We start from the raw sequence: 119,640 nt of genomic DNA on the forward strand, positions 1-119,640 counted from the left end.
CACGTCCTCACTCCACGACGGTGCTGAGTCGCTTGAACTCCTCGACCACCTTCTCCTCCAGGAGCTGGTCGCGCTTGGTTCGCTCGAAGAAGCCGGCCCGGTGCATGACGAAGACGATGACGGCGAGCAGCAGCAGCGCTCCCAGCACCGCGAGGACGATGATCCAGACGGCCAGCGGCTGCGGCTCGAGCGCCGAGGGCAGCAGCTCGGTGGAGACGGCAGCGCGGTCCGGCCGGCGGTTCACCTCCGGCGCGATGCCGGCGCTGTTTCGGATGTGCACGAAGCCGTGTGTGACCAGGGCGGCGGCGCTGCGGCCGTCCAGCAGCGGGCGCAGCGCGCCCACGTCCAGCCGCATGCTGAGCTGCACGGTGGCGCGCGTGGCCGTATCGGGAAACGCCACCAGCTGGCACGTCATGCGCACACACTGCACGCGCGAGCCGCTTGTACAGTTGAGCAGGTGAGTGCCGTTCGCCCGAAGCTCCTCCAGAGACACTTCTGCTTCACGTTTTCGGCGTGAAACCGTTTCGTTGTGACCTGGCTCGAGGTCTTGAACATCTGGTTTCAGTGGTCGAAAGAAGGTCATGTTCTGCAATGAGCAGCTGAACGGCCGGCCTCCTATTTGTGCCGCAGGTGGGTATATTTCCAAGAATCTGACTCTATCTCCATCATTGTCGAAATCGACAGGGATGAGGAAGGAGATGACAGCAGCTTCCACCGGCGTCGGCAGGTATTTGAAGATCTGGTAAGTGTGATTGATAATTAGGAAGTAAGGCTCTTCTTTCTCTTCTGGTTTTCGGTCTTCCTCCTTGTGATAAAATACTTGATCCTGCACAGCTTTGCCGACTATTTCCATGTCTGCCTCACTCCGCAATCCCAGTGTGATGTTGGCGACATTATCGAGTGGATTACTTTCAACACCTGTGGACGTGACCGATACGTTGAACTTCAGACTATTGTGGTGACTGGTAACGTCTGTAACGTCAAGGCTGAGAACAAGCCTAAACTCCGATGTGTCATAGAAAGGATGTGGCTGCACAATACAAGTCACGCTGACCGAAAGCTGACCGGAACTTTGCTCTTGGCATGACGGCGGTATCCGCATCAGGGTGACCGGTGACGGCACCATTACCGTCAGGCTGGGCAGCGACGCCGGCTCGCCGCCGTTCGTCAACTTGAGCTCCAGGTCCAGCGTCTTCGTGGAACCGATGACGTAGGTGTTGCTGGTAGCAGAGAGGAAAGAGTACGCCAGTCGCAAGTCTGTGTTACAAATTGAATCTGCTCCACACCCGACAGCAAATGGAACACTCAGCAAGGTCAGCTGTTGGTTGTCCATGTGCACGTTTGGAACGGGGCAAGAACTGCAGAAGTCGTCAATCCTCTCCAAATCGGACGGAAAGGACACCTGCCTCTTCCCTCTTCTGTTGGGTGTAGATACGGGCGAACGCTTGGAAGTGTCCGTGTTTATAATCACTGCTTGTTCGCCTGACCGACTACTGACGCTTGACATCAGCATGTACCTCATGCTCAGCTGGATGGGCTTATTGAAGTCGATCAATGATCCCTCCATGCGGATTGCAACAGTGTACTGCTGGCATTTTTGGTTGTCCTTCGTCACTTTCCATCTTTGTGACGTAGAGGACTCGTCCTGTCCATCCACAACCAAAACGCTCTGAGCGTGAAAAGATTCCACCTTCAAAGTGACGTTGACAGCAACTATGGGTGGTACGTATTGACCGTGAAATGTCAGACACGCCTGCACCTCGAACTCCCTGGTGTCCGCCTCCAGCTTCTCTGGCTGGGCGGACAGTGTGGCGGCGAACTGAAGCACGGGTCGGGTGCGCAGCAGCACAGCGTCGCCGCTGGCGTAAGACCCCACGGCCACGTCCGGGTACCGGTTGCCGTCCACGTCCACGCCCCGCGAGAGGCTGATGCCGAAGCCGCGCAGGTCGGCGTTGAGCTCGCTGGCGGCGATCCGCTGTGAGGCCGTGGTGACAAAGTCTCCCGGTCCGCCCCGGAACACGTACACGGCACCCCGGCCGTCCTCCTCGTAAGGGGCACCGACGGCGAAATCGAAGAAGCTGTCGTTGTCGATGTCACCCAAAGAAGCCAGAGTACTGCCGAAACGTGCGCGCAGCGCTCCGCGGCCCACTGTCGTACGAGCCGACTTGAACTGGGCGCGGTCCGAGTTAATGTAGACGTAGATTCGTCCATGCTCGAAGGCGCTGCCTTCGCCGAAAAGTGGTGCTCCGACAACCACATCGCTCAGACCGTCTCCGTTCAGGTCCACGGCCAACACCGCGGCGCCGAAGTACTCGCCGACTGTGGATCCTTCCCAGGTCATCATGATTTCGTACGGCTCGTACACATTGCGTGGGAAGTCGAACAGCAACACGCTGCCCTTTCCATCCGCAGCCCGCGGCGCACCGGCCACATACACAGTCGACTTTGTTGAGCTGAAGAACCTGCCAGATCCAACAGAATAGCCTAGGTAATCATATCTGTTGAACTGTTCAGTCACGAATGGATTTGGAATGATGAGCTCGCTGAGATCGTTGGCTTGTCGCCTCCGTCGCTGTCTTCCGCCGCCTTCTTCCGTCTCCTCGAAGGCGCTGTACCTGATCAGGGTGCCCGTCCAGTCGAAGACGCCCGGCGCTCCGAGGATCAGCTCGCGCCCGTTGTCGGGGAAGTGCACTGATGTGCCGGCCTGGCCGTACGAGTAGTAGTACACGTGGCGGTACTTGTAGGTATCCGGCAGCTGGAAACTCTGTTTGGTGGTTTCGTACAGCGGGACAAACTTCTGAAACGTGTTGTCGCCAACGAGAGCATCAGCCAGGTAGCAGACTCCGTTGCCCAGGTACTGGTTGGAATAGTGCCTGTTTCGCCAGCGGAAGCCGCTGACGGCGAGCCTGCCGGTGCCGCCTGGCTCGGCGTCCATGGCGCCTCCCAGCCAGCCCTGGTCCTTCAGGTCCGTGTACAGCCGCTGTCGGTTAACGTCGTTACCAGTCGGATCGACGAGGACCTCCTGGCAGGCGGCGCCGCGACGCAGCGGACACTTGAACACGGCGCCCGGCTCGAGGACGCGTGAAGGCGGGTTTAGGCCCAGGGTGGAATTGGCACGCGGCGCGCCCGCGAGCAGCCAGGGCCCGTCGCCCATGCCGACGCCAGCCAGACTGACTGAGTAGCCGAAGTAGGTGTCTGCGCGCGTCTGCCGGCCGGTCGGGTCGGTCACCGGGCCGCGGAAGATCACCGGATGTGCCGTGTCCACGTTGAAGCCGGTGGTTAATGGAGACACCATCAGCAGCAACACCAACTCTAGCACCGGCACCGGCACCGGTGCAGCTCGCACTACACGCGGAAACGCCATCAAGACACCGTCGCCTGGCCAGCCCGACTCGCGCCGCGCCACAACGTCTTCTGCTGCTGGCGGCACGGATGTCAGCTCCGATAACGATTGCCGCCGCCTCCTGGAAATGGCTACCGGATGTGCCGACTCCGTATCTGTTGGAACAGCTGCCCATTCCCTGCTGCTGCCCCGCCCGTCGCCACTGCCACTGTCGTATCGCGTCTGCTAGTTACATTGCCGCACCACCACAACCTGTCGCTGAGTCACCTTGCTACTCAGACTGGATTGTGGGGCACACCACACGTCGGGCTCACCAATGTTCAATGATAATGAGACTTATGCACATTAAACCAGAGTTGGAGGACATGACTTGTTGCGTGTTCATTAACTGATGAAAGCCGGTCTAAAAAGACCCAAGTCATAGAACATAAGGCTTAAAAGAAAGTATTGGTGAAAAGCCAACGAAAAAATCAAACAATGGCACAAGCGGAACGTCGAGTGAACCAAGAGTTCATTCGCCCAACCAATCCTGCCTAGGCGCAGTGCGTACACATGGAAAACTAAGAGCCTGGCCGGAGAGCGGGACGCCGAACGACCGTTGTGCGCGAGAATTCAGCGGCAAGATGTCGCTGCGGAGCGGCGGCGAGGAGCGGACAATGTGCAAAGCGCTGGGACGTCACAGACTACATACGTCACGGTTACTCCAGGTTACCCCGCCGCGGTTCGCCGCAGTGGAGAGGGGCGACGGCTCGGCGCGGGGCACCACATCTTCATGTGGAGCAGGTATAAGGCTCAGTCTTACAGTCAACGTAATTGAAAACGCATATCTTCATGTCATGATGTTGAAGGCACATTGGTGGAGTATTCCGGCTACGTGCGCTGGTGTCACTTGGTCACATTGTCGGTATGATGTCACTTTGTCGGTACGATGGTTTGTTCTTGGTTGCACGTGTCGAAGTGAAGACTTGTTCCTAATCTCAAACGCCGCTGCGGCGAGGCTAGTTTATCGAGCAAACAAACAAACGGAGCACGACCTTCGGAACGTTTCAGCATAAAAGTAAATAAAGTCGCTCACTCACAATCGGTGGTCAGATCATCACGGCTGCGAGTTGTGACAGAGCTCCACGCAGCAGAACCACCGGGTACCAGGGTCAGCCCAAACCAAATGCATCATGAAATAATGAGACATACATACTCAGCTACTTATCATTGCCGGAAAGTGTGAGGGCCAATAAATGGGGAGCTTTATTAGATACAATACACAAATAAACCAATTGTCTCGTCACTCGTGCTTTAGGATAGTTTGATTCTAATAACGTCATGTGATTTCCCTTCATATTTCATTCTCCATTACAGTATTTTGCGGATACCAACCTAATAACTAGATAATTGCATTGTAGCTTTGTTACGATTTGGTTGGTTGAGCTCACTTTAGCATCACAAGCAAATAAGACGGAAGACGTTTTAGCAAACATAATGTGTGTAGAATTGTAGAGTAGGTACATAGGTGTGAGTGACGAATGCACAGAACATGTCGCCAAGCACCTGTCCCAGACCTATTACAAGCTGGAGCCAACTGGCCACTGGCGGATCCAGGCTTGCGTTTTGGGGGGGGCCAACTCATGCAGGAGCCAAACCTAGGGTACCCCCAAATCCTGTTTTCTCATCGGATTTAGGCCACTTATTTTTCGTCACAGCCCTGACACTATGAATATTTTTTTTTACTAAAAATAAAAAATATATAAATGGTAGCCCACCCGACCCATGCCTTTATATTACTTTGTAAACACTTACCATTGCTTTTGTTGACCAGTTAACCCGCTTCGAGTCAGTGCTTGGGTCCCTTTGCGGGCCGGGAGGTGGTAAAACACCCCCTGTCTAACTCGGCTCCTGGGCCACGCACTGATTGAACTATGTTTCATTATCGTTTGGGGGAGGGGGCAAACGGGCCACTTTAGGCCTCTGGGAAGGGGGCATGACCCTCAATGCCCCCTCCCTGGATCCGCCAGTGTAAGAGACCATTGGAGCTGCAGTTGGGTACCTCAGACGTCAGGGTACGCCCTCAGATGTATAGGACTCGAGTGGAGACCTCTTATGCTCTAGTGGACTGAAAGGACCCAAAGGAGCCCGTCTAGGGCTCCCGGAGATAGACGTGGGCCCTCAGGAGCCCGCCAGAGCCCCCAATGAGGGATAAGTGAGGGATACCAAGTGCCTGCAATTGCATATTGCATAAGCCATAACGTATCAGTGGCAGATCCAAGGGGGGCCACATGAGTCATGACCCCCTTGGTGCCCGGGGGCACCACAGGCCTGTCAGGGGCACCATCGACCTAGCAGGGGCACCGGGCACCACCAGCCCGCCAGGGGCACCACAGGCCTAGCAAGGGCACCACGGGCCTGTGAGGGGCCCCACAGGCTTGTCAGGGGCACCCCAGGTCTGTCAGGGACACCAGAGACCTGCCAGGGGCACCACCGGCCTCGCAGGGGCACCATGGGTCTGTCAGGGGCACCAGAGGCCTAGCAGGGGTACCATAGGCCTTACAGGGGCACCACCGGCCTTGCAGGGGCACCTTGGGCCTGTCAGGGGCACCATAGTCCTGTCAGGGCCCAGGGGCACCAGCGGCCTAGCAGGGGTATCACAGGCCTGCCAGGGGCACCACCGGTCTAGCAGGGACACCACCGGCCTCGCAGGGGCACCATGGGCCTGTCAGAGGCCCCATCGGCCTCGCAGGGGCACCACCGGCCTCGCAGGCATCACGGCATCACGCAGGGGCACCTTGGGCCTGTCGGGGGCATCACGGGTCTGTTGGGGGCACTTTAGGCTTGTCAGGGGCACCACAGTCCTGTCAGGTCCCAGGGGCATCAGCAGCCTAGCAGGGGCACCCTAGGCCCGCCAGAGGCACCACAGGCCTGCCAGGGTCCAGGGGCACCACGGGCCTGCTGTCAGGGGCACCTCAGGCTCCCGTGCCCCCCCCCCCTGGATCCGCCAGTGATGCCACACCACGCGAAACACCGCCAACTACCAGCTGCCGCGCCATAAACACGTGCCAACCAGTCTTTTTTTTTGAAGGTGGCGACTCCGCTCGCGCGACTTTTGACTGACCCTCACTGCTACCATATTGCCTCCATATTATGCTGTGGAAAGCTTTTCTTCACCAAGTGGCTAAAAACCTCCATCAAGGTGTATTTTCTTAGCAATTTTTCTGACGTTTTGGGGGGGGGCCAAACAGGCCACTTTAGGCCTTTGGGGGGGGCCATGGCCCTAAATGCCCCCCCCTGGATCCGCCAGTGCCACTGGCGGATCCAGGCTTGCGTTTTGGGGGGGGCCAACTCATGCAGGAGCCAAACCTAGGGTACCCCCAAATCCTGTTTTCTCATCGGATTTAGGCCACTTATTTTTCGTCACAGCCCTGACACTATGAATATTTTTTTTTACTAAAAATAAAAAATATATAAATGGTAGCCCACCCGACCCATGCCTTTATATTACTTTGTAAACACTTACCATTGCTTTTGTTGACCAGTTAACCCGCTTCGAGTCAGTGCTTGGGTCCCTTTGCGGGCCGGGAGGTGGTAAAACACCCCCTGTCTAACTCGGCTCCTGGGCCACGCACTGATTGAACTATGTTTCATTATCGTTTGGGGGAGGGGGCAAACGGGCCACTTTAGGCCTCTGGGAAGGGGGCATGACCCTCAATGCCCCCTCCCTGGATCCGCCAGTGTAAGAGACCATTGGAGCTGCAGTTGGGTACCTCAGACGTCAGGGTACGCCCTCAGATGTATAGGACTCGAGTGGAGACCTCTTATGCTCTAGTGGACTGAAAGGACCCAAAGGAGCCCGTCTAGGGCTCCCGGAGATAGACGTGGGCCCTCAGGAGCCCGCCAGAGCCCCCAATGAGGGATAAGTGAGGGATACCAAGTGCCTGCAATTGCATATTGCATAAGCCATAACGTATCAGTGGCAGATCCAAGGGGGGCCACATGAGTCATGACCCCCTTGGTGCCCGGGGGCACCACAGGCCTGTCAGGGGCACCATCGACCTAGCAGGGGCACCGGGCACCACCAGCCCGCCAGGGGCACCACAGGCCTAGCAAGGGCACCACGGGCCTGTGAGGGGCCCCACAGGCTTGTCAGGGGCACCCCAGGTCTGTCAGGGACACCAGAGACCTGCCAGGGGCACCACCGGCCTCGCAGGGGCACCATGGGTCTGTCAGGGGCACCAGAGGCCTAGCAGGGGTACCATAGGCCTTACAGGGGCACCACCGGCCTTGCAGGGGCACCTTGGGCCTGTCAGGGGCACCATAGTCCTGTCAGGGCCCAGGGGCACCAGCGGCCTAGCAGGGGTATCACAGGCCTGCCAGGGGCACCACCGGTCTAGCAGGGACACCACCGGCCTCGCAGGGGCACCATGGGCCTGTCAGAGGCCCCATCGGCCTCGCAGGGGCACCACCGGCCTCGCAGGCATCACGGCATCACGCAGGGGCACCTTGGGCCTGTCGGGGGCATCACGGGTCTGTTGGGGGCACTTTAGGCTTGTCAGGGGCACCACAGTCCTGTCAGGTCCCAGGGGCATCAGCAGCCTAGCAGGGGCACCCTAGGCCCGCCAGAGGCACCACAGGCCTGCCAGGGTCCAGGGGCACCACGGGCCTGCTGTCAGGGGCACCTCAGGCTCCCGTGCCCCCCCCCCCTGGATCCGCCAGTGATGCCACACCACGCGAAACACCGCCAACTACCAGCTGCCGCGCCATAAACACGTGCCAACCAGTCTTTTTTTTTGAAGGTGGCGACTCCGCTCGCGCGACTTTTGACTGACCCTCACTGCTACCATATTGCCTCCATATTATGCTGTGGAAAGCTTTTCTTCACCAAGTGGCTAAAAACCTCCATCAAGGTGTATTTTCTTAGCAATTTTTCTGACGTTTTGGGGGGGGGGCCAAACAGGCCACTTTAGGCCTTTGGGGGGGGCCATGGCCCTAAATGCCCCCCCCCTGGATCCGCCAGTGCAACTGGCTGGCCGTCCAACTGAGAGTTGACGCCCGCCGTCCTCTGGAGCACGCCTTGGTGCTTTGTCCTTGCGTCGGTGGCGCGTGGGGCGGCGCGCGCGCCGGGAATGTCGCACCCCGCCGCGCCGCGCGCCAGCGACCCGTCCACGACCCACGCAGAAGACGTCAACCGGTCGCTATCGGGCACCGATCGGCGGCCGGCGCCGGCGGGGGCCCCGGCTGCCGCCCACCCCTTTATTTGTACCCGTCGCCACCACAATGCCGGCTGTCAGTGGCACGGAACGGAGCGCGTGCCTCGCCGTCCGCTCGGCGCCGCCTTCCGAGCGGCATCGCTCGAATACCGGGACGAGCTCGGCTCACCAACGGGACCAGCACGCTGAGTGTGCCCGACGCTCGATTCAGGATAACTTGAGAGAACGAACAGTCTGATTTGTCCGATTCTTCAGTTAAACCCTACAGCGTGGGCCAACCAGTTCTGCCTCCCGTCGGGGTAACCGATCCAGACAGATCTCTTCCCGGCTACGGCCGGCGGGTTATCCGCTCCAGACGAATCACTCCCCGTTCTGCGGGGGTCGGCTGTTTCGCTCCAGATCGGTCCGCTCCCGGACCCTATCTGATCCTATCTGTGCTGACAAATGGTGGCAGAGGGACCCCGCGGAGGGAAGCTCTGGCCTCTCCGACAGGTCTGACCGCACGGCCGACCGTCTCAGTTTCGACTGTTCATTTCTCAGGCGCCTGCCGCCAGGCCAGTGCGCCGCCATCTACACCAGGAAGCAGGATACCACCGTCCACGAGAGCTAGTTAAACACGGTATCGGCGCTGAAGTCGCCTCAGCACCCTGCCCATATCATAGGGGTCATATCTCGACTCCCGGAATCCACTTATGATAGATGCTTCAAGCGCGAGTAATAGCAATGCATCGATACCGTGAAAAAACTCCTTGGTCATCACATTGACCTATAATACCTACCTAATACCTGACCTACTTATTATAGGTCAATGGGTCATCACTCACACATCTGCAAGGAACTGTGTACTTGTACATACGTGTAACTGTAGGTAGGTATGGATGACGCTAAATTCGTACAACATGTCGCAGCGGAAATGCGGGTCATGGACCAGTTAGCTCGTCATTCTGATTAGACACACATAGCCGGCGAAAATTGTTAGTTGTCATGGACATTGGCCAGTCAAGTTAACGGTGTTGGCCGTTGGGAGTACTCATTTCATGCCTATGTTGAAAGAAAAATCAAGTCTTTGCAGGCTTTTACTCGCATTGCTCTAGAGCTGTTGATAAGGTAATATTGGATAAATTAAACACTAGAATCACTTCTTCCACGATATGGAAACATCAGTCCACCGTCCATTCAATTTGCATACTTTTTGTTCATTTTAATGTCCGTATTTCTGGCCTCTGAATTTGCAAGACTACCGGGCTTTATGCAAACTCCGTAACTTGCTGCTATAAAACTGACCATATTTTATTCTATGCCACCTCTCGCATTCAGCAGAACAAACATGTTTATTGCGACTGACTGAGACTCGCGCAGCTGTCAATGCCGGGTCTTCGTCCGAGAGGTTCGGCTGCGTCGGCGCGCGCAGCGCTGTAAAATCGGCCGCTCTTTGTCGCCGCTCGCGACGGCCAGACGTCACTAAAATCCTCCACCGACCGGCCGCCAATGGATTCCGCCATTTCATTTCAATTTCCCGCCGATACGCATTCGGTCGAGGTTTATGCGCTTGCGTCCCATTCAGTGGCGATAAACGATCTAATTTGATTTGATTTTACGAGGCCGGCGCTACATTGTGGCTGGGCGAGGAATGCGTCTGTCGGCGGCCTATCGTGTTGGTGATCGCGCCCCAACCCTTTGACGGGAAGCCCGGGCGGCCACCTGGGCCGGTGACGATCTAAAACGGAGCGGCCCGACGGAGACGCGACCGGGCGAGAGGAAACAGACCGGGTGACGCGAATGGACGTAACGATATCGTCAGAACTAAAGATGCTACCTCGTAAGCCCAGCTCCCGACCAAGGAAAGAGTCTAACCAAGAGATAATATTTGTTCATCGCAGCACTTACGAAAAAATCTTCTTTTTTGGCACGCAAAGACACTTCACATGGCTTCAATTCAAATCCTCAATGGTGGCGACGATGGTGGTGGGACTCGCGTTCAACAATTCATCGTCAGAAAACGAGCCGTTGGGACATATTTGCCAGATTTGCTTATGAAGTAGGATTTGGAAAGTCAAGTGTTTTCAAGTAAAGCCGTGCTTAATCATCACAAAATGTTTTGAAAATGCTAGGCGAAATGTAAAAATAATTGGTCGTAGCTGCGAAAAATTCGACGTAGGCAAGCTGCTACGTGTTACTCCTGGATAACTCATATTCCTTCCTGTTTTGCACAGCGCTTCCTGCTGATCCTATCCGTTTTTGAGGGGGCTGACATCACGTTCGTCTGAGAGTCACTGCTCCGTATCTGTCGAGTGCCGGTATCACGCTATCAGTGGCCGGCTCATATCCGGTAGAACGGAGTCGTGGTGCGAGGCGATATCAGGCGCCGCCAGTTCTCTGTCAACACCAGCCGTCTCTACATGGCGTTTCCGCGTGTAGTGCGAGCTGCACCGGTGCTGGTGCCGGTGCCGGTGTCGTTGCCGGTGCTAGTGTTGGTGTTGGTGCTGATGGCGTCTCCATTAACCACCGGCTTCAACGTGGACACGGCACATCCGGTGATCTTCCGCGGCCCGGTGACCGACCCGACCGGCCGGCAGACGCGCGCAGACACCTACTTCGGCTACTCAGTCAGCCTCGGAGGCGTTCGGGAAAGTGACGGTCCCTGGCTGCTGGCGGGCGCGCCGCGTGCCAACTCCACCCTGGGCCCGAACCCGCCGTCACGCGTCCTCGAGCCGGGCGCCGTGTTCAAGTGTCCGCTGCGTCGCGGCGCCGCCTGCCAGGAGGTGCTCGTGGACCGCACGGGGAACGTGCCTGACCCCGAGAGGCAGTACACGGACCTGAAGGACCAGGGCTGGCTGGGAGGCGCCATGGAGTACGCCAGTAACGGCTGGTTCGCCACCAGCGCATTCCGGTGGCGCAATACCAAGTACCCCAACAAGTACCTGGGCAATGGTGTTTGCTACGTGGGCACTCACTCCGTGAGCGACGACAGCTTCCGAAAGGAAGTGCCACTCTACGATAAGAACAGTCAGAACTATATTCTCCCTGATCGACGCTTGGAGTACTTTTATTCGTACGGTGAGGCCGGCACATCTCTCCACTTCCCCGATAACGGTCACGAGCTGATCCTGGGAGCGCCGGGAGTGTTTGACTGGACGGGAACCATCATTAGGTACAGCGAGGTGGATGACCTAACTGTAGGACCGACTATTCCCAATCCGTATTTGACTAAGACCCTCCAGAATAACGACTACTTTGGGTACTCTGTCGGATCGGGGCGCTTCTCCAGCGACTCTCATGACACGCTGTACCTGGCGGGCGCGCCTCGAGGAGCCGAAGGAAAGGGCCGCGCTCTTCTAGTCGACTTTCCGCTGCGAAATGACCAGCCCTTCTCTATCAAGGCCGACTGGGTGGGCTCCAGCCTCGGGGAGTACTTTGGCGCCGCCGTGCTGGCCGTTGACATCAACGGCGATGGACTGAGCGACGTTGTAGTGGGCGCCCCACTCTTTCAAGATGGCTTCTCTGTTGAACAGGGTAGAATCTACGTCTACATCAACGCAGACCACGGTCTATTCAAGTCGGCTCGGACGTCCGTAGGCAGTGGAGTGTCGCACGCACGTTTCGGCAGTACTTTGGCTTCGTTGGGTGACATCGACAACGACGGCTTCTTCGATTTCGCCGTCGGTGCCCCTTACGAGGAGGACGGCCGGGGCGCCGTGTACGTGTTCCGGGGCGGACCGGGGGACTTTGTCACCACGGCCTCACAGCGGATCGCCGCCAGCGAGCTCAACGCCGACCTGCGCGGCTTCGGCATCAGCCTCTCGCGGGGCGTGGACGTGGACGGCAACCGGTACCCGGACGTGGCCGTGGGGTCTTACGCCAGCGGCGACGCTGTGCTGCTGCGCACCCGACCCGTGCTTCAGTTCGCCGCCACACTGTCGGCCCAGCCGGAGAAGCTGGAGGCGGACACCAGGGAGTTCGAGGTGCAGGCGTGTCTGTCTTACGACGGCCCATTCCTTCCCATGAGTGTGAGAGTCAACGTTACTTTAAAGATAGAGTCTTTCCACGCACAAAGTGTTCTGGTGGTGGGAGGCGAGGACGTGCGCTCATCCACTGACGTTTGGCAGCTGAGCGCCTCCAAAGCTACGTGCCGCACATACTCTGTGGCGATTCGCTCTCAGGATAGGATTGATGTCACGAAACCAATCCAGCTCAGTATGCGGTACAACTTGCCATCGGACGGTGCTTTGACGTCGGGGGAGAATGCTCTGTTTATTGATACAGACACCAGAAAGCGTCCAGCAGGTCTCCGAAGAAAACGAAGACAGATAGAATTTCCTAGCAGCCTCCAAGGCATCGACGACTTTTGTAGCTCGTGTCCGGTGCAAGACACCAGCAAGAACAATCAACAAATGATGACACTGATGGTACCGTTTGCCAATGGTTGTGGCCCTGATTCTGTTTGTCGCACTGACCTCCATCTTTCCTTTGCCTTTCCTGATTTGAGTGATAACGTGTACGTCATCGGTTCCACGAAGACGCTGGAGCTGGAGCTCAAGTTGACGAACGGCGGCGAGCCGGCGTCGCTGCCCAGCCTTACCGTAATGGTGCCGTCACCGGTCACCTTGATGCGGATACCGCCGGCCTGTGAGGAGGATAAGATCGCACATGGTGATACTAAGCTCACGTGCTCAGTCCAGCCTCATCCATTCCTTAGTGATTCGAAATTCGAGATCAGCATTCCTTTGGATGTTTCCTCGGTGACGAGCAAGTTCACCAGTCTCAAATTCAACGTGTCGGCTACATCCACCGGCGAGGAGCAGACTCCGGGTGACAACGTGGCCAACATAACTCTCGGACTTCTCAGTCAAGCTGATATGGAAATTGTAGGAAAGGCTTTTCAGGACGAAGTTCTCTATACCAAAGAAGAGGAGCTTACGGAAGATAACAGGGACAAGGCCGAATATCTTGACATTCAACACACCTACCAAATATTGAAGTACCTTCCAACACCCGTGGAAAGAGTCTCTCTATCATTTCTAGTACCCGTGAATATCACTATTGCTGGCAAGCCTGTCAACTTTCTGCGAATGTATCCGCCGACGGCGCTGCTGGGCGGGGAGCCGTTCAGCTGTTCGCTGCAGGACGGGGACGTTCTCCGGTCCGGAGGACCTGAGACACCCGCTCACTGGTCCCAGCCGACCACCGCGCCATCCCGGAGGCGGCGCAGCGCCGACGGCCCGGCGGACGGCGCGCCGGCCGCCTCCGACGCCTACCCGCTGCGGTGCTTGGAGGGCTCCGACATCCAGTGCGCCCGCATCGCCTGCCAGACAGTGTCCTTCCTGAACACGGTCACGCAGGCCACCGTCACTCTGAGCATGCGCCTGGACGCCGCCGCGCTGCGGCCGCGGCTGGGCGGCGCGGACGGCGCCAGCCTGGTCACCGAGGGCGAGGTGCGCCTCCTGGAGGGCTCGCACGTCCCCCCAGAGTTCAACAGTCGACCTGACACGGCCTCAGTGGCGACGCGGCTGCTGCCGAGCACGCCGGAGGCGCAGCCGGTGGCCGCCTGGATCATCGTGGTGTCGGTGCTGGCCGCGCTGGCGCTGCTCGCCGGCATCGTGTTCGGCATGTACCGGCTGGGCTTCTTCAAAAGGACGAAACGCGACCAGCTGCTGGAGGAGCGTGACGGAGCTGCCGGCGAGACGGACAAACTGAACTCGGGGGAGCAGTAAAACGGCCGGGACTCCGGAAACCGGTGGCGTTGTCCCGCAGGCTTAGGATGTGAAAACTGAGTGTAGGTAAGTTAGGTTGAGACTCCTGTAAAAGTTTTTGAAACAACTGACGGGAGATCATGTTTTCCATTCTACGATAGAGGAATGGGGAGAGCAAGGGATTAATGTACGCAAATGAGGCAAGCACAGCACACTGTTGCTGCAATAAATCAGACAGGGATGCGTGTTTTATGATGTGTTTGATGTGATGTGTTTACCGGATGCGTGTTTTATGATGTGTTTGTCCGTCAAGGGTGTTGTAATAAATTGATGATGATGATGATGATGATGTGCAATGTTTGTAACTCCAAAGTAGGCTTGAAGACACGAATAATTAGGTAACATTGTAGCCTTGGCATACGTGTTTGACGTTGTCGAGTCACAGAGGTGGGTGCATCATTAGTTGCTTCGACTTGTAGGTAATTTTTGGGTAGTGGTGTTAATTGTTCTCTTGCTCACTTTTTTGGTGTCATGCAAGCGTTCTTTACAACTGCGGACATTCAAGAGAAGCGGTCACTGTTTTGCAATGGCCATAGCCTTTAGGCACCATTTTGTATTCATATTTAGTCAAGGACTTCCCGCATGTGATTGAGTGTGTGACTTTGCGAATGTGTGTATGTGTATGTGTGTGCGCGTGCTGACCGCTACGTATTTGTCTACGCTACGCTCGGTGCGTATTTGACCAATGGCTATTGCCCCTATAACATAGGTAAAATAAAGTGGTTTTCTGTGTTTCTGCAGAGTCATGTTAAGTTGCGCCACTCATTCTACGCGTCTTGAGGAAAGAGTCGCAATAATCGTTAACGGAATGCCATGCAAGCGTTGTGTCAAATATGATCAAAAGCACACAAATAACAGCTTTTGCTCTCATAAAAACCAAACCGTCGACCTAAGGTCAAATTTGACAACATATTAGCGACGACCAGTTATCAAGAGTTATTGAATGCGTGTTTCGTTTCTACGGAACTCTAGCTTTATCAATTCGAAAACAGGTTTGAGCCAGTTGTTCAAAAGATGTCAAAGTTTTAGAAATTTAACTTTCGATAATTTCTAGTAGCCTGACCTTAAAATTGCTAATTTTTTTCAGATGATTGACGCCTTTTCACTACACCGCGCCGCTTACCTACTGCTTGCCGCTACGTGGCTCCAGAAGCCAAGGCCAGGGCGTGAAAATTCAGGAGAAATTGTGGGACGGGGATTGAAAAGCTTCTTCTTGAATGCAATTCCTTCCTTAATTCAGGCCGACGTCCAGAATTATCAGCATGTAGTAAGCAGAATTGTTGAATGGTTCATGATTCAGTCATCAGACGACAGTCACGATCGTGTGATCCTTGTCTGGCTCGTCGCCCGTGCTGGCTGGCCACTGCTCCACCCCAGCGCGCGTCACATATCCGGTCGGTCGACTTCCGATCCGATTGACGTCAGCGCACCGCGTATCAGTCTGTTCCGGGGACGGCGGTCACGGTCACCACAAACGCCGGGCGTCCCTTGCACGGAGTGGCGCCCTCAGCTGCGCCCGCCCCACCACAACTGACAGCTGAATACACTCGCGGCTTTGACTGTCATCTCTCCACCAACAACGCACGAACTGTCCGCTAGATTGACTCTCCTTATCGCTTGCATCGTTAGCCACATGGTTTCCAACTTCTGATTGTGTACTATAGACTGCCTTTGTCGCTTTTGTACTTATCTGCCGCATCCCCCTTTTCTTTCACTAATGCCGTACCTCCTTTCCTGATTTTCCGCCCCTTGCCGAGTCTCGTCTAATGCAATAGGCTTCATTTCCGGGCTGTGTCAACTACAATACCTTCTCCTGGTGTAGAATGAAATCGGCGCCGGGAGACCGCCGTGTCGGCACGTTCAGAGAGGCTCTCGGCCACGCAGCCGACGGTCGCCGGTTCAGTGTCATTGTCCGTGGGTGGGAGGCACCAGACGGATCAGCCGGCACCCGCTCCTCGCGTGCCGGGCGGTCAGTTCTCATCGACCGCTCACGGGGGATTACCAGCGGCGGCGGCCAGCGGAGGGGACCTGGATCGGTCACTTGCCAGAGGGGTTCGTCCCCGTCACCGGAAAGGGTTTGTCACCTGTCACCTGCTGACAGGTTACTTGCCGTGCCCTGATGTGATTTGGTGACATGGACTCTGGTCGATAAATCTTAAGTTACAGTCGTGGATAACAATGCTCAAAGTTGACAGAAAAGTTTCATCTTGGCTTACTGAGCGGTCTATTTAGAAGGGCAGAATGTCAACATTCTCATACCGCTGTATTTTTTTCGAGAACATCTTTTCATTTTTTTTTTTGACGCGTTCGCAAAACAAGAAACTCTCCTTTTTAAGCACCAGAGAGCATTACGTTCAGTGCAGTCTCGATCCTAAAAAGTGGCCACAAAAAACTGGTACTTTTTGTGCCATCATTTCACATTTGGCGATACAAAGGATTTAATTAATTGGCAGTTGTAACTTGTAAGGCAGTTTTTAAGATGGTTATAAGTTTTCTTGCCTATACACGTGCGTGTAAAGCCTCTATTTCAGTAAGTCAGTACGACGTTTATTTAGAACACTGTTTTTCACAACTATTGTATTAAACCTAATTGGAAGGTGATTTTTTGTCAATCCATCAACTGTTACCCACTATGCACACGATAATCGCACTTTTACTAGCCGCATGCAGTGTAGTGCAACAGTGCAACAACGAACAGCTATCCTCGGGTGCGATTTTTCGAGCAAAGAATATGTCCCACGAGGTTTTACCGCCGTTTCAGAGTCCCCCTGCTTTTGTAACTGTTCCCCGTGCTGCACACTGCGGTGTCCGCCGGGCCCTCGGAGCCGCCGCGCTGCGGTGTCCTCCGGGCCCTCGGAGCCGCTGCGGTGTCCTCCGGGCCCTCTGAGCCGCTGCGGTGTCCTCCGGGCCCTCGGAGCCGCTGCGGTGTCCGCCGGGACCTGCGGAGCCGCTGCGGTGTCCGCCGGGCCCTCGGAGCCGCTGCGGTGTCCTCCGGGCCCTCGGAGCCGCTGCGGTGTCCGCCGGGCCCTCGGAGCCGCTGCGGTGTCCGCGGGCCCTCGGAGCCGGCTATATGGCCCGTGAGAAGCGTCCTGTGCTCCCTCCCCTCCCGGTGAGTTTATGCGTTTCGAAATTGACCACCCTTGAAACTGGTCCGGCGTGTGGTCGTAATATTCCAATGGCGGAGTGTTTTGACTGCCGCCGGCGGTGAACACAGGCCGTAGACAGGCCAGGGATTGTGTCGGTGAATCCTCCCGGCATTGTGTCCTGTGCGGTGCCGTGGCGCCCTAATAGGTTAGCAGAGAATGGCTGCCAATCGTAAACGCCAGCTAGATTTACCTCGCCGTGAAAACGTAGCGGTGGCCAACTTTGGTTCGTTGGCCGCTGTTTTGAGCACATGCGTTTTTTTTTTTATTTCCAACCCCATTGATGTGTTCAACTTGTGGAATGTAAGAGGTAATATGGGGTTAGGGGCGCGGAAACTACTTTCAGACTAGGGGGCACAACATAATAGAGATAACCCTAGGGTACACCCAAATCTAGTTTTCTCACCGGTTTTAGGCCACTCATTTTTCATCCCTTGACTTCTTCAACAAAAAAGAAAATATTTGCATAAAAAGTGCCATATTCCGTCTCAAAGTTGTGGGGGCACCGCCCCCACGGCCCCAGAGTTGGGGGGGGGGGACAAACTGCCCCCACTGCTCCCCCCCCCCCGGTTCCCGCGCCTATGTATGAGGTCGATCTGCTTCGTGGTACGAAACGCGATAACTTCTGACTGTGATAAGCCAGCGGAAATGTTAAATACGCTTGTCGCGTCAGCTATGATAAGCGTGTCACAGACGGAAGCGCTACCAGATCACTGATGAAACTCCTTTTGACCACCCTAAACCATCCCCCAGGGGCCAGGAACGTATACTGTATCGGTGACCGGTTGGATATAGCACCGCTGGTCGGCTGCTCTCATGAGTCGCGTTTACATGGCATTTGTGACGAGTCTCTAGCTCATTTATTTTGCGATAATTTCGATGCAGTAATCTTTGCATATTTAGACGGGATATCTTTGTAAATCGTTAAGCACATTTGGCATCTTTTGTAACATAACGGGTGGAGCTATAAAAGCTTTTAGCTTGCAACAATCCCTATGTAAACTGGGCTATGGACTTCCCTACAGCACGGAGCTGGTAACGCTTCTTCGACTTGCGTACAGGACAACGTCTTCGAATCGTTCATGGAAACGTGCGAACATCAGCTCAGAGCAGCAATTCAATCGAAATGCGCAAAGTCTTCGCTGACAAGTGGATGATGTCACTAGGCAGGGGTGCCAACGATTTAACCATGACCTTTGATCTGACTGAAAATATGGGAACCGTTCCGTGCTTCTATCCTCAGGATGCTGAAATCCTTCTCCTCCACGCCGCAACCCCCCTCCGGGCTGGACAGGCAACTTTATCTCATGCGGGCTGCTCCCTTGGAGCGGCACCGCTGCTCCTGAGGGAGCGCACCCCGTAGCCGGGTGCAGTGAGTGCCTTGGGGCTGGGTGGCCTGTCCTCTGGACGGGCTCAGCCCCGGCGACTCACTAGGGTGCCTGCCCAGACCAATGTCTCCCCCTAATTCCTATCATCCTTCTGGCTCTGCAATGGTCTTGTCAGACCGAAAGGGCCTAACCCAACAAAACAAACAAACAAACAAAAATATGGGAGATGTCTCTCCCGTCCCTACTGACGCCTGGCGCCAACTGCCGCCACTATCCCCTAATTACTTATGTCAGTGGTTATCTGGCCTCGCTACACGCTAGACTGGAAACATTAATCTACATTTTGCATATTATGACTACTGCCATACCCACAAAATGGCGATGTCGGGGTTTGATAACATCCTTGTTTGCTATGCCTCGCCATGGGGAAGACTGCGTGCCTTATGGAAGTTAGGGCACGAGCAAGGTTCCGGGCACCGCCAAGTATGCAATTACGACTAGTAATTAGAGTAACAGCGGTACAGGTGAATAACCAGTTCTCATCTGCATGCAGCATGGTCATTGGTCAGGAACGGCATTCTGCTTATCAGTAGTGGAATACACTTATAAAATTGCGCCTTTGTTGGTGTGTTTTGTTCGCCATCGACCAGACGGCTGCGGTTGCCATGCAGGGCGTGTCAGCCGGTTGCCGAGACGATAACCGCGATGGGGTACGTGCAGGGGACTGGACTGCGCCCCACGGCACTGCCGGACCAGGTCACAGCCGGGTGCCGGTCCGTCGGCTCCAGCTGCCGGCAGGCATCAGCGGCGGACGGCCGACCGGTCACACGGCTTCAGACCAGCGCACCGGCCAGACGCATTAGCGCCATCCAGTGGAACGTCAGGTAGGCTGTTTCTTAGTCTCAGGTCTTCAGTTTGTAAATGCTTTTACAAATATATGAACATTGAACAGTCTTTTGGCGTGACTGCAACCATTGTCGGGTGGACTACCTAGGTAGGGTAGGGTGGGGTAATTTGAACATATTTTTACGTCTTCTCCGTTGCACCAAATTCCAACTCAACCCTGGATGAAGAAAAACTGTTTCAGTAGCGCAGATGTCACTTCCTTTCACCATGCAACCCTCATTGTTTGGACGAGCCGAGCGTACCTTGGATAGCATAGCCTTTTTTCTCCACCAAGTCACGGTGTGTTCAAATTGCCCCACCGTGGGGTAATTTGAACATACTGCCTTTACGTGCCATAAAAACGATAATCTCGCCGGTACCGATGTTGTTTGATGCATAAACAAATTAGCAGACCAATTCTAAACATGCCTTCATTTGAAAAATCAACAAAACAACAAGCATAACACTTGCAAGAGCATCAATATCTGCATGCTGCACACCGGTCAGTTGACAGAAGTCGCCTCTCTTTAGTTTAGTTTAGTTTATTTAATTCATCGTCGACGGGGACACCCCATTTAAAGACGAAGTCCTACCTATAATAATACAATACAACACAATGACAAATCATTAAAATCACGAAGAGTAGCTGCACATTTAGCGGCTTCTCACATAGTCAACGACACATCTCCTGAATGTGCTAAAACCATCGCAAAACATCAGATGTCGGCGAGGCCCTAAAATATTCATTGATCAGACGTGGTGCCCTCGTAAACAGACCATCTCTGACTGTACACACACGTGCATATGGCACTTGAAATAGCGATAGTTGGCGACCTAACCTAACAGGTACAGATATACAAAAACTCCGTAAAAGAAAAGCCGAATCGATCCTCCCTTTAAAAACATTGCGGATGAATAAAATGTCATGCTGCACCCTTCGAGAAGACAGTGCACACATCCGAAAGTGCCGAAGCAGGGCAGCGTAGTCCAAACTTTGAGAGGCTGTGGCCGGGGGAGAGCATCGGTTCAGCCAGATCAAAAATTTGTGTTGAACTCTCTCGAGTCTGTCTGTGTTTGTTTTTGATGCCCCCGACCAAACAACACTACCGTACTCGAGAATTGATCGAACATGTGCATAGTACGCGACCCGTATGGACGATACATTAATTTGACGGCCAGTTTTAGGCTTTTCAGTTAACAGATCGTCTATCATTTCCGTTCAATAAAAACTCTCCCAACCTTACTTCATCTGTTATAGTGGTGCCAATCGGAACCTGGATATTAGGAGTTTTGATTTTGTCCAATGTCCAATTCGGAATTGGTTGGACAAAGGTAGCAGACTGGACAACATTGGACGATGGCCCTGACCTGAGGCCAACGCAGGCCGATAACCACTTTTTTATTATCGCATATGAATTACAATTGATAAGGCTTTAACCGTCATCAGACAAAATTGCAACTTTCAGTGGGGAAAATATCAAGGTCACTCTTTAAAAAAATAAGTCAAGAGGTCACGTGTTCAAAATTTTCAAAAATTAAAAATCCGAGATAGCTTAAATATTTGATGGTTGATTGCGAGTTGAACCATATAAAGTTTTCATCATAGAAAACCAACAGTTTCTGAGTTATAAGCTGCCAAACATATAGGGTTGCAGCGTGACCTCCAGGAATTGCCCGAGGCTATATCTCGGAAACCGTTGTTCGATGAAAAAAAAAAATCCTTGCCTAAGCTGGCTTTCCCGCCCATCACAACCTATTAGACCAATTATAAGCAGAAAATAAAATATGAGGGTGCAGGGCACTTGTCGATTTGTCGTGGAAAGCCCCACCTTTGACAAAAACGAGGCCAAAGCGATGCAGTCCGCAGCAGGAATCGATTCCTGCCGCAACGTACATTTTTAAGTGTAAGACAGCTTAACGAGTTCCATTAGCTTAACACCAGCAAGTAAGGAGCGGCGATAAAGTTGTGTCTGGAGAACATGTTTGACAGTGATGGTCGGCCACTGGCCAGACGGCTCGCCCCGGCAAATACTGTCCGGTGAACAGCGCCTCGCCACGGGTCGCCACTGGGCCGTGGAACAGTTGGCCACAGGCTGATCGGTGCAGACTCTATCCACCGTCTACCTATGTAGTATGTACGTACATACTACATATGTGCCCAGGGATACGCTTCGACTTTTTTAGCATTACAAAAAGTGTGACAGACGGTCGTGAAGGATTGTCAGAAAATATACAGGAAGACGCATGGAAGAGGCTAACCGTCGGCCAATCAGCATGCAGTTGGTCGGAGCCAGATAATATTAGCCGTTTTCACGACGTACCTACTATCTGGCGAATGCACCTAATTTGACCAAATCTGCACCAAATCTCTTTTACAATAAATAGTTTCATACCATGGCTTTATTTCAGTGTTTTAATCGAAAATAATGTCTGATAATTTGAAACATGAGGTCCACACAACTTTTAAGAAACGCAGTGAACCTTATTTGACCAAACCTACACCAAATCTGCACCTAATCTGTACCAAATATGTACGAGATGGCCGTCGTGAAAATTGCTAATATTGATCAATTCGTAAGCAGCTTTCGCTGCAAACACCATCTAGCCTCCACTCCACTAAAGACGGAAAATAGTTCATCGTATATAAAAATGTTTTTAAAAAACAAATTCTTCTTGTTATTCATTATTTTCTTTCCTGATCATTTTAACCATCAAAGCTCATAAAACTGCAGCAAAAAAAAATTAATTTGGAGAAAGTGGTATGCTTTCTACAGGCAATGTGCCCGCAAGCAGCGTCCATGCGCTAACGGAAATCGACCAATCGGCGTTCGGCAATGCGGCGACGCTAATTGACCGGGCGCTCGTGACGAAAAGGATAGAACCACAATCATTCCCTATGGCTCTGTACAGACTTTAAACTTATGGTGAGCGGTGAAAACACGTCAGATGATGTGTTTATGTCGACGATACAGATCGACTGATATGCAGCAGCATGACCCTTTCCGGTCAGGTCATGACCTGGACCTGAGGTCAAATTTTCAAAATGACCTTTCAAGGTCAACAAATAGTTCATTCGACGCGTCTCGACGAGAGGAACACGATGCTGCCAAAAGTAATGTCGTGGCTCTCTTGAGTCAAAATTAATTGCCGAAAAACAGTTTTCGTACAGTTTTTGCCCTCTGGAGGCTAGACCGTGACCTATGGTCAAACCTGAAAACATTAATCAGAAAGGTCTGTTAAAGGGCTATCGAATGCGCTTTTCCGCGGCACTGTAGTTCTATTGGTTCCCAAGTTAGCCGTTGGCAGTTTCCAAAATTATTGAAATTGACTAAATTTGACCTGTGATGACCTCTGGTGACCTGACCGTAATAATGAATTCGGTTGCCAAGCGTAATAGTGTAAGTGGGTGCCACGCGTAATAGTGTCATTGGGTGCCACGCGTAATAGTGTAAATCGGGTGCCGGGCGTAAACGTGTAAATCGAGTGCCATGGTTCCCAATCGGGCAGCCCGCTCTCGGTCGCTAGTGCTCAACGCCTCTCGAGTTGTGCATGATTTCAAAAACATGGCGTGCCCTTGGCGCGCCATTTCAGAGGCACCACTCGACAAAATCAGTAAGTGTATCGACCCCCTAATTGTCACCCTTCCCCTCCCCCCACTTTACCCCTAACTATGTACCATTTCTATATTATGGTATTAGAAATGAAAATATTTTTTTTGCCGTATTTCACTATTATTTCACCACCGTAACATGAGCATAAGGTCGTTTTTCAACGCCATACCTAATATTCATCATAATGCTGAAACAAGCCATAGCTCACAGCATCAACGACTTGCATTACCTAATTCAGTTCAAAGGGGTCAAATGGACTGTTCATTACTTTGTTCACTTTATCGCACATCAGTTGATTAAGCGTTGAACCTTTATCTGGTCATCAGTGCTGCTCTTAGGTAAATACATGCCTGAGTGGTATGAACTTGAATACGAAACACGTTGGGTCTGTTCTGGGCGGCAATGCTATGTGTGTTGCATATTGTGTACTCACTCACTCATAGGTATAGATTAATTGGACCCTGGAATGTATTTTGTGTATTTTGGAATGTATTTTGGTTCACATAGGGCCTAGTCCGCCGGCCACAACAGTATGACATGGTATGGTTATTGGTTACTCGTTGTCATTCTCATCGGTTTGATTAAAGGACTGAGAAGCCAGTTACGCAGCTGGTCGATGCGGGCGGCCTCTGGGCGACAGCTCCGTGGTGGTCAGAGTCAGAGCAGCGGAGCACCGGGCCGCGGTCGTGGCGCGCCCGTCAGACGCGCCCGGTGCCTGTGTTGCAGTGATGGCGGCGCGGCGCGCGCTGCTGCTGGCGACGCTGCTGGTGTGGCCTCCGGACCCGGCCGCCGGCTGCGCGTCCACCGTGCTGCAGGGCGGCACTCTGGCCGACTCGGAGCTGGTCGAGCCGCCGGTCAGCACGGCCACCAGCTGCGCCTGCTGCGGCCTCTGTCACCAGCGGCGCCACTGCGCCAGTCTGAGCTTCACGGCCGCGGACGGCACGTGCCGGCTGTACCGGACCGTGCCCGACTTCCGCCGGCTGCGGGTGGCCGCCGGCAGCGCGCTGTTCGTCCGGCCGGGCCGCTCCGAGCACCGCCAGTTCTGCCGGCTGGACACCGACTGCCTGGAGCCGGACGACAGGTGCTACGGCCGGCTGTGTACCACCGACGTCACGGTCACCTGCCGCGACCTCAGCGAGACGTACGGCGCGCCGGCCAGCGGCCTCTTCTACGGCTCCGTCGACGGCGCCACCATCCGGCTCTACTGCCGAGAGATGAACGGCACCACAGGCTGGACCAAGATCGGCTACTTCACCACAGGGTTAGCGCAGCCAGTGGCATGGAGATAAGAATTAAGATATTACATAACAAAACTGTTTTATAAACCTTTTGCATGAGCTAATAATTCAGTTGTTTTTTTATAACGCATCAAAAACGCGAACAAACTTAACTCAATTTAATTTCTTCAGTATATCTGAAATGCCAGAAATTAAATAAACCATTAGTGAAAAGGATAGGTATGTAAGACGCTTTTTTAATAAGGCTCATAAGTGAAGCTTGCCGAAAGTGGCTAGACCTCCTTTGAGAGGGTCTGGCAGGACTCAAACTGATAGGAAACGACATCTAGCATGTGCCTGTGTCACCATCCTGCCCCAAGTGCCTGTGTCGCCATCCTGCACCAACGGTGCATTTTATTCCCACTGCCGCTCACGTCCCGTTGTCTACCTTGCCGCAGGAGTACGGGCTGGGACCGGTCCAACATACTGGAGCGGAACGTGGACAACCCGCACGGCGCCTATTCGCTGCTGGCGCGGGCTGATAAGCTCCGTCTGTCGGGCGCCCGGCAGCGTTACCAGATCCGTATCGTGGGCAAAAGGTCCACGGGCGGCTACCGCGGCTTCATGGGCTCGCTGCCCACCAGCCAGAGCCTGGTGATCCACTCGGCCGACGAGGCTGCGCAGAGCGCCGAAAACGACTTCATTTTGGAGAAGGACATCGGCGGATACGTGTCCGACAGCCGCAGCAAGGGCCAGTTCCGACTGCCCTGGCTGCCGGCCACCGGCCACTCGCTGCTGTCGCTCGGAAAGCCGCAGGGAGACAACCAGATCTTCTGGACCATGATCGGCACCAACAACAAACCCCATCTGGACGGATCCGACTTCTACGAATATGTCACCTATTATATCAGAGAGTAGAGCGGGGCACTTAGGACCTACTCATCACCATCAGACAACTGAGATAATGCTTCTGCATACTACATACATACGGCTATAACTATAGCTGCACATGAATGAAATAGCATAATGTTATCAGTCGTGCCGGCGGCGCTAGGTACCCTTTTCGTAGTTGCGGTAACTGAGGGCGAGGCGACCTCGCCCTGCACAGTGCGCGCCGGCATCAGTTGACTCGTGCACAGCGATAGTGTTCAGGAGAAACCCGGTGCTATACATATACGGCGGCGAGTTCGGCACTCGGCCTGAGCACTGCACTGCACCATACCTACTGCACCCTCTCAACTCGACGAATCGCGCCGGCGTTCAAACCTCATGTGAGCTTCAAACATCGACGAGTCGGTATCGATTATGTGCCGCTTAAAATAACATAAAATAAAATAAGTTATTAGGTACTCGTATTGAACAAGGAGGTGGCCTTTCTTGCTTCATCGTCTTCATTGTGTCACTTTTTTGTTAGATCAGTCTGTTGAACCTTTATCTGCATTGTCGTCGTCAGGAGAACTAACTAGGTATATGGCCGGGATATTAGGTATGCCTTTTCAAAGAAGTAATTAAATAGGTTTCATAGGTTCAAAAAAAAAAGACTGTTCACGACTTGCAATGGCTGTCAGATAAGTTGCAATGCTGGGCGCTGCTATTCATGATGCTTCGTTTGATTGTCGTCCTAATTTCATTGGTGCAGTTATGCTATTAAAACAAGGCCATTAATAAATGTATGATGCAAAACAGATTTCTTTTTTAATTGCACCAACCTGCTAGGTATTATCCGTTATCGCAAGATATGTTAAGCGATGTATTCTCAAACACATTATGTAGAGCTAAACTGTGCGTCATTCTGCACGAAATTTCGTCTCATTTGACCTCAATGGATCTTGAGGGCAGGGCTGCGGAGTCGATGGATTTTCGGCGACTCCGACTCCGACTCCGACTGCGGCTTTCAAAAACCAGCTCCGACTCCGACTCCGACTCCGGGCAGAATTGTCGACTCCGACCGACTCCAACTCCCGACTCCGACTCTGCAGACCTAGCAGGGCTGCGGAGTCGAGAGATTTTCGGTGACTCCGACTCCGACTCCGGCTCGGGTTTCTAAAATCGACTCCGACTCCGACTCCGACTCCGGTCACAACTGTCGACTCCGACCGACTCCGACTCCGACTCCGACTCCGACTCCGCAGCCCTGCTTGAGGGTCCATAGAAACCAATGGTCCAATGGGTCCATAGAAACCAATAGTCCAATGGGTCCATAGAAACCAATAGTCCAATGGGTCCATAGAAACTGTTAGCATCGTTCTTTGATTCGCCAAAAGTAAGGCGTAGCGCAAATTTTAATCGAGAAAGAGGAATGATGCAATCACACGCCACGTGTTACTTTTCCTGTGATTGAGTAAAGTCAGTTAATGTAATCGCTGTTTCAAGGCCTTGAATAAATCCAGCGTTGTAGACTTTGCCTTTGCACCTTTTCAACGCAACATGGCGTCACAATTGTCTGTATCAGGACAAACGCGGGCGCCTGCCTCAGCTGCTGACTTTATTTTAGCTTCATCAAATTTACGTCAAGACTCGCTCATTTCCTGGTAACAATCGCTTATTGCACGAGATGCTAGACCGGTATTGTGCATTTGGTCCCATCGGAAATGCATAACTGCGTGAAGCACTGTGACTGTGTGATGTGCTTAATTACGTGATTGATTTAATTGATAATAATACACTATTTTCAAAAACACTAAAAGAACGTCTAGCATTAACTTTGTCACCTCAAAGACTCGGTGGCCTGCCTTTTTGGCAGCTTTTCTGTTTCCTCATCATGCCACTGTTTCAACTAGCAGTGTGTGCCATATGGCGGGAGCACGAAGGGTCACTGAAGAAGTCAACGTCACCTCTGACACTGTCTTCCAAACCCGCGGGCTATTTGCATCTGCAATATGACCTGCTTCCTTCTGCCTTCTACAAGACATGCTCCGTCTCTCTGATTAACTGGGGCAGAGTTGCCAAGGTAGGTGAATAAAGTTAAGCACCGTTCACCACTATAACTGAAACAATTAGTATCGCCGTAAAATGTGTTTTTAAGCCATAAATGGCCGTTGGCCAGTGAGAAGTTCAGTTCGGTTCCTCGTTTTTGACTGGACTCGTTACGACTTCATTTGGCGTCCGTTCCCGTTTCTCCTATGAGCTTGTCGCAGCTCCCACCTTTGGCCCCGACCCTGTGATAGTGTCCTCGTGCCCGTCCGCACTATGTATACCGGATGGTAACGACTGGCGCCCATTTCTGGCCGCTGCAGCTGGTGACCGGTGACGGCTCCAGCTCGGCCCTGGCCCCCATCGTGCACGGTCACAACGTGTCGGCCATGGTGGCGCTGCTGGAGCACCCGATCGCCGTCAACCAGGACGGCATGCTCGACCTGCTGCACCACAAGGTCAACGTCACCGTCACCGAGGCCAAGGAGGCCGTGCCCAGCGCGTCAGTAGCCGTCCCGTCCCCTTGCTGCACCGGCTGCAGCGCGGTGGCACTCCGCGGGGACGCGTCGCCCGACGTTCCCATCAGCCTTTTCATTGTAGCTTGGCCATCGTGCTATGAGAAAGCGTAACTGATAGGTGGTTCGCAATCCGCAATGTTCAGTGATATGTTACATAATTCAGTGAAATTGCTACAACCGAATTACGTTTCATTTATGTCTGGCTTGAGTTCTCTGAGATTTAGAGATACCATAACTCATTTATTTCGACTTTTTGTTCATTACATGACTTTGTATGCTGCTGTTCTTTGAGCTCAGCACCAGCCCCGTCCCCTCTATGGCCTGGTGGATTTATTCGGCTGGCCAGCTGGCACCCAGTGGTCGCAGCGGCTGTCCGATGCCGAGCTGACCGCCTCTGCCGCAGGATGCGCACCAAGCGGCCCGGTCACATGGAGATGGTGGGCGCCGAGTGCGGCGGCGCCGCGCCCTCGGCCGACCAGGTGACGCTGACAACACCGATCGCCGAGCGCGCCGCCGAGGAAGAGCCAGCCGGAGAGGAGGCGCGCCCGCTGCCGCTCGAACCCAGGGAGAAGGGTGAGCACCGAGCAAGACAGACCAGAGCAGGCGCACACGTACCGGCCGAATGGTCTGTGTGGTCGACAGTCCGCAGTCTGAGCGGTTATCGCATAGACCGCAGTTGTTAGAGCTAGCTGTATCACCTGTGTGTCATCAGTTAATCATATAGGTGGTCAAATCAGTCATAGCATATTCCCTGGAAATGTCAGTATCACTGTGGAATGTCTGCTCTTTTTTGATACAGCTCTTACTCAGATGCAGGTGACTTTCATGTTCATTAGAAGTTCTCCATTGTTGTCTGCCACTATCTACATACCTATATGTATGCGCACCGCGCGCCGTGACGGCTGGGCGTGGGCCGCCGCCGGGCTCGCCGGCAGGCCGCGGCAGCTCGGCGGACGTCTCTGTGAGCAGCACAGTGGCCAGCGACGAGCCGCCGACCGGTCTGGCGCTGCCCATCGCCGCCGGCTTCGGCGCCGTCGGCGACGAGCTCTGTCAGCGGCATTTCACTCCGCTGGTGGCGGAGGCCGAGCGGCTGGTCACACCCGTCCCCGAACAGGTGAACAGAAACTGAACTGGTGAACGGGAACTGAACAGGTGAACAGGGACTGGACAGCTTAACCCTCGCCCGTATAGGGGAGGGGTCGAACGGACCCCCCCCCATGGTTTTTCGCGAATAACTCGCGTAGAAAGCGGCCGATCGCGACGAAACTTTCAGTAGGTACTCTCGCGTTCATCAATTTCACACCTACCCTGAAAATTTCATGACCCTGACCCAAATGACCTTTGACCTGTGACCTACTTTTCGAGACCATGTTTGGCTGGAATCGCGATTCGGCGTACATATGTCGGCTCGCATTAGCCGCGCGTTTGCAGTCTTTTCGTGGTTTCAAACGTTCAAACATGTGATATGATGTTGCCCCCATGCATTAGGGTGGGTGTCAAGGTCACCTGAAGGTCAGGTCAGGTCATTGACCTTTGATGACCTCGGTTCACTTTTTGAGTTTTACATGTTTTTAGGCCAGTTTTTGGAGCTGAATTCGAATTTAGCAACCATATGAACATTTACGAAGTAGTTTTGGTGCCTTCGTAACATGTTACGAAGCTGTCAGAGGCGGTTGCCACCTACTACGAATACCCTTACTGGTTGACCTGACCTGACCGGACCCGACCTGGTCTAAATGCTTAAAGACATCATCTCTGATCAAAACTAACACGATATTCGTGATCAGCACCCCGAAAAACCCCACAGCAGCCACACTTTACGACGTTCTAACAGGTCCCGATTTTCTCGCCTTTGGGGTCATTGATTTGACCTGCAAGGTCAACCAATGACCTAGGACCTTAAAATTGGGTAGCATCGGCTTCCTCTCGTCACGGGCAACACGCTCGTTTTTTCCGCGAAGCTCTAGCTCGATCAGGGGCGAAACGGCAAGGGGGGGGGGTCCAACGGACCCCCCCCCCCCCTTATACGTTCGCGGCTGGAAAAAACACCAATACGGGCGAGGGTTAAAATACATACATTCCTGCCAGCAAATCGGTCAACCCGGACGCGATCGCGTCTCTCAGCCCTGTGAACAGGAATATGTATGTACCATAATTACAGCCGTCCCTCAACTGGTGAAAATCCCTAGACGACAGATCAGCAAAGCCTACCACAAACAGATGTGCATGGCTGCACACTGCACAGTGCACACATGATGAAAAGTTACCACAGTTACCACTATGCATTGTGCCGCTCTTGCAAGAGCTTCAAATGACACAATCACAGCTTCAAATTATATTCGGTGCAAGATTCTTGATCAAATATAAAGACACTTTGCTGGGAGAAGTCCCGCTTGCACTAAGTGCTGATGGGGACCTTACAGATACAAGATTAATTTATTAGGCATAGATTAAAGTTTAATGACTAAATAGAGGGAAATCCCTTGCAAGTCATTATAAGACATTCGCACGACATCGGAAAGACGGACCAATTCTGTTAAGTACACTTTGTTCCGAGAGAGCACTAGACTGCTCGCTCAGGTAATTGTTTTTGGTAATAAAAAAGATTGGTTTTAGAGAGAAATGATGGACAGTCAACCTGCGAATGAGCTCAAGGCTTGTAGAAATTCATGGGTGTCACAGAGCTCACGATTTGTGGCCGGTCCATCACCACGATACCTACCTGCAGTTTATATCTGTGCTGGACCTCGTGCCACCGAATAACGTCCGTGCCTGGCTTTATTGCTTCTACAATCGACCCGAGGTCCTACTGTAGATAGGCATCTTCCATGTAGGTACATGGTGCATTACACATTTTACATGTTCACCCCCTTGTGTGTGTCAGGAATGACAATGCCTACAACGATAATTAATGCTAACGCCGCGGCTGCAGGTACGCTAATAAGTTGCCGTTATGCCGTCACATTTATTACTGTTAACTGAAGGTTTGCATACTTCTATGACACATTTGAATTACCTAATCATTTGGTCGAGCATCAGCTCGAGCTGCCGCCGTGCAGACGGACATCTACCCAACGTATGTTCAGGCATCGAGCCACTGTCACCTGGAATGATCTGCCAGTCGGAGTCACTGAAATGCGATCCATCCGAGAGTTTAAGCGCGCTATGCGTTAGTCTCTGCCTTAAACGGTACCTATACATTTTTGAACTCTGTCTTTTAGAATCTTGTCGTTTTATCTCCCATATCTAATATTGTATCACCTTTTCATTGTTTTGTCTCGTTTCATGTTGTACTGCTGTAAGGACGCAAATCCCGAAAAGCCACCCAGTGCACGGATTTTAGACAAATATATACATACATAAGAAGTCTGTGATACATACCATGACACTACTAAAATCACTTTTAACCACCACACTTCTGCACGAACAGTGTTTCCACAGAAACAGCAGAACAGGAACTTGCTGATTTACAGTTCAGTAAAAACGTAAATTCATGGGGTTTCCCCCATATTCATGACATTGTACAGTAGGTCTACAAAATAAGTCCCCGCCGTATGCGGGTCACCAGTGGGCAGTTAGCGCCTGACCGCTACTCGGGCGCCACCTGCCCGCATACGGAGAGGACTTATTTTGTAGACCTACTGACCTACTGTACATGGATATAATTGGATAGGTATGGGTTTCCCATGTTACCTTGCGGTTAAGTGGCCACCGGTCTTAGTTAGGACGGCCGGTTTCTTTTTCGCGGCGTAGTTAGGTCGCTGCCCAGTGCCCTCCTCGCGAGACCAACAACGTAAGTATAGGCCACTAAAAAAAAAAACTAAAAAAAAAACAGGAACTTGATGTAGGTAAGCAAGTTCACAATAAGAAAACACCGCATTTTACAAAATCACTCCTATGTATGTAGTAGGTACGCGGCTTAAGACCTTACGCTGGTGGTGGTAGGCCAAACAATATTGCATTGATGATTGCGATCGTGATTGTGCTTGATTGTGATTGTGATTATGATTGATTGTGATTGTGATTATAATTGATTGTGATTGTGATTATAATTGTTGATGATTATAGTTACTATAGTTATTTGATCAATCGAATTATTAATTTTGCAGATGACGCGGGCGCAATTAGGAGACCTGGCGCAATATAGGAACTCTCACCTATGTGTGCACCGAACTCGCCGAGTGACTAGGTATTTCTTATGGTGTTGGAGTTTTGATGTGTTTTTTTTTTTCATTCCATTGACAACCAGCACCTGTATTATTTCAAGCAGATATCCAGCCCAAAAACTAAGGGGGACAAACGGGAAAGTAACAAGGGAAAATCGCAAAGCAAGAAGAAGGCGAAGTCTGGCGACAAGCGGCAGCAGGGTGATAAGAAGGCCGCCGACTCGGCGCGCGGCAAGAAGGACAAAAACGAGCTGGTACTCACGTTCAACATGGACTTCTTCTTCAGTGGTAATTCTATTTGTCATCAACCTACATAAGCATGGACGATAAAAACCCTAATACTCATCATGCTATTCTTTTTTTGACACTTATAGGTACATTTACAGCATGAGCCTGAGGATTTTTGCAGAAGGGTGAATGGGGCCTCATTCAGCTCACATTATCAAGCATTGGTGCGATAGATTTTTCTTCAGCTCTAAAGACCCACCGATGTAACGAGATGAACTGCTGGCTAAAAAAATCGCAAGGACCTGTTGGTCACTGTCTTGATCTATTATTTCTACGAGCACTGCTCACTTATGTGGTCAATCGAGTACCTTATGGAGGCTGATGCTGGTGACTGAGCCATCTCTGTGAGACAAGAGTACTTTGGTTCTTGGTACGCTCCTAAGTCCTACGGATTGAAAGATCATGACCGTCGACCGGCCTGATGTTTAGATGCCCAGATGTTTCAGTCGTCTTGATGACACATAAGCATTGTCTTAGCTTGCATAGAAATAAGAATAGCAAGGTGCTCCGGCTATCTTCCACGCTAAGAACCACCATTAAAGTGGCGCTTTACCATGGCCCGCATCTGACGCTCCCTCCCGCTTCCCCGCTGTGGCGGCAGGCACGCTGCAGCTGACCGCCAGCAGCGCCCTCTGTGTCGACTCTCCGGGTCTGGTGCAGGTGGCGCTGGTGCTGCGCGCGCCCGCCTTCCTGGCCGCCCGCCAGCGGCTGGCGCTCAACCCCCTGGTGGTGCACCTGCGCGGCCTGGACGGCTTGCCCGCGCTGCCCACCGGCTTCGCCATGGCGGCCGGCGAGCGTCAGGAGTCCGAGACGCCGCCGCCGCCGGCTGAGGAGGCAGACGGCGGCGAGGAGGCGTCCACGGCCGGCGCCGAGGCCGCCCGCCGGCCGCCCGTCTTCTTCGCGGCCGTGCACATGCCGGACGGCGAGGTGTACTGCTCGCCCGACCAGGACTACGCCCACCAGGTGCTGGCTCCGACATATTTACATCACCTCCGTCTGACAGACCTGTCATTTGACCTTCGCTTCATGTGGCATCTGCTTCAAAACTTCGATGTATCGCTAATCAACGCCGATTTGATCATGGTTTAGGTTCGTAAAACCATTTTCAAGAAACGTTTATTGACCATCTAACGTTCCCCTAGTAGGTCATTAGAGGCCGCTTTGATCATGATTTAGGTTCGTAAAACCATGTTCAAGAAAAATTAAATGGCCATCTTACGTTCCCCCAGCAGGTCATTAGAGGAGCCATTCCGGAACACAAGCCAGAAACTATCATGTAGCTGCAATGCAGCATAGTTAATTGTAGCTAACTTATTGATCTTTTAAGGCTATGCCCTTTGGTCTTATGGGGTCATTCTTGAATCGGAATAATGATAAGAATTCAGGGAATCATTGGTCTTGGCGGCCACCCGGGTGCACCGCCGTGCGCCACTCTGGACTGAGCCCGCCTCGATGGATGGACGGGTCACCCCACCACACGTGGGCCGGCTCCTGAGAAGCTACTCACGACCGTTCAAATAGGACGGTGACCGGAACTGAGCCGTTGTGAGATATTATTGAGGCGTTCAGCGTCATGGAACAGACGGAACAGGCGACAGATCCGCTGTATCGCACAAGGTTATATTCCTGTCACTAGGTGGCAGCAGTGGTAACGCCTGCTTTGTTATGCTGTGCCGCACAAGGTTATACTCCTGTCACTAGGTGGCAGCAGTGGTAACGCCTGCACAGTTATGCTGTGCCGCACAACTCACAAGGTTATATTCCTGTCACTAGGTGGCGGCAGTGGTAACGCCTGCACGGGTATGCTGTACCGCACAACTCTTAAGGTTATATTCCTGTCACCAGGTGGCACTAGTAATAACACCTGTACGGATAGGCTGTACCGCATGCCACGTCAGGCCGCTCGGTATAGGTACTCTGCTCGGTGTTGCCGTAGACGGGCGATCTGCGACTTTTCTTTTGCAGCCTGGGGCGACAAATCGGGCAATCATGATTTCATTCGCTGATTGATATGAGCATTTTGATTTTGAACATTTATTGCCTTATCAACACGTCCAATAGGATCCTTGTATGCATTATAAATCGTTTTTTATCGAAATAGAAGAGTTAAAGGTATGGGGATTGGGGAGCATTCCTCCCAGCTCGTCCATTAGGTAGGTACCGCCTTTCTGGATCGCCCAGAGTTACGATAAAGGATCAGGATGGCTGCCCACCCGTGTCCCAGGGGTCGCCGTGCTGCATACAGCAGTGTAGGCGCCTCTCGGTACGCCGCGTGGTGACGCCAGTGGCTCCGTCCGTCAGGTGACTCTGAACGAGCTGTCAGTGGTGTTTTGCGGCCTGCTGGAGCGCGAGGCGCTCTGGGAGCGTCTGCAGACCGTGCCGCTGCGCATCGAGCTGCTCTGGCGCCATACCACACCGCTGGTCAGCAACAAACGCTTCAACCAGATGGAGATCGACCGCTACATCCACCAGCCGAACCTGGTCAACATCATCAAACAGTCGGGCAACCCGTTCGCCCTGCCCAACCCGCTGCCCACCAAGTTTGCAGAGGTGGGGAAAAGGGAGACGGGAGATCTGATCCCTTTACAGTGTAGCGGCGTGTGGTTTCCTACACGTGCGTCATTTTACTCCTAAATGGGATTTAAAGGTACAGATGTGTGAGCCGTGAGGGCTTCGCGACCACTAGGTCAGCGGTAGTGAATCATTGGGTGCTTCATGCAGACTACCAGACACCATTATGTCCTACAGAAGCCATTTAGAAATGTGTGATATATTCAACACTTTGAGTCGGTCAGACAACTTCCTGCCTGACGGCCGGCCCCCGGACCTCAGTCAGCTGCAAGGACCGTCTCCTCGCCCATTTGGCGGCTCTACCCCATGCTCCTGTCCCCTGTCCGCGAGGAGGTCTGACCCGCCGCGCGCTGTCCCCACTCTCCGTCCCCTGTGTGCGCGGCAGGTGCTGGTGGACGTCTCTGCCCTGACGCGCGGCGTGCGTCTGCTCAGTGTCGAGGTGCCGCTGACAGCGGTGCCGGCCGGACCGGCTGCCTCTCCGGCGGCCGACATTGAGCGCGGCACGTGTCCGCCGCCGTTCGGGCCGCTGCAGCTGCTCCAGTCGGCGGCGCAGCTGTCCGTGTCCGTGTCGCTGGCCGTGCCGCTGGACCTGCTGCCGCGGCCGGCGCCGGCGCGCTGCGCCTACGGCCGCCTGCTGGCCGTGGTCTCGCAGCGCGGCCTGCAGCGCAGCGGCGTGCTGCAGCTCATCCAGCAGCTCAACGAGCCGCCCAGCCCGGCGGCGGCCGAGGGCGCCGCGCCGCGCCGGCCCGGCGACGTCAGCACGCCGGGCATCAGCGGCTTCTGCCTGGCCGACCGGCAGCTGCACCTGCTGTTCGCCGAGGGGCGCGCCGACGCCGAGCTGGAGCAGGTGGCGGCGGCGCTGCGCGCTCTGCCGCGCCGCGACGCCCGCCTCTGCCACCACTCGGGCCTGCTGTTTGGGGAGCGCCTGTACGCGCGCCGGCCGGCCGCGTTCCGCGTGCTCGAGGGCCGCCCGCTGCGCGCCCGGCTGCTCGAGACGCGCCTCTACACGTCCCAGAAGCAGGAGGAGCCGGCGCGCGCCGTCCGCGCCATCGGAGAGTGCTTCCGCACCCAGTGGCTCTCTGACACGCTGAAGATGAACCTGCTACCCAGCGAAGCCGGCCTGCTCAGCCTGCAACAGCTGCTGGCCGGCTAATCAGGCCAAAGAACACCGCCCTCAAACGGATGCCAGTGTCAAATCAACGCGTATCAACGCTTTCACTAGGATAGGCTTAAGTAAGGCTGTAAAAGTTGCAAAAATAAAATGGGACTGCTGTGTGATCCGTTCGGCATGCATCAGTATCGTGAGATCGTTTCACAGACGGACAGCTTGCAAATACCAAGATCGGTAGTAGATGACTGCTCTGCCGACCGACACTGTCAAAGAAATAACTCAGCAAGCTATAAAATCCAACAGGATTCATAAATGTTTTATTGCACTATATTTTCTCGCATATATGAAAGCTCTCAAAATGTACAATATTCCCTTCCGCAGCAAGCGGATATAAAAGCTCTACAAAACGTCCTGTGTCTCTGTGTGCAGGGCAGACACACCTGTACTGCGTATAATACAGTGTACAGGATTCGCGGCGCTGCGGAGAGCTGCTCGGTCGCCGCTTTTCACCAGTGGGCTCAGGTCGGACATATAGGTGAACAAGGCTACCTGCTAACGCTATTCGGCCTCTCAGTGGTGAACTGTCAGCGGCCCAGCCGGCGTGTTTTTGTGGGAGGCTGTTTTGACAGCAGCGACCGAACAGCTCTCGGGCCGGCGACCTGTGGGCGTAAACAGCACAGCGCTTCCCCAGGCATCAGCGGCTGAGCATGCATCAGCTGTGGGCGGACTGGCCGCCCCGAACATATGTGTCGAACAAAAACGCAGTGAATCATATTATCATACCACCCGTAACACATGTTAAGGAAGAAAAGCGCATTTAGTTTTCAGATCATATCTTGTAAAGTATCTTCAGGGTATCTTATCGAAGGTATCTTGAACCAAATGACTGATAGCGAAAGACGGACTGTCTCTCGTATCCATCAAAACACGTACTCTACAAATTACCTTGGTAAGTTGTCGCAAATCGCTAGTATTGCACTACGGTGTGGGACCGCGCCCCGAACAATCTCCATTACCACGCACCGGGTCCAGCTCCGAATCCGAGCCGCGGCGTCCCGTCTATGTACATAACACCCGCAGCCGACGCCACAGTCGAGCGCTGTCGGAGACGGACCACCCGAGACGGCAGTCTCCAATACAGGGTATCAAAACACGCCACTCGTCTAATATCAGAAAAATGAGTACCTACCGATCGACTACAGGAGAATACAATGGGTTGCAGCAGATCTGGATCAGATCGCGGCACTCAGGCCGCCGTGCCCGCGCCGCTGGTCGCCGGCTCCACCTGTTCCACCTTCGGCGCGGAAGCTCGATCACAAGACTGACCTCAGTGGGCGCTCTGTGCTCGACACACGGTGACCTGGTCAGGGGCGGGCCGCTGCCGCCAGCGCTGCGGCCACCAGCCACGCGGCGGCCGGCGGCGGCAGCGACCACGCGCCGGCCGCCACCACCACCCGCTCGGCCCCGATGCGCGCCACGGCGTCATTGGGGTTCCCCTGAGCGGGGTCGAACCAGAGCTGCATGCACGGCTCCGTGTCCGCCGTGAACTTCCACGAGTGGTCCCACACCTGAAACGGGCGGCACGGTCGGCGTCAGAGCGCAGCTCACACTCTCCGTCCGCGTACCGGCCAGCTCACAGCCGGTCTGAGTCACAGCGCAGCTCACCGTCCGGCTACACGGGCCACCGTCCGGCTACACAGGCCACCGTCCGGCTACACAGGCCACTGTCCGGCTACACAGGCCACTGTCCGGCTACACAGGCCACTGCCCGGCTACACGGGCCACTGTCCGGCTACACGGGCCACTGTCCGGCTATACAGGCCACTGCCCGGCTACACGGGCCACTGTCCGGCTACACGGGCCACTGTCCGGCTACACGGGCCACTGTCCGGCTACACGGGCCACCGTCCGGCTACACGGGTCACCGTTCCATTATACGGGCCACCGTACGGTCATACGGGCGACGGTCGGATCACGCGGTCCGGCCAGAGGATACCGACTGTAGCTGATGTGGCGGTTAGCAGGTCTGCCCGCGCCGAGCGGTGTGATGACTCGGGCCGACTGAGAGCACATACCGCTGCTGACCGGGCGCTGTATCAACAGAGACGGACTGACGGACACACGCTGATGACACACAGCACGATATATGTTCCTGACGTAGGGTGGCGGAATGATTTTATTCCGTGGTTTATATGATGCATATTTTCTCAGACATATTTATCAGGAATAGGGTGACAAGCGTTAATTGTACCTAACGTAGCCTTGTTAACCCTCGCACTTGTAGGGAGGGGGGGGGGGGTGTGTCAGATGGACCTCTCCCTCGTGATTTTTCGCAAAATACTGGCGCAAAAAGCGGCCGATCGCGACGAAACTTTCGGTACTCTCGATTTTATCAAGTTTTCACCTGACCTGAGAATGTAATGACCCTGAACCAAATGACCTTTGACCTGTGACCCATTTCTCGAGACCATGTTTCGCCGGAATCGCGATTCGGCGTATGTCAGGTAACATTATCCGCTCGTTTCGTCTTCTTTTTAAACATTCAAACATGTGAAATGACGTTGGTCCCATGCATTATGGTGGTTGTCACGTGAAGGTCAGGTCAAGGTCATTGTCTTTTGATGACTTTGGTTCTCTTTTTCGAGTTTTACTTGTCTCTAGGGTAGTTTTTGGAGCTGAATTCGAATTTAGCAACCATTTGCACATTTACGAAGTGGGTAGTTTTGGTGCCTCCGTAACATGTTATGAAGCTGTCAGTGGTAGGTGACACCTACTACCTACTATGGATAGCCGGCAGGACGCCTACTGGTTGACCTGACCTAACCCAACCTGGCCTGAATGCATGAAGAAATCGTCTGTGATCAAAACTAACATGAAATTCGTGATCAGCACCCTGAAATACCCATAACACTATCACTTTACGAAATTCTAAGAGATCCCGATTTTTCCAGCCTTTTGGGTTACTGGCCCGACTTGGAAAGTCAACTAATGACCTTGGACTTTGAGATTGGATATGTTCGGCCTTCTCTCGTCCTGGGCAACAGCTAACTTTTCCGCGAAGCTCTAGCTTGATCAGAGGCCAAACGGCTCGGCCAGGGTCCAATTGACCCCCTATACTATGTTTATTATGTACATTTAAACTTCAAAGGTAACACTCACCAGATCTCACTGGTCAACATCTGTGCACAATCTGGCTACAATACTACCTTTGGTTTGCCCTCTACGAATAAAGAGGTGCTAGATCGGAAAAAAATCCTACTTTGCGATGGGGGCAGCCCCTCCCAGAGTCTGTCCGATGGGGGCAGCATCTCCCCCCCCCACACACACACACACAAACCGTGGCCGCTGAGCGCGACCATGTGTCACCTTCTCGCAGAAGTTGTCGGCCGTCTGGTAGACCTGCTCGAATGTGAAGCACGGAGCGCCGGCCGGGCAGTGGTTGGTGCCGTTCTTCCAGCGGAAGTTGCGCGTCCAGTTGTCGGTGCAAGTGAAGTCGCGTTTGCAGGCCTCGAACCACATGGTGCAGTGAGTAGCGCACAGTGGCACGTCCACAAAACGTTCGTTGCGGATCTTCATGTCCACCTGAGGGCCGGCAGACGGCGTTCCGGCGAGTCAGATTCTCAGTCACACAGACGCGGACAACAGACGAGTGCAACACCCACGCTGCCACATGTAACCATGCATCGCCGGCCATCCTACCAACTTACTGAAAACAGGCAAAACAACTACTGAACAGGAATACCACAACACCCGCCTTACAGCGGGCGCACAGCCCACACCGAGCGCGCTCTCTGCGCGCCTCTGGCCCTGGTCGGACAGGGCATCCCCCACCTTTGTGACCCAGGGTCCGATGTTGGGCGAGCACTCGTAGAAGCAGTGGTCGCGCTGGAAGTACCAGCGGCACTCGGCCGACATGGTGCGGCCCGGACAGTGGTCGTACGTGAAGCCGTGCAGCGAGGAGGTGTGCAGCGCGCGGCTGATGTTGGCCGTGCAGCAGGCCCGCTCACGCCACGGAGAGCACTGCACAGGGGCGGCGGCAGTCAGCGCCGAGCGCAACCGGGCGTGCAACACTCAATAGGCAACAGTGTCTGCAGTCCACCACAGACTGCCTACTCCAGATAGCCTACTCAGGCCTTTCAATGTCACACAGACTAATCGTAACCAACTCAGGTAGGGTAGACAAGATAGAGCAGTAATTATGAATGCTCTAACAGCACAGCAAGATAAAAACCTGCATCGACATTGGAATATCTTGTTATTTTGGACAAAAATTATTAAGCTTTTAAGAAGGCCAGATGGATTTCTTACAAATCTGTGCAGTTCGTCCTCTGGTCCTGGCCGAGACTTGTGATGTTTTCCATCCAGGCACCAGTTGAGCATATCATCAATGTTGTCAGTTAGCTGCCCACGTGCTGAGGCCACACAGGCCAGCAGCATACCAGCAGTTAAAAGGAACCACATGGTAGCCTGCAACAATCAGCAATGCTGGTGAGCAGATGAGATATGCCAATAAAAACATCTGTACACACATGAGGCTATTTCATTAGTTTTTGACACACAGAATTACAGAGTGATACATGACACACTCTAAAGCCATCCAGCAACACTTTGATCTGGGAGCTGTTCAGTCACATTGCTTCTCAACAGGCTGCCAGCCTGCTGCTATTTCTTGGCTTTTCATTAGTAAACTTCCTGTGGTCTGCATGGCTGACCAATGAGAGGCCAAGGAACACCAGCAATGAAGTTCCTTTGAAGGAAAACCAGCGGCATGCTGATAAAACTGGCAACTCAACATGACCCTGGTGCCAAACAAATCACCCCATGGATTTCCAAAATTATGGTTTTGTTTTTGGCATGGTTGGTCAGTTGCAGCCAGTGCCTGGTTTTGGTTTTAACTTGTTTTATCCATACTTATGGAGCGAGCAGAGAGCGTTCAGCGTACTCTTTAATATGGTCATGGGAAAGAGGCTCAAATTTGGGCAGAATAACACAAAATTGGGTAGAGCTTAGCAAAGGGTGGTTTCTGGGACAAAAATGACAGCTGAATCTGAATGGTGCACACCTCTAATTAGTGTTGCACCACTTCCAGAGCATGTGGAAGTTGCAACTCCCAGGAAGACATGCAGCACGTGACTTTCATGTTGAAAGTTCCAACAGCATGTGCGGACCCGAGAATTTGCAGATCCGAAGAATTTGGCATCCGCCATTCACAATAAATTTATGCTACCGCCCTGCGCCAAAAAATTCAGTGGCCACCATGTGTTGTTTTCAGTGCATGCGAAATAATGCTGTGAATATGTGCTGAAATTTCCAATACAATCCCGCCACAACGCCGGACATATTCGGCATAGGACGACCCATCTAAGGCATGCAAGTATTTCATGAAAAAACTTATGGAAGATGTAAAAAACTACTATTACAAATGCATGAACCTTTTCTCAATCTAGAATTTTAATATAATTTATTAACAGCTAGGAGTGATCCATATTCGTGCATATAGCATAGTGAGCCCCAAGATTAGGTACTTTACTACTCCTGAGCCCACTCACTCTAGCCTATTTTGATTTAGGGCTTGATTTAGGGCCTTGAGCCCAAAGCCCATCTTGAGCCTTGCTTGAGCCCACTGAACTCCACGGTATATAGAACACCAAGTGAGCCCGAGCGGAGTTCAGTGGCCCGAGCCGAGGTATCTACTATTTGTAAGAATCTTGGTATCTACCAAGGCTCGTATCTACTACGTTCGCAAATCGCAATCTTTTAGAGTCAGAGTTATAGAGTTCAGTGCGTTCAGTGAGTCCACCTCTTGCCACCTCACTGAACTCTACGTCTGTCAATTTAGCAGCAACGAATATCATCCTCACAGCAGCATATTTCGGGGTGTTTCAATTTAGCTCAAAATTGGTACGTAGGTCAAGGTCCTCCTCGATGCCCTCGATGCGCTGATTCCGAAAATGTGCATCTTTGGGGTGGTATTTTGCACAAAACGAATATCTACCAAATTTCACCGAAAAGTATTCACCGGTTTTCAAGATATTTGACGATTTGACTTTTACTTTTGTTTACTTTTTGGGATCTCCGCTGTGGTTCCTAGCCACTGAACTCTATAATGTTCCTAGCGGAAGCAATAGTTTGACAGCTGAAAGTGCGGCACTTGTTGCGCGCAAAGCAGCATATACCACCGCGTGCTACAAAACGTTTTAGTCAAACATTTAAAAATCGTTAGATATCTGCGCTGACGTCACACATTCAGAGGGGTATTCCTAGGTAGCCCCTCTGAATCAAAATGCTGCAATTTTGAAATTCAATATTTCCGATTTAAGGCATTTCTCGATGTTGTGAGTGCCGGAACCGGTAATTGTGAGCCGGGGACCCCATTTTGGCTATCTCAACTCAACTCTAAGTGGGAGGGTCCCTTTAACGACCAATTAACATTTTAACGGGAAACGGCGGGGTCTTTCGATTTAGCTGAAAATCGGTGTACAGCAAGGCCGTATAAGGGAGGTAGAATCATCCCGCGATTTCCAATGGACCGGTCGCTAAGCATTAGCGTGACGTCACTGGTGGAGACCGGGCGGCGCCCGGCTCCAAGCTGTACGTCGGGTACATATGGCACCGTATAGTTGTTATTACTGAACGTAACGACAACTAATGACTCTTAATAACTTTTTTTACTCACCTAAAGCTGATTTCCTTGCCGGTGCATTGCCGACCCGAGCCCAGGGTTGACAATCATGGGATATGGGTCGGATGGGCGACCTCGCGACGGGAGGAGGAACGATTGCAATTGTTGTGTTCCGCACCGCCGATTGCATTCTCTATCTGCACCCGGGGGAGGGGAAGCGGGGGGCACGTGCCCCCATCGGATCAGGGGGCCTCTCTGGCCAGAGGGACCTTGCGACGCCAATTGGCGGCCGAGGGTCCACGCTGGCTTCTTTCGACTCAGAAGGGCCCCACAGGGCTCGGAAGAACACCTTATGTGCTCCGAAGAGCCACACTTCTCTCCATAAGAGCCCCACACCGGCTTTTTAGTGTCCCTTGTCGGCCTTTGAGGGCTCCTTGCCGGCTTCTCAGAGCCTATTGGCGACCTCTGAAGGCTATTTGCCGGCCTCTGAGGGCCCTTACCGGCCTATCAGGGACCAGCAGCTCTAAGGGTTCCACACACGCCTGCGATGACCCCCTAAACCAATGGTTGAAGGCCCCCACAACGGCGCCTGCGAGGGCCCTCACCGGCGGCTGTGAATGCCCCACACCGGTGTCTAGCTGAGGGCCCCACACTGCCACCTCTGAGTGCAACCGGCACCCCTGAATAAGGTCCCGAAACCAGTGCTTCTTAAGGCCATATTTCGGCGGCTCTGGGGGCTCAACGCCGGAGCCGCATCGGACGGCCACTCACCGGTGAGTTTTGAGGGCCCCACACCGACGACTCTGAGGGCCCCACTGGCGTCTGAGTGTACCTTGCTGGTCTCAAGGACTCCGCAGGGCTCTCGAAGGCACCGCAGACCTCTTGAGAGCCTCTTGTCGGTCTCTGAGAGCCCCTGTCGGCCTGTAAAGGGTTCGAGCCAGCAGCTCTAAGGGTCCCACACCCGACTGTGACAACCCCACACTGCAGTGTCTCTGAGGGCCCACAACGGCAACTGTCTGAGGGCCCACAGCGGCACCTCTGGGGGCCCCGCACCAATGCCTCTGAGAGCATCACACCGGTACCTGTGAGGGCCCACACCACTGCCTCCAAAGGCTTCATAACCGGCGGCCCTGAGGGCCCTACACGGGTGATTTTGAGGGGCCTACCGAAGGCACCACACAATCCCTTAGTCTCGCTGAGCTTCTATCCCAATCCCATACCGGCTTCTATCCCAATTCCGGCTCAACTAATTAGCAGCCCCCCCCCCCTCCATGGGTCAGCAGCGCCGCGCCGGTGCCGGGGGCCAGCGCCATCGGGGCGGCAGTCGGCCACGCGCACTCAGTGGTTAGCGCTTAGCACCGGCGGCTAGCGCACGCCCGGTATGTAATCGGCCGTGAGCCGCTCCAAAACGGCTGCAGTAACTGGTCGATATAGGTAGTAAGGAGATGCAGAGATGCAGGTGGATTGATGACCGGCAAGCTTTTGTGTATTACGAGGGTGAAGGGTCGAAGTCGGCTGCTAAGTGGTGAGCGACTTTTATCAGATGCCGCCCTGGTACCCTGACGCACTCTTGGAGAGCCGAATCACAGCAAAACTCCATCCACTGACGAATGTATCTATACGGCTTACGCTTTTCTGAAAACGTCTGCGTTTGGCCTTCTACGGGCCCGGCCGGCCGGCCCCGATTGGCGGTCCACCAGTGACGTCACCGGTAGTGTTAAGCTGATTGGCGAATAATACATGGGAAGAACCGGGACGACATCCCCCTGGTGTACAGAGCGTCCTTGATGCGCTGATTCCGAAAATGTACCTCTTTAAGGTGGTATTTTGCACTGTCAACGAGTTAACGGCCAATTAACATTTTAACGGGAAACGGCGGGCTTTCGATTTGGCTGAAAATCGGTGTACAGGGCCTCCTCGATGCGCTGATTCCAAAAATGTACCTCTTTGAGGTGGTATTTCGCACCGTTAACGAGTTAAGGGCTTGAATTAACATTTTAACGGGAAACGGCGGGGTCTTTCGATTTGGCTGAAAATCAGTATAGGTACAGGGCCTCCTCGATGCGCTCATTCCGAAAATGTACCTCTTTGGGGTGGTATTTTGCACCGTTAACGAGTAAACGGCTAAGTAATATTTTAACGGGAAACGGCGTGGTCTTTCGATTTAGCTGAAAATCTGTGTACTGTACAGGGCCTGCTCGATGCACTGGTTCCGAAAATGTACCTCTTTGGGGTGGTATTTTGCACCTTTAACGAGTAAACGGCGGGGTCTTTCGATTTGACTGAAAATCGGTATAGGTACACAGGGCTTTCTCGATGCGCTGATTCCGAAAAGGTACCACTTTGGGGTGGTATTTTGCACCGGTAACGAGTTAACGACCCGTTAACATTCAAGCAGCATATATTGATTTCAGCAGCATATTTCGGGGTCTTTTGATTTGGCTGAAAATCGGTATACAGGGACTCCTCGATGCGAGGATTCCGAAAATGTGCCTCTTTTGGGTGGTATTTTGCACCGTTAACGAGTTACCGGCTAATTAACATTTTAACGGGAAACGGCGGGGTCTTTCGATTTGGCTGAACATCGGTGTACGGGGCCTACTCGATGCGCTGATTCCGAAAATGTACCTATTTGGGGTGGTATTTTGCACCGTTGACGAGTTAGCGGCTACTATTAACATTTTAACGGGAAAAGGCTGGGTCTTTCGATTCGGCTTAACCCTCGCCCGCACATGGGGGTGGGGTGGTTGCCCCGTTCCCCCTCCCAGATAGTTTTCTGCTCTCCACTCAACTTTTTTATAGCTGTAGAAGCCTGATTTTTCGTATAGCTGCTCCTCTATCCTTTCTTGATGTCCACTGAAAATTTCAAGTTTCTGTGGTTTTTGGTTTTGGAGATCTGACCTTGTTTTTCAGGTCATGTCATGACCCAATTGACCAATTCTCAACATCTTGCGTTGGCAATGTGCCTTGTGAGCTTTTGACACCTTGATTTCGGCCTTTTTTGCCAGTCTTACCTCCCACGTATCATGGAACATGTTGTTCGACGATATGCAGATGTCAAGGTCAGGGTCAAGGTCAACCTAGGTCATCGAAAATAATTGCGTTTTAGGCAAGCTGAATTAACTTTCCGACGTTCCGTGAAGTTTTTTACTGCATTTTTGGTAAAAGCTTCTCAGATCATGGTTTGATGTAATATGGACACATGAAAACAATCGGTACACACATCAGTATACACACAGACACACACAGACATACAAACACATATCATTGACCTTGACCTAACTTGACCTGAAACGACCTCAGCAGCAAAAACCTGGTTGGGTAGTGTGACAAAGAGGTTCTAGCTGGCTTGGCACCAAAAAACGGCATCGTCATCGGTTTATGATAAGCATCGCACTTGATATCCAACGGTGACCCAAAACAGCAACATTTTTAGTTTGACCTGGCCTGGAAGGTCAATGACTGACCTGAGAAGGTAAAAATGGGTATCATTGGATTCGTTTCTTCCCAAAGAATCTTTTTGGTCTTTACCGCGAAGCTCTATATAGGGGAAAGTGGGGTAAGACGGGCACCTTAACTTTGGAACTATTTTTCGGCCGGTTAGAAACATCATAACGGGAAACTTGGTGAAAACCTTTTGTAGACATTTTACTTCCATTTGCCAGAAGGTGAGACTTAGACCTGATTCAACAAATAAACTGCAGCTATTTTTGCAAAACCTTGCAAAAACCCGTCTTACCACACCCCATGGGGTAAGACGGTCACATGGGTAGGGCAAGACGGCCATCTTCTTTCACCGACCAGCACAGCTCGCAACAAATGTCCGAGATTAGCCGCATTGCTACAGTCGCTCGTTGGTCTCAAGTGCTTCGGAAATGGCAGTATACGAGATTCGTGCAGATGGCGTATGCTCGTATATAGGCCCTATGTAGTTCAGAAGCCATGTAGAACCGTTTTTCACATTCATTATTCGGAATAAACTGTGCCGAAGGAATATTGCTAACATGTCTGTGAGTATCGGAATCGAACATATTCTTATTAGAATTGCTCCTTTTTTCCTACACACACAAAAAAATTAACACCGTTAGCGGTGTAATTGCACAGTACATATCTGAGCACTTGAGGAAAGTTAATTTAGTCCCTTCCCCGCTTAAATTACTCGCGCTTCTAAATGAACACCAGGAAGAAGGTAATAGAACACTGTTAGGAGGGTTGGGTGTTTTACCTACTACATGTAGTAATTAAACGCCCAACCCTCCTAACAGTGTTCTATTACCGTCTTCCTGGTGTTCATTTAGAAGCGCGAGTAATTTAAGCGGGGAAGGGACTTAATTAACTTTCCTCAAGTGCTCAGATATGTACAGTGTGTCTAAAAAGAATGTACCGTCGCCACTACGTGGCGCTGCACACAGCCGCTATTTGAGTTCGGAAGTGGCCAAAATGCGATAACTCGTTAACCAGTTGACATTTTGCCAAGGAATTTTTTTATTGTATGTGAAGTCAACCGTAAGGTCACGTATGGAAACGTATGAGCATCCATGCTGATACATCATTGCCGTAAAAAATATTTTTGCTTGTAGGTAATCCGCGGATGACGGGTACCTATATCCCATAACGTGGGTGACTCGGGAGGGGATTCTGCATAGCTTCCCTGCTGTCTTCGAAACTACTCGTTCAATACTAAAAGTTCAAACGGCTTCTGATAGGAATAGCTGACAAACGAAACCTAACTTTGTCACAAAAGGTCATGGAAAGGTCATGGGTCACAAAAGGTCATGAAAAAGGTCATGAAAGGAAATCTATACATTTTTAAGGTCATGCGACACATCTTTAATGGTCCATTTCGGCAAAAGCATCTAAAAATGATGTCATCTGGGTCGTCCGATTCGAAACTATTTTCATTCGACAAATGAAGGTCAGGTCACGGCGAGGTCAAAAAGGTCAAATTTTGAAGTTGAACATTCTCAACAAAAAAGATGTGCATCGGATGCAATATGAGCTCTGGAACACGATGATGCTATTCGTTTTGGTTTTCGATGTCAAGAACGTACTGAAATTACCTTGACAATATCGAAAATTGTGATTAACCGACTACGGTAAAATGCAAAAGCCGATAACATTGCCATTTCTAAGGATATCTGACTGAAACTTTCCAAAAGCAATGCAAATGTTACATACAAAAGCCAATAAGGTTCATTCTGGTCGATGGCTGCTCCCCAAAATTATGAATGTTATCAATCATATCGGACATTCTTACGATGTTCTGTTGGCTGGATGTTTTTTTGCCTTATTGAATTTGATCAGACTACATTCAGTTAAGACGACGTACATTTATTGGTCAGCAGAAAGTATACCCACAAGTCAATCGACAATCGACAACCAACAAATGCAATCGACACGAGCGTCGAGCACCCCTCAGCACAAGCAACTGCCGGGGGCGATTAGACGGACCGCGCTCCTCTCTCGCAGCTGATTGGTCAGCTGCCGAACCGCACGGACGTCAGCTGCACGGCCGCCGCCCGGCCGACCTGACCGGGGTCGGCCGGGCGGCGACCTAGCGTCACTGGAACTGCAATAACTTTTGCCGGCAGTGTGATGCCGACCTAATTTTTTCAGCAAATGAATCATAATTGTACGGTATATGTTATGGACGTTGTCTCGATGTGAAGCACGGTGTGCGTTTTTTGGTAGACCTATGTAAATATTGAAATCCTCAAGCCCTTCTGCTTTGTGCAAGTGTGCAACAATTAGCTTACAATAACTGAGTGGGAAGTTTTTTAGATGCACTATTGTTACCAATGGATTCCGCACATTTTCCCCTTTCAGCTGATATCTTACTTACGCATTTTCAAACAAAGAATATGACAGGAGACTCGTCAACATTTGCATGAAAATCGCAGCACAAGTTCGGTCTCACGGAGCAAAACAAAACGGTGTACTTTGGGAGCCCACCAAGCTGTGCCAGAATGAGTAATATTTTTTCTGGATGATATTTTATACAGTCTGATCAATTTACGACCAGAAAATGTGAGAAAATCACGCTTTAAAATTTGTCGAAAATTAGGGCATTGGCCACTTCTGAACCCGGATAGCGGCTGTGTGCGCTGGTGTCGCGAGCCGGTAGTTGGCTGAATCCGCACCAGACCACACATTCCCAAGCGCTATGTGACAGCTGCGCAGCGGCCGGTAATAGCGTAAGCCCGAACCTTCGTGACACGACCCCGGGGGGGAGGGAGGGGAGCGGGCGGGGCAGCGCGTGTGGGGAGGGGTGCTCCAGCAAGCTGGCAGTTGTCGCGGCCAAAGGTCAAGGGGTCACACACCAAGCGAACGGACGCTGATGTGGGTTCGTGGGGATCATGAACTTGTGTGTGGTAGGTGCGTCTTGCGATGCACGGGTGATACGCCAGGTCTAAGCCAAAGGATTCAGGGGAGAGCTGAAGAAAAGCATTGGTCAACTACGGCGAATAATGGTGCTGAAAAATGGAAAGTATGGGTCAATGCAAGCCTTCATCACTATAAACAACTTTTCTGAGGACGCAAAGGCCAGCATTGAATAACGATATCCGGATCGAAATTAGCAATGATTTATAATTAAATGCCGAACTAATAGCGCTGCAAAACCCTCCTAGTAAATTGTCAAGTCGGATTACACCCACTTGAATTAAACTATCCTAAATAAAAATGTTAATTAACTTTCTAACACTGACGTTGTTTATCATACGATACCTAAGTATGGGCAAGATTCAGCATCTTCCGCGTTCAAACAATCACCTGTAAGGCTAGAACATTAATGGCCAGGTAAAAACATGGTCGGGATTTGATTAACCCTCGCACGACCAGGCCATTTCTCATAACACGAACGACCAGGGCGGGGGGGGTTGTTACGACACCCCCTGGCGTTTCGAAACGGAAGGTCGTAGAGCTTAGCGGAAAAAACCAACGGATTGCTCTCAACGAGATCTCGCGATTGGTGGTATATTTTTTGGTCCTAGGTCAACATTTGACCTACTTTTGACCGGTCAAAGGTCAAATTTTCGGAAAAATAGACTTTTTTCAACTTTCCGCGGCGATTGCGGCAAAACGGTGGGAGATATCGACTTGAAACCTTCACTATCGTGTTCTTTGATCAATTCTCTATCGTTTGGTATGTATTTCGTTTCCCTAGCTTTAAAAATGGCGCGTTGGGAGCGCCGGAAGTCGGCAAGGTCACAGTCGGCGGCAGAAATTCGAAAAATCAAAATTTAAATTTTTGAAATCTGATTGTATTTTTGGATTTGGAAGGTCCATTTGCTCCTTATAGAAGCTAATATTGCTGCATATTCCCATTGAGGTGACAAGAATTAGCAAAATAGTGGTTCGGGCGCTTTTCAAAAATAGTACCGGACGCTGTTCCTCTTATGACGTCATAACTCCGTGACCTGACCTGACCCGGTCAATTTTCTTGCACCACACGATAGCCAATGCTTGCCCTAACATGCATGGGAAGTTTCATCATGATCCATCAAACAATGTGGGTATCACCGGCAGAAAACCTAGGGATTCGGCGCACACGTTTGGTAACTGTCGGCCGGAGGCTGTACCTCATATGACGTCATAACTCCGTGACCTGACATGACCCGATCAATTTTTTTCGGCAAAAGATGCGCAAAGGTTGCCCCAGAGGGTATTGAAAATTTCAGCCCGCTACGACAAGCCGTTTAGCGTGCACTTCGAAAAAACCTCAGGGGGGGTTGATACAACCCCCCCCCCCTAGGCGTTCTAGGGTTAACCGGATTATAAGTCGATTTTTTTTTTTAGTCGGGATTTGATAAGTCGGATTTTTTACGCCAACCGCATTTTTAAGTCAAGTCAGGTCACTGATCTATGACGTCATAAATGAGCGGTCCTAAAATGAACTGTGTGAAACTGTCCTAAACTGTCCTAAAATGAACATTTTAGGACTGTGCTAAAATGTACCAACTTCGCAACACCCTCAGTGCAGAGCTTTCATAGGGAGATGAAACTTACAGGATCTTATTACGACCGAGCGAGCGCAGCGAGCGAAGTGAGTCTTTTCAATATAACGGAAAAATCTCAGTATGAGCGGCACGGCCGGGCCCCTCCCGGCCTGTAACGCTTTTGAGAGGCTTATATCTCAGCAACCGCTGGACCGATTGGCCTGCGGTCTTTTTTGTTGGGTAGCCCCATCCCTTCTACCCCGTAATTGACTACTTTTGATACATCTCAGTGACCGTCGTGGCACGTGCCACGTGAAAAGTCAAGGGTGTTCAAGCTGTTTTGCAAAAGTAGTGATTTTGAGAGGCCCATATCTCAGCAGCCGCTTGGGCAATTGTCTTGCGGTAATTTTTATAGGGTCCCTTCTACCAAAGCGGCATCCCTTCTACCAAAGGTCGGATACTCTTGATGCATGTGGGTCACCCCCAGTGCACGTGCAAAATACAACAATAAGAGGTGTCAAATTTGTTCCCATTTCAGTAACTCGGTAATTACTGGGGCGATTTCGCTGAAACTTGGCATACAGGTAGGCACCCACCAGGCAATGCATTCCCATGTGTTGCGGTTAGGGTGCTACTGCACGTGCGCACGTGCAGGGGGCGTTTCCAGATCTCGAGAACGGCTGGGCCGATTGCGCTCAAATTTGGTACACGGTTGGGGACCGGTTAGTACGGTGCCGTGCAAAAGTCATTTTGGACCCCGTTTGCACGTGCGCACGTGCACAATGCCGCTTCCAGATCTCAGGAACGGCTGGGCCGATTGCGTTCAAATTTGGCACACCGCTAGCGACCGGTCAGAAGGGTGCTTTGCACAAGTCCGTTGGAAGTACCCTCTCGCCCTTCCGCACGTGCAGGGCTCACTATCTCGCTCGCTCGTTCTTCGCCCAAAAGGCGTTTTACTGGTAGTATGATCGAGAGGTCTCACAACTTGTATAAATGTATATCTAGGATTTTCTGAAGGGTCGCCTGAGATCAGGTCAGTCTCTCACCATTTAAAGTCAGGGGAATATGGAAATTGCTAGTTTGGTCCGGAAATGATAGGTATACAACTATCTCAAATTCTCAAGCACACGGAATCGTGATTTCATGCGCTCCTTGCAAGGTCTGATACTTCAATTTTGCTTTGTTGATCTTGCGTGACGTCATTTATCACGTAACTAAGGCTATCAGTTTTTCGTCAATAACTCCCGATCAACTTAAGCTACCGAGTCGATAAAGCCACTAATGGACATGAAAAGACCTGCCGAATCGATTGATATGCAATATGACCTCCTTTGACCAGCTTCGTGACCTGACGGGCTGTGACCTGACCTTGACCCGAGGTTAACACCTTAACTCTCGCCCGTATTGGTGTTTTTCCAGCCTCAAACGTATAAGGGTCCGTTGGACCCCCTTGCTGTTTCGTCCCTGATCGAGCTAGAGCTTCGCGGAAAAAACGAGCGTGTTGGCCGTGACGAGAGGAAGTCGATGATACCCAATTTTAAGGTCCTAGGTCATCGGTTGACTTTCCAGGTCAGGTCAATGACCCAAAAGTCGGGGAAATCGGGACCTGTTAGAAAGTCGTAAAGCGTGGCTGCTATGGAGTTTTCGGGGTGCTGATCACGAATATCATGTTAGTTTTGATCACAGATGATGTCTTCATGCATTTAGGCCAGGTCGGGTCAGGTCAGGTCAGGTCAACCAGTAAGGGTATTCGTAGTAGGTGGCAACCGCCTCTGACAGCTTCGCAACATGTTACGAGGGCACCAAAACTACTTCGTAAATGTTCATATGGCTGCTAAATTCGAACTCAGCTCCTAAAACTGGCCTAGAAACATGTAAAACTCGAAAAAGTGAACCGAGGTCACCAAAGGTCAGTGATCTGACCTGACTTTCCGGTGACCTTGACACCCACCCTAATGCATGGAAGCAAGATCATATCCCATGTTTGAACGCTTAAAACCACGAAAAGACTGCAAACGCGCCGCTAATGCGAGCCGACATACGCCGAATCGCGATTCCGGCCAAACATGGTCTCGAAAAGTAGGTCGCAGGTCAAAGGTCATTTGGGTCAGGGTCATGACAATTTCAGGGTGGGTGTAAAATTGATTAACGCGAGGGTACTGAAAGTTTCGTCGCGATCGGCCGCTTTTTACGCGAGTTATTCGCGAAAAACCGAGGAAGGGGGGTCCGTTCGACCCCCCCACACTCTACGAGTATACGGGCGAGGGTTAAAGGGACACTCCCACCTTAACATTAGTTTTGAGTTGAGATAGCCAAATTGGTGGCCATGGCCTGCAAATACCGGTTTGGGCACTCACAACATCGAAAAATGCTTTAATTCGAAGATATGGAATTTCAAACTTGCAGTTTTCGGATTCTAAGGGGCTAATGCATTGGAATGCCCCCTTAGAATTTGTGACGTCAGCGGAGATCTAACGATTTTTAAATCTTAGACTAAAACCATCGTTAACACGTGGTGGTATACGCTGCTTTGCGCGCAACGTCTGCCGCACTTTAAGGCTGCCAAATTATTGCTTCCAAATAAAGTCGCTAGTAACAGGGGAGATCCCAAAAAGTAATCAAAAGTAAAAGCCTAATATCTTAAAAACCAGTGAATATTTTTCGGTGAAATTTGGTAGATATTCGTTTTCGCTCTTTCTGAACCAAGGGACATCACTTTCATGCCAATTCATTAACTTTTTTGAAGGTGGGAGGGTCCCTTTAAGTTGATCTCACCCGAAGAAAAAGTATACCATTCGACACGCCTGAGCTAGTCAAACACGATGCTGCTAAAATCGCGGATCTGCGATCATTTTAGCGAAGTTATTTACCAAAAACCGAACCTGTGCCTTGGGCCACTTGACCTGACCTCCGAAGTCATCGGCTGACCCTGGTCCTTAAATCGGAGACCAATCGCTGCATTTCGTAACGACGCACACGATCGTTTCTGTCGTGAGGCTCTAGCTCAATTAGGGGCGAATCGGCGAAGGGGGTTGTTTCCTCACTTCCAACCCCCAACGTCCCCTCGGTATTCAGAAAACCTGAAGGTCCGGTGAGGGTTAAAACGTTTCTCCTGAACGAGGAAGAAATGTGAAAGTCAAAGCTCTATAGACGTCCTGTAAAAGTGGCCATAATAATAAATTCGTTAGAAATAAGATGCTTTTTAAACGACTTCCTCATATAAAATCGGGTGCTTGGACCAATCTTATAAACGCTTTAGAATGGACAGGGTGTCACTGGCTAAAGTTTGGGTGCAGAAAAGGGCTATTACCTAAATGCAAAATGGTTTTCATGCATTTCAGTCAATTGTATATTGTCGGTCCCAGTGGCCGAGCTAAAAATATCGGTAGTGTTTTGCATCTTTTACGCCCTAAGAAACTACACCATCTATCGAAGTGGGCGGGCTTATTTGAATGGGAGGGCGCATTATGCACGAATCGTGTGCTTTCGTTTATTTTGGACTGTATTTTACCACATCCACTGCTGGTATCACTATTAATATTATCTAATGCCGTCAATACGACAGCATTCCATTTATAAGATTGGGCCAATGGAGTCGCGCCCCGCGAGCTCGGTTTTCCGCTGGGCCGCTACAGGCCAGGAAGTCGGTCTTCACCTGAGGGCAGGACAAAGGTCAGCGAGGGAGCGCGGGGTCAGCCAGGTATCGCCAAGTGCCGAGCGAAAGCCGCTCCCTCCCCTCTCTTCCCCTCTTCTCCCCTCCCCACCTCGGGACCGAACTGCCAATGACATGCGAGCGGTCAAGGCCGCTCGCGCGGCAGCGACCCTGGCGGCCGGGTGCCGCAACTGAGATTCAGCCAAGTTACCGATTCGCCTCCTGTGGGAGAGCCAAACCAGGGGACATACTTTTTAGATATACTGTACTCTGCAATTACACCGCTAACGGTGTTAATATTTTTTTGTGTGTACAGCAACAAAAATATTTTCACCATCAAGGACCCATTGGATTCATAGTTGCCCATCTTAGCCCAAACTCAATGTAAGAAGTTCAGCACGATTTTTCTCCGTGGACAATTTGATGCAGACAAAGCAAATCCGCAGCAAATGGACACTGGTGGCATATGAGTGTACCACAAGTGATAGCGAGCTTTTAACTCTATAGTGCTTCATACAAAAGCTTGCCCAATACATTATAAATGTTTTCAATGAAATGAGTGTTTTATAGAAATCAAAATAAAAGATTATCGACTGAACACAAATTCACCAGACTTCAATGGTGGTGTGTAGTGGGAAAGGCAATTCTGGTCCTAATTTTTCTCGCTCGTAGCGCTATTGGTTTGGTCTGCAGAAGGGGTGCCCGTCTTACCTACCCTGACCGTCTTACCCCACTTTCCCCTATCTCCAACAGGAACGAAATGGCGCGGGAGGTGGCAGCCCCCCCCCCCCATGTGCGTTCTAGGATGGGAAAATGGCATGTGCGGGCGAGGGTTAAAATCGGTACACAGGGCCACTTCGATGCGCTGAAATCAGCGCATCGAGGCAGAGGCGGATCCAGCTCAGAGTTTTTTTTGGGGAGGGGGGCAAACCATAACAATTTATCGATTCTTTCCATGCCTCGTCCATAGGCGTAATGTTAAAATTATGCCGTTTGGGAGGGGCAAATGCCCATTTTGCCCCCCCCCCCCCCTGGATCCGCCACTGCATCGAGGAGGCTCTGTAAACCGATTTTCAGCCAAATCGAAAGACACCGCCGTTTCCCGTTAAAATGTTAATTGGCCGCTAACTTGTTAACGGTGCAAAATACCAACCCAAAGAGGCACATTTTCGGAATCAGCGCATCGAGGAGGCCCTGTACACCGATTTTAAGCTAAATCGAAAGATCCCGCCGTTTCCCGTCAAAATGTTAGTTTGTCGACTGACCTCTAATGACTTCTAACTGACCTCAGGTCAGTGACATAAAAAAACGAACTACATGTTACACAACTCGGTGAACTTCGCACATCCTGAAAGTTTGAAGGAAATCAGTCTGAAGCTGTAGGTTGGACAGGTACAGCCCTCAGCAGACTGCGTGGTAGGTATTCTTTTTCCGACAAAACTGATAATAATTCAAAAGTCATGTTATCAGTCGGTCGAAACTCACTGCAAATAGATGCGCCATGCTCCACTCCTTCGATAGGGCCTATCAATAAACAAAGCATACGCCTTGTGTGGCAACAAAATGTAAAAGTTCGTTTTGGGGGCAAATATAAACTTTCGGGTTTTGTTGCCAAACTGGATGGAAAATGCATATGGTGATAATGTCAATCTAAGGTGCGAAGTCTCGCGCATCTTGCTGCTACGATTTCCGGGTGACCGATAGCATAGTATTCGCGTTATTCTCGGTTTTGTCGAAAAAAGAATACCTACCACGCAGTCTGCAAGAGGGCTGTACATGAAGAAAGTTGAAAATTGACTATGGCCTGACCCATAGTCAATTTGTGACCTGACCTGACCCAAGGTCACCCGGACCTGAAATTTTCAGGTCATATGTAAAAAGGCTGCCCCATAGGCTGTGCCAAATTTGGGGGTGCCCCGCCGTTTTTACGCTATCTTTGAAAAAAACTTAGGGGGGTCGCATCAACCCCCCCCCCTGCCAGGGCGAGGGTTAATGATAGAGAAATAAAAAAGCTTTAAAAAATGTTACATTTTCCTTGTACTCAAGAACAACGACAATTTTTCATCGATTTCGGGCGCTAGGGGGGAGGAGGGATGGCAGCCTTTGTCCCAAATGATCCTCCCTAGATCCGCCAGTGAGATTTGTGTTTTGGGTCGGATCCCCATCCCAAAACGGTGGCGGAGCCGGTGTAAGCACCTTCCTCGGGTCACTTCATTCGGATGGCGGCCTCCCCCCCCCCCCCCGGGGGCCGCGCTACCACACACAAGCCTTCTCCCGTGACTGGGTGAGGTCGATCACCCTCTCAACTAGGACAGGCACGTGTTCACTCTGAAGGTTATTGAAGGGCACCCCGCACTAGAGTTAGTAACGCTAATATTTTGCTAAGCTCCGAGGTCGCATTCGCAAATATGCAACGGCTCAGGCACTTGAAGTTTGAACATATGTGCATGCAACGCTAAAAACGCCATCCCATTCCTCTTGTCTGCCCAAACGGCTGTACAAACCTTATAGCTCACGTATAACGGCAAACTACAGTTTGGCGACCTATTTTAGGGCAATTGTGACAACATGGCGAGACGCGGCACGCCGGATCTGTTTTTGCAGCAACGCTTCGACGTTCGGTTGGCGACGGGGGTATAAAATGGTCCCGCCGATCCACGGCACATCATCATCGTCCGCTGGTCGGTCATCGCTTCGTCGTCGCCATGGTTGTCGCTCGCGTTTCGCTGTTGGCCGCTGTCGGCCTGATCATGGGGCTGCAGTTAGCGGCACCGTCCACTGCTGCTCCCGCCAGCGGACAGGTAAGGCTTAACCCTCTCACACAAAGGGCAGCCCTCGTATAACAACCTTATGATTACAAATTCTACCAAGTTCTTGCTAGAGATGTCGCTTGAAAGCTCGTCCGCAGCATGCTTGTATTTAGGGCCCACTGCAGACTGCGTGGTAGGTATTGTTTTTTCGACAAAACCGATAATAGCCGTTTTCACGACGGCCATCTGGTAAACATTTGGTGAACATCTCGTGCAGATCAGGTGCAGATTTGGTCAAATCAGATTCAGTGTGTCTCTTAGTAGCTATCAGCTAGGGTTACACTAATTGCTTATATGCCTGCTTTGTCGTATTATCAGATATCATCATCGATTAAAACACTGAAATAAATTCATAAAATGAAGATATTTGCTGTAAAAGAGATGAGGTGCAAATTTGGTCAAATTAGGTGCACTCGCCGGATAGACTAGTAACTCAAAGGCTAGCCTATCGGTCGGTCAGATCTCATTGCATAAAGATGCGCCATGCTCCACTCCTTCGATTGGTTCTATCACTGAACGAAGTATACAACTAGTGTAACAACAAAATGCAAAAGTTTCCAATGCCTTTACCATTTATATCAATACGTCTATATAATAAAAATATCATGTAGGTACCATGGTAGATACTACATACGCATGTGCAGTAGGTCTACAAAATAAGTCCCCGCCGTATGCGGGTCACCAGTGGGCAGTGACGCCTGAGCGCTTCTCATGTGCCACCTGCCCGCATACGGAAAGGACTTATTTTGTAGACCGTCTTTAAGATAAATCAGGGGAATTTCTTCCATTCATTCATATAAAATATGTAACACATAAAATTGGCTTAACAAAGAGTAACATAAATGTGTACACAAGCCGATACACGCATTTTGTACGCATATCATATCAGTATAAGCATTAACAACAGGCAACGCAAGAGAGACCATATTTTCCTAAAAATATGTGAGTTATTGAACAGCCATCATAGTTCAAGGTATGGAATGATGATTTGATTCATTGTCGAGGATTTCCAACGAAGAGTGTTCTCTAAATGTGAAATCACCTACTGCGGTGTGTTTGCGATGACGGGGACCGGTGCGCTGTGCTCGTGTTTCAGGATTGTCCCACTGGGTGGGAGGGGCCGCACAGAGATATCTGCTACCGACTGAGTGAGGACGCTCGCAGCTGGACGGACGCCAAGGCCAACGGCTGTGAGGCGCTGAGCGGCGGCGCCTACCTGGCCTCCGTGACGTACGCCAACAAAGCGTTCCTGTCGAAGCAGGAGTCCATCGTCGGCTCGGACTACTACTGGGTGGGCCTGCGCTCCGGGGACGCCGAGTGGAACAGCGGCACGGCGGCTGCCGAGCCGGTGGATTACACCAACTGGGAGCTGGTGCGTCACTATGAGCCCAGCGGCTCCAGAATCACCAACGACGACTGTGTGATGGTGATGACGGCCCTCGCACCATACGAGGTCCAGCCGGCCGGCAGCTGGATGGACTGGGACTGCAACTACCAGACCCCGGCCATCTGCCAGGTCCAGCAGGTAAGGCGCCGTCGGCCGTTGCGACACACGATTACTGGACTGGAACTGCGACTATACTTCATACAGTATACATCTGTGGTATGCTTAGTCTTCGCTTTCAATTCAGCTGTGCACAACTCAAACTGCATTTCATGCATCCGACCAGATTTTAAATTGACTCTTCTTTTTCTCCTTTGACACCCAAAGTTCAAAGACATAACATATATAACACGAACGCAGTTTCACAAGTACCTACCGAGTTACCGACCTGCCACCCACGAAAATAATCTATGTGAGCCGTTGGCCCCCGCTCGCGCCGACTCGCACCCCGCCCGGCCCCCTTAGATCTGACCGTGGCGGGTGCATTCTGCTCTCACCGCTGTCTCATTTTGCTCTCACCACTGATCATCCCTGTCTCATTCTGCCCTCAGTCTCACCGCCATAGGCGGCGGAACGGGGAGGGCACCGGGGCACCGTGTCCCCCTTTGATTTTGACATTTAACATTAGCCTTATGGGCGATGCATGGAAAGAATGGGACCAAAAGTCGGCAGTGCCCCCCCCCCCCCCTAATTGAAGCAGTTCGGCCGCTTCTGCTCACCGCTGCTCACCCGCGGTCTCATTCTGCTCTCTTCGCTGCTCACCTTGTCTCACTCTGCTCTCACCGCTGCTCACCTTGTCTCAATCTGCTCTCACCGCTGATCACCCCTGTCTCATTCTGCTCTCATCGCAGTGTTCAACACTGTCTCAATCTGCTCTCACCGCTGCTCACCTTGTCTCACACTGCTCTCACCGCTCTTGAACCCTGTCTTTCAACCACAGAATTCGAACGGCTCCTGCTCCGATGGCTGGACAAGCGTTGGCTCCGACTGCTACGCCATGACAGAGGCTTTGAGTTTCTCGGAGGCCGAGCTGGCGTGCCCCACTAAGATGACGGGTGCCCGGCTGGCAGCAGTGTCCGACTACGACACGCTGTCTGCAGGTCTGGATATCGGCACGGCCGAATACCTGTGGATCGGCCTGCGCTCGACGCCTGCTGCCGACGGCGCCCTGCGCTGGCTAGCCAACGGCGAGGAGGTGAGCGACACCCCCTGGAAGTACGTCAAGTACGACGAGCCCGACAGTGAGATTGTGGGCGACGACGCCGACTGCGTGGCGGTGAACGGCCTGGAGGCAGCCGAGCTGTACAGGACGGGCGAGTGGGGCGACTACTACTGCAGCGCCGAGTTCAAGTACCTCTGCGCCCTCAAACTCTGAGAGCATCACACGCCGCAAACAATGGCCGTCGAGGAAAGGCGACAGTGTGTTGGAGCGCTTCTCTCGAGCAACTGCACTGCTCTGGGTAGCTAGTCGAGACATCATTTTGTGATAGGCTGGCTACCCCCGCCTACTGTATTCCCTGAGGAGTCTTATGATGTGTTTACATAGAGTGGGGTTTCATCACTTTGAGCGGTATTGCGGATTATCTTCTTGTGTTTTGGCTGACGAAAAATATACATGTGCGTAAGCATGAGAATTGAGTAATGAGTACTGCATAAGTTCAAGGATTTTACGCTCAAGCATTTGATGGTGGGCGGGTATTCCGAACTGCCGGATCCGCTGGGAACTTCACAAGCTTCAGCTCACACAAACAAGGGCTTAACCCGGCGGCTGCTGGGCCTCCACGCCACCCGCCGGCCGATAGGGGGGGGGGGCATAAAGTTGCTCTGCTAATACTTCAGCGACGATATCGTCACAACGCGGAGAGATAGAGAAGCGAAACTTTGCACACATCTTCCTGAATACCTAACAAAGGTGGTGTCCAAATTTGGTGTCGACTGTCGATCCCATTTGAATTGACATCACAGCGACGTCAGAAGTCAAATTATAGATTTGCGACTCCCAGTTTCCTCACGATATATCCGATATCCCGCGCGCCATTGAGGTCTGGCAGGTTCCACGTCCTGTTGGGGGGGAGGGGGGGGGGGGCAAAGGGCCCCCGTCGTATCTCCGGAACCAATAGCTGGATCGGAAAAATTCAAACGGCATTCGAAAGAGCTCATTGAGATGCACAAGAGAGCATATCAATGACCTTGATATTTGACCTGTGACGTCACAGGGAGGTCAAAAAGTTCAAATCAGTCCAATTTACAATGAAGAGACGTCGGTCATAAAAATGAAATCAAAGTTTCCAAAATGAGTCTGGATATGATGTATATGATAGATCTGGCATATGGATTAGTCACCTAAGTGGATGACGACCTGTGACGTCATAACAGAGGTCAGCCTCGACCAATTAGAAAACACTTTCGCGAATCGTTAGGAAAGGCATGTTAAAATTGTGAATATTCGGGTATTTATGAAGACATGTTATACCTATATAGTATATATGCAACCACAGAAACCTCCTCCACCATTTTTCTTGCACCTATGACGTCACACAAAGGTCAAATAAGGTAAAATTGAACCGGTTTACAACGAAAAAAAATCACGTAAAAGTGACTTTACTCACGTAAAGGAACGTATTCAGTCAAGAAGAGGTTGATACGTATCATAAGTATTACTCCTGACTGAATTTAAGCACAAATACCGAAAATATCGTGACGTCATAAGAACAGTCGCTACTTTCTCAGTCATTCAAATTCCCATATCTCTGGCAGATTTAGAGATATGTTGTCAATTTTTGGCATGTTTAAGGCCCGTAAGAGGTTCTCTTACACGTATTCCTGTTTTTTGAAAATTTTCCCAAAGTTCAAAAATATCCCAAGACATCTAAATTTTGAGTTACAAAATCCCTAGATCTAGGGATTTTTATATTTTGGAAATTTCGAGGTAGCTATTTTGCTTATCATGCTATTTTGTAGGTACCAATGGTTCAATTTCTGAGTCGCTAAGTTGAAATTCTGATTTTCTGCATCGCACCCTACGCTACTTTTACTAACTTCATTTCACCCTCAAATGGCTGGGCTAATGGTGCCTGATCCCTGACAACATGGTTGGCTCCCCTGTTCCATCCAATCCCTCCCCCACCCCTCCCCATGAACTTAGCGCTAAGTCGTTTTCGGCTGGCAATGCATCGTAGGCGTGGAAGCGTTAAAAAAGTGGAACGGTGCTACAGTCGTCTTAGAAATAAATGTTTGTTCATGCCTAGCCCAATCCTCAAAAGACAATTCGCGCTTAACCTTTGCACTTAGTTAATCCTTGCACTTAAAGGTGGAGGGGTCGAACAGATTCTCTGTCCTCGGTTTTTCGCAGCTAACTTAAGCAAAACGTGGTGGATCGCAGGGGCCGGGCTCTCTCATATAGGCAAGGAAGGCAGTGCCTACGTCATTCTTCGTCTTCCTCTTGTCTCCACTCTCCCTATACCTAGTGGCATTCGTTTGTTTGATGGCATAGTCTGGATAAGGGTCATTTTCTACACTTCAGAAAACGCTGAAAGTAAAGTAAATTGCCCAAATTTTTTTTCAAAAAAATACCACACCAGGCCAGTACATAGTCAGCAACTTGACGGGAACCCTTGCCTATTTGTGCCTACCTCGTCCTACTAAATTACCGACTGGTGCCCTTGCTGAGCCTATTGAGCCTTTTGGTAGAAAATAGCTACAAGGTCGGCACATCGACTGGGTGCTACCTTCTAACTCAAAGTAAACTTCCTAATGTGCTCATTTTTCATATAATGAAACACATTTTACCATACCAGTTTAACGCCTTTTGGGGCGACTAACGGAGCGAGCGAGAGGGTGGGCCTTGCACGTGCGAAAGGCGGTGTGCCGCGGTCTGGTAACCTGCCGCGGCGCGGCGCGGCGCGGCGGGGCGTAAGGAACCACGCGGCACTGCGGCTGCTTTGACGTCTCGTAACTCGTAAGAACTGTTTAGGCAAAATTCGGCAAAAAATTGAAAGTTGCCCCCGATGCAGAACATTTTGATATGCGTTTCATCGCGTACCACCGCATACCAAACTGTGTACGACGACAACAGTTCGCTGGTCAACTCTCTGAACCAAGAGACATTGGTAACATGTTTTACATTTTGTTCCAAAATTATGCATTTGGATGTCTTTTTTTTGAAAATTTTCGTGCATACCATCATCTTAATAAGTCACAGATAATGAAAACATATAGCAACTTTAATCCGCTGTTGGTAAACGAGTGAGCCGGCGTTTCATTGTAGTGTGTTTTTTCGCTATATCCGGGAAGCACGACGCTGGTCAGCGCAAGGCTGCACTTTGAGTTTTATGAGGCATAAGCAATCATTTGTTAAATGATTTAATGTCAGATTCGGATGCGCTGGACAATTCTACGTGGAATGGATAACAAAAAAGTGTGAATCGTTAAAAATGGCATACGACCCGACGGCGCGAGGGTACGAGGGCACAATTTTCCCTCCTCCCCGTACCTGATGTGCTAATTGCACGTGTTTATATTAAGCCTTTGTTTGTGTGAACTGAAGCTTTTAAGCTCTCAGTGTGTCGTGGAATTTTGAATGCATGACTTTTATTATGACTACAATCACCGAGGGAAAAAATGTCGAAAACCCTGAAGTAAATTAATCTCCTTTAACCGTCCACCATCACAAACTTCATGGCGTAAAATGCTTCAACGCTTGCGGTACTCATTACGCAACACTCATGCCCTGTGCACATGTATATTTTTCGTCGGTCTGAGCTCACGAAGATAACCCTCTATTCTATACCACTCAAAGTGATCAAACTCCACGCTTAACCACATAGCTACCTAGAGCAGTGCCCGAGACAAGCGCTCCAACACACTGTCGCCTTTCCTCGACGGCCATTGTTTGCGGCGTGTGATGCGCTCAGAGTTTGAGGGCGCAGAGGTACTTGTACTCCACGGTGCAGAAGTAGTCGGACCAGGCTCCCGCCTGGTACAGGTCGTCTGCCTCCAGGCCGTTTACCACCACGCAGTCGGCGTCCTCGAATCCCATCTGCTCGCTGTCAGGCTCGTCGTACTTGATGCACTTCCAGGGGGTGTCGCTCACCTCCTCGCCGTTGGCTAGCCAGCGCAGGGCGCCGTCAGCAGCAGGCGTCGAGCGCAGGCCGATCCACAGGTATTCGGCCGTGCCGATATCCAGACCTGCAGACAGCGTGTCGTAGTCGGACACTGCTGCCAGCCGGGCGTCCGCCATTTTAGTGGGGCACGCCACCTCGGCCTCCGAGAAACTCAAAGCCTCTGTCATGGCGTAGCAGTCGGAGCCAACGCTTGTCCAGCCATCGGAGCAGGAGCCGTCGGAGTTCTGTGGTTGAAAGACAGGGTTCAAGAGCGGTGAGAGCAGTGTGAGACAAGGTGAGCAGCGGCGAGAGCAGATTGAGACAGTGTTGAACACTGCGATGAGAGCAGAATGAGACAGGGGTGATCAGCGGTGAGAGCAGTGTGAGACAAGGTGAGCAGCGGTGAGAGCAGAATGAGACCGGGGTGAGCAGCGAAGAGAGAAGAATGAGAGTGTTGAACAGCGGTGAGAGCAGATTTGAGACAAGGTGAGCAGCGGTGAGAGCAGAATGAGACCGGGGTGAGCAGCGAAGAGAGCAGATTGAGACAGTGTTGAACACTGCGGTGAGAGCAGAATGAGACAGTGTTGAACACTGCGATGAGAGCAGTGTGAGACAAGGTGAGCAGGCAGCGGTGAGAGCAGAATGAGGCCGGGGTGAGCAGCGAAGAGAGCAGAATGAGACAGTGTTGAACAGCGATGAGAGCAGAATGCACCCGCCATCGGTCAGTTCTAAGGGAGCGGGGCGGGGTGCGAGTCCGCGCGGGCGGGTGCCGGGTGGGGTGGGGGTGAGGGGAGGGACTGCTTGCATTGTATAGACCCATGTGAAACAGCGTTCGTGATATATGTTATGGGTCTCTAGGTGTCAAATGAGAAAAGAAGAATCAGTTCTGTTACTGGTCGGATGCCTGAAAGGTAGTAGTGCCGCTCAGGGGTGTCGATTTTTCAAAATGGTTGGGGGTGCTCAACCCCTGCACCGGGTGAAAGATTGCAGCTTTGCCATGGGGCACAACCGTACAAGGCATGGTTGGGTATCACCATAAGGTACTGATAATCCCGGGATTTCCACTAATATTTCCCAAAGGTTAAACGTTCTTCAAAATCATTCTGCTCGTCCTAGTACTTGGCTACCTCATTACAATAAACATCTTTCCGAAAAAAGTCGTACATTTGCCGGCCGCTCGGCAGCGGCCCCGGCACCTCTGTAATAAGGTGACAGAAACCGATGATCGCGATTAGCACCGGTGCAGCAGCCCCTGCGGTCCACAGGGGCGGATATTGCGCGGGAGGCAACGGTATAGCTACGAGGCTCTGGCGTTAAAGGGACTATCCCACCTTTAACATGGGGTTTGAGTTGAGATAGCCAAGTTTGCGGCGAGGTTCAGAAACCACTATCTATCTAGGTTGCAACCCCCGCGGCCTCTTGGTGTTGAAGAAATTCGTTCCCTTCATTTGAAAATGGGCCTTGTACAAGGCCCTATCTTCAACATGGAGCGACCGTTAGTGTGACGTCACCTCGTTTAGTCATTCTGATTTAAATGGGTTTGTTCGTTGAAAAATCGCTTAAAACTTGGTCTGAACTTTGTTGTGGTGCCTACAGAGTAAAAAGAATCAGCTTTATGACAGTAATGTGGCCTGGGGAAGGAGGTAATTTTGGGCTGTGACGTCACATATTTGAAAGTTTGTGTTTGGAATATGGGAAGCCTAAGATGTTTGATGAAAAAATAAATGCCAGAACCGTGTTCCTGGTCATCCAATCTATAAAGTCGGGCACAATTTAACTGGTTTTAACAACATTTTAGAAGGTGGGATAGTCCCTTACGATCGATCACAATAATCGTTGAAAAAATGACAGGTGGTCGCATTTCGATATTTATGGGTTTACGATTTTCCTCAGTGGCGTAGCCAGGTGGGCCCGTGAGGCACATGCCCCCCCCCCCCCCCCCGCCATCAGGTTCAGGGGCCCATCGGGTTATTCCGGCCTGAGGGGCCCTGCGGCGCCAATTGGACGCTGAGGTTCCACGTTGGCTATATTTGGACTCAGAAGGGCCCCACAGGACTCGTAAGAACACCTCATGGGCCCACAAGTACCAAAATTATCTCCATAAGGGCCCCAAGCCAGCCTCTGAGGGCCACTTGCCGCCCTCTGGGGGTCTTAACCGGCGTATAGGGGGCCAGCTCTAGGAGCTGCACACCCGCCTGTAATGGCCCCACACCCATTTCTCTGAGGGCCCCTATAACGGCGACTAAGAGGGCCCTCACCGGCGCCCCTGAGCGCCACACCGGCGTCTCTGAGGGCCCCACACCCCTAACTCTGAGGCCCTACACCAATGCCTTTAAAAACCCTACATGGGCGGTTCTGAGGGCCCTTGTCAGTTACCAGCGACCCGGACGGCCCCACACAGGTGACTCGGAGGGTCCCAGCGGCGTGAGCGCACCATGCCAGTCTCTGAGAACCCCACAAGGCTCCTGAAGGCACCGGTGACCTCTTGATATCTTCTTGTCGGCCTATGAAGGGTCCGTTCCGTAACAGCAGTTCTGAGGGCCCCACGCGCGCCTGTGATGGCCCTAAAGCAGTGTCTCAGAGAGCCCCCACAACGGCGCCTGTGAAGTGTGAGGGCCGTCACCGGCGACTGTGAAGCCCCCACACCGGCGCCTCCAGTCCGAGGGCCCCACATTGCCATATCTGAGGGCCCCACCACTAGTGCCTCTTAAGGCCCTATATCGGTGGCTCTGAGGGCCCAACATCGTAGCTTCTGAAGGCCCCACAAGTGCGTATGTGACGGCCACCCTGCCACCGGTGACATTTGAAGGCCCCACACCGGCGACTCTGAGGGCCCCATCGGCGTCTGAGTCCGTTCCGGTCTCTAAAGACGACCCCACAGGGTTTCTGAAGGTACCACAGGCCTCTGATGGCCCTTTGCTGGCCTCTGAGGGCCCGTCGCCGGTCTCTGGAGCCCCCTGCCGGCTTGTAAAGAGTACGCGCCAGCAGCTCTAAGGGTCCGACACACGTGTACGACGGACCCACACCAGTGTCTTTGCAACTTAACGTCTTTTTTCGCCCTTCTTCTTAAAACTAACTTTTCTTTTCTTTACATCTTTATTTCATGCCTTGTAAATTGCGTAATTGTTTTATTTTTAGTAGTGAAATACTGCAGAACAATTATTTTCCTCAAGCAGAGTTAGTGGGAGTTATTGAGGGAAAAAATCATTGGGGGTGCCCGGAAAACCATTGTGGGTGCTCATTTGAGCATTGGGGGTGCTGCAGCACCCCCAAAGGTATACAAATCGACACCCATGGTGCCGCTGAATTGAAAGCGAAGACGAAACATACCACCTATGTTCTGTATGATATACTGCGAGTAGGTAGAACAAATCTTTTAAACATCTCGCCTATCGGCTCGACGCTTAACAGATCTTTTTCTACCTGCGAGCGGTTTAATCATTTTTATCCCAACCGTCGATATCTTTCAGGCGCTTAAGGTAAAAGATACATTTTATATAAAAATACGACATAGTTATATCAGAATTTTATTAATCGTCTAGACGTTTAACAAATCAGTTAAACGACATCTGATAATTTTCTCTCTTTGGACGTGAAGCAATCGTAAACACTGTCTACGATGCGGGATAAAACTATTTAGTACATGGAGGTCTATATTTGTGCATACAATGCTGTCATATATGGTTGTTGGTGCAGAACAAACAGGGTGAACAAGTATAGTAGCAGTTCCAGTCCAGTCATCATGTGTCGCCACGGCGCCTTACCTGCTGGACCTGGCAGATGGCCGGGGTCTGGTAGTTGCAGTCCCAGTCCACCCAGCTGCCGGCCGGCTGGAACTCGGCCGGCGCGCTGGCGGTCGTCATCATCACACAGTCGTCGTTGGTGATTCTGGAGCCGCTGGGCTCCTGGTGACGCATCACCTCCCAGTTGGTGTAATCCACCGGCTCGGCAGCCGCCGTGCCGCTGTTCCACTCGGCGTCCCCGGAGCGCAGGCCCACCCAGTAGTAGTCCGAGCCGATGATGGACTCCTGCTTCGACAGGAACGCTTTGTTGGCGTACGTCACGGAGGCCAGGTAGGCGCCGCCGCTCAGCGCCTCACAGCCGTTGGCCTTGGCGTCCGTCCAGCTGCGAGCGTCCTCACTCAGTCGGTAGCAGATATCTCTGTGCGGCCCCTCCCACCCAGTGGGACAATCCTGAAACACGAGCACAGCGCACCGGACCCCGTCATCGCAAACACACCGCAGTAGGTGATTTCACATTTAGAGAACACTCTTCGTTGGAAATCCTCGACAGTGAATCAAATCATGGTGCCTACACGATAGTTTAATTCCATGATAACACATAATAACGAACATCATCGGCGTCTCATTCAGCACAAGTCCCTTTTATGAGCGAACGGAAACCATCACTCGCGAGTCGCGGAAACACACATTCTCAGTGCTGTTCTGGCCTCGTAAGTGTATGTACAAGGCACAAGCACGCTGCGGACGAGCTTTCGATCGACAACTCTAGCATACTGGACCTATGGTAGAGTTTGTAACCATGAGGTTGTAATACGAAGGCTGCCCTTTGTGTGCGAGGGTTTAGGCCTTACCTGTCCGCTGGCGGGAGCAGCGGTGGATGGTGCTACCAGCTGCAGACCCATGATCAGGCCGACAGCGGCCAACAGCGAAACGCGAGCGACGACCATGGCGACGACGAATCGTGATGACTGACCAGCGGACGATGATGACGTGCCGTGGATCGGCGGGACCATTTTATACCCCCCGTCGCCAACCGAACATCGGAGCGCTGCTGCAAAAACAGATCCAGCGTGCCGCGTCTCGCCATGTGTTGTCACAATTGCCCTAAAATAGGTCGCCGAACTGTATTTTGCCGTCAAACGTGAGCTATAAGGTTTGTACAGCCGTTTGGGCAGACAAGAGGAATTGGATGGCGTTTTTAGCGTTGCATGTAGGTATGTTCAAGTGCCTGAGCTGATGTATACCTATCTGCGAATATGACCTCGCGGTGATCAGCAAAAAATAGCGTGACTATCTCTGGTCACTGGTGCCCTTCAATAAACTTCAGAGGGAACATGTGCCCGTCTTTTTGAGCACGTAATCGATCCCACCCAGTCAGGGGAGAATTTTTGGGTTTTACTGAGGTTGCGCGACCCCGGGGCCGGGGGGGGGGGGGGCACCGGACCAACTTCCGGATGAAGTGACCCAAGGGAGGATATGTGTATTGTGTACATATCAGTCGGGGAAGTTTGGTCAATCGTCGCCATTTTCTAGCACGTGCTATTTTTGGCATACATGTGCCAAAAAAGACGATTTTGGAAATATTGGCACTGATTTTGGAAAAGAAGTGCTGGAACCTGGTGCAAGAAGAGGAAACCAGCTTTATTATGGCCGTTTTTTGTATGGTAGTCCAACGTTTTTTTTTTTAAATAAATTTAGTCCGAACCTTTTGATGGGAAGGATTCACAAGGACAGAGCCACCGCTAAGCGAAGCTTGTTGCGATGACCCTGCCCTCTACCCCCCGATCGCGCAATTCCGATTCTATGGCAGAATTTAGAGTCCAAAGTTTTACGTGCGCACAAAGCCGCGCACGGCCGGTCCCCTCGCTGACTTCGCCTGGCTACGGCCTGCCACCAACCGCAACCATACCTGTCAGGAGGCCCATAAATGTCGAGCGCCCGTCGCGCTTCGAACCCGGACTGTTATAACCGGGAACGCGTGCTCTCACCACGCGGAGTCCAACGCTCTAACCAACTGAGCTACGGGACCGGCGTATACATTGACGTATACATTTTTATTTTTGTAGTCTGAAGTTGGAACGTAAAATTGAAGCATCTGAAAATGATCGATATTGTTCGAAAACATAATATTGAGGAAAAATTGATATGTTAACCCTCGCATGTGTGCGGCGTTTGCCAGCTTCTAATGTGTAGGGGGGTCGGTTTGACCCCCTCCCTTTGCCGTTTGTCCAAGTGGGTAAGAAAGTTTCAATCGGGACAGCTGGAACGGCGCCGTGGAAGTGGCGCACAGCTTTCAGCAAGAACTGAAGACAACATCAGGAACGCGGAGAGCTCCGTTCTGGAGAGTCCAAAACGGTCGATAAGGCACCGCGGTCAAGCTCTAGGCATATCAAGAAGCTCACTGCACAGAATTCTAAAGGAAGACCTGCGTCTGCACCCATACAGACTGCAGCTCTGCCAAAAGCTGACAATCTATGACCAGAAGAAACGAGTCAAGACGGCGAAATGGCTCACACAGCACCCAGCAGTGATGGACCGAGTATGGTTTTCGGATGAAGCCCATTTTTGGCTCAACGGACATGTGAACAGCCGGAATGATGTGCACTGGGCTTCAGAAAAGCCGGATGAGGTTCTGACAACTCCCCTACACTCGGAGAAGGTGACTGTGTGGATGGCGATGAGGAGAGGCGGAGGAACGATCGGCCCATTCTTCTTCGAAGATGAGAACGGCGATACTGTGACGGTGAACCAAGAGCGATACATGGCACAGGCACTGAGTCCGTTCTGGAAGGAGCTGGGCAAGAAGGCCGGAGCTGACCAACGGATGACGGACTGGTTCCAACAGGATGGTGCCAGTCCACACACCGCCAAGGCCTCGCTCCTGTGGCTCCAGAGGAAGTTCAACGGGCGTCTGATCAGTTTGAAAGCTGACGTGGAGTGGGCGCCGAACTCCCCTGACCTGAGCCCTCTCGACTTCTTCATGTGGGGCTACTTGAAGGCACGGGTGTACCAGAACAAGCCACTCAGTTCACGTGAACTCAAGACAGCGATCATGTCTGAAGTGAGACAGATTCCAGCTCAGATGATCGACGACGCAGTGACACACCTGGAGACCGTGCGACTTCCAATGGTGCTGCGGCGCAAGGGTAGTCACATCAAGCACCTCCTGTGAGGAGAGACGACTTCGGTGGAGTGACAAATGTGACATGGCTAGTTTTGCCATTTCGTCAGGAGAACAGTGGTGTGCATATCGAGTGTGTCGGATGACTAATATACGAGTTATTGACAATTTACTGGGTAAACTTTTCTGTGGGACGCATGGTAGTTATAGTTAATGGTAGGACCCGGTTGGACCCGTCTTTTCCAGGAAATTTCCAGGAACCGGTCTGGTTCTTTGGACCGGATCCTCGGGTCCACATTTTGCCACCTCTATTTCGGAGATAGGGGGGTCTGGAGAGCCCCCCCCCCCCAGTCACTCGCGCTAAGGAAAATACCCCAGTCATGCGCGGGTTAAGTACTTAGTGGTGAAAAGCAGACTTTATGGTTTTATAAGCGGGGGTTCCCCTGTGGACTGTAATTGCATGTATGTAGGTTATTTTTCATTTTAAGGCGTTAATGTCAGTCGTTACTAATAACCATGCAGTGTAGCCCACATGCACCTTGCAATTATTATACCATTGGCTTGTGTGCCGAGGAGCCACTGCGTCATAGGGAACTAGTCACACGCAACGGCGGCGCAGTGCACACAGGATGTGTTCCCGTCTCGCGGGGCGACGGCGCGCGCCTGGGGCACGCTGCACCCCTCGGCCCTCGCCGCGGCCGGCCGAGTGGTGCCACACCGCCATGGCGCGTCCCCGGCCGGAGCACGGTAAGTGAGCCTGTGGAAAGGCCGCCCCACACTGGAACTCGCATGCGGGTTGCGAGTTTGCGGGTTTTGAGTTTGCGGGCATAATACTAATTCACAGAGTGATTAGACCGTTCCCTTAAGTAACTCCATGAATGCAGTGAAGCCGGTAGGTACACCTTCAGAAACTTACATATAGTCGCAACACCAGCGCAACGAACCAAAATTCGATTTCAGCAAAAAACCCGCAAACCTCGCAGAACTCGCAGACCTCGCTGCGAGGAAAATCGAAAATTGACTCAAATTGAACTTTTGGAATGCGATGCAAGGTCGCTCGCAAGCTCAAAACATGCAGACTCGCTTGTTAGATGGTAGTGTGGGTCACTCAGCTTAGATTATATTATTTGATTTTGAAGAAACCGCAAAACCCAAAAACTCGCAACCCGCATGCGAGGTCCAGTGTGGGGCGGCCTGAACGGTACCTATATACTAGCCGTTTTCACGACGAACTATCCGGCGAATGCACCTGATTTGACCAAATCTGCACCTAATTTCTTTTACAGAAATATCTTCATTTTATGATTTTATTTGTGTTTTACCCTCCCCAGCACAGGCCATTTTGCGTCCTTCGACGGCACAAGGGGGGTTGGTACGACCCCCCCCCCTGATCGAGCTAGAGTTTCGCGGAAAAAACGAGCGTGTTGCCCGTCACAAGAGGAAGCCGATGATACCCAATTTTAAGGTCCTAGGTCCTCGGGTGACCTTTCAGGTCAGGTCAATGACCCGAAAACCGGGAAAATCGGGACCTGTTAGAAAGTCGCAAAGTGTGAATGCTATGTGGTTTTCCGGGGTGCTGATCACGAATATCGTGTTAGTTTTGATCAGAGATGATGTCTTTAAGCATTTAGACAAGGTCGGGTCAGGTCAGGTCAAGTCAACCGGTAGGGGTTGTGACGGGTTTTCGTAATACGTGTCAACCGCCTCTGACAGCCTCGTAACATGTTACGAAGGCACCAAAACTACTTCGTAAATGTTAAAATGGTTGCTAAATTCAAATTCAGCTCCAAAAACTAGCCTATAAACATGTAAAGCTCGAAAAAGTGAACCGAGGTCACCCGAGTTCACCAAAGGTCAATGATCTGACCTGACCTTCAGGTGACCTTGACACCCACCCTTATGTATGGGAGCAACATCAAATCACATGTTTGAACGTTTGAAACCACGAAAAGCTTGCAAACGCGCGGCTAATGCGAGCCGACATGCGCCGAATCGCGATTCCGGCCAAACATGGTCTCGGAAAAGAGGTCACAGGTCAAAGGTCATTTGGGTCAGGGTCATGAAATTTTCAAGGTAGGTGTAAAATTGATCAATGCGAGGGTACTGAAAGTTTCGTTGCGATCGGCCACTTTTTACGCGAGCTATTTGCGAAAAACCTTAGGGGGTTGCATCACCCCCCCCCCTGTGCCGGCGAGGGTTAAAGGAATCAAGACGTAACAAAAAAGTTTATACGTGATTCAACTTTGCCTATCAAATGGCTGTCTCGGTTTTTTGAAAATTTTGGATTTTGACCCAATTTTTTTCATTTTTTTTTCTCTAAAAACTGACTGTTATGGGTAAATAATTATAAAATCCACAATTTTGAGTGTATCGAAAAAACCGGAATATATGTCAGAGAAGTGGTCTATGTATGTGCACCTACATACCAAGTTTTAGAAGAATCGGTTCAAAAATGTGAGAGTTATTCAAAGTTTTATGACGTCACGACACACAAAATTTTTTGAAAAATGCTTTTTTTTAAGTTCTAGATCTCGTACGGAAACAACAATAGCATCATTCGATTTGCCGTGAAAAACTGCATCGGATAGACACCTTTTTAGGCCTTAACAACCAACAATTTGACCTCACTTGACCTGACCTTGGCCTGACCTCGACCTGAAATTCATCCAGAGGTGGTCCATATCACTTATTGAGTGTGCCCATTGAATTCTATGAATAAAATGACCCATAAAACATGTGTCGCACATGCCCTTTTCTATATTTTGTTTTTGGTGACCTGACCTGACCTGACCTTGACCTTGACCTTGATATTGTATGCAGCGAATATTGTCTTGGTAGCCTAAGAACACGTTTTGGGCAATTAGTCTCAGTCCATTCTTCGGCAACTACGGTACAAGGCCGATACTGTAAAAACTTGCTTTTTGTACCCTTGACCTGACCTTGACCTGACCTCTTACCTACTTAAGCAAAAAAATTGGCTCTTAAGATCAGCCTTGTTGAGAGCTTTCGATTGCCGTTTTCCCCGTCTTTCTACAACCATCGGTTCGGAAGTTAGACCGGGGGGGGGGGGGCAGAATCTGCCCCTCCGCAGGGCGCGTATGGCTGAATAGCCCAGCGGAGCGCGGGTTAAAAACGATATTTTCTAACGCATTTTTTAAGCTGCAAACTCGGTAAAATTTGGGTCTCAGATCTATAACAATGTTGTTATAGATCAATGTTGTTATGATTATGTGCAACATAATCATAACAACATTGATTAACAATGTTGTTATGATTATCTATAACAATGTTGTTTCCGTGCTATAATTTCAGGCGTCAGCCGTGTGAAGCACGTGAAGCGTGTGCTGCTTCTGCTGCTAGCAGCGGGGCAGTGGGTGGTGCCGGCTGCTGGTGGCGGCCTGACGCCGGCCGACGTCACAGCCAGATGGGCGCAGCGGCTGCACTTTTGGCGGCTGACGGACGTGGCCTGGCCGCTGGATGAGGCTGCCGTCTACCTGGCGCCGGCCGCTGCTGACGACTGTCACTGCCGTAACCTGTGTCTGGCCGACGACCGCTGCGTCGCCGTCGACTATCGCCTGACCGACACCGGGCCGCTCTGCCGCCTGGCCAGTCGTCGCGGCAACGCGACCGGTGCACCGGCCGATGGCAGCGCCGTCTTCACCGCCGTCCGCGCCGGGCTGGCCGCGTTCGGCGAGCACTGCCTCTCGGACGGGGAGTGCGGCTGGGACGTGGTGGCCGGCCGCTGTCTGGCCGGCGTGTGCGCCTGCTCCGGGGACCGCCTGGGCGACCAGTGCGTGGTGTCCGACTGCCACCAGCTGCTGGCCTCTCCGGCCGGCGTGGCGCCCAGCGGCGAGTACTGGGTGCAGCTGGCGCCCGGCGAGTCGCCGCTGGCGCTCTTCTGCGACATGGAGACGGACGGCGGCGGCTGGACCGTGTTCCAGCGGCGACAGAACGACACCGAGCAGCTCGACTTTTACCGCGACTGGCAGCAGTACCGCGACGGATTCGGCAACGTCACCGGCCAGTTCTGGCTGGGCAACGAGCTGCTGCACCGGCTGACGGCGCGCCGACCTCAGCAGCTGCGCATCGACCTTTTCAGCTTCGAGGACGAGCACCGGTTCGCCCAGTACCAGTCGGTGACGCTGGCCGGAGAGGACGACTTCTATCGGATTCAAGTGAGCACCTACAGCGGCAACGCTGGCGGCTCATTCGGATCGTGCAGCGGACAGCAGTTCAGCACGAAGGACGCCGATCACGACACCTACAGCGGCTCGTGCGCCAATATGTACCGCGGCGGCTGGTGGTACAGCTCGTGTCACGGCTCCAACCTCAACGGCCTCTACCTGTGGGGTCCGACCGAGCTGTACGCCCGCGGAGTGGTGTTCTCCGGCTGGCTGGGCCACTACTACTCGCTCAAACACACCGAAATGAAAATTCGGCCCACAGACGTCAGCACCAGCACCATGTAGACTAGACTAGACATTGGACTAGATTAGAAGCTAGACTAGACATGTAGACTAGACTACTATGGACGTCAAACCCCTTGAGACCCCACTTTTTTGCGATAATTTTTAAATGCGTGAACTCTCGCTGACGATATTCTGGCAATGTGTGTTACAGAACCTGCCGAAATTTTTATTACTAAGGTATTTTGACGCCAAACGATTATGAAAGGTACTTCTCATTCACTCGTAACGCTAAGGTCAATTCAGGCCCGGGCAGAGGCTTGTGTTCGGCCGTACTCGAGCCCCGCCACCAGCGCCATCTGCTCTTAATGTCATCTACCAGCGCCTGCTACCGCTACCAGCTACCGCCCACCATCAAGCCTGGATGGAGCGCGAGACGCGAGTGGCCGGTCGCCGGGCAAGGAGCGCCGGAGGGGTAGGGCGGAGCTCAGCGCTGACGTCATTACGTGGCCCCGCCCCATGAGCGCGTAGCCTCTACCCAAACAGCAGATTCGTTCCGTGAAATTTAACATTACGAGTGAATGAGAAGTACCTTTCATAATTGTTTGGCGTCAAAATACCTTTGTAATAAAAGTTTCGGCAGGTTCTGAAACACACATTGCCAGAATGTCGTCAACGAGAGTTAACGCATTTAAAAATTATCGCAAAAAAGTGGGGTCTCAAGGGGTTTGACGTCCATAGTAGTAGACTGGACACGTAGACTAGACAGTATACACGTCGCACAGAGACCCGACACGAATATGCACTCAGCGGAGATTCACATCTGTACGGCTAAATGATAGACAATAGCCGTCTTCACGACAGCCACCTGTTACACATTTGGTATAGATTAGGAGCAGATTTGGTGCAGATTCGGTCAAATTAGTTCCGGCGTGTTCCTTAAAAGTTATGACTGGGGGCTCTACAGAGCCCCCCTCCCGTTTTTCGGCAATATCTTCTAAACCGTTTGACGGATCAAGACGAAACTTGCGGTACCCTCCGCGGCATCAATTTGACATCTTGTGGTAAAATTTCAACTTTCTAGCTATCATAGTTTGGCCGGAAATGACGTCAGAATGACGTCATGTCGGCCGATTTTGATGCAAATTATTAAATTACGGTTAACGCTCTCAAGAGCTTAGTGTTAAAGCTAGATCCAATTTCTTTGCATCAGTGGACTACCAATACACCTAGCTATCAAACTGCTGTCTCGAATTTTCAAAATTTTGAAAATTTTGAAAATATGTTTTTATAATTACCTACAAAAATATTTTTTTTTCAAAAAGTTTTCAATTTTTCGCAAAAAAAGGAGTATATGTGATAGAACCCACACTGATGAACTACTGTAGCAAGTTTTAGCCCAATATCTTTAAAATAGCCAAGTTATTTGCATTATTGTCAAAATTTTACAATTATATATTTTTCAAAACCATTTTTTCAGTACGTTTTTTGACATCCTACAGTAATGTTAATGGCATCATCGTGTTCCTGAGCGAGCTCAAACTGCATCTGATAGACACCTTTTTTGTTTGAAAAAATTTCATTTTCAAAATTTGACCTTTTCTGACCTGAAAGTGACCTGACTTCCGGTAAATTCAGCTGAAAATGACCTCAAATGACACAGACGACATTGTTTTCTAATTCACGAGTAAAATGGTCCATAAAACATGCGTCACGTGACTGATGCATGATGTACAATTTTCGTGACCTATGATGACCTGGCCTTGACCTGAAAAAAAATTGAAGTAAAAGTTTGGTACCCTCAGGGTATATAAGGCATATATCAAGGAGTGCGTAAACCAAAAATGAGCCTGGTCAGACTTGTCAGCCGGCGGTCAGAGCCTAAATTGTGAACAAGCAAAAATACCGATAATTTTTACTTTGACCTGACCTGTGACGTCATCGGTGACCTCGAGGTCAATGAAAATAGGATTTGCTCTACAGTTTTTCCAGGGCTATTAGACACCGTTTGAATTTTGACGATCAGTCCAGAAGTTACGGAGATAGGAGGGGGGGGGGGCTCTGAAGAGCCCCCTCAGTCACTCCCGTTATGGAAAATACCCCAGTCATGCGCGGGTTTCCAGTTGGGGTTGCACAGCAGCTTATATGCCTCATTTTTCAAATTATAAGACATTATTTTCTATTTAAACACTGAAATAGCTTCATGCCGAAGATATTTGTCGCAAAAAAGTTTTGGTGTAGATTTGGTGCAAATTAGGAGCATCACCAGATAGCCCGTCGTGAAAACGGCCTTACATTTTCAACAGCATGCCTATTTACACTTGTAAGTTGTAATGCTCGAATGTGTCATAGCAAGATCACAAGAATGATTCGACATCGACCAAAATAAATGTGATGGTGTGATGAAACATATTAGAAGCGGTACGTTAAAAAATGTATAAGAGCTAGATATTGATTGTCATGAAAATGTCACTTTTCAAAATGAACGCTACCTGTGTGATCAAGGGGGCTGGGATAGCGACTGGATAAATTCTCTTATCAGTGCGCTTAGTGTAAGACTTCGACACCTGTGACAACTGTGATTACTCAGCGGGTAATAATGAGCCTAAGGCTAGCATACGCACAATAGCGACGCGTATGCTAGCTATGCATTATTATTTTATATTATTATATTAAATTATATTGCGGATGCCACTGTTTGGCTTAATTTGTACCATTACTGGCAGTTCAGTACCGGGAAACAGTAACTTTTTCGTTATATGCATCAACCGGATGTAGATTTACCATGATAGACTGCTTGACTGGGGCCGCTGTATTTCACCCCGCTAGATTTTATGCATCATGCTGCTTTCCCACATCCGGAATTACGTTAAACGTGGAAGACGTAAGTTTTGTAGCGCATGCTTTGAAATATACACAAAATAACTGCAAATCATTTACGGATTGTTTCACCCGTATCCGCGAAAGGCTATGTCTCATGCAAATTTTGCTTAGCTTCTACACATGGTATAGGTATGGCCCTTGTTCAGCTTACTCGTAAGCGCGGGCAGGAGTTAATAGCCGTTTTCACGACGGCCATCTGGTACACATTTGGTGCACATCTGGTGCAGATTAGGTGCAGATTTGGTCAAATCAGGTTCAGTGTGCCTCTTAGTAGCTATCAGCTAGGGTTGTATTAATTGCTTATATGCCTGCTTTGTCATATTATCAGAGTGCATAATCGATTAAAACACTGAAATAAATTCAAAAAATGAAGATAATTGCTGTAAAAAAGATTAGGTGCAGATCTGGTCAAATCAGGTGCACTCGCCGGATAGCCCGTCGTGAAAACGGCTAATATGTACTTTATGCATAGATCACCAGACCGGTAGGTACCTATATATCATTGCTCGGGTGTAAGTCTATAGTCTCGATGGCTTCGATTGCTGGGACATTTTACCCTCCCTAATGCCTTACTACAGTATGGGGCATGCCCATACGGCATACATATGTACCTAATGGGCACATATTGTTCATTCTGTTGGTAAGTTTATGAATTATTAACACTGTTACAACAGCGCCGTGTTACAATTGACCCCGCTCTCCCCTACAGCGCAGTTAGATTAGCTCCCACAACGTCATCTATTGCATATTTGACGACATCGCCATGCCTAGCTATAAACTGAAGACATGCCTTCCTGACTAATTCATATCACACGTGTATTATGTACGGTACGTACAGCCCACCGCTAAAGTAATGTGTGGTTTTACCAATCTCAACGGATGGCTTTGGCCGACGATTTTTAAATGCGGACTGATTGAAAAGAAGACGTCAATAGATAAAGTTGTAGCTGCAAGGGTGAAGATACATGTAAGCTACATTTAAAGTCTCGTTGCAGTCTGGCTGATCGTTCCTAGGCTTCAGAAGCAGAACATACCCATGACTGAAACCACACATTACTTCTGCTGTGGACTGTACCTAGCTGGGATATGTACCGGTGTCCGGTACCAGCTCTCAGAGGGGTACCGGTACCAGCTGAGCTGAACCTATCCAAAAGCAAATACCAGGCTTTTACCCTTTCTTCTGTACCTAGGTACTGCGTTCCCAGTAATAAGTACACAGGGTGTCCCAAAATTAATGTCACACCCTCCCACAACCTTTATTTTGCCTTCTACGGCGCAATATCAATATACTTTCACTGGCACTGGCTCCCAGAGAATATTGGATATGATTCTAGTCACGTGACCCTCGAATTTTTGTGACCCTGACCGGTCAAGGGGTGTACGGAGGTCATTTCCGGGGCAGTACCCAGCGGGCGCGGACCAGGTGTCCAGGATGGCAAAATTGCAGAGCAAATCGTCCCGCAGTGGGGCAGTCGACATGGTTGCCGGCAAAATGACCCACGGCCAGGTCGCCGAGGCACTGGGCAGGCGCGTAACCACCACTGGGGACACTGGGGACCGGTCCCCAGTAACTTTTGGGTTACTGGGGACCGTCCCCAGTAAAACTGACGACCTCAATTTGCTACAATAGCGAAATATTGTCTCTAAATCGACGTGAGGAGTAATATGTAGTCAACGTAAGACAAAACTATGGATGTTTTGTTTACCCAGCGCCCGGGTGGGCCTCTCAGCCAGCTTCGCCATGGTGTGGGCTTTTTGGCCACACCATGTTATCTCGGAAAGTAAGCAAGCTAGAAAGACGAGGTAAAAAGCAACAGATAACTCGCTACAGTATCTTTCAGAATTACCTACATCATTTTTTTATCAGGTCCGCTGAGGTCACTACAGGTTACCACTTGTAAAATTTTCACGAAATTGTATTCCCAATTTTGACAACTTTTCACAAATACTCGCATAAGTCAGGAACCAATAGAGCTGCAATGCCGCGGGAAAGCCCATTCGATAGCGCTTTCAAAGGCCTTTCTGAGAAATGCTCTCAGATTTGACCTAAGATCAACGTTTTAGCTTCCAGGCTGACGTTTTTGCGGAAAAGGTTTTTGCATCATAGCTTTGGACTTAAAGCTTGTATGACGCTGATTTTACCGGCATCGCGTTTGTCTCGCCGAGACGCGTTGAATGAACTATAAGTTGACCTGAAAAGGTCAACTTCAAAATTTAACCCCTGTTCCAGATCACGGAAAAGGTCATGTTGCATGTCATTTGATTGGCATTGTTGAGCTGAACACATTCATACTGTTTCAGCGCTCTAGCATGTTACTACATAAAGTTGTGGGGAAAAAAACTGTTGGAGATGTTTCATGACCTGAGATGAGCTGAGGGGCATACAGGGGTCAAAGGTGCAATTTTCCGGTTCAGTGTGTCATGTTTACCCAAGTCACGGTGTTTGAATGTGTTTTCGGCCAGAAGAAGAGCATTTCAATTTTCTCTCAATAACCTATAGGTAATGGAGAGGTCATAAAATTGACTTGACCATAGATAACATGAATCATTCATGTTATCTATGACTTGACATTAGGTCACCGATGTGAAAACTTTGGGATAGGTATACGAAATTTTCATGCTGATTTCCTCAAGTAAAAGCTCGAGTTTCAAACTTCTGGGATGTAAGCTATAGGAATGACAGTCAAAAAGTTTTTAGATGTATGGTTACTTTACTTGTCCTGGTGACCTGACCTTAGGTGACCTGGGGTCAAAATTTTGACACACGATGCGAAATTGAGGTATCATAAGCTATACCAAGTTTCACGGCGGTGCGCGCCTCGGTTTTCTTTACACGCGTAAAATAAGCTGGCAGGTGTGGCCAAAAACACCACACACACTCTCCCCCCCCCCCCGGCCCCCACACACACACTCCGGCGAAGGCTGATCCTGAAATATCATATTTGGTCTTCGCGGCCCTCCATGTGGTCCCCAGTAACTTCAGACTCGTGGTTACGCGCCTGGCACTGGGCATTCAGTTGCATGGGTGTAACTTTGTATACTTTCGAGGTCCCATGTGGGACCCCAATGCGAACATTTGGGACCCCAATTGTCATTTTGGGACCCCAATAGTGGAGGCCCCCGAGACGCATCAGCTACTTTGCAAACGGAGGTCCGATATTCACATAAAAGGTTCTCTGTTTAAATAGGAGGCCCCTTGGACAAATCGGAGGCCCTGTTGGACAAATAGGAGGCCCCCTGAACAAGTAGGAGGCCCCCTGAACAAGTAAGAGGCCCCCTGAACAAGTAGGAGGCCCCCTGAACAAGTAGGAGGCCCCCGGAAAACAGGAAGTCCCCTGGAGAAATAGGAGGCTCTCTGGACAAGTAGGAGTATTACAGGCACAACACCCCGTTCCGCGTCCCGCGACCGACTGCCCGCTCGCCGCGGCGCGCCCACTCCCCAGCCGCCGCCAGCCGGGCGGCGGCGCCGCGACCACTCGCCGGGCCGCGCCACGGGCGGCGCCAGGCGCTCGCCCAGGGGCGGCCCGCGCCACGGGCGGCGCCGGGCGCCCGCCCAGGGGCGGCCCGTAACACCCCTCCCCCCTAGCACAACGCGCACGATGTAACAACGATGATCCGCACAAGAAATACCGCGAACATGTCTCCCCGCGACACGAACAAACAACCACGCCTCGCCACAAAACCAGGCTGCTTCCTCGCGCCGGCCGCGCAGGGGAGGGTAAGCACCGGGATGGTCCGCCACACATTGAGTCACCGAGCTGCTACGGCTATGCCTCAACAGTCAACAGTATCATACACAGCCGCCTCCATACTACTACTGAGTCGAGCCGCTCCTTGCTCGCTTAACGAAACAAAAAAAAGGTACTTGCGCCGCCCCAGAACGAAAGTGAGACACCTCAACACCAAAAGAACACACACATTCAGCCGCTGCTACATACATGTACGGATGCACGGGCCGCCACCCGAACGACCGCCTTCACCACCTGCCCTACACCCGTTAACGCATGCGGAGCCACTTGGGGAATGACAAACTGATGCACCCGTAGCCCCTCTTGTTCAGATGTACGCCGTCCGCGAGATGGAGCCCCTCTGCCACCTTATACACCCGTCGCTTGCCGTGGCGGCAACAGAGTCGCCGCCCCAGCGGGATGACGGCAGCTCCCGTAGCTTTCTTGATTTGGCGGAGAGACTTCTCGAGTTCATAGGCTTGCGTCTCTTCCCATTGTCGGCCCCGATCCCGGGACAGCCGCGGCTGGGTGCCCACGAGTGTGACGTGCACTCCCATCCTCTGTATTTCTCCGATCCGGTCCTGAACTTCTTTCATCAACCGCGTCTTCATCCCCTCTGGTAGTTTGATGGCGTCCTTCGGGTACACATCGTTTCCTCCTACCCACAGGATTACTTGGGCACTGGAGGTGTCAGGATGAAGGCCATCCAACCACCTCCGCACCTCCATGACCCCCTCAGCCACCCAGCGGCGCAGTGTGTACCCCGGTATGGCCCGGATGGTGAGGCTTCGGGGTGGGTCGCACCGGACGTCTGTTCTGTGCAGGATCGAGTCCCCGATGAGAAGGACGGCTTCCGCGCGACCAGCCTCCGGCGAACCGCCGGACGCCCCGTCGGCCTCACCAACTACCACCTCCTCCGGCGACCCGTCTGTGGGCGTCTCCTCCCGCGGCTTCTCGTCCTGCAGCTCCATGTTCGAAAACTCCTCGAACTCTTGCGCCTCGACACCCAGCAGCTCACTTAGCAGGTCCGTTGTGTCAGTCTCCACCAGGTCGACCGCCAGCGGAGACAGATGGTCACGCACAGGATCTCCTGCGCCCGCCTCTAGCAGGGTAGTCACGAACGGGGGTGTGGAGACACCGGCTAACACGGCGGACGTCGGAGACAGCGGCGGCAGATACTCTACAGACCGCTGCGCATCACCCGTGAGCAAGCCGGTCGTCGTCGATGGTCCACCAACCGCTCCGGCGCCGATGGGGAGCGCGATGTCCTCCTGCTGCTGGACAGCCTCCAGGGCGGCACGTACTTCGGCCACTTCCCGCCGCCTCTGCTCCCTCTCCTCTTCGAGGGCCGACCATAGGCGATCGATCTCCTGCCGCATGCGCTCCATCTGAAACTAGAAAGCTGGACTCATTCATCGTCCCGCCTGATAGTATGCGGGCGGCCTTGACACCCGCCCGGTTCGCGTTATGTAGTACCCTTGGGGTGTCCCACCCTGCTGCTCCCGATGGGTCCCTCCGGCGGACCCGCCGGCCCTTACGAATGGCATGAATGGTACTTGAAAGCCAGTTGTGTGATCCTCATTGGGTATCCACTCCCGGATCCCCGTGTCATGTTCCTGAGTCATTTCCTTAGTCATATCTGGTCCCTGAGTGTGGCGCTTGGTAGTCCCTTCCTGAATGCCAGACACCCGTGGCACAAACTCCTTCAGGTCATTGTAGTGAACCTGACGTACTTTGCCGCGCTCGTCCTGAATTTTATATGTTGTTTCATCTCGCCCCCCACGGTTACCGATGATGGTCACCGGTCCCTTATACGGCAGACCCAGTTTCGGCTTCCCGCCGACGGCGGCCGTGTGATCTCGCACCCACACTTTCGTTCCTGTAGGATAGGCAGTGTGATTGACTCTGCTATCGTGGCGAACCGCCATCCGAGCAGCTGCTTTGGACGTGGCTTCTTTGACACGAGCATATGCCCGTTTCATTGTCTTCAGCCGACTGTTAAGGAACGTCCTGGTCGGGATTGGGTCAGTTTCGGGGCCATACACCACGTCCAGCGGTACCCGAGGCTCGAAGCCATGAATCAAATAGAATGGGGTGTACCCGGTAGTTTCGTGGAGGGACGAGTTGTACGCCATGGCGTAGGACATGACTCCCTCATCCCAGCTCAAGCCTTGGCCATCGACGTATTTCGAAACCATGTCCTTTAGTGTACGCATGAAGCGCTCGACCATGCCGTCGCTCTGCGGGTGATAGGGTGTTGTCCTAGTCTTGTGGATACCGAGTCTCGTATACATCTCCTTCATCATCAGAGACTCAAACTGTGCGCCCTGATCAGTGTGTAGCCTCTCCGGGACACCAAGCTCTTGGACCCAGTCTAGGAAGGCATCCATGACTGTCTCCGTCTTCTGATTTGGCATTGGGTAAATTCTCACGTACTTTGAAAAGTAATCCATGATCACGAGTGCGTATTTGTTTCCTTTTGAGGAAAGAGGCATCTCCGTGATGTCCATGGCAACCCTCTCAAAGGGGCGAGACGTCACCTCAGTCACCAATGGTGCACGCCTGCTCGGGGCAGGCCTACAGCGTCGCTGACATTGTGTGCACGAGGCGCAGTAGCTGCGGACGTCCTCGTTCATCCCCGGCCACACGAATCGGGCTTTTACCCGAGCGATGGTCCGCCTCCGACCCATGTGACCACTGGATTTGTCATCGTGGGCGAGTCTGATGATTTCAGCTTGAATTGCCTTGGGCACGGCCGCCTGGAAACGTTGCTTGCTGGCAATTCCTAACACTCCTGAGCGAACCTCTACTTGTCCCCAGTGCTTCTTCAAGACGGCCCAACCGCTCGTCTCTGTGGATTTAGGCATCCTCCCCTCCTCCCTTGCCCGACACAACGCCGATAACGTTGGATCGTCTTGTTGGGCCTCCAGCAGCAGCGACTCGGTTGATCGTTTCTCCCCGACTGCGGAGGGGGGCGTCAACGTCTTTGTCGCCGGGTTCACCCTGTCTGTCGGCCCTGACGATAATGTGGCGGGTGCTACAGAGGTGATCACGGAATATGGTGACCCTCCTACCCCAGAGATCGCCGCATTCCCTGTCGGCGAAGCCGCCGTGGACCGTGACGGTGTTGGCGAACCGCCAGCCGTCGGGACTGATCCGCCCATTGCTCGCGACATGCCGGCATCCCCAGCCAGACCACCATTGCCCTCATCGACGGACACCCCAGATGGCCTCCTCGATAGTGCATCCGCATTGCCATGCCTCACCCCACTGCGGATCCGAACCATGAAGTCGAAGGAGCTTAGCTCGACCGCCCAGCGTCCTCGACGTCCTGTGCCATCACGTTCCACCGAGATCGAATCAGGGATGTTTGCCAGAGGTTCGTGGTCAGTCACTACCTCGAACTTGGCTCCAACTGTATATTGCCGGAAATGTCTGATGCCGTGGACCACAGCCCAGAGCTCTTTGTCGTAGGTGGGCCATTTCACCTGCTGCTTCGACAGCGCCTTACTCTCATAGGCGACCACCCGCTCATACTCCCCTGTCTTCTCAGTCAAGACAACGCCAACCGCGAAGTTGCAGGCATCGGTGTACAGGACAAACGTCCCCTTGCCAGTTGGTAGCGTCAGGATCGGCGGCGTGGCCAGGACGGACTTAAGCTGCTCGAAGGCTCCTCGCATCGCTTCCGTCCACCTGATTTGACCGTCCGCCACCGTGGCGTCTCGCAGAGGCTTTGTGATTGCCGCATATCCTTGGATGAAGCGTGCGTAGTACCCGCACAGACCGAGAAAACTCCTCATCTCTTCGTCGGATGATGGATGTGGCCATGTCAGTACCTTTTCCACGTTACGTGGATCTGGCCGGATTCCCTCTTCGGAGACTAGGTGGCCGAGGAACGTCACTTCTTTGCGAGCGAAGCGACATTTTTGCGCCTTGAGCTTCAGTCCCGCCGCTCGGATCCGCTCGAACACCTCTTGTAGAGTGGCCAGATGCTCTTCCTCCGTCCTGTTGAACAGGATGACGTCATCCAGGTACACTAGGCAACTTTTTGTGTCCAGACCCGCCAGGATCATTTCCATCAACTTCTGGAACGTGCCGCTCGCATTCTTCAGGCCCATTGCCATCACTCTGAAGTGATGTAGCCCCTTGCCCGTCGAAAACGCCGTCTTTTCTCGATCCTCAGGTGCCAACTCCACCTGCCAATATCCCGTGGCCATATCCAGCGTGGTGAACCACCTCGCTTTAGCCAGGGTGTCGAGAGAGTCGTCAATTCGAGGGAGTGGCATCGCGAAGCCTTTCGTCACACTGTTCACTGCTCTCAGGTCAACACAGAAGCGGAAGGTTCCGTCCTTCTTGCGAACCAGTACCACTGGAGAGCACCAGGGACTTTCGCTTTCTTCGATGATCCCATCCTGTAGCATCTTCTCCTTCTGCTTCTCCACCTGGTCACGCACCTTCAGCGGCACCCGCCGTGGTCTTTGTTTGATGGGACTAGCATCACCAGTATCGATCTTGTGTCTGGTTAGATTCGTCTGACCAATATCTCCGGGACGCCAGCTGAAGACATCGGCATATTTCTCGAACAAGCCGCGCAGCCTCCCCTGACCATGTTCCCCGAGATCAGTCAGACCGGGTTCCAGCGCCTGCTTCACGTCCGGATCGATATCTTCAGCTGCCTCCGGTGGAAAACCTCCACCTTCGCAGCTCGCCACCGCGTCAACCACGTCGTCCGGCTCTGGACACAGTTCACACATGTCTCCCAACGAGTCTCCCATCGAGAAGAATGTTCCCACGTCTGAGCCTTTCAGCAGTCGAACGTCTTCTGTCCCGACGTTCGAAAATTGAATGGGCACTGTGCCGTCGGTCGCGACAGCAACAACAGCTCTCGGTATCAACAGTGAGTCCCAGTCGGCTGCAGGGCTCGGCTCCACCATCCCGGTCATGGGCGTCTCTGCCACAGCTACGCCGGATCCATCCAGCGGTTCAACCACCGCTGCAGCTGTCAGGATCGAGCGACCCGGAATAGTCACCGTCTCTGCCAGAACAACCTTAGCTCGGGAAGCTCGAATCTCTGGGTACGTGGGAAGGGAAATTTTCAACCCTTTGATGCGAAAAACTCCCTCTTCGTCATCGATGATGGTGCGATGCTGACAACAGAAATCTCGACCGAGAATCACGTCATACACCAGACCAGCCACCGCTGCCAGTCGAGAACATCCGAATGTCTCTCCGGAGATCGACATCGGGACATCACAGAGTACCTCCGTGATCACCAGCGGACTCCCACCCGCTCCCTTCGCAGACCGCGAAGGGGTGGTTGACTTACAGCCCAACTCCACCTTGATGCGCTGATGTAAGCCGCACCTCACCATCGAGAAATCTGCGCCAGAATCAATGAGTGCCCACGCCTCAAGACTACCGATTTTCACCCTGACGGCGGCTGCGGTGAACCGGGACTGGTGAGAAGCAGCTGACTCTCGCCCCACTGAACCAGCTGCCCCTAGTTTTCCGGCTGCCTGTTGTCAGTGGACTTCGTTGGTGCAGTCTGCCGTCTGCCCTGCGCTGAACGGGTCACGTGGTCCGTGAGAGAACGGCAAGCCGCCATCCAGTGACCGCTGCGACCACAGGCTAGACAGAACGGGTGACGTGGACCCCTCCCAGGCTCCTTGAACGGACAGTCAATCCGAATGTGTCCCCTTTCTCCACAGCAGAAACAACTGACGTCACCGGTACCAGACCTCGGCTGAGCGCGGCGAGCCGCCGGGCAGTCTCGTCGCATATGCCCTGGCGCTCCACACCTGTAACAAGATATGTCTCTCGACAGCTCTGAACCTGTTCGGGAGCTGGCAGCAGCTACTAGTGTCTCCATCGAATACCTGAGATTGGCTATCTCCTGTTCCAACTGAGCTACCCGGCCGTCGCTGCAGCTTGCGTCGACCCGGTCTGGCTCAGCGTCAACCGCCGCCACCGCCGACCGAACGCCTGAACAGCCTTGCTGAGTCACAGGTGACTGGCCAGCCGCCCGCACCGCCTGGACCACCTCCTGGCGCTTGTTCAGCTCGTTCACGATAGACACTGCTTCGGACAGGGACCCTGGCCTCCGGTGACACAATTTGGCCTGAAGCCACTCATCCCGCAGCCCACAGATGAGTCGGCTCGCCAAATCCTCATCTAGAAACTTTCTCGGTTCAGTCGAGCCGGACCCTTTCGACCCGGGCGCTGCCGCCTGTGATGGAAATGCGGCTCGGCCGAGTTTCCCGATGCGGTCTGCAAAATTTGCCACCGTCTCTCCTGGTGCTTGACGCACCCCACCGAGCGCTGCCCGCGCCTCCAGTGGATCGACGGATCTACCGAAACGCTCACCCAGGTGCTTCCGTACCTCGCAGTACGATTTGTTAAGTTTCAACTGTGATTGCGCACAATCCGAGGCCAGACCGTCCAACAACGGCAGGAGACGTTTTAACCGTCCCTCGTCCTCGTGCTCAGACGTCAGCGCCTCGAACCGTGCTATCCATCCCTCCCAGTCATCCGTGTCCAGCCCCGCGAACCGCGGAGTGCGTGATACCAGGATGGTGTCATTAAAGTCCATCGCCGGACTGTCCCTGGGGCCCCGAAATATATGCAAAAAAATATTACAGCTGACCCTTCCACGCAGTGCAATTGTGATGTGGCCTTGTATTTAATGTCGACTGCCGTGTGGACCACACGGCGACAAAAAATCACGCCGAGCAAACCGCTCGTCGATGCCACTTAACCAACATAAGTCATTGATAACATCCGCCGTGTGATCCACAAGGCGAGAAAAAAAAAATATGCTGAGCGAGCCGCTCATCAACAGACACGCAATACCAATAACGGCAATTCAAATAAAAAATAATAGCACCAATCCTGAATTCATGTGGCTTACCTCTAGTGGTGTCCTACCGACCGCGCCAATATTACAGGCACAACACCCCGTTCCGCGTCCCGCGACCGACTGCCCGCTCGCCGCGGCGCGCCCACTCCCCAGCCGCCGCCAGCCGGGCGGCGGCGCCGCGACCACTCGCCGGGCCGCGCCACGGGCGGCGCCAGGCGCTCGCCCAGGGGCGGCCCGCGCCACGGGCGGCGCCGGGCGCCCGCCCAGGGGCGGCCCGTAACAGGAGGCCTCCTGGACAAATAGGAGGCCCTAGACAAATAAGAGGCCCCTAGACAAATAGTAAGCCCCATGGACAAGTAGGAGGCCCTCTGTACAAATAAGAGGCCCCCTGCAAAAATAGGAGGCCCCCTGGACAAATAGGAGGTCCTAGACCTAGACAAACAGGAGGCCCCTTTCACAAAAGGAGGCCCCTGGACAAATAGGAGGCCCCATGGACAAGTAGGAGGCCCTCTGTACAAATAGGAGGCCCCTGCAAAAATAGGAGGCCCCCTGGACAAATAGAAGGTCCTAGACCTAGACAAAAAGGAGGCCCCTTTCACAAAAGGAGGCCCCCTGGACAAATAGGAGGCCCCTTTCACAAAAGAAGGCCCCTAGACAATTAAGAGGCCCCCTGAACAAGGAGGCCCCCTGGATAAAGAGGAGGCCCCCTAAAAATAGGAGCCCTCTGGATAAATAGGAGGCCGCTTGGAAAATAAGAGGCTACTTTAACCAATAGGAGGCCCCTTGGACAAATAGGAGGCCCCCTGAACATGTAGGAGGCACGCTGGACAAATAGGAGGCCTCTTGGGCAAAGAGGCCCCCTAGAAAAATAACAGGTCCCTTGGACAAATAGGAGGCCCCCTGGACAAATAGGGGACCTCTTGAACAAATAGGAGGCTCCATGGACAAGTAGGAGCTAGAGGCTCTCTGTACGAATAGGAGGCCCCCTGGACAAATAGAAGGCTCCCTTAACAAAAAGGAGTCCCTTCAAAAAAAAGGAGGCCCCGGGACAAGTAGGAGACCCTTGGACAAATAGGAGGCCCCTGCACAAATATGAGACTCCTAGTCGAATAAAAGACCCCTGGATAAATAGGAGGCCCCTGAACACGTAGGAGGCCCCCTAGATAAAGAGGAGGCCCCCTGGAAAATAGAAGCCCCCTGGATAAATAGGGGACCTTCTGGAGAAACAGGAGGCCTCCTGGACAAATAGGAGGTCCCATAGACGAATAGGAGGCCGCTTGGACAAATAGGAGGCGCCGTTAACCAATAGGAGGCCCCCTAGACAAACAGGAGGCCCTCTGTAACAGTAGGAGGCTCTCTGTACGTACAAGAGACCGGCGCTCGACCTGTAGAAGCTTAGCCGTATGTACGCTAGGAGGCTCTCTGTGCAAGTAGTCGAAGTAGGAGGCTCTCTGTACTGTACCTACAATTACAAATAAGAGGCCCCCTGGGTAACTTAGATGCAACACAAATCGGAGGTCACCTATAAAAAAGCGGGACTCTGTTGGAATACCTGATTTAATAAATTATTTTCCTGATATTCAAATTACTTAGGTAATCCTCGTCCGCACATGGGGGGGGGGGCAGTGGTTGCCACACCCCCCACCCCGACCTAGGTAGTTTTTTTCTGCTCTGCACTAAACATTTTGATTGCTAGAAGTCGGATATTTCGTATAGCTGCTGCTCTATCCTTTTTTAGCGTCCACTGAAAATTTCAAGTTTCTGTGGTTTTTGGTTTCGGAGATATGACCTTATTCTTCAGGTAATGTCATAACCCAAATGACAAATACCCAATATCTTGCGTTGGCGTTGGGTCTTGTGAGCTTTTGACACCTTGATTTCGGCCTTTTTTGTCAGTCTTACCTCCCACCTATCATGGAACATGTTGTTCAATGATGTAGAGATGCCAGGGTCAGGGTCAAGGTCAACCTAGGTCGTCTAAAAATATTGCGTTTTAGGCAAGCTGAATTTACTTTCGTGAAGTTTCTTTGACTGTATTTTTGGCAAAAGCTTCTCAGTTCATGATCTCATGTAATATGGACACATTCACAGTCGGTGCACACATCAGTATACTCGTACACACAGACACACACAGACATACAAACACATGTCATTGACCTTGAGCTAACTTGACCTGAAATGACCACAGCCAGCAAAAACCTAGTCGGATAGTGTGACAAAGAGGTTCTAGCTGGCTTGGCACCACAATACGGCAGCGTCATCGGTACATGATGAGCAGCGCACGTGATATTCCAACGGGCAACGGTGACCCCAAACAGCAACATTCTTTAGTTTGACCTGACCTGGAAGGTCAATGACTGACCTGATGAGGTAAAATTGGTATCATTGGATTCGTCACTTCCCAAAGAATCTGTTGCTCTTGACCGCAAGGCTTAAAATCTTGTAAGAAAAAATTGTGGTGATGTCGAATAAGATACCTACACAAGCAGCGGGCCAACCCATCATATAACGATGACGCTGCCGTATTAGTGCCAAGCGAGCTAGAACAGCTCTTTGTCACACTATCCGACTAATTTGCTGGCTGTGGTCATTTCACGTCAAGTTAGGTCAAGGTCAATGATATGTGTTTGTATGTCTGTGTAATTGTGTATGTCTGTGTATGTACTGATGTGTGCACAGATCGGTTTGTGTGTCCCTATTACACTTGATCATGAACTGAGAAGCTTTTACTAAACATACAGTCAAAGAAACTTCACGAAAAGTAAATTCAGCTTGCCTAAAGCGCAATAATTTTAGATGACCTAGGTTGACCTTGACCCTGACTCTGCTGACATCTGTACATCGCAGAACAACATGTTCAATGATAGGTGGGAGGTAAGACTGGCAAAAAAAGCCGAAATCAGCGTGTCAAAAGCTCACAAGGCCCATAGCCATCGCAAGATATTGGGTATTCGTCATTTAGGACATGACATGACCTGAAGAACAAGGTCATATCTCCAAACCCAAGTGCCGCAGAAGCTTGAAATTTTCAATGGACGCTGAGAAAAGATAGAAAAGCAGCTATACAAAGAAAATCAGGTTTCTAGCTTTAAAAATGTTAAGTGTAGAGCAGAAAAACTAACTTGGGGGTGGCGACCCTCCCCCCAGGTGCCGGCGAAGGTTAACCCTCACACTTTCTGGGGTCGGCTTACGGCTAGATTCCTTGCGCAATGCTGTGCCGTTAATTTTTTTTCTATTATAAAGGCATTGTGTTTTATTGTCAAAAGTGAAAAAGCCAGAAATTTTCGTCGATTTCGGATGCCGCGGGGGATATTTACATACAATGTCACCCTGCTGGCCTGGATCCACCAGTAGGGTCAGGTGACCTACCATTTCTTTATCGATATTAAAAAAAAAAATCATGGCATCAGAGCTGTGACGAAAAATAAGTGGCCTAAATCCGATGAGAAAACTGGATTTGGGGGTACCCCATGTTTGGCTTCTGAGCCTCTGGTCCCCCAATGAAAATTTCTTAGAGGAGGCCCTGGCGTGGCTCGTAAATTACCGCTTCCGCAATTGGAGGCCCCTAATTGCTTGGAGGCCCCCACTAAATGGAGGCCCCCTTGGACGTTTGGGACCCCAATGGTGATGTCAAAGTTTCACCCATGTTCAGTTGCCGCACGATTAGGCGCTGGTTGTCACGCGACAGAAGGGGATAGACGTCTGAGAACCAGCTAGGTCGCGGCAGGAAGACTTCCGCCAGCCGGGTAGCGCAGAACGTCATCGCGAAGTGCGGAGCTAAAGACGGGCTTATCCACAAGGAAACTGGCAAGGAGGCTGATTGCCAACAGTCATCCAGTCTCCAAGTCAACAATCCATCGGGACCGAAGGTTGCTTCTAAAGCTGAAGCCCACCAAGCCACGTCTCCAGCCGAAAACTTCTGCTGAACATGTCCAGAGCCATCTTTCAACAGGTCGGCGCCCCGGCTCATCGAGCTAGAACGACGCGGGACTGGTGCAAATCGAACTTCCCAACATTCTGGGAGAAGGGCAAATGACCGGGGAATAGTCCCTACCTGTCGCCGAGAGAAAATCTTAGGGCGATCGTCCGGTAAGAGGTGAACAAAATGGCGCCAGGATAATCTGAAGGCACGCTGACCAGGAACGTTCGATCTGTCTGGTCCTAGACCAGTCCATAGAAGCTGGACATGCTGATGTCTGATGTCCCGGACACCTTGCCCGTATGTATGCTTGCCCGTATCAGGGAGGTGGGATACATATGTAAGAAAAGCGCACCTCTCATGTTTGTTATTTTCATGCAATTAAGGCTGGAAGGGTGTGACATTTTTTGGACACCCTGTATAAGGCATCAAGGCGTGCCACCTGTACTCGGTTGGGAAGTGCAGGTTCCTGGAGAGCCGTGTGCCTGCCGATGAAGTTTATGTACCCGTTGTCCGCTCAGCTCCGTCACCAACTTTGACTCACCACACTGCTGGAGCCATGCCTAGCTTTCCTCCCTCCCCTCCACCCGTGCCCCCCCCCCCCTTGCGACTGCGCTGTGCCGGTAACCATGTGACCGGCGCGTAACGTCCGAGGGGGGGGGGGGGGTGGAGCTGGGCAACTGGACCGGCCGGGTCAGACTGGTGCGGGGTGCCGGCACCGACAGACCTGCCGGACCACCGACAGACCGGCCGGACCACCGACAGACCGGCCGGACCACCGACAGACCCGCCGACCGGAACAGGAGCCGGTCAGTGGTCAGAGGAGAGCACAGCGGCGGTCAGGGTAACCAGAGTGGCCGGGGGCCGGTCGGTCGACCAGTGGGCACAGCAGCGCTGCCCGCACTATCAGGGACAGTGCAAGGAGCGGTGGCGCTCTGACGGCTCCAGTGAGGTCGGACAGCACGGCCCTCAGCCGCGGCGGTCGGAGGGCAGTCAGGGCGGAGCTGTCAGTAGTGACCGGAGAGGCTCAGTTGCCAGAGGACTATCGGTCAGAGAGTAGCTGCAACAGGAGTCGGCAACTGTCTGGGAGACTGCAGAAGATCACGGGCAAGACACGAATGGCCATGGACCACGGATAGAACCAAGTGGGATAGAGCCATTGGGGCTGTGAACAAAGGGTGTGGATTACAGACACTGGCGAGCGGTACCAGAAAGACAGCCAAGCGCACCAGTGGAAGGCGGCATCGGGCGACGAATACCCAGAACGAACACCGAACTACACCAGTAGAGGCGTCTCATCGCCGTCACCATGACCACGTGAGTAGCACCAGCCGTGCGGTTTGGGTTTTTCTGCAGTTCTTATTTTCTGCGATTATTTCTGCAGTTATTTACTGCCGATTAAGTATCAGGAGCAGGACAGTACGATCAGGCAGCAGTCGCCACTCGCCAGCCGAGCTAAATTGGCCGACGGCCGACGGCGACGACTGGAGAAGCCCGCTCCGTCCCCGGTCCGCCGCATCGGAAGGAACTCATCGGGGTCTTGACTCTTGGTAGACTGCACCGCCGTACAGTGGTGTAGTGCGGCACAGCCTACACCGTCAGTCAGTCGCACAGACTGTGGCCACTGGCCATGCAGCTACACTTCCTAGTTTCTACATAGCTTTGGGGTGGGATGGGCAAAACGGAAACTGGAAAGCCATTCTGGAAGGAACGACTCAAGGTTCGAAAGATAAGGTGGGGAGGGGGGGGGCTGAGGGTGCTCGAGAACCTCTTAGCTATAAGCTAACTAGAGCTCAGGATATAAATGCTAACATAAGATAAGATTATGGTTCTAATTCTGATACCTTGTTTTCAAAGCGGGCATAAGTAGTGTGCAGAATAGGAGCCAGATCACCAGGGGCCAGGCCAGGGGTGCAGGGAAAGTATCTACCTATGTCTTCACTACGCAACAGTAGCTGCGGAACACCTTCAATTAAGAGGGGGGGGGGGGGGCACTGCCGACTTTTGGTCCCATTCTTTCCATGCAACGCGCATAGGGCTAATGTTAAAATGGTAAAATCAAGAGGGACACGGTGCCCCGGTGCCCTCCCCCCCCCCGTTCCGCCGCCTATGCTACGCAAGAGCCAAGAATTTGAGTGCGCCGCGCCATTGAAAACCTTTTTTAGGAAACAGCACCTGTAGGCTGCAGCCTCGCGTGACGCGTCCTCCCGTCATTTTACAGTTAGGTATAGCCTATTCACTTATAAAACGGTCAAACCTACCCAAAAATTTGAGCCGGAGAGCGGGTAGGAGCGAAGTCATCGCTTGTTTGCTCTTTTGCACACGTCGGACGTCCCTATCTAAACATTTGACTAAAACTCGTTAAAATGTATTACCATTGCTGTGAGTGAAGGCCGAAGGCTAACAAAGGCTAACGAAGGCTCAGTAAGCGAGGGCTAACACATCAAAGGACAAAGGAATGATTAATAGATTGATCGGTAGGTAAATGGGGAAGGAAAGAAGAAAAGTTTGGTTTTCTTTATGTTCTCTTTTCACGTCATTTTGTTAAGTTCAGCTACCTTTGCCATAATGAAGAAAAGTCTAGTGACCGAATCCCCCTGCACTGTTCACTGGACACGCCGTTCAACAGCGCCCTGCTGACCCCCGTGCTCTGTTGCGCAGGAAGCCGAAGACGCTGGCCGAGCTGGTACAGCAGCGGCGGGCCGGCATCAACGTGGGCGACACCACCACGGCGGCGCAGAAGAAGGCGCGCGCCGCAGAGGCCAAGAGGGCCGAGGCTGAGAAAAGGGAGAGGGAGGAGCGCGCGAGAGAGGAACAGCGACAAGAGGAGGAGCGGCGAGAGAGGGAGAGAAGGGAGGACGAGGAGAGAAGGGAGAGGGAGAGGAGGGAAGAAGAAGAGAAAAAGGAAAAAGAGAGACGAGAACGAGAAGAACGTGAAAAGAGGGAGGAGGAGGAAAGACAGGAGCAGGAGAGGAAGAAAGAAGAGGAGGAAAGGAGAAAGAAAGAAGAGGAAAGGAGACGGAAGCAGGAAGAAGAGGAAAAGGAAGAGAAAAGAAGAGAAGAAGAAAGGAAAGAGAAAAAGAGGCGAGAGGAAGAAGAAGACAGAAAAAGAGAGGAAGAGAGAAAGAAAAGAGAGCAGGAGTGGGAAGAACGACGAAAAGAGAGAGAAAGGCAAGAGGAAGAAGAACTAAAAGAGCGACAGAGACAGCGAGAGGAACAAGAGAAACGTTGGGAAGAGGAAGAGAAAAGACGAGAGCAGGAAAGGCAGGCTAAGAAGGAAGAAAGACTTCGAGAAAAAGAAAATAGGCGAAAGCAGGAAGCGCAGAAAATAGAAGAGGAACAGCGAAAGTTCCAGGAATCAAGGAACAAAGCGAACACAAATAAAAGATTTGACAGGAAAGACATCCTAGAAAGCGAAGATTTCAAGCAGTTCTCGCACTGGATGAAAAATGGCAAGAAAGACGACATGGATAAAGTACAGGAGCTGCTGTTCCCCGATGGCTGCTGGGACTAAATGGCTCCTGATCCACAGCGAGCGGGCGTCGTTTGCGACCACCAAGTTCGGACCGTCTGGCGCTACCGGGAGTCACTCGCCGAGTCAGTCCCGTAAGTATAGCTCCCGGGCAGCAGCGATCAAAACTGCGACTGCGTTCGAGGCGCCGGAGGGTGTCGGCGGAGGTCGAGGGCAGGGCACGGCGGCCTACTGACCCCGTCCGGAGGCCAGCGCTGGCGCGAACCGTGCCGAACACTCAGTGGACTCGGAGGCTGGTAATTACTTCTGAGCCGACACTAAAGTGTGATCTACTAGCATCGTTCTGAGTGCGAGGAATGAATAGCGAACACTGAGTGTGCCGTCATCTGCCCGCGCCGCTAAACGCTGGTCGCCGCACTGCGTGGTGAAAGAGGGGTTTGCCGTTGTTTCCCCGTGTTGGAGGAAGTTGTGCCGCTGGGCTGAGCCAACTGAAGGGCGGGGATATGAGTTGGGACTTTGGGAGAGGCCACTGTTGGCCTGTGCCGGGTGACGCCGTAGTTTGCTCCGCTGGCGGTTTTAGTCCAACCACGCGCTGGTCGCGTGGCCACGCACTCCCGAACGGAAGGCGAAAACAATCGTTCTGGGGCCCATTGTGCGTGCCCTGTGTACCTACTGGTTGTGGATACTGTCTGTCTGTGGCTGCGTTGGCGGATTGTGATATCATTGGCTCGTCCCTTGCATGATTTGGAAAACTCAGGCCGACCGTCAATTGTTTCGAGCAGAAAAACATTTAAGCCTTATAACTGGTAGACGTGCTCATCCGTATCCGGTTCGGTTCGGAGCTCTGGAAGGTATGGATTTTGCCTACTTTGTCCGCAGTGGCCCCCGGACCGGGGCCAGCTGTGGCGGTACCCTGTCCGTGGCCATTGGTACCGGCGCTGCAGCCGTTGTGTGTTGGGTCCGCCGTGTGGGGGTGGGGACGGTGTGGGCCTCTCGCTCCCCTGGCGGGATGGGTCACCCAGCTCGGGGAGGCCCGGGCTCTCTCCGAGAGCCCGTGTGAAGTGCAGTGCCGTGTGTGGTGTGAGGCGGCGGCGGCTCCGAGCCGCCGGCCGGAGCCGAGCTGTACTGTTCCGTGTCGCGGCGCGGAGCGGAGTGAACCATCTTCTGGTGCGGGACGCGGGCGGTGTGGTCTGACGCTCCTGCTGATCTACATCCGCCCCGTCCTATCACTGTGGTCTCCAGTCGCTTCTGGTTGCAGCATAATGAGCCATTCTGACATCCACCAGCGACCCCCGTAAAACATGTGTCGCTCTGTTCGTCGCATGAGCCTACGTCAGTAGCCCATTAACAGTTACCAAGTATGTAGGTCGAAATCGAGTGCATTTATCGCAGCTGAACCAGCTAGCGATGTGTGATATTTGTTACTCGAGTGTTTCGATTGCCTAACCTGGTTGCTTGGTGCTTCTACTCCCACAGACCCCGCCGCACAACCCCATCCACCAGTTAAATAATTTATTAAAATACATTTGCTTCTCAACAGTGCGGCTTCTAGCTGCGAATTACCCACGGAGGACAATCATATGTAGATGCTCGATAAGACGGATACACTAGCAAAACGGGCAGTCCTGCGGCCAACGGCGGCGCGCCGCCCGCTCTCTGGTCCGGTCCGGTCCGGTCCGGTCCGGTCCGGTCCGGTCCGGTCCGGTCCGGTCCAGTTCGGTCCAGTGCAGTCCCGTCCGGTCCGATTCGGTCCAGTGCGGTCCGGCCCGGTACCCCGGGGTGCCGGCCGGCCGACCGGTCCCTAAGGCACTGACGGCGGCCCGAGTAGCACGCACTCGGCACCCGGCGCCACCGCCCTGGCAAGAGACGAACGGTGGGGGGGCGGCCGGCAGCGCGCGCCCTCCCATAAGCATTAATCGACTCGCCGGTGGCGTTTGTAGCACTCTGAGTAAAGCTGACTGCCCTAAAAATCGACATATTTGGCGCTGGCGGCCCGTCTCGGTCCGTCACAGAGTGGCAGTCGCTGCGACCGCATCACATAGCACTGACCGGGCGGCCGGTACAGTCTCGGGCCGGTTGTACAGTCTGGAAGACGGTCCGGGCGGCGGCGGCGCGCGTCATTGGTAGATCATCACCAGCTGTTTGGCGCCCTTGGCCACCTCGAAGGCCATCTGGATGACCTGCTGGGTGATGAGGCGCGCGTCGTGCGCGGACGGCGCGCCGGCGGCGGCCAGCAGGCCGGCCGACTCGTTCTGCAGCCGCCAGGCCGAGGTGCTCAGCTGCTGGACAGAGTCCAGCGCGCGCTCGTCGCAGCCCGACTGCCGGAGGGACAGTGCACACAGCGGGCCGTCAGCAGGGCGCGGCGGTGGAAACACGTTCAACAGTCCGGACTGGCCACTGACCAGCGGCCGTCACTGACATGGACTATTGGTCTTAACTCTCAAGATTGGTCTACAAACGTACTATTGGAGTCTCGGCGGCCCAACTGTCAGAGCCTGACCGAGTGAGCCCTGTCCTACCCGGATGTGGCGAGGGTAACGGTAACGCATGAAAATAGCTGGTCGCTGGAACCCTCATCCTGAGACCGTTAGGACCATACTGCCTACTGGACCATATCTACAGTATACTTATGAGTCCGACATAATTACATGCGGCAAACAAAGCAATATTAAATTAACAATACCAATGACGATCAGAAACGCTTAACAACTATCAAAGAGATCACGATGGGAAAGTAAAATGGATTGCTGAGAGCTCTTTATACTAAAAAAGATGTCTATTGCAAAAGGCCCAGAGCGCACATACAGACACACATCCACCACTCAAACATGTAGACCTCCATGCTCTCACCGCCCGGCTAGCTCAGTCGGTAGAGCATGGGACTCTTAATCCCAGGGTCGTGGGTTCGAGCCCCACGTTGGGCGACCTTTTCCGATCTCCGAAACAGCGACAAACTGCGCAGTTACTAATCTCGCCAATATCCATCCCCTGTTCATTATTTTTCCGCTGAGGACCACCCGAAAAAAGCCGACCCGACCCCGACCCAAAGGATGAACCCGGTCAGCCAGACAACTAAAATTTACGCGACATCTCCCACGTCAGGACCTAGGCTGACCTGTGAGAAAGCCCCTACTGTCGACCGGCCTCCATCTCACCTGTGGCTAGCCCCTGCCTGATCCACGAACTGTGAGCGAGCCCTGTGTGACCTGTCCGACCCTGACTGACCTGACTGACCTGTCTGACCCTGACTGACCTGCGGGAAGACGGAGACCATCTCGAGGACAGCCGAGTAGATGCGGTCGATGCAGGCGTTGTACTGGTCGGTCCGGCCGTGCTGGGCGGCCGTCAGCAGCCGCTGGATCCGCCGGGTTACCTGGACAGACACACACGGCGGCGGGTCGGTGAAAACGTGCAGCGCACGGACGGGTTTCAGCGTAAACGGAAGGCGCAGGATAGTACACACCGAACGCAAGAAAATTTGGATATGATGATGATGATGATACAGTGGGTGCACTGGGAAGTACACAATTAATTGAATAAAACTGATCAAGCTCCTTACCAATTACCAGGCATATGTGACTTTATATATCAATAGGGCCGAAATGAGTAAAAACAAAAATAATTGTACACGGCGATTTAATTGTGGTGGTATCAACGGGTGCAGAATCATCTCAGTTCAGCTAACAGAAACCATGGTAGGCCAGAGATATCGAATATTACTACACAAATTACATCGGGCCACCCGGGTCAGCACGTCCAGCAAAACGAAACCAAAATAACAATTACAATTAACTTAATTACAATTAACAATATACAACTACATCAAATCAGCTATCATTGCAAAAATCAAACACCTAGCCAGGTATACAAGTCGACGGGTGGCGGGCGCCCTTTCTACCCAGGCTTCAACGAAAGCAGGCGCACGAAGAAAGTCGGCCGGCCGCGACAAGCGGTTCCATTATGCCGTTTGGAAGTCTAGCCGTTGGTATAAACACTGCCCGCCCAAACGGATTAATACGGCAGCAAAAATCCACACGGCAGGACGGACTAATGGAAGCGGAGAATCCTGCAAACGGAGCGCCCATACCGTGCGGTTTGTGTTTACAAATACCTAACTTTGACGAACGGCAAAGACAACTAGACGTAAGGCAAGCTGCACACCGGACGATTCTTCGTTCATGTTGTCTGCAGGCAGTACTGCAGTAAACCGAGAAGAATGTATGCGACGAGCAATACATATACCTACAGGAATGTGATCTTTCTCTAAAAATTTTTAACTTAGTGACACTTCAGCACCAGATAATGTAACTAATATAGAATCCCTCATCAAGTGATCGAGTGGAGCTAATAACTGAAAGCATATTTATCATAAGAATTAAAATATGCATAAATTTCGCCGATATCTGACTGTGATAAAGTGATAAGCGAGCATCGCTTGAAAAGAGGGTTCAGTGACGTTTTAGGGTCAAGAAACCGCTATTGTCCTAAATATTTCAGCGGCTCTTTAGCCGATTAAAACGTAACGGTGACTCGCGATATGGAATGTGTGGGTCATAAAATTGCGTGAAAACGGCCGCACCTGAATTATGGATGGAGCAATCCCCTTTACGCCACTATAGTTCGGTAACATTGCTGCCACCGGCGGTGTCTTATGGACGATACCAAGCGGAATTCACACCAGCGGCCAACAGTCGACGGGACGCCGGCTGTCCTCTGTGAAATCGTAACGAGCACTCCTTATTCGAGAACCGCCGCAACTTGCCATTAGGTGGCGTACTTGGCTGACACTCGTGGCCGGAAACCCCGACATCAGTGCCGACCAACCAGCCCAGTGGGTCGCCAAGTAACCGTGAATAACCAACGAACTAGCGCCGAGCTTCCTCGAACAGCGAGTGTCGGCCAGGCGTCAACCAGTGGCACGGGCCGGAGGCGCAGGTGCAAATTACGGCCCCACGAAATGACACGCGGTAATTTTGATAGGTGATCACACAGAGGGTACTGATTACCTGGTATATAGTTGGCTGACATGTGTTGTGTCATACTGTCACGATGACAATGACGAGCGATGACTGTGTTTGAACACACGGAATGCATATGCATAACTCCTTGATGCCCCACGATAACCCGACACTGCCGTTAGTTTTCGCTAGAATTAAAGTACGAAGCTCTGACACCACGAAAACAGCTACACATTCCGTTCAATATTGTTGTTTTTCATTAGACTTATCCAGCATGGGGAAAACACCGACCTTAAATCTCAGTCTTAATAGTCTTAATAGTCTATACCATTAAGACTATTGTTAATACCGACCTTAATAGTCTCAGCTAATACAGGAACCGTTCTGTTGATGGTGGCCCTCCTTTCCACCCCCGTTTCCCCCACCCGGCCCGCGCGGCTGGACACTGACCAGTTCCGTTTTCCGTATGACCACCTCCTGTTTAGGCGGCTCGGAGGCGCCCGGCAGCGGCAGTGAGCGCGATCCACTGGCCCGCTGAGGGACAGACTGGTGCGGCAGCGAGCACGAGCCGCTGGCCGTCAGCGAGGCAGCCGTCGAGCCGGGCGGCGACACCCGGTCCCCCTCCGACAGTTTCCGCTGGGGGAGGAGAGGGGGTGAGGCACAGGAGACATCGCGGAGAGTGTGAGACAACACAAAGCAGTCCGGGTGGCAGAGACATGACAGACGGGCACTGCGATACACAGCAGCTGCACACTTGTCTGACAGATGGGGATTACTTTCTCAGTTGAACTCCAATAACTCACACGCATTCAGCGACGTACGTTTGAGCGACTGAGAGAATCAAGCCGGATGCGTCCACCGCACAACTCTTTAAGACTCAGATAATCAAGCTATCTGCTTGATGGTTAAACACCGGAGGTGAACCGCCCGCCGACACTGCTCTGCCCCTTTGGCCCTCTCTCACCTCGAGACACCAGGTGGGCGGCTGGGCGGGCCGTTCGCGCGTCTCGAACATGCTGACGGGCCGGCGGCCGGCGGCGGCGTGGGGCGGCAGCGGCGGCGGACCCGCCCCCGCCCCGGCGCCGGCCGCCGCCCCGGCGCAGCTGGCCCGCAGAGCCGTGTTCTCAGAGGTCAGGCGCTGCACCTGAGGCCGCCGGACGGGTACGGGTCATACGGCCGGCAGGCGTGAGGCACACAGGTCATACAGGATCGCAGGCCAGTCACAATACATCAGTCATACCGGTCACAGACTCACACACGACTGCAACAAGCCACAGGAGCCGCGTCTGCCACACAGACTGAGGACCTCGAAGACGGGATATATATGTAACAGTAACACATTCAGGGCTTATATGATAAAGTACGAAGCCATAAAAGCTGTATCGACTAATCAGACAGGCTACGACGGTGCAGGGCCCAGCTTTACACAGATGAGGGGCGTGGCTGGTGAGTGTTCTCTGGTCATTACGATCACTGCTGTCAGTATACTCATACTGGGGTTGAGTATGCCGCATCTGAGGCCGGCGCTCACAGGCTGGCCGGCGCTCAGACCAGTCGGACACAGCCGGCCTACCCCTGACAAACCGACCCGATCGCAGCATGGAACGGCTACGGCTCGCGGACAGAACCTGGCTGAATAAGACATGGGCGCCGGCAGGGCTGAATAACACATGTCGGGCACCTGTTGTGGCGGTCCGACCAGGTGTTCTGTGACTGTCCGACCACCTGTAGTTCGGAGTGACAGGTCACACAGACATTGACAGCAGCTCTGCCACTGTCAGAGTCACACATCATCGTTACACACAGAGGAACGGATAGCCGGGTGACGTGGCTCAGAGAATACGGACTACAGAGTTGAGCCTGTAAAGTCGGTCACGACTTCACAGACTGACGATAACGTGGGAGATGATGTAAAACTGTTAAAACAGACTGAGTGGACAAGACCGTACAAACGATTGCAATACAGGTGCACAACACATACGGTTGCAGGGAGTGTGACAGACAGAGGTACGAACAGTACAGACGGGCGGACCAAGAGCCACCAAAGACGACGGTCCTGACAGTCCAGAAATACCGGCACTACAGAGCGCAGTTATATGTTAACGGTACCGATCAGCGGCCACCGACAGTTTGCCGGGGTCAGTGCTCCGGTGACGGACGACCGATTGGCACGAGCCGCCGGTCACCGGCAGCCGGCGGTTCACTCCACCCGGCGCCCGGCCCCGTGCCGGCCGCCGGGCTCGCCACAGCCGCGCGTCAATGCGTGTACACGCTGACGTCAGCCGGCCCGGCCCGGGCCGGCCTCTAACGATTACCGGCCCGTGGCGGCCCCGAATCAGTGCGAGTACCGGGTGTCCCGGCAACGCGGCCGGCCCGGGCGACCGTGAAGCCATGCTCCGGCCGGCCCGCGGCCGACACCGCGGTCGGCTTGGCATGCGCTCACACGCAAAGCTGGTGACCTGACGCGAGTTCTTCGTCAGTAAAACTAACAAACTGAAAGGGTTGTGCAATGTGCGCTGCTTCTGACATGCATTCATAATACTACGCACTACTGCTACCGTAATAAAACTGAAACGGTGATATTTAAATAAATATACCAATCCCTATCGCCAGCTGCCAATGGCTGCTCCCCAGTCCTTTTGCCTATTGCAGTGGTAAATCTGAAGCAGTGATTCTGAGCAAAAATACAAAACTAATGAGCTGACCGCCACTGCCGTCAGCTATCCGTATTAATAGAGGTATTTCCGCTTATTGCCCACAAACATGCCACCTTTATGATAATCATTTATCAGAAATGTGTTACAGGAAACATTACGGACAGCATTAATCACACTGTGGCGGGGCCTTACACCTGGTGTCTGCTCCAATCACCGGAGGCCATCCTTTATTGGACCACAATCGGCGCTGTCCGGGTAAAGAGGCTGGCCACACGCGCCGGCCGCGGCTCCGGTGGGCGCTGCAGCGGGTGGCGCAGAGCCCGCCACTGGGGTCGCTGCTCGGTCCGGTAATTTACCGCCCGACAGGCCCGTCCGGGGCACCAGCGCCGCCCGCCCGGGGCACTGCGTCACGGGCCCCGGGTCCGGCCGAGGGGCCATAACCTGCGCGTCTCTCGGACACGGCCGCCAACATTCCGGCGCGGCCGGCGGGCACGATCGAACGAGCCGCCGACCCGGGCGGCGTTACTACAGAGACGACCGATAACACGGCCAACCGGCGCCGTAACGGCGGTCACCACCGCAGCCGGCGGCCGGGCGGAGCGGTCACCGCGGCGGGCTGCCCACCGGGTCCAGTCGGGCTGCCTGCCGGGGTCGACAGAGCTGGGGGACGGGGAAAGCGAGCACAGGGCCGACGGCTGGGAGAGGGTGAGCGCGAACCCAGGGCCGACAGAGCTGAGAAAGGGATGGCCAGCTCAGAGCCGACAGAGCTGGAACGGACGGCGGACATGAAAAATAGGAAAAGATGAGGATGACTTATGGAACGAAACGAGGAGGAACTGGATGGTAATGAATGGAGAGAAAGAAGTTCGTTGAGAATATTTAGAAAAGATATGAATCTTCAAAAATTACTCCATTTTGACGTTTGGCACCAATGAATATCAAAAGATCTTCAATTCCTATGCTTTTTAGAATGTAGATGAAAAGGGAGCCAAATTGTAGCCCAAAAATACATGACAAAAACACGAAAATTTTCTAAAATAAAGTCAATAAATAGAGCATTTCTATATAAAAAGCTAAGAGCACCAAGTCCGGTAAACTCTCATGCGTTTGCAAGCCATGGCAGCGTCAGCCCGGCACGGAAAGAATTCGACTCAGCTCATTCCATCAGCTATCTACTATCAATCTCGCGATCCCAGAAGCCATACTCTCCCTCCCTTCCCATCCAGCATTCTGCGGGTACTGCTCACAGGGCCGTGCTGCAAGCCAAAGCATGTCGTCCCCCAGCCTCCCGCCCCCTCTGAGCGGTCCCTGCGTGCACCGTGCGAGCTGACGAGGGGTGCACCTCTGACCCCAGGTCACCGGTCACGGGGTCAGAGACGGGGTCAGACTTACAGCCGGCAGGTCCGTCCGAGCGCTATACGCAGTGGGAGAGACGCGCCACTCAGACACTGTGCTCGGTGCTCACACACACGGGGAGCGGTGGGGGAGGTGGGAGCGGTGGGAGCGGTGGGGGCGGTGGGTGGGGGAATGGTGGGGGAATGGTGGGGGAGCGGTTGGGGAGCGATGGAGTGTAAGGCAGTGTCAGTGAAACACTGGGTCATAACTGAATGAAGGTGTGTCTGGAGGGACACCAGAGTGCTACAGGACCAGGATTACCAGGACTATGACCAATCAGGAACGATGGGAGGCAGTATCTGAAACTAATACCATGGATGAAGGAGAACCTCTTTGGAGGTTCTTCCATCCATGCTAATACCATCGAAAACTTCTGGTTTGCTAGCGCTTATCCTCAGTTCAAACTCTAAACTAGTGTTCGTTGATACCCCAAACTACAAAGTCTGGTGGTCACACAACATCACATCAACCAAACGACGGTGTAACACACGGCACACCAACTCACAAGAGGACCATACTGAATTATACAACACCCGGATTTAAATAATACCACACACACGCGCACACATCACACTCAGATCGCCCCGCGATAACCCGCTCTGACGCTGTGTCTCTGCCAGGCAGGTTAGCCCTCCCCGGGTTAGGGTTAGGGTTAGGGTTAGGGCTAGGGTTAGGGTTAGGGTTAGGGCCCAAAGCCAGGCGGGTTAGGCAGCAGCCATGCGACCCACGGCACGCCGACAGCAGTTACTTGTTGCTCGTCGGAAGAAGAGTCGGCGAGGCAGTGCTTCTCCTGGAGCAGGGAGCTGACCTGGGGACCGACGGCCGCCGAGAGGGGGGCTTCAGAAACGGCCGGACTGGACCCCCACGGGTACCGGGGTACACGGCGCCAAAAGTATCGGTACAAGGTACCAGGTACGGGGGAATACGGCGTCAGGGGTACCGGGAGTACGGTGTCAGGGATACGTATTGGAACGGTACTAGCTAAGGTCCCTGTGATACGGGGTTATCCAGGCTAAGAAGTGCCGGGAACGTAGGGCGTCCATTTACCGTTTAGCCGGTAGGTTCGGGACAGTGAATGAATCATTATGGAATGTGCCGGCCAACATGCCAGCCAGCGGCACGGATCGAAACGTACGGCGGGAATATACCCCGACAGACGTGAATTTTGCGTGAATCCACCGTACCTGACGAAGTATTAATGAAAAATGCATCGCGAGATTTCCATTTAAGGCAGAGAAACACATTACTGAACTTGGATCACTGCAGCCTTCTTAAAAGATATATCAAACAGATGTATGTAGCTACTTAAGGCCGTACTAGAAGTATCGTGCAATTTTATGGAGGTCGGTAAAGGAAGATGGGCTAGGCAGGGAACGCTGCATTTCGCGACGTCATTAGCTATATTATACACCGCACAATGCTCTATACATAGTGCACAAAACATACACTATACAAACTGCTGGATAAAGTAAGAAAGAGATGATTCGCAAAGCAACAAGCATTAATCCACCAAACATATGCTAACAAAAAGCATGTGCAGAAAAGAGCAAGGCGGATCGGAAATAACGTCAAACGCATTGATGTTATTCACATTAAGACGAGCAGACATCAGCTTACACGAGATCGCTGGAAGCACTATGACCGCTGATACTTTAAGAGTTCAAAGGAGAACGGAGGCGGGGAAGGAAAACGAACCGTGAAATATCCACGGATACAGTCGTGACTGAGTGGACCCTATTTACTCGATTTGCTTCCGTTATAGCAAACTCCCTGGTAACTAATGGGAGTCCTTCATGGATCAGGTCAGGAGCTTGCAGGTCAGGGCTGGGTCAGGTCAGGGTGACAGGTCACAGGTCAGGGTCCCGGGGTCAGGAGTCCCGCTCCGGCCCGGACCGGCGGCGGCCGCCCACTCACCATGTCCCGAAGCAGGTCGATCTCGCGGCGCATCTCCTCGTTGCTCTCCGGCGGCGCCAGACTCGACTCACGCATCAGACGGTCGTCGCCGCTGCTGCCATCTGACGCCTGGCGGCGGAACTGACAGTTCAGCCGGCGGCCACAGGCGCCGCGCCGCGCCCGGCTCTGTTATATTCAGTGCGGGGAATATTTGTTTCTGGTCCCTAAAAAGCTGTTTCTGGCACCTAATTGCTGATCAGCCCCAAAATGCTTATTCGACCCTAATATCTGAATCTGGCACCTAATTGCTTCCACACAGCCTAAAGTTGCCAGATCGTCTAGTTGAACTCCGTATTTGCTGTTTGCTGATTCAGCACCAAAACCAAAACATCCAGCACCTATTTTATTCCACGTTTGCCTACCTAATTCGCGTAATCTTCCTGATTTTATGTATCCTAACAACATGAACGTTGCATTCGGTGATGTCAAGTGCCATTTTCGCCAGTGGAGATAATGATTAATGCCATTTCTAGCCAAAAGAGAATCACTAGCCAGCTATGGTGCAGCGTAGCAAGACGCTCCTATACCAGCCCGCTATGTAGAGACTAAGAGACTTTGCACCCTCAGCCATTTTAACGTGAAAAGTTTGGATCCGTCACTTCCAGCCAGGCTCTCAGGTCATAAACTGGAGTAAAGCAAAATGTCAACTCTGAACAGACATGCCACGCAACTGGCCCTCTTTTCAATATTATTAGCTTTCTGCAATCATCGTCTGACTCCATCTCGATCAAAGGCAGCATCCGGTTTCTACAGGGGCGTTTGACTCACCGGCCACACAATAACCAAAAACAAAATCAAAGCTTCATGCACACATATGCCATACGTAAGAAACGGATGAAAAAGGCACAACCACGGCACAACTCTGCGCGGCAAACAACGGACAATGTCCCACGCAAGATCCCGCGTTTCTTCAGCGGCCTTGAACGGAATGTAAACATTACATTTCTTTTTTGGAGCTATTTGATGACGTCAAAAAATACAATACCCGTTTTAATGGTCAAAATCGAGACAATTACTCACAAAAATGTTTCCCTTTAAGCATTACAAATAAATACTTTTGAATATTTAAATGACATTGTTTTTTTTCAAACAAATTAATATTATTTGCTTACTTAAACGTCATATACAATGCTGAGATCACTACGGGGCTGTCTTAGAGTGTAGCTGCACTGGCAACCTTTAGGCTAGACTCCAGGGGTCATTATACCAGAACAACATGATTCTACCAGCCAGTAGTTCATTTTTCTACTAGATTGGTGCTACGCTCAGCATTTAGGTGCCAGATTCAGAAAAAAAGAGTAAGGCGTACCGATGAATAGGTGCCAGAAACAGCTAATTAAGGTCATTTTCCATGATTGGTGCTGGTATCCACCAAATAGGTGCTGAGGACCAATTTTGGGGCGAGTCAGCTTTTAGGTGCCAGAAATAGCTTTTCTGGGACGCAATTAAATGGCGTCCATTCAGTGCTACCGTCACCGCGCGGCCGGCGTGCGGTTATCCTGAGCGACCGAGATAGAGAGACACAGAGAGCGGCCGACCGGCACGGAGAGAACAGCTATGTACAGTCGACGGTCACAGTGACGGTTAGTGAGGCAGTGACCGACCCACAACCGGTCAGTGGGGGGAGGTACAGGGGACGGGGGGGGGGGGACTCACCCGCCGGTGGTGGTTCGCCTCCAGACTGTTCAGACTGCTGTCCTTGGTCCGCTCGCCAGAGTCGCCGTTCTCTGGACTCTGAGAGAGAAACGACAGAGCAACGAGTTAGACTACAACCGCGGGCGTAGCACTACATCAGCCCCCGCTAGCATCGGGAGCGAAACATATAACTATGCAAACAATTTCTGTGACTAGGCCTGAGCGCAGCATACCAGATAAAAAAAAAACTAGTGGCCACGTAGGTGATTCATGGAATCACATTTTTGAGCGCCAAACACTTATAATGCTAATACCAGCCGAGAGCCAGCCCAAGTCAAGTAGAACCCAACACAAACACGTCACCACTGCTCGTTACACAGGCAGCCGGCAGTTGGTCGCGCACACCCACCTCTGTGCGGGTGGGCCGCAGCAGCTCGTTCTGCTCGGCCAGCATCCTCTGCGCGTTCTCCCGGCGCTGCAGCTGCTCGATGGGCGCGTAGTCATCCTCGGAGGCCACAGAGTCATAGAGCGGCTCGTCGTCATCCCCCTCAGCCAGAGCGGCGGCCGCCGCCGCCGCCGCCGGGCCCAGCTGTCTGCGGCGCGCCTCCTGCAGCACGTCCACGATCAGCGCGCGAAACTCGGGCGCCGTGAAGCGCGCCAGCTTCTGTCGGCCCTGGTTGCGCGTGGAGGAGAACTCGGGGTTGACAGGCAGGAAGGGCACCGAGCCGGGCCCGCTGGTGGCGGCCGGGTGCTGCGCCAGCCAGTGAGCGTCCGTCTCGCGCCGGTCCACCTCGTCATAGACGTCGGCCGCCAGCTCCGCCAGCAGCCGGGACTGCAGCTGAGGGAACACGGGGAGGGGGAAGGGAGTTACACACGTCAGCGGCCAGCAGCCGGGACTGCAGCTGCTGAGGGAACACGGGGAGGGGAAAGGGAGTTACACACGTCGGCGGCCAGCAGCCGGGACTGCAGCTGAGGGAGCACAGGGAGGGGGAGGGAGTTACACACGTCGGCGGTCAGCAGCCGGGACTGCAGCTGCGGTAACACAGGGAGGGGGAAGGGAGTTACACACGTCGGCGGTCAGCAGCCGGGACTGCAGCTGCGGTAACACAGGGAGGGGGCAGGGAGTTACACACGTCGTCGGTCAGCAGCCGGGACTGCAGCTGCTGAGGGAACACGGGGAGGGGAAAGGGAGTTACACACGTCGGCGGCCAGCAGCCGGGACTGCAGCTGAGGGAGCACAGGGAGGGGAAGGGAGTTACACACGTCAGCGGCCAGCTCCGCCAGCAGACGGGACTGCAGCAGCTGCGGGAACACAGGGAGAAAGGGTTACAAAGAGTCATCAGACGGGACTGAGGGAACACAGGGAGGGGGTACATTACTGCCAGCACACGTGACTGTAGCTGAGGGAACACCGGGAGGGAGGGACGGTCATACACGGTCATCAGCCAGGACTACATACGAAATGTAAAGGTCCACGCTCGATTCTTATCAGTTTATCACCAAACACTCACACACACTGAGTACACAGCACGGCAAGGCCCCTCCCACCCCACACCAGCTCCCCTCTCGCCCCTCGGTGTACTCACGTTCCGCAGTTTGAGCCGAGCGTTGACCAGGGCCTCGGTGTCGGGTCCCACCGGCGGCGGCACAACAAAGTGCTGTCCGGCCGCGTGGTCGGGCCGCCGGCCGGTCAGGAAGTAGGCGAGCCGGTCGGTCAGCTCGTACTGACACTCCTCCAGCCGGCGGCAGAGCTCCGAGTGGCCGGCCTCCCTGCAGTAGAGAGAGGGGGTGTGAGAGAAGGAGAGAGGGACGGCAGAGCTCCGAGTGGCCGGCCTCCCTGCAGTAGAGAGAGGGGGTGTGAGGGGAGGAGAGAAGGACGGCAGAGCTCTGAGTGGCCCGCCTCCCTGCAGTAGAGAGAGGGGCGTGTGAGGGGAGGAGAGAGGGACGGCAGAGCTCCGAGTGGCCGGCCTCCCTGCAGTAGAGAGAGGGGGTGTGAGAGAAGGAGAGAGGGACGGCAGAGCTCCGAGTGGCCGGCCTCCCTGCAGTAGAGAGAGGGGGTGTGAGAGAAGGAGAGAGGGACGGCAGAGCTCCGAGTGGCCGGCCTCCCTGCAGTAGAGAGAGGGGGTGTGAGAGAAGGAGAGAGGGACGGCAGAGCTCCGAGTGGCCGGCCTCCCTGCAGTAGAGAGAGGGGGTGTGAGAGAAGGAGAGAGGGACGGCAGAGCTCCGAGTGGCCGGCCTCCCTGCAGTAGAGAGAGGGGGTGTGAGAGAAGGAGAGAGGGACGGCAGAGCTCCGAGTGGCCGGCCTCCCTGCAGTAGAGAGAGGGGGTGTGAGAGAAGGAGAGAGGGACGGCAGAGCTCCGAGTGGCCGGCCTCCCTGCAGTAGAGAGAGGGGGTGTGAGAGAAGGAGAGAGGGACGGCAGAGCTCCGAGTGGCCGGCCTCCCTGCAGTAGAGAGAGGGGGTGTGAGAGAAGGAGAGAGGGACGGCAGAGCTCCGAGTGGCCGGCCTCCCTGCAGTAGAGAGAGGGGGTGTGAGAGAAGGAGAGAGGGACGGCAGAGCTCCGAGTGGCCGGCCTCCCTGCAGTAGAGAGAGGGGGTGTGAGAGAAGGAGAGAGGGACGGCAGAGCTCCGAGTGGCCGGCCTCCCTGCAGTAGAGAGAGGGGGTGTGAGAGAAGGAGAGAGGGACGGCAGAGCTCCGAGTGGCCGGCCTCCCTGCAGTAGAGAGAGGGGGTGTGAGAGAAGGAGAGAGGGACGGCAGAGCTCCGAGTGGCCGGCCTCCCTGCAGTAGAGAGAGGGGGTGTGAGAGAAGGAGAGAGGGACGGCAGAGCTCCGAGTGGCCGGCCTCCCTGCAGTAGAGAGAGGGGGTGTGAGAGAAGGAGAGAGGGACGGCAGAGCTCCGAGTGGCCGGCCTCCCTGCAGTAGAGAGAGGGGGTGTGAGAGAAGGAGAGAGGGACGGCAGAGCTTCGAGTGGCCGGCCTCCCTGCAGTAGAGAGAGGGGGTGTGAGAGGAGAGAGGGATGGCAGAGCTCCGAGTGGCCCGCCTCCCTGCAGTAGAGAGAGGGGGTGTGAGAGGGGGAGAGAGGGACGGCAGAGCTCCGAGTGGCCGCCCTCCCTGCGGCGGACAGAGGGGGTGTGAGGGGACGGAGAGAGGGGAGAGGGACGGCAGAGCTCCGAGTGGCCGGCCTCCCTGCGGCGGACAGAGGGGTGTGTGAGGGGACGGAGAGGGGGACGGCAGAGCTCCGAGTCGTCGGCCCCTCTGTGGCGGGGAATACACAGGGTCAGAGAAAGAGAGGTCGGGGAGGTTCAGGGGACGGCCACAGGAGACACAAATAAGAATGTCTCGCTTAGCTAATCTAATCTCTCTGTAAGTAAAGTCTAGCATTTTCCAACACGTAAGGACTATGCACATCGGCTAGTTTGCCATTTCCGCCTCACGTCCAGCTGCTCAGTGTTTCTCACCCACCTGGCGTGCTGGATGGGTGTGAGGCCGGCCCGGTCCGGCCGCGACGGGTCCGCCCCGTACACCATCAGCAGCTCGGCCTGCAGCGCCTGGCCGGCGCGCGCCGCCACGTGCAGCGGGCCCGTGCCGCGCTCCTGGGGAGGACAGGTAATGGTAGTCAGAGGGCCGAACGGATACAATGTTCCCGGGGACGGGGGAAAATATACGAGCTACAAGAGCCGCACGGACAGACATGGGTGCTGTGCTACACAATATCAATACCTTGCTATCAGCGCGAAACTAGAGAGGAATATCAGAAATTTAGGAGAGCAGCGTAAAAACTAGTCTCTAATCCAAATCAATCACCCCCAACACAACTATGGAGTCCGAACATCAAGCCTACCTCACCGCTCCAGCCCGGCAGTTCACTGACAGCCCAATCTCCCCCCTCCCCAATACTGTACCGGGTGCCAGTAGTTGGGGTTGGCGCCCAGTGACAGCAGGCGCAGGCTGGTCTCTGTGTTGGGTGTGCGGCAGCTCGAGTGGAGCTGGAGACTCGTGTCGCCCTCAGCCAGCTGTCGATCGTCCTTCCCGGGTCGGTACACGAACGCCAGCATCTGGTGCTTGTCGCGAATAAACTTGGCCTTATTCGGGCTGTGGACACAGCGGAGTTAGGTGAGAGGTGGGCGTGGTCGGGAGAGGTAGGAGTGGTCATGTGATGTGGAGCGTTTAACAAACACAGGACGTCTTTCAGATGAGACAAGGATGAAGTAAGGAGAGTTTGACATGGTTCTTGTCGAGGAGCAGCGTAGGGTAGGGTTATACGATACATAATATACAATAGTCGGTACAGACGCCCCGGTCCGCCGGAAGTGCTCCGTTAGAGTCGGACAGTTTACGAATTTTGCACGTCCGCTGTGCTCACTTGGGACTGCCCAGCTGGACACGACAGTTGACACCGCGTAAATACAGCAATGCACAGATGCCACAGGGACGAATTTCGTGGCGGCGACATGACGTCGTATCAGCTCCTTCCGGTTACCGACATTCGACAACCACAACATAAACAATCCTTCATCACGCTCAGCCGAAGAGTGTCGACAGCTGGTCCCTTTGATGCCTCAACAAGTCAACAGCGATCAGCGTACCCAGAGACTCAGCCAGAGGCGGGCTTAATTCATCACCCTATTGATCAATCTGTCAGCGCCCTTCCCGCCTGCTCTGTCTCGTCCCTCCCCTCCTCTCTCAGGGAAGGTCGCGATTATTCGTCATCTCCCATCCTCCACACCGTCCGCCCGAGCTCGACAGCCGGTCGGACGGACGGACGAATGGTCCACGGCCCACCGTTCACCGCGAGACATCATCCGTCCGCGGCCAGCCGGCTGAACGCCTGAGCACCGATAACCGGCGATGTGTGCTCAGCGCCCGGCGAGTGTGTCCGCCGCCGGCCGGCCGGCGCCGCTGACTCACCCACTCCCACCCGATCGATCCCCGGCCCGGCCGGCTATGGGCACCTACTGCACGGGGTCGGTGGGCGCCGGCTTGCGGCGTCCCAGCTTGCCGTGGGACGGGTCCAGCAGCGAGTGCTCCCAGATGTTGTTGGCGCTCGAGTCGGCTAGGTTCTGCACCATCTGAGAGCACACGGGCCGGCGGCGCGGCGGTCAGGGACGGGTGGGAAGGCCGACGGCGGGCTGCCAGTGACGCCGGACTAAAAGAGGACACTGCATCGGCCGGCACCGGGCAGTCGCACAACTCAAAGGTGTGCAATGAATGAATGAATGAATGAATGAATGAATGAATGAATGAATGAATGAATGAATGAATGAATGAATGAGCGGATAACTACCGCGAAATACAATCAAAAGTGTCGATAAAAATACACAATCCTTGGGTACAAAAGTGAAACCAGACCCCGACAATAGTCTCCTTACAAGAAATCCATCTGGTGACCTTACAGACATCCTGCGACCTGCCCACTGTCTTACCAACCATGACACGACTTCTCCCAGCCTATCGCACCAGACCACCGTCCACGGACCTACCTTCAGCTGCTGGGCGTTCCAGAAGCCGCGCCGGAGCGACTTCACCTGCGAGATGTGCCGGCCCAGGCTGCGGTGTACGCTGCAGCAGTCGTCGCAGATCAGGATGCCCCGGTTGATGGAGGCCCAAGACGGCTCTGCAACGGCCAGCGGCGGGGTGATGGTGAGCGGCACGGTAGAAACGCCAGCGGGGCAGTGAGGGACAGTGTTCTAAAATTGGATATTGGTTGGGTGTGCCGATGAAGAAAAAAAATCCTAGGATGAGAAAAAAGAAAGTAAATAACTGCAGTATTTTTGCAAAATGGTGTAATACCAATTTTTATGCTAACTGATAAACCAGGATTTCATGTCAGGATCTTGACAGGGTGTGGAACAAAAGGATGTGGGTGCATCAACTGTCAAGTGACAAGTGAACTGACTGTTGGGAATACATGAAACTCTTTTCAGAGATGAAGTAAAGTCGGTCATTCATATTTTAGGGATGAAAATATTTTCCCCATTAGGTGTGATTTGCCACCAAAAGGCTGAAAAATGAAACACTGGTGAGGGAGAAGCGACACGGGTGGAGGAGGCTCCCGTGCAGGGCGGAGGAGGCGCGAGTAGGACGATAGCGATCGAGGTCTGGCCTCTGCGAGTGCGGAGACAGAGGGTGGTTGGTGTCATGGCAACATGGTGATGGCATACATAGATTGTGCTATTGCATTACAAATGGGAAAAGTAATGCTGAATAATTGCTTCATTGTCTATTATTAGGGGCTAGAAAAATCATTTTACTGAATGGTTGGGCCATAACACCAGGAAACAAATTACAAAAAAAAAGAAGAGAAAAAGAGATAGGTACCCGAATAAAACTATCAATCAACAACAGGCAAATAAGCATTAAAATCCACTGGCGATCAGTCTGGTCATAGTCTGGTTATACTCATACCATCAGTTAAGAGTTAAGACCTTGAGATCCATAAAAAATGAAATATTAAGACTAGTCATGTATTATGCTATTTGATTTTTACTAAATGCATACAAATATTATTCCACACTTTTGTAAAAAAAAGAAACTGGCTTATCATACAACTGATTTCCGATTTCACTCATCTCTTAATCTTAATCTTATCTCTTAAGAAAGGTATACTTCATAAATATATGTTAGACAAGAAAGTTTGGCAGAGCCCAAGCCAGTGCTGGAAATGAGGCCGCTTTCTGGTCCCGGCGTTTTATTCTCCTCGCGGGTTAATCCCGTCCAGCGTTTAGCCTTTAGGGACCCACTCAGGGTCGCGGTTGTTTTCGCCGCTCGCCCCAGTCGAGATACAAAGTTAATAGTCACACTAACCTCATTTAGGGCCAGCCAAACCAGTCTAGTCTGGAGTTACTGTTAAATGTATGCATATAGATGAAAGAAAAAGGTTTTGTAGAATCGATTAATTTCCAAGTCGTATATTTAGAGGCCCCAAATAAACTTCGTGCGACTATCAACTTTGCATCTTGAATGGGCCGAGCGGCGAAAACAACCGCGGCTCTGAGAGGGTCCCGAAAGGCTAAGCGCTAGACGGGGCTAACTCACCCGGAGAATAAAACGCCGGGACCAGAAAATGGCCTCATTACCAGCACTGCCCAAGACATTTAGGGCTATGACATTAAGTAGAAAAAAATGGAAAAGAAAAAAAGAAGAAAAAAGTCTCGGGTATGGGGGCCTCAGGTAAGTAGTAAGTACTACCTTGACCAGTTCCTCAACCTTTACCCCTAAAACATTGATAGAATCCTGAGATGATATACAGCACTATCCAGGGGTGAACGGTATTTATTTACTTTAGGTCCGCAAAACAGAGGGGTAAATAAAAGTCATTCACACGATACTCTAAGACCTCCTGATTTCATTTCTGATACTTATTCCTTCTAGAAACGAATTTAAAAGCACTAGTACACTAGTATCACCGGTATCACCACCAACGGCCTCACCTCCGACCGGAACTGCACGTGTCAAAAGACCGTCTGCGCGGCGCACCCGCTACAAATGGTCCAACCAAGGTTGAGCGAAATTACGGATGATAATAAATTGTAAGGAAAGTGACGTCAAAATAATCGAGGCGGAGCGGTGCAGTGCCGAAGGCAATGCCTTAGGAGAGATTACAGGCAATGGTAAGTCAAATATTTTTAGGTTAAGTGGTTGTGTATCTGGCTTCAGGCCGAAGGCCTGAAGCCTGATGCATAACCACTTAACCTAAAAATATTTGACTTACCATTGCTTGCAATCTATTCATGCAGGCCACTTTTTCCTTTTCCCCCAGTAGGCAAACATCAGTAGGTCAGGTTAGGTAAGGTTTGGTTATGTTCTGATCATTTTCTCATGCTCTATTACTTTTGCTAAATATTTTCTCTTTTTTATTCACCGTTTTTCTTGTGCTTTGGTATTATGTCATTTTCATAACGTCGAAAACTAATGAATATCCGCATCATTTTTTTTTTCTTTTATAGGGCAGCGTTGTATATTTCGTTTTTGTCGCGGAAGCGTGCTTTCTTCAGTGTATATTGTGCAGCAGTGCGGTGTAATGTGCTGGGGTTTTAGTATCTTATTTTACATTTTTGATGCATTTAAGCATCATATCTGAATTCAGGACATCAAATAGTGTAAGAATGTGCATTTTTTCTTGTTAAAATAATATTGCGGACCTAAAGTAAATATTTACCGGGTGAACTAAGACTAAGGGCTAAAATTTATAGGTATATCCCAAGATTTGCGATAAATTAATTGATACTTGATACTTGATAGGCAGTAAGTAAGGCTGTATGATTAGAATATACCTAGTATCTACCTACTCAATTGCTCAATGTCAATTATACTCAATTGGTACTCAATTGCAATACTTACCTAAATACCTAATCACACTTTGAGAAGTTATGAAAATATCAGCACAATTTATCATTGGTCCAAAAAGTTGGCTTATCATTTTATTACAATGATAAATTGATGATTAAGAATAATTATTTAACTATTGAACATACTTTATGTTTATTACCTATTACCTAACAATAATTCATGAGCTTGCATGATAAAAACATTGCGCTCTGTTCAAAGAACCAATAAAGATAAAAAGAAATTAAATTCCTTTCAACCTGAAAGACACATGATATAAGTAAAGTGTGTGGTGAGCATGGTGCATAAACAAGAAATCAGCCAATTCAATTTCAATGCCTGGGTAGGTAATAAAAGTACCCAGCAAGAGTCGCAAATCTCAGCACTACGTTAGGCTAAACACAAGGCTAAACATCACTATTCAACACACTATGACATGAAAAAAGAATAGTATCTTACTACAATTTTCTATGATAAGAGAAGCACAAAATTTTTGACAAAAGCACTTGTCCTTCTGCATTGCTCAGTCCAAGTTGAAGTCCAAGTCATTCACAAACACAAGTTCAACTTTCACATGGTTGCAGAGTAAATTTTCACTACGACATTGAATATTTTATGTAAAAATCATACTACCTGAAGAAAACTTACCAGGGGCTCCACAATCTGCACATCCACCTTTTATTTGCCTCATCTTGTGACGAAGTAACATGATTGCGGAAGAACACCTCTAATTAACAGAATAAAACTAGTTCCTAAATCTCTAAATATCACATATTATGCTCCAGTATTTGGCGTTCGTCAGCTCTCACAATCATCACTTAAGCATGATATCAGGAGACCAAAAATATATGATTTATCGTGATAAATCTTCCGATTTGGATTCAGCTTGTTTGCCCCCTTGCTTCTGGCCTCCTCTGACGACAATTCGTCGAATCGAAGCTGGCCAAAAGGTGATGATCTTGATGAAGGGATAGGACAGCTATCAAAAAGTTATAAATTTCAGTCCAACCTCAAAACAAAAATTAATTAATGAATAATGATAATCGCACAACACCACCGCCCTCCCACACTCTCTCGCATTTTCATAACAACGCTGAGTGGGCGGCATATATGACTCATTTCGTCGCGGATGGGCTGCCAAATTCCCTACTACGAACTAAAAACCTTTATTCATTCAGCTTCGCATTTTTCGTTGACATCGCCCCATATTCCATGGGGCGTTTGATGTTATCCAATCAATGATGATCGATCCCCTTCCCCCCCCCCCCCCCAAGTAATATTGGTCCATAGGACATGTTCGTGAACTAAGATCTTCGAGCAGTTCTTACTGCAGCTTTCTCCTACGAGCGGAATTACAGTGGAGAGCAACTGAAACACCCCAGCCTCAGCTCGATGGGAGTTGCTAGCATCGAACCCCACATGTCGTACATTCATTGATCACATTATATCTACACGGCTTCTCTACCATTCCGTGGTGTGCCCTGAACCATGCGTATCGCGTCGTCCATGGTTTTATCGGCCACGAATGATGAATCATTGGCTGCAGTCACTCACACTGGCAACAATTCGTCTGTGGGTGGGCATAACCTTATCTGTGACCTGTGTTACCTTCCTAATCTACTCAGCGACCGGTTACAATTTCACGTATCAAAGTCTAGAAAGGGCAAACTATCACCCCAGCCTTTGTCAAACCGGCTAATATTACCAAGTATCACGCCTGGTCCCGCGTTAGCTTCCCCGCCCTGTACACAGCCGGTCAGGGGCAGGGCAGCCGGGCCGGAATACGGACGCAGTGCGGTAACTGATATCGTCCTACGCGGCAACAGACACTGTGCAATGCCGGACCAGCGTCCGGACTCCGGAGCCCTGTTATACGGCACGCGGCGGCCCGCTACCCGACGTAACCAGACGGGTGGGTACGTGAGAGGAGCCATGGAACACGCTGCCGCGGCCTGGCTACCTGCGGCGGCCCCCTCTCACGCAGAACTCCTGGAACGCGAACTGCGAGCGGCGGCCCGGATCGTGACGGGGTGCCCGAGATCTACACCGAGCCACGCACTGATGGCGGAGGCGAGGCTCGCCCCGATGGCGGAGAGGAAGCAGACGCTCGCAGCTCGGCTACTGACGAGAGCGCTGGCGCTCCCTCCGAACGACCCCCTGCGAGCGACAGCTGAGGCCGCGGCCCCGGCGCGCCTGTCCTCGGTCAGAGGATGGAGGTCGCTGGGCCGCCAAGCCTGGGCCGATGCAGGGATCTCGGCACCGATCGAGCCGATTCTCCCACCGAGAGTACCACCATGGGAGCAGCAGGGAGCGCGCATCTCCTTCACACTGGACGTCGGCCCGCTGAGGACAGGTGCGACGGCGGAGGAGAAGGAGAGGACTGCCGCCCAGCACCTAGCATCCCTACCACAGTGCGCGGTGTGGATGTGGTCGGACGGGTCCGCGGAGGGCGGCACAAGGAACGGAGGGGCTGGAGCAGTCATCATGTGGCCGGATGAGGAGGTACTGGAGCTAAGAGCTCCGGCGGGTGACTTCTGCTCCAGTTACCGTGCAGAAATGCTCGCCTTAGTTACGGGCCTGGAGACCCTAACATCACGCACCAAAGATAGCGACCTACCACTGATCATCTGCTCCGACAGCATGTCGGCACTGGCGACCCTGCGGAATGGCCCCGCCGCCCAGACGTCACCGCTGGGGACGGCGGCCTGGAGAGCTCTACTGCAGCTAGCCAAAGATGGTCGAGAAATCAGGGCCCAGTGGGTCCCTTCTCACTGTGGCATACACGGCAATGAAGAGGCGGACAGAGTGGCCCGGGAAGCAGCCCAGCTCCCTCAAGAAAGGACGCCCATCGACACGAGGACGATCACCAGTACCGTGGCGAGATTGGCTAGGGACAAGACAATCCAGTCCTGGCCCCCCGGCTGGTTCAAGTCTCTGATGGGCGACCGCCGGCCCCCGTCCACGGCCGGCCTGGAACGGGAGAGCGCGGTAGAAGTCCATCAGATCCGCGCGGGCCACTGGGCAGGCTCAAGAGCCTACCTACACC

At 52.3% G+C, this 119,640-nt stretch overlaps 11 protein-coding genes and 1 non-coding gene across 19 annotated transcripts; 7 read left to right on the plus strand and 5 right to left on the minus strand.

Annotated features, from left to right (window-relative positions):
• Nucleotides 1-7: 7 nt before the first annotated feature.
• LOC122382007 (integrin alpha-9-like) lies at nt 8-3,364 on the minus strand. Its single transcript, XM_043366846.1, has 3 exons — nt 1,518-3,364; nt 1,130-1,220; nt 8-424 (listed from the first exon to the last, which is right to left on the minus strand). Exons 1-3 carry the CDS (start codon nt 3,362-3,364, stop codon nt 8-10), a joined length of 2,355 nt encoding a protein of 784 aa, XP_043222781.1.
• A 7,549-nt stretch (nt 3,365-10,913) lies between these two features.
• On the plus strand, nt 10,914-14,568 carry LOC122382057 (integrin alpha-PS3-like). Its single transcript, XM_043366938.1, has one exon. It carries the CDS (start codon nt 10,938-10,940, stop codon nt 14,247-14,249), a length of 3,312 nt encoding a protein of 1,103 aa, XP_043222873.1. The 5' UTR covers nt 10,914-10,937; the 3' UTR covers nt 14,250-14,568.
• Nucleotides 14,569-23,656: 9,088 nt separating this feature from the next.
• On the plus strand, nt 23,657-25,773 carry LOC122382058. The gene is made up of 2 exons (XM_043366939.1): nt 23,657-24,516; nt 24,931-25,773. Exons 1-2 carry the CDS (start codon nt 23,984-23,986, stop codon nt 25,388-25,390), a joined length of 993 nt encoding a protein of 330 aa, XP_043222874.1. The 5' UTR covers nt 23,657-23,983; the 3' UTR covers nt 25,391-25,773.
• A 1,077-nt stretch (nt 25,774-26,850) lies between these two features.
• Nucleotides 26,851-36,206, plus strand: LOC122382034. Its single transcript, XM_043366900.1, has 8 exons — nt 26,851-27,422; nt 27,709-27,887; nt 28,307-28,476; nt 28,839-29,017; nt 32,174-32,357; nt 32,959-33,320; nt 34,659-34,907; nt 35,314-36,206. Exons 1-8 carry the CDS (start codon nt 27,234-27,236, stop codon nt 36,079-36,081), a joined length of 2,280 nt encoding a protein of 759 aa, XP_043222835.1. The 5' UTR covers nt 26,851-27,233; the 3' UTR covers nt 36,082-36,206.
• A 134-nt stretch (nt 36,207-36,340) lies between these two features.
• On the minus strand, nt 36,341-42,162 carry LOC122382035 (folate receptor beta-like). Of its 7 annotated transcripts, none has more exons than XM_043366907.1 (5): nt 42,103-42,162; nt 40,348-40,506; nt 39,871-40,059; nt 39,406-39,621; nt 36,341-37,607 (listed from the first exon to the last, which is right to left on the minus strand). In XM_043366907.1, the coding sequence occupies exons 2-5, from the start codon at nt 40,498-40,500 to the stop codon at nt 37,404-37,406; spliced, it is 762 nt and encodes a 253-aa protein (XP_043222842.1). In that variant the 5' UTR covers nt 40,501-40,506; nt 42,103-42,162; the 3' UTR covers nt 36,341-37,403. The 7 variants fall into 7 exon arrangements, with proteins under 7 accessions (XP_043222842.1, XP_043222839.1, XP_043222841.1 ...); XM_043366904.1 differs by having other exon boundaries at nt 42,093-42,147; XM_043366906.1 differs by having other exon boundaries at nt 42,059-42,135.
• A 14,697-nt stretch (nt 42,163-56,859) lies between these two features.
• LOC122382029 (C-type mannose receptor 2-like) lies at nt 56,860-60,070 on the plus strand. Its single transcript, XM_043366895.1, has 3 exons — nt 56,860-57,051; nt 58,157-58,585; nt 59,385-60,070. Exons 1-3 carry the CDS (start codon nt 56,956-56,958, stop codon nt 59,817-59,819), a joined length of 960 nt encoding a protein of 319 aa, XP_043222830.1. The 5' UTR covers nt 56,860-56,955; the 3' UTR covers nt 59,820-60,070.
• A 3,101-nt stretch (nt 60,071-63,171) lies between these two features.
• Nucleotides 63,172-68,782, minus strand: LOC122382042 (C-type mannose receptor 2-like). The gene is made up of 3 exons (XM_043366918.1): nt 68,141-68,782; nt 67,311-67,739; nt 63,172-63,791 (listed from the first exon to the last, which is right to left on the minus strand). The coding sequence occupies exons 1-3, from the start codon at nt 68,300-68,302 to the stop codon at nt 63,354-63,356; spliced, it is 1,029 nt and encodes a 342-aa protein (XP_043222853.1). The 5' UTR covers nt 68,303-68,782; the 3' UTR covers nt 63,172-63,353.
• A 2,350-nt stretch (nt 68,783-71,132) lies between these two features.
• On the plus strand, nt 71,133-74,879 carry LOC122382008 (techylectin-5A-like). The gene is made up of 2 exons (XM_043366847.1): nt 71,133-71,157; nt 73,723-74,879. The coding sequence occupies exons 1-2, from the start codon at nt 71,133-71,135 to the stop codon at nt 74,877-74,879; spliced, it is 1,182 nt and encodes a 393-aa protein (XP_043222782.1).
• A 6,384-nt stretch (nt 74,880-81,263) lies between these two features.
• Nucleotides 81,264-88,390, minus strand: LOC122382040. Its single transcript, XM_043366917.1, has 2 exons — nt 88,335-88,390; nt 81,264-82,821 (listed from the first exon to the last, which is right to left on the minus strand). Exon 2 carries the CDS (start codon nt 82,813-82,815, stop codon nt 81,697-81,699), a length of 1,119 nt encoding a protein of 372 aa, XP_043222852.1. The 5' UTR covers nt 82,816-82,821; nt 88,335-88,390; the 3' UTR covers nt 81,264-81,696.
• A 4,508-nt stretch (nt 88,391-92,898) lies between these two features.
• On the plus strand, nt 92,899-97,632 carry LOC122382044 (vicilin-like seed storage protein At2g18540). Its single transcript, XM_043366923.1, has 2 exons — nt 92,899-93,519; nt 94,864-97,632. Exons 1-2 carry the CDS (start codon nt 93,512-93,514, stop codon nt 95,714-95,716), a joined length of 861 nt encoding a protein of 286 aa, XP_043222858.1. The 5' UTR covers nt 92,899-93,511; the 3' UTR covers nt 95,717-97,632.
• Nucleotides 97,172-117,692, minus strand: LOC122382043 (ARF GTPase-activating protein GIT2-like). Of its 2 annotated transcripts, XM_043366919.1 has the most exons (14): nt 117,243-117,692; nt 113,750-113,883; nt 113,226-113,338; nt 112,172-112,361; nt 111,732-111,862; nt 109,859-110,042; nt 108,682-109,110; nt 108,294-108,371; nt 106,599-106,706; nt 105,433-105,492; nt 101,597-101,776; nt 101,083-101,268; nt 98,928-99,047; nt 97,172-97,992 (listed from the first exon to the last, which is right to left on the minus strand). In XM_043366919.1, the coding sequence occupies exons 1-14, from the start codon at nt 117,301-117,303 to the stop codon at nt 97,792-97,794; spliced, it is 2,175 nt and encodes a 724-aa protein (XP_043222854.1). In that variant the 5' UTR covers nt 117,304-117,692; the 3' UTR covers nt 97,172-97,791. The 2 variants fall into 2 exon arrangements, with proteins under 2 accessions (XP_043222854.1, XP_043222855.1); XM_043366920.1 differs by lacking the exon at nt 105,433-105,492 and having other exon boundaries at nt 117,243-117,675.
• Nucleotides 98,526-98,598, plus strand: Trnak-cuu. The gene has a single exon. It is a non-coding gene; the product is annotated as a tRNA-Lys (tRNA).
• Nucleotides 117,693-119,640: the final 1,948 nt, after the last annotated feature.

Source organism: Amphibalanus amphitrite, unplaced genomic scaffold, assembly GCF_019059575.1.
Source record: "Amphibalanus amphitrite isolate SeventyFive unplaced genomic scaffold, NRLGWU_Aamphi_draft 000132F_arrow, whole genome shotgun sequence".
NCBI lineage: Eukaryota > Metazoa > Arthropoda > Thecostraca > Balanomorpha > Balanidae > Amphibalanus > Amphibalanus amphitrite.

Bases quoted from the DNA above. Each gene is read 5' to 3' on its own strand.
- LOC122382007 (XM_043366846.1), bottom strand. From the start codon at position 3,364: ATGGCGTTTCCGCGTGTAGTGCGAGCTGCACCGGTGCCGGTGCCGGTG. The intron at 1,221-1,517 runs GTACATGCTGAT...CTCTGCTACCAG, and splicing joins CCCATCCAGCTGAGCATGAG to CAACACCTACGTCATCGGTT. The intron at 425-1,129 runs GTAATGGTGCCG...TCGCGCGTGCAG, and splicing joins CGTCGCTGCCCAGCCTGACG to TGTGTGCGCATGACGTGCCA.
- LOC122382057 (XM_043366938.1), top strand. From the start codon at position 10,938: ATGGCGTTTCCGCGTGTAGTGCGAGCTGCACCGGTGCTGGTGCCGGTG.
- LOC122382058 (XM_043366939.1), top strand. From the start codon at position 23,984: ATGGCGGCGCGGCGCGCGCTGCTGCTGGCGACGCTGCTGGTGTGGCCT. The intron at 24,517-24,930 runs GTTAGCGCAGCC...ACCTTGCCGCAG, and splicing joins ATCGGCTACTTCACCACAGG to GAGTACGGGCTGGGACCGGT.
- LOC122382034 (XM_043366900.1), top strand. From the start codon at position 27,234: ATGCCACTGTTTCAACTAGCAGTGTGTGCCATATGGCGGGAGCACGAA. The intron at 27,888-28,306 runs GTCAGTAGCCGT...CCTCTGCCGCAG, and splicing joins AAGGAGGCCGTGCCCAGCGC to GATGCGCACCAAGCGGCCCG. The intron at 29,018-32,173 runs GTGAACAGAAAC...TATTTCAAGCAG, and splicing joins TCACACCCGTCCCCGAACAG to ATATCCAGCCCAAAAACTAA.
- LOC122382035 (XM_043366907.1), bottom strand. From the start codon at position 40,500: ATGTGGTTCCTTTTAACTGCTGGTATGCTGCTGGCCTGTGTGGCCTCA. The intron at 39,622-39,870 runs GTGGGGGATGCC...GCCGGCCCTCAG, and splicing joins TCGGACCCTGGGTCACAAAG to GTGGACATGAAGATCCGCAA. The intron at 37,608-39,405 runs GTGACACATGGT...CGCCCGTTTCAG, and splicing joins CCGACAACTTCTGCGAGAAG to GTGTGGGACCACTCGTGGAA.
- LOC122382029 (XM_043366895.1), top strand. From the start codon at position 56,956: ATGGTTGTCGCTCGCGTTTCGCTGTTGGCCGCTGTCGGCCTGATCATG. The intron at 57,052-58,156 runs GTAAGGCTTAAC...CTCGTGTTTCAG, and splicing joins CTGCTCCCGCCAGCGGACAG to GATTGTCCCACTGGGTGGGA. The intron at 58,586-59,384 runs GTAAGGCGCCGT...TTTCAACCACAG, and splicing joins CCATCTGCCAGGTCCAGCAG to AATTCGAACGGCTCCTGCTC.
- LOC122382042 (XM_043366918.1), bottom strand. From the start codon at position 68,302: ATGGTCCCGCCGATCCACGGCACGTCATCATCGTCCGCTGGTCAGTCA. The intron at 67,740-68,140 runs GTAAGGCCTAAA...CTCGTGTTTCAG, and splicing joins CTGCTCCCGCCAGCGGACAG to GATTGTCCCACTGGGTGGGA. The intron at 63,792-67,310 runs GTAAGGCGCCGT...TTTCAACCACAG, and splicing joins CCATCTGCCAGGTCCAGCAG to AACTCCGACGGCTCCTGCTC.
- LOC122382008 (XM_043366847.1), top strand. From the start codon at position 71,133: ATGGCGCGTCCCCGGCCGGAGCACG. The intron at 71,158-73,722 runs GTAAGTGAGCCT...CTATAATTTCAG, and splicing joins GCGTCCCCGGCCGGAGCACG to GCGTCAGCCGTGTGAAGCAC.
- LOC122382040 (XM_043366917.1), bottom strand. From the start codon at position 82,815: ATGGAGCGCATGCGGCAGGAGATCGATCGCCTATGGTCGGCCCTCGAA.
- LOC122382043 (XM_043366919.1), bottom strand. From the start codon at position 117,303: ATGTTACTTCGTCACAAGATGAGGCAAATAAAAGGTGGATGTGCAGAT. The intron at 109,111-109,858 runs GTGAGTACACCG...GTGTTCCCTCAG, and splicing joins CTCGGCTCAAACTGCGGAAC to CTGCAGTCCCGGCTGCTGGC. The intron at 99,048-101,082 runs GTCAGTGTCCAG...GTGTCTGTCCAG, and splicing joins TCATACGGAAAACGGAACTG to GTAACCCGGCGGATCCAGCG.